The sequence below is a fragment of the Rana temporaria genome, chromosome 5 (assembly GCF_905171775.1).
Source record: "Rana temporaria chromosome 5, aRanTem1.1, whole genome shotgun sequence".
Taxonomy (NCBI): Eukaryota; Metazoa; Chordata; class Amphibia; order Anura; family Ranidae; genus Rana; species Rana temporaria.
Window position 1 is genome coordinate 119200960 of NC_053493.1, and position 144179 is coordinate 119345138.

General features: G+C 43.2%; 1 protein-coding gene across 2 annotated transcripts; it reads left to right on the forward strand.

Moving 5' to 3' along the window:
- The first annotated feature begins 8932 nt into the window (after window positions 1–8932).
- On the forward strand, window positions 8933–79691 carry ABHD5 (abhydrolase domain containing 5, lysophosphatidic acid acyltransferase). 2 transcript variants are annotated; one of them, XM_040353070.1, is made up of 7 exons: window positions 8933–9202; window positions 38004–38089; window positions 51056–51428; window positions 62689–62843; window positions 68114–68225; window positions 70573–70759; window positions 78926–79691. In XM_040353070.1, exons 1-7 carry the CDS (start codon window positions 9087–9089, stop codon window positions 79013–79015), a joined length of 1119 nt encoding a protein of 372 aa, XP_040209004.1. In that variant the 5' UTR covers window positions 8933–9086; the 3' UTR covers window positions 79016–79691. The 2 variants fall into 2 exon arrangements, with proteins under 2 accessions (XP_040209004.1, XP_040209005.1); XM_040353071.1 differs by having other exon boundaries at window positions 8933–9172.
- The last annotated feature ends 64488 nt before the right edge of the window (window positions 79692–144179 follow it).

A 144179-nucleotide genomic window follows, 5' to 3' on the forward strand; every position in this document is an offset into this window, starting at 1 on the left:
GAAAGAAGAAAGAAACGAAAACATAGAAACAACGAAAATACCGAACCCAAAAAAAATAAAAAAATTACGAAAAACAAAATGAACGAAAATACAAACTTACTAATATTCGAAGACCGAAAAGAAAACAACCGAAATGCCGAACAAAGAATAAAAAACAAAAATCAAAACTAACAAAAAATAAATTACGAATCTTCGGAAAATGGAAATGAAAACAACGAAAATACGAAATAATGTAAATTAGCTTTCGTTAGTACTGAAATATTTCTGGACATTGACCAATAGCCACTGAGCGCTGTCCCTTTCCTCTGAAGAGGTTTGTTCCTTCCCCCAATGAGCTTCTTTCTCATTACCTCCTGGCTCCTTGTGTCTTTTTCTGTGTTAGACTGCAGTGCATCTAATTTCTAGATTTGTATTTGTAATATCTGACATATTTTAGTTTTCTTCTACGTCAGACTTCATTCTAGACAGGGTGTGTGTGCTAACTAAGACAGTCAAGTCAATCACAGCAAAGTACAAATTACAAAATTACGACGAGTAGTGTGTCGAATAAACTTAAAATTTATTCTAACTGAATTATGAATGCAATAAAATCTACAAAAGTACGTTTTTACAATCAAAGGAAATTAGACACGAAAATACGAATGATCATAAAGCAATGAAGATATATTTCTTACGAAAATACGAACGCGGCATGATGGAAAATATAATGTAAATACGAATAGCAAAACAACGAAAATTAAACCAACTTAAAAACGAAGGAACGAATAAAATCATTTTAAAAATACGAACGTGGCAGAATACAAAATATAACGAAAATACTAATCTCGATTCAACGAAAAATAAACTAACAGAAAATATTAAAGAGTACGAATACGATAACGAAAGTCTTACGAAATTACGACTCGTTACGAATCACGATAAACGAACAGAAACGAAACAGAAATAAACGAAAATTTTTGCTGTGCACATGTCTAGGTGTCAGGGAAGTTAGTGTTAGGCCCCTTTAGGTGTAGGGTACCCCCTAACCCCCCCCAATAAAAGTTTAACCCCTTGATCGCCCTCCAGGTAACCCTTTCACCATCTGTCACCAGTGTCACTAAGCAATCATTTTTCTGATCGCCGTATTAGTGTCACGGGTGACGCTAGTTAGCCTGTTAGTTATTTTGTTTCAGCGTCAGGTTTTTATAGCGTCAGGCACCACCATATACTACCTAATAACCCCCTGATTGCCCCTAGTTAACCCTTTTACCAGTGCTCACTGTATAAGTGCTACGGGTGACTCTGGCTAGTTAGATTTTTTTTTTTATAGCATCAGGGCACCCGCCGTTTATTACCCAATAAAGGTTTAACCCCTGATCGCCCGGCGGGTGATATCAGTTTTAGTGTCAGATAGGGTCTGCGTCGCCCCAGGCAGTGTCAGATTAGTGCCAGTAGCGCTAACACCCACGCACGCACCATACACCTCCCTTAGTGGTATAGTATCTGAACGGATCAATATCTGATCAGATCTATACTAGCGTACCCAGCAGTTTAGGGTTCCCAAAAACGCAGTGTTAGCGGGATCACCCCAGATACCTGCTAGCACCTGCGTTTTGCCACTCCGCCCAGCCACCCAAGTGCAGTATTGATTGATCACTGTCACTTAAAAAACACTAAACACATAACTGCAAAGTTTACAGAGTCAGGTCTGATCCCTGTGATCGCTAACAGTTTTTTGGTAGTGTTTGATACAGTTTCTGACAGTCAGGTGCTTTTTTTTCCTGTGAATCTTACTAGTGTACCAGTAAATTTAGACCCCAAAATGGCAAATCGAAGGTACACTAGTGAAGAGGCCTACATGTTTTTGAGCATGCCAGATAGTGAAGTGGAAGTCACTCATCTGTCAGATTCAGGCTCAGAATACGAACCTGTAGACGACAGCAGCTCCATGACAGATAGCACTGACGACGGAGTTGAGGTCCATGCCAAGGTCAGGTGTACCCGACCCCATTCTTTTTCTTCTGTTGTTGAGGTGCAAGAACCACAGGGCTCTCATATGGTGCAGAGAAGTACTAGTGTCACTCATCCTTCTGGTGAACTGGCAAGCACCAGCGGCCTAGTACACCCTTCTCATACATCCAGCAATGCAGGAACACTTGGTGACGAGTCCCATAAGTGCAGTTCAAGCTGGCGAGGTGGCAAGCACAAGTAGTGTCCCACTGCCACCAATAAGACAAAGACAGGCCCGTCATGCCCATAGTGTCCTTCCTGCAGAATTCGCCAATCCTAATTGGGAGCCCACCACTTCTGCAGCACCCGTATTTCCCCCATTCACTGGCCAACACAGAATTCAAAGTTGATTTTACGTCACTTGATTTTTATTTGCTGTTTTTCATGGAAGATCTTTATAGATCTATTGTGGACCAAAGTAATTTGTATGCTGGTCAATACATCGCCGCTAATCCCCAGTCCTCCCTAGCCAAAGAATGGAAACCAATTATGGTTTTCAAATGTAAGACCTTTCTGGGCTTATCCCTCGAGATGGGCTTAGTTAAAATAGTTAAAAGTAAGTTGCGGTCATATTAGTCCACTGACCCAGGCAGTTTACCATTTGCCCATGTTCTCTGCCTCCATGGCCAGGGCACGATACAAGCAGATATTGCGGTTCGTGAAGTTCAACAACAATGAACTCTGTTGTCCTCGTGGAGACCCTGGATATGATCGGTTATACATAATTCGGCCCCCCGTAAACCACTTCAACGGTTGTTTTGCAGCCTTGTATACACCCCATCAAGTTGTCTGCATTGATGAGTCCCGGATTACATTTTCTGCCCGCTTGTCTTTCAAGCAGTATCTTCCCAGCAAGCGTGCCAGATATGGGGTCAAGATGTATAAGCTCTGTGACAGGGCCACAGGCTATACATGTAGTTTTATGGTTTACGAGGGAAGAGATAGTCATATAGAGTCGTAGAACTGCCCAGATTGCATAGGGAGCCCTGGCAAGATAGTGTGGAACTTGGTGTCACCCTTATTTGGAAAGGGGTACCATTTGTATGTGGACAATTATTACACGAACGTACCACTTTTTAGTCACTTGTTTGATCATCAGATTGGTGCATGTGGCACCGTGCGACCTAATCGCCGGGGCTTACTCCAGAGGCTTGTAGATTCCCGTCTTAGGCTGGGGGAGAGAGCCTGCTTAAAGTGTAATAATTTGCTTGCTGTGAAGTGGAGGGATAATAAAACTTGACTCCAACGACACCACAGTCTCTCCCTCTGGCCTCACATCCAATCCTGGCATGTCTCTCCTAGAGCTTCTCATTGTGCTTCTCACCCACCGATCCCGAAATGGATCCCTCCTGAATGACTTGCCCGGCAGTGCTTATTGCTGTCCTCTTCCTGCTCCTGTTCCAGGACACTTCTCAATGACCGTGTAGAAAGAGACTCCCTCCCAGTTTCCGAGCTACAGACTCAAGTTCATCTTCCCCCAGAAAGGGGGGTTCCCTCAAAGGCCACCATAGTCTAACACTCCATCATTCAGTTTTTCCACTGGACAACTCCTCCCACAACAGGCTGGCCATGAGTATATATAGGAGGCCTGCCCCCTGCCAATCCTAGTTGGGGATTGGTCAGGGCTCCCAAATACACCCCATGTCACTCCAGCCCTCTGCCCTGCCTCTTTTCCAGAACCCTCTGAAAACAAAGGAGGCATCAGAGCGATGAATTACATGTCAGTCACCTGCTGCTACACTAAACCACTCCCCAGCCCAAAAACAAACAGGCCTAGCTCACAGCTAGGCCTGCCTAAATGTACCTGCATTGGCAGTACACACAAAAAACACTACTCTAGCAACATACCTACCTAAAATAGAGGGTGCTACATACAACTTTATAGATCAAACCAAAATGAGGGACAAATGAGGCGAAAAGAGGGACTTTGTTCCAAATAAGGGACCGTTCCTTCGAAATCATGGACAGTTGGGAGCTATGTTAATATTGTTCTAAGCGCTATTCTCAGTATCTCTAATGATGCCTCACAGACATTGCGCTAGTAGCACTTCTCCAGCATCATGGAAGTGATTATTGGCATCTGTTTGCAAGGGGCTTCACTTCCTGATTCCCTTACCGAGGATAGCGGTGGAAGCAGCCGAAGACCGAGCGATTGCTCAGCCTCGTCTGCTGACATCGCGGGCACGCTGGACAGGTAAGTGTCCATTTTTTAAAAGTCAGCAGCTGTCATATTTGTAGCTACTGGCTTTTAAAAAAAAGAAAAAAATGGGTGGCTTCAATACCAGCGTATATTCATATGACGTCCACAGTGTGCCTCTGCCATCCTGGGTGGACGTCATATGACGTCCTCTGGCCTCCCGGCCGTCAGCGGTGTGCGCGCGTTTCCGCCGCATCCCATGGGTGCCGATGCGCATGCCTGGCGGCCGCGATGTCCACCAGGTACCCGCGATCGGCAGTTTCATAGCCAGGGACGTGGATCTCTATGTGTAAACACAGGGATACACATCCTGTCAGGGAGGGGAGACCGTTGGTGTGTGACGTTGCACATAGGGACACCGATCGGTCACCTCCCCCAGTCAGTCCCCTTCCCCCACAGTTAGAATCACTCCCTAGGGAACATATTTAACCCCTTGATCGCCCCCTAGTGTTAACCCCTTCCCTGACAGTCATATTTATATAGTAATCAGTGCATATTTATAGCACTGTCCAAACTGTCCGCCGCAATATCGTAGTCCTGACAAAAATTGCAGATAACCGCCATTACTAGTAAAAAAAAAAATCATAAATCTATACCCTATTTTGTAGCCGCTATAAATTTTGCGCAAACCAAAATACCAAAAATATGTAGAAGATTACATATGAGCCTAAAGTGAGAATTTATTTATTTAGATATTTATTGTAGCAAAAAGTAAAAAATATTGTGTTTTTTTCCCCAAATTATCGGTCTTTTTTTGTTTATAGCGCAAAAAAATAAAAACCGCAGAGGGCATTAACCAGACGATATACGTCTACAAGGCGGTTGCTTAACTCTGGGAGGACGTCCATGGACGTCCTCCCAGAATCGCACTCCCGCATCGCGGTAAATCGCCGCTGATAACGGCGGTTTACCACGTGATCGATCCGTCCAATGACGGAGCGATCACTTGTAAACAAACCGCCGTCATGTAATCATGTAATGTAATACTCCCTTCCCTTTCTGTACCGAACGGTACAGTGTGAAAGGAGAGGGGGGGAGAGAGCGGATGAAGTAGCAGCTGCTGTGGGCTGGATCTGTGACACATGCAGTCACAGATCCAGCCAGCCATCCCATACCCATACTGTGCAATACTCTGCAATACCCCACACTACTCTGCAATACCCCACACTACTCTGCAATACCCCACACTACCCTGCAACGTCGCCTATGGGGATTTTTAAGTAGCAAAGTTTGGCGCCATTCCACGAGCGTGTGCAATTTTGAAGGGTGACATGTTGGGTATCTATTTACTCGGCGTAACTTCATCTTTCACATTTATGCAAAAGAATGAAGAAAAAATACTAAATTTGCTAAATTTTATAACAGAAACAAAGAATTTTTTTTTTTTTTTTACAGAATTTTCAGTCTTTTTCCTCTTATAGCGCAAAAAATAAAAAACCCAACGGTGATAAAATACCACCAAAAGAAAGCTTTATTTGTGTGAAAAAAAGGAAGAAAATTTTTATTTGGGTACAATGTTGTATGACTGAGTAATTGTCATTCAAATTGTGAGAGCACCGAAAGCTGAAAATTGGTCTGGTTATTAAGGGGGTTTACGTGCCCAGTGATCAAGTGGTTAAATACCACCAAAAGAAAGCTCTATTTGTGGGGGAAAAAAATACATCAATTTTGTTTGGGAGCCACGTCGCACGACCGCACAATTGAAGGAAGGGGGTGAAAATGCGATAATGAAATGGTTAAAGCCCATTTTTTTATTGGATAGTGTGAGGGCTATTACCCTTTTTTGTTTGCCATCTGAGTCCCATTACGGAGATTTATCTTCACTTCCTGTCCCCATAGCCAAACCAGGAAGTGGGATGAAATACTTCGTTGTCTCCAGGATTAGTGTCTCCATAAAAAGGTTTTCCCTCGATTACTGTTCCGGTGATAAACCACAATTTCGGATTTTCTTTCACTTTCAGTGATTCCAGTAAACAGGAATCTTCCTAAAAGAGTGACAGGCAGCGATACAATCCTTTACATGTGTTCTGATCCCTCTCCACTCAACCCAACACTAATGCCTGGCGGCCGCGATGTCCACCAGGTACCCGCGATCGGCAGTTTCATAGCCAGGGACGTGGATCTCTATGTGTAAACACAGGGATACACATCCTGTCAGGGAGGGGAGACCGTTGGTGTGTGACGTTGCACATAGGGACACCGATCGGTCACCTCCCCCAGTCAGTCCCCTTCCCCCACAGTTAGAATCACTCCCTAGGGAACATATTTAACCCCTTGATCGCCCCCTAGTGTTAACCCCTTCCCTGACAGTCATATTTATATAGTAATCAGTGCATATTTATAGCACTGTCCAAACTGTCCGCCGCAATATCGTAGTCCTGACAAAAATTGCAGATAACCGCCATTACTAGTAAAAAAAAAAATCATAAATCTATACCCTATTTTGTAGCCGCTATAAATTTTGCGCAAACCAAAATACCAAAAATATGTAGAAGATTACATATGAGCCTAAAGTGAGAATTTATTTATTTAGATATTTATTGTAGCAAAAAGTAAAAAATATTGTGTTTTTTTCCCCAAATTATCGGTCTTTTTTTGTTTATAGCGCAAAAAAATAAAAACCGCAGAGGGCATTAACCAGACGATATACGTCTACAAGGCGGTTGCTTAACTCTGGGAGGACGTCCATGGACGTCCTCCCAGAATCGCACTCCCGCATCGCGGTAAATCGCCGCTGATAACGGCGGTTTACCACGTGATCGATCCGTCCAATGACGGAGCGATCACTTGTAAACAAACCGCCGTCATGTAATCATGTAATGTAATACTCCCTTCCCTTTCTGTACCGAACGGTACAGTGTGAAAGGAGAGGGGGGGAGAGAGCGGATGAAGTAGCAGCTGCTGTGGGCTGGATCTGTGACACATGCAGTCACAGATCCAGCCAGCCATCCCATACCCATACTGTGCAATACTCTGCAATACCCCACACTACTCTGCAATACCCCACACTACTCTGCAATACCCCACACTACCCTGCAACGTCGCCTATGGGGATTTTTAAGTAGCAAAGTTTGGCGCCATTCCACGAGCGTGTGCAATTTTGAAGGGTGACATGTTGGGTATCTATTTACTCGGCGTAACTTCATCTTTCACATTTATGCAAAAGAATGAAGAAAAAATACTAAATTTGCTAAATTTTATAACAGAAACAAAGAATTTTTTTTTTTTTTTTACAGAATTTTCAGTCTTTTTCCTCTTATAGCGCAAAAAATAAAAAACCCAACGGTGATAAAATACCACCAAAAGAAAGCTTTATTTGTGTGAAAAAAAGGAAGAAAATTTTTATTTGGGTACAATGTTGTATGACTGAGTAATTGTCATTCAAATTGTGAGAGCACCGAAAGCTGAAAATTGGTCTGGTTATTAAGGGGGTTTACGTGCCCAGTGATCAAGTGGTTAAATACCACCAAAAGAAAGCTCTATTTGTGGGGGAAAAAAATACATCAATTTTGTTTGGGAGCCACGTCGCACGACCGCACAATTGAAGGAAGGGGGTGAAAATGCGATAATGAAATGGTTAAAGCCCATTTTTTTATTGGATAGTGTGAGGGCTATTACCCTTTTTTGTTTGCCATCTGAGTCCCATTACGGAGATTTATCTTCACTTCCTGTCCCCATAGCCAAACCAGGAAGTGGGATGAAATACTTCGTTGTCTCCAGGATTAGTGTCTCCATAAAAAGGTTTTCCCTCGATTACTGTTCCGGTGATAAACCACAATTTCGGATTTTCTTTCACTTTCAGTGATTCCAGTAAACAGGAATCTTCCTAAAAGAGTGACAGGCAGCGATACAATCCTTTACATGTGTTCTGATCCCTCTCCACTCAACCCAACACTAATGCCGCGTACACACGGTCGTTTTTTGTGATGAAATAAAACAACGTTTTTTATCATGAAACACAACAACGTTTTTCAAACTTAATTTTAAAAAACGACGTTGCCTACACACCATCGTTTTTTCAAAATGCTCTAGCAAAGCGCGGTTACGTTCAGCGCGTACGACAGCACTCTGTTCCATTCAAGCTCGCGTCATAACTTGCTTCTGAGCATGCGCGGGTTTAAAAACGTCGTTTTACACACACACTATCATTTTAAATGACACAAAAAACAACGTTTTGAAAAACGACATAAAAAATTGAAGCATGTTCGAATTTTTTTTTTGTCGTTTTTCAGAAGACATAAAACAACGTTTTCCCCACACACGGTCATTTTAAATGACATTTTTAAAAACGTTGTTTTTTTTCATCACAAAAAATGACCGTGTGTACGCGGCATAAGAAATACATTTTACATTCAGTGTCACTTTAATGTGTGAAGTAGTAAAGAGGAATTCTGTGCAGAGAAGGAGGTCTGCAGCGTCCATTGGTTACTTAAGAACTCCATCTTTACTACTTCACACGTTAAAGTAACACTGAATGCAAAATGTATCGCTTAGTGTTAAAATTGTCTTTAGTTCTACTTTATTGACGCCCAATTTTCTCCATATTTCCTTGTTGAAATATTTCTATTCTCCTCGGTATGTACAATGTTTATATCCGTAATGACTTTAGTAAAGAAGACCCCAGACTCCCCCCTCGGATATCCCTCTCTATCCTGAAACTCGTCATTGGTAAACAGCCCGTAACCAATATGGCGGCTCGCCGTCCAGCCATGCTAGGTCACATGACTCGCAGAGCCCTCCCCGTTTGGTATGACTGGGCTGTGACACAGGAAGGGGGGGTGATTCCTTCGTTCTCACAACAAACCTCAGATGAGAGAGAACGGTGAGGAGTATTGGAGCGATCGTAGTGTGCTGGGAAGGACAGAGAGCGGTGTGAGCGGACGAAGCCTGCTGGAGGAGGATGGCGGATGGGCAGCTGGCGATACCGTCCTCGGACAAAGGAGTGGGACTGATCGGCAGCCTGAAAGCGGCCGCCTGGTCTCTTGTGTACGTACCAGCGAGGCAGCTAGAAAGAGAGTGAGTGCGCGCCTTGTCTCAGGGGTTCCCCCATGGAAGGAATGCTGAGGGTCCGCCGGGTGGCTCCCTCACCTGTCCGTATAGGGTCAGGCCGGACACAGGGCGGGGCTAACCTTACTCAGCCGGACACTGGGAGGGGCTAACCCCCACACCTAGCATGTCCTGTACATAAGTGGACACGGAGGGGCGGAGCTAACCCAACATCAGGCGTGGCGTAGACCTGGGGAGGGGCGGAGCTAACAACACCAGGTATGTCCTGTTCATACCTGGACGAAGGAAAAAGGCAGGGCTAACCCCACACCAGGAGTGGCCTGTACATAGGTGGGCACAGGTAGAGCCTCTGGTGGTACTATCCAAACACCAGTAATTTGCTGAACAGAGGGGTGGGGCTAAGCTCACATGTGGAATGTCCTGTACATAGGTGGACACAGGAAAGTGGTGGAGCTTCTGGACAAAAGAGGGGACAGAGCTTAACCCTATACATGGCTGGACATAATTGGGCCAAGCTAAGTGCAAGGAAGGGCGGAGCTAACCCTACATCGGCAGTAGCCTGTACATGGCGGGGTGGAGCTAACCTTACACTAGAAGTGGCCTGTACATATCTGGAACAAGGGAGAGGGTGGAGCTAACCCTACACTAGGAGTGGCCTGTACATGGCTGGACATAGGGAGAGGGCGGAGCTAACCCTACACCAGGGACTGGCCTGTACATGGCTGGAAATAGGGAGAGGGTGGAGCTAACATACACCAGGCGTGGCCTGTACATAGCTGTACATAGGGAGAGGGTGGAGCTAACCCTACACTAAGACTGGCCTGGACATGGCGAGAGGGCAGAGCTAACCCTACACTAGGAGTGGCCTGTACATGGCTGCACATATGGAGAGGGTGGAGCTAACCCTACACCAGGAGTGGCCTGTACATAACTGGACATAGGGAGAGGGCAGAGCTAACCCTACGCCAGGAGTGGCCTGTACATAACTGGACATAGGGAGAGGGCGGAGCTAACCCTACACCAGGAGTGGCCTGTAGATAACTGGACATAGGGAGAGGGCAGAGCTAACCCTACGCCAGGAGTGGCCTGTAGATAACTGGACATAGGGAGAGGGCAGAGCTAACCCTACGCCAGGAGTGGCCTGTACATAACTGGACATAGGGAGAGGGCGGAACTAACCCTACACCAGGAGTGGCCTGTACATAACTGGACATAGGGAGAGGGCGGAGCTAACCCTACACCAGGAGTGGCCTGTACATAACTGGACATAGGGAGAGGGCGGAGCTAACCCTACACCAGGAGTGGCCTGTACATAGCAATTTTCTGACTTGCTTGACAGCAATGCCGATGTTTACTGATCTGGTCTGTTGTAGTGAATGTTCTCATGCATGCTCTGTGTCACTAGATTGATTTGTGGCATGTCACCCAGTGACTATATTATGTGATGACAGGTACTGTACAGCCTTTCCTTGGGAATCGGTTGCTTGTTGTGCCATTGTTCTAGGGCAGAGGGTGATGGACTCCAGAGGAGGGTTCCATCTGACAGGTCCAGGCAGTAAAGTAGATTAATAACAATTTAATCGGATTGCACAAGGGCACTAATAAAGTGTGCGTGGGTGGTTTTCTTTTTCTTTTTTGCAAGAGGCTAGTTTTTAAAAACTGTGAAGAACTTTGGTAATCTGAATTAGTCACCAATCGGATTCAGTTAAGTGTTTGGGAATAACACAACATTGCTGTATCAACTGTTACACAAGCTATACTGTGTATACACGTGTGTGTGTGTGTGTATGTGTACAGGCACTCCTCACCCAATGACCGAGTTCCATTCCTATGACTTGGTCACTTGGTGAGGAGCAGCCCCTTATCAGCATTTCAAGCATACTAGACTGGTAGTAGAGGGTTTGTGTCAGCCATATTTAGATATTAATATTTTTTTTTTTTGTATCAATAATAGCATTTTTTATTTTTTTTGGTATATTTCTAAATGTTTATACAGTAGTGTACTGCTGTTTCCCAGACCAAAGTTCTCATACAGCACATGATACTGACTGGTCAGGGAGCTGGTCATAACTCTGAACGGTCGTTAAACTGGTAGATTAAGTGAGGAGTGTCTATTTTATTGCTGTTTCAATGTTGATAAAGAAGAAATTCAGGTATAGATTTTATTGCATAGTTCCATTGGTCCAGCTCTGACGGATGCCTTACCTGGAGGATCGCTGTGGAAGTGGAGAGTCACTGTAGTGGTCATCGCTACTACAATGATCGCCACTGTCCTCTAGGTCCTGTTCTGGGCAGCTGCACTGCCACATAGTGACCACAGGGGGTCGGCACAGGCGCCATTTATAGAACACCTTGCATTTTTCTCTATGAACTGTTCTCTGATTGGACGAGGTGCCATACCTGGAATTCAACTTTAACTACTTTTTTAAATTTGGATTCATTAAATTTAACAAGATGTTTGTGTATGTTTTATAAAAGTTTGGCATGAGGTGATCTAGCTGTCAAATAATTAAGACTTTACATGCACAGTGTCTTTTCATTAACCACTTGCCCTCCGGAAGATTAACCCCCCCCCCCCTCCTTCATGACAAGGCCACTTCTTGCGATACTGCACTGTTTTAACTGACAATTTGCATGGTCACGCAACGCTGTACCCAAATAAAAGTTGTCATTTTTTTTTTCTCCATTTTTTTGATCACCACTGCGGTTTTAATTTTTGACGCTATAATCAAAAAAAGACCAACAATGAAAAAAATATATATATTTTTTTACTTTCTGTTATAAAACACATCCAATAAAAAAAAAAAACACTTTTTTTATTTCATCATAAACTTAGGCCAATATGTATTTTGCTACAAGTTTTTTGTCAAAAAATCCCAATAAGCATTTATTGATTTGTTTACTCAATCATTATAGCGCCTACAAACTATGTTATATAGTTATGGAATTTTGTATTTATTCTTATACTAATAATGGCGGCGATCAGCGACTTTTATAGCAGGACTGCGATATTGCGGCGGGAAAACTGACACTACGGGAACCAGTGACCCCATATACAGTGATCAGTGCTAAAAATATGCAGCCACTGGTACTAATGACACTGGCTCGGAAAGGGGATAAACATTTAGGGAGATCACACGGTGTGTGTGCTGCTTTCACTAAGGGAAGAGATGGATTTTAGTCTCTGCTTTGCAGCAACACAAACGTCAAATCTGGTTTTCATAGGCAGAGCTCCATCCTTCGAGTTGTTGCCCAATAATGCCCAATAATCGGCGGGTGCTGACAGACACCATGTCCGGCAGAAGCAGCCAGGTGGTACGCGCACCCCCCACCCCTGTAGGCATAAGTTCAGGATCGTGTGTGTGTATGTATGTATGTATGTTATATATATATATATATATATATATATATATATATATATATATATATATATATATATATAATGTGTGTGTGTGTGTTTATATATAATGTATATTGTGATCTGGCACAGAGCTGCCACCCTGTAGCAGTAAAACAGCTATAGGGCAGCCAGCAAGTGATAACATGAGAAACATGGATTGTTGTAAATAATGAGAAGCTGTTGTGTATTGTAATGACAACCTATTGTATGACTACGGCGTGAATCTGACTTGTGCTCACATGACATATGTAAGCAGGTAGTCAGTGATTAAGACTAACATACCACAATGAATGTTTACTCAGACTAGAAACAGTCCTTAGTCATTAGAAGTCTGTGTGTGTATATTGGAAATCACTGTAGAAGTCCTGTGTGTATATACCCGAGATAGCAGGCATGCTGTGTAGAGATACTTATTATTGAGCTAAAGTTGCCATATAAAGGCTGGCCATACACAATACAATCTCCTTTAGATTTTCCAAAACATTGTAATATGACTACAAACCTAAATAATTCAAATATAATCCTATCAGACAGACCCTTGCACTTAAAGTGGATGTAAACACTCCTATTCTACTTTGTTCCTGCTGCCTTGGGACCTACCCTTGGCTGGATAGCACTGTATGCTCCTGATGCTTTGATTTGTACATGACTGTACTTACTGTAGTATACCTGTAACGTAATGCTGATTTGTCTACTTTGAAACTTTTTGCTGTTTAAAAAAAAAAAAACTCAGAACACCCAGTGAAGTGAACAGCCTCAGATGATACACAGAGATTTACCAAATCTCCCTACATAGGTTTTATATCCATATCTGCTGTGTTCACATTTATATACAGTTTAGAAAGCTGAGATTGTGTTAGGAGATTTTCTCTTCCTGGTTAACACAGAGTGTGATGTCTGGGCATACAGCCAAGATAGTTATCATTGCTGATTGGAAGAAAGGCACACACCCCTCTCCTCATAGGCAGAGACTCTCAGAGCTGTTTTGTAATAGGAGCTGCTCTCTGCTAATCTATTTTAGCAACCTTTGACAAAAGATTCAGGCTGTTTTTGTCTAAAAAATCAAAACATATGTCAGGAGTTATCAGGCTGATAACAGAGGAACCGTTCAGACGAGAGCTATGGGACTTGGCTCATTGAAAAGAGATAACAAAATACTGCAGATATATGTGCCCAGCTCAAATTTCATGAATCGGGTTTACATCCACTTTAATAGTAGACCTAAAGGAGATTGTACAATCAGATTGTTTGATGTATGGTCAGCCATAAAAGGTGTCCTATTATAACAGTTTATTTATTGCGGCGTACTTTGGATACAATATATAATGAGCTTGGCTAAGAAATTTCAGTGCTTAAAGCATTTTCAACATTTTTGTCTTACTTTGGGGGTAGATTTAAAAAAAAAATTAAAGTCTGTAAAGATCTTATTTATTCATGTTTCTGACTTTCATTATGTCTAAGTTTAAAGTGTCCCTGTTACCTGTAAGGCCTGGTTAACATCTAATGCATTTTTTGGTACTTTTTGCAGAAACGCACTACAGTCCATTTAACATGGTTTCCTATGGGACACATTCACATCTAGGCTTTTTTTTTTTCAGCCGCTGCGTTTTTGGAAAGGGTCAGGGACTTTTTTTAAATGCAAAACGGTGTGTTATTTGTTCAATAGACTTTAATGGTAATGCTGCATAAAAGCATGTAGTGCGTTTTTGACGTGCTTTTGGTCTGTTTTTTTTTATCTGCCTAACAACAAATTGGGCAAAGAAAAGGGCCTCAAACGCGTGTGCATAAACGCAAAAAATGTATTAACAGGGGATTGTAGTAACAGCAATAACTTATGGCAGCAGGAGGGGGGCGCAGAAACTGGTACTGGTATGAGCTGACAGGCGGGGAGGGGGGGGTGGACAGAGGAGAGCAGAGTATAGCTGCGGATGACTGAGGCACATAAATTGACCACGGTGTCAGGGCTCGGCAGCCAGGATAAACTGTGGTCAGTTTACAGGGGGAGGGCATAGCCAGGCAGGATCAGCCTGGTATTTCAGGTGATAGAGGGGGCCAAATGACACAGCACCAGTGCTGTGCTGTATAACATACTTTAACCACTTACCCCCCGGACCATATTGCTGCCCAAAGACCAGAGTACTTTTTGCGATTCGGGACTGCGTCGCTTTAACAGACAATTGTGCGACGTGGCTCCCAAACAAAATTGGCGTCCTTTTTTTCCCACAAATAGAGCTTTCTTTTGGTGGTATTTGATCACCTCTGCGGTTTTTAGTTTTTGCGCTATAAACAAAAATAGAACGACAATTTTGAAAAAAATGAATATTTTTTACATTTTGCTATAATAAATATCCCCCAAAAATATATAAAAAAACATTTCTTTTCCTCAGTTTAGGCCGATACGTTTTCTTCTACATATTTTTCGTAAAAAAAAATCGCAATAAGCGTTTATTGATTGGTTTGCGCAAAAGTTATAGCGTTTACAAAATAGGGGGTATTTTTATGTCATTTTTATTATTTTTTTTACTAGTAATGGCGGCGATCAGCGATTTTTTTTTTTTTCCGGTACTGCGACATTATGGCGGACACTTTTGACACATTTTTGGGACCATTGGCATTTTTATAGCGATCAGTGCTATAAAAATGCATTGGATTACTATAAAAATGCCACTGGCAGTGAAGGGGTTAACACTAGGGGGCGGGGAAGGGGTTAAGTATGCCTGGGTGTGTTCTTACTGTGGGGGGGGGGGGTGGCCTCACTAGGGGAAACACTGATCCTCGGTTCATACATTGTATGAACAGAAGATCAGCATTTCCCCCGCTGACAGGACCGGGAACTGGGTGTTTACACACACAGCTCTCGGTCCCCGCTCTGTACCGAGCGATCGCGTGTGCCCAGCGGCGATCGCGCCCGCCGGGCACGGGAGTCGGGGGCGAGCGGGGGGCCGGCGTGTGCGCGCCCCCTAGTGGCGGCTGGGAGAGAGGACGTCATATTACGTGCTCTCGCCCAGCCGAGCCAACTTGTCGACGTATAACGGCGGTGGCCGGTCGGCAAGTGGTTAAGGGATCCCTTAGTTATATAAAAAAAAAGTATGAAATACTTGCCTTAGAACAAAGCTGTTGCAGCAGCGCCCGAACACCGCTGGGGCGGCTGACATTTTCCCTGGAGTTTCTTCCATGTTCGCAGGCTCTGGCACAGTATTTGGCTGAAGCCGCAATGACGTCACTCCCACACAGGCGTGCGGGAGCCGCTATTCATGGCACAGGGCTCTGGCACCCATGGCCACTCCTTCAGAGTGCATGCACCAGTGATGTCACTGGCAGCATTTAATGTAAATGTCTCCTAAACGGTACACATTTAGGAAATATTTACACTACCTATAGGTAAGCCTTATTATAAGCTTGCCTACAGTGGGGGAAAAAAGTATTTGATCCCCTGCACACTTTGTCCGTTTGCCAAATGACAAAGAAATGTCAATCTATAATTTTAATGGTAGGTTTGTTTTAACAGTGAGAGACAGAATAACAACAAAAATATCCAGAAAAATGGATTTAAAAAAAGTTATAAATTAATTTGCATTTTAATGAGTGAAATAAGTATTTGATCCCCCTATCAATCAGCAAGATTTCTGGCTCCCAGGTGTCTTCTATAGGTAATGAGCTGAGATTAGGAGCACTCTCAAAGGCCCCTTTCACACTGGGGCGGGATGTGCGGTGGCGGTATAGCGCAGCTATTTTTAGAGGCGCTATACCTTCTGAATTGCCGCGGAATTCGGCCGCTAGCAGTGCAGTATTAACCCCCGCTAACGGCCGAAAAAGGGTTAATGCCGCCGGCAATGCTCCTCTGCAGAGGCACATTGCCGGCGGTATTACCGCGGTCTCCCATTACTTTCAATGGGAAGGAGCGGTAAACACACCGCTCCTCTCTCCGCTACAAAGATGCTGCTGGCAGGACTTTTGGAGCGGTCCCGCCAGTGCATCGCCTCAGTGTGAAAGCCCTCAGGCTTTCACATTGAGAATGCAGTGCAGGAGTTTTTCAGGCGCTATTTAGGCGCTATTTTGTCTGAAAAACTCCTCAGTGTGAAAGGGGCCTTAAAGGGAGTGCTCCTAATCTCTGTTTGCTTCTGTGGACGGGTGTTTTTTATACAGGTAACAAGCAATCCGATTCCAATCTCTCCACCATGGCCAAGACCAAAGAGCTGTCCAAGGGTGTCAGGGACAAGGTTGTAGACCTACACAAGGCTGGAATGGGCTAAAAGACCATCGCCAAGCAGCTTGGTTAGAGGGTGACAACAGTTGGTGCGATTATTCCCAAATGGAAGAAACACAAAATAACTGTCAATCTCACTGGTCTGGGGCCCCATGCAAGATCCCACCTGCAGTTTCAATGATCATGAGAATGGTGAGGAATCTGCTCAGAGCTACATGGGTGAATCTTGTCAATGATCTCAAGGCAGTTGGGACCATAGTCACCAAGAAAACAATTTGTAAGACACTACGCCTTGAAGGACTGAAATCCTGCAGAACCGGCAAGGTCCCCCTGCTGAAGAAAGAGCATGTGCAGGACCATCTGAAGTTTTCTAATGGACATCTAAATGATTCAGAGGAGAACTGGGTGAAAGTGTTGTGGTCAGATGAGACCAAAATCAAGCTCTTTGGCACCAACTCTACTTGCCGTGTTTGGAGGAGGAGGAATTCTGCCTATGACCTCAAGAACACCATCCCCACTGTCAAACATGGAGGTGGAAACATTATGGTTTTGGAGGTATTTTTCTGCTAAGGGGACAGGACAACTTCACTGCATCAAAAGGAGAATGGACAGGGCCATGTACCGTCAAATCTTGGGTGAGAACCTCCTTCCCTCAGCCAGGGTATTGAAAATGGGCCGTGGATGGGTTTTCCAGCGTGACAATGACCCAAAACATACGGCCAAGTCAACAAACAAGTGGCCAAAGAAGCACATTAAGGTTCTGGAGTGGCCTAGCCAGTCTCCAGACCTTCATCGCATAGAAAATATGTGGACGGAGCTGAAGGTTCGAGTTTACCAAAAATTGGCTTTGAAACCTTAACTTGGAGAGGATCTGCAAAGAGGAGTGGGACAAAATCCCTTCCGAAATGTGTGCAAACCTGGTGGCCAAACAAAGAAATGTCTGACCTCTGTAATTGCCAACAAGGGTTTTGCCACCAAGTACTAAGTCATGTTTTTCAAAGGGGTCAAATACTTATTTCACTCATTAAAATGCAAATAAATGTATAACTTTTTACTTATATTTTTGTTGCCCTTCTGTCTCTCACTGTTAAAGCGGAGGTTCACCCAAATAACAATTATAGAAGACCAAATTCTTTATACTACCAGCATGTACTTTTTATTTTTTTTAGGCTGTACCTTATAATCTATATTTGCAATCCGGCTCCCGGGTACTTCTCCCGCGGGAGTAGGCGTTTCCAAGCTGAGCCGCAATGTAATCTGGGCGTTCGCCCAGATGATTGATGTCCATCAGAAAATGTTCCCCCCGGCGTATAAGACCCCGCCCCCCATATTGCGTAGGCACGTCATGGAGTTTCCGAAAGGAGCCGAACAGGTAAAGCTGCGAGTCGGCTCTATACGGCGCCTGCGCAGTCAGCTCTACACGGCTCCTAGTCGCTGCGCAGACGCCGTGTAGAGACGACTCGCCCCTTTACATGTTCGGCTCCTTTCGGAAGCTCCATGACGTGCCTACGCATTACTGGGGGTGGGGTCTTATCCGCCGGGGGGAACATTTCCTGATAGACATCAATCATCTGGGCGAACGCCCATATTACATTGCGGCTCAGCTTGGAAATGCCTACTCCCGCGGGAGAAGTACCCGGAATATAGATTATAAGGTATGTAAAGCCTAAAAAAAAAAAAAGTGCCGAATTTGGTCTTATATAAATGTTATTTGGGTGAACCTCCGCTTTAAAAAAAAAACTACAAATAATTTCTTTGTCAGTGGGCAGGGGATCAAATACTTTTTTCCCTCACTGTATAGGAAAATGTCGTCGGAGAAAGTTTATTTCCTCCTTTAAAGGGGTGGTTCACCCTAAAAACTACTTTTTTTTTTTTTTTTTTTTATTACACTGGCCCCCCACATTACAATACGATTAAGGCTATTATTTATTTATTTTGATGCTGTACATACCTTTTGTACAGCATATTCACCCGTGGCTTCCGGCTTGCGAGTCCCGCGGGAGTGGGCGTTCCTAACATGGTGGTGATTGACGTTTTGACCAAAAACGAGCTCCCCCCCGTCGCGTAAGCCGCGTCACGATTGGCGAAAGGAGCCGAACGGCGATGCGCAGTATAGCGCCGACTCGCCATTCGGCTCCTTTCGCCAACCGTGACGTGGCTTACGCGACGGGGGGAGCTCGTTTTTGGTCAATCACAGACATGTTAGGAACGCCCACTCCCGCGGGACTCGCAAGACGGAAGCCACGGGTGAATATGCTGTACAAAGGTATGTACAGCATAAAAAAAAAACTAATAGCCTTAATTGTATTGTAATGTGGGGGGCCAGTGTAATAAAAAAAAGTAGTTTTTAGGGTGAACCACCCCTTTAAGCATACAACCAAAGTTTATTACTCAAAGCATATGGTAGATGACATTTGCGTTTACAAACGAGCGGATCTCCCACATGGTTTTTAAACCAAAAGTCTTTCTTTTATAAGAGATTATTCCTTTTAGTAATAGAGATTTGTAGTCTGCCATTAAAATACATTAAAGGCCTCAGAAGGGTTAACCTCCTTGTCTTTGTAAAGACTGCTAATCTCCTGAACATGCTAATGCCCTAAATGTGAAAATGCTAAGTGCCCAGTGCCACTGACCTAGAAAGATCAAGAGAAAGTCAGATGTCCTTTATGGGAATACTTGTTCTAGGTCGGCACACAATATACTGCAGATAGGTCATCACCAGAAGCCGCCATATTTGTGTCTGGACAGTACTATTGGTGAAATCCACTACTATCTGTGACTGAAAAGAAATCAGGCAGTTTATAGCAAGAATGAATGGAAACGTTCATGCCTAAGTAAATAGTCTAAACAAATATTTCAGCGTTACGCCAATATCCTTCACATTTATGCATCACTGGAAATTACATAAACAAGTGAGTGTGCACAAAAGGCGCTTTGTTTGATAACGCCGACATTCCAGCAATTCAGTCACCAAGCAGAGCAGAAATATTAAATAGCAATGTCAGCAATCTGCAGATGAGGCCTCATGACAGGCATTTACATAAGAACGTGGTATTCACCTGCACTACAATCCTGCTTTAGGCTACAATCGCACTTCAAATGAAAGTTTTCAGGGTTTTTTTTTTTCTTCCTGAGAACTTTTTTATTTCTGCATATTTTAACCACTTAAAGGGGTTGTAAAGGTAAAAAGATGTTTCCCCCTAAATAGCTTCCTTTACCTTAGTGTAGTTCTCCTTCACTTACCTCATCCTTTAATTTTGCTTTTAAATGTCCTTATTTCTTCTGAGAAATCCTCACTTCCTGTTCTTCTGTCTGTAACTACACACCGTAATGCGAGGCTTTCTTCCTGGTAGGGGTGCAACGGATCACAGTTGATCCGTGATCCGAACGGGTCACCCCCTTCGGATCGGAACACACTGTGATCCGCGGATTGCCACGGCTCCGGAGCTAGGCCGAAGCCGCGGTCTTTCCTAATGTTACGGCGGTGGCTCCGGAGCTAGGCCGAAGCCGCAGCCTTTCCTAATGTTATGGCCGCGGCTTCGGCCTACCTCCGGAGCCGCGACCATAACGCTAGGAAAGGCCGCGGCTTCGGCCTAGCTCCGGAGCCGCCGCCGTAACATTAGGAAAGACCGCGGCTTCGGCCTAGCTCCGGAGCCGCGGCCATCTTGGTACACCCGGCGGCGGCCCTCCTCTGTTTACACCCACAGAGGAGGAGCCCGCACTCGTGGGACACGCCGCTCGTCTGTCGGTACTAGCTGGGGGGGGGTCACTGTCCTGAGCAGGGGGGTCACTGTCCTGAGCAGGGGGGTCACTGTCCTGGGCCGGGGGGGGAGTCACTGTCCTGAGCCGGGGGGGGGTCACTGTCCTGAGCCGGGGGGGGGTCACTGTCCTGAGCCGGGGGGGGGGGGTCACTGTCCTGAGCCGGGGGGGGGGGGGGTCACTGTCCTGAGCCGGGGGGGGGGGGGGTCACTGTCCTGAGCCGGGGGGGGGGGTCACTGTCCTGAGCCGGGGGGGGGGGTCACTGTCCTGAGCCGGGGGGGGTCACTGTCCTGAGCCGGGGGGGTCACTGTCCTGAGCCGGGGGGTCACTGTCCTGAGCCGGGGGGGGGTCACTGTCCTGAGAAGGGGGGTCACTGTACTGAGAGGAGGGGGGTCTCTGTACTAAGAGGGGGGGGGTGTCTGCACCGAGGGGGTACTATAGTTGGTGGGGGGGGAGGAGGAGATGTGGATATTACAGTGGGGGAGTTTTTTTTTTTTTTGCCGATCCGAAAAATTATCCGATCCGTGACTCCTGATCCGAGGAACGATCCGAACCGTGAGTTTTTTGATCCATTGCACCCAGGGCTGGTGCAAGGATTTTTGACACCCTAGGCAAAGCCTCATTTTGTCGCCCCCCCCCCCCCCCTGCCGCCATTCGCTCCGCCCCTCACTGAGATTTTTGTGGTGCCTCTTCACCTATTTCTTTAGCTGTGGTCCACAGGCCTGCACCTGTGCCTCTGGACCCAGCCAAAAGACAAACTAGAGGATGTCACCGGCTCACTTCCTCACACCAGCTGTGGTCCGGCCCCTCCCCCCACACCAGTTCCCACTCTGTACCCCCTGCACATCTGCCCCCCTCCCCCCACACCAGTTCCCACTCTGTCCCCCCCCCACACCAGTTCCCACTCTGTACCCCCTGCACATCTGCCCCCCTCCCCCCACACCAGTTCCCACTCTGTCCCCCCCCCCCCCACACCAGTTCCCACTCTGACCCCCTCCCCCAAGTTCACACTCTGTACCTCCTCACACACCTGCCTGTCCCCCCACACCAGTTCCCACTCTGTCCCCCCCCCCCACACATATAGATCTGTTCCCCCCCCCCACACACATATAGATCTGTTCCCCCCCCCCACACACATATAGATCTGTTCCCCCCCCCCCCACACACATATAGATCTGTTCCCCCCCCCCCACACACATATAGACCTGTTCTCCCCCACACACATATAGACCTGTTCCCCCCCACACACATATAGATCTGTCCCCCCCCCCCCCACACACATATAGATCTGTCCCCCCCCCCCCACACACATATAGACCTGTTCCCCCCCCCCCCACACACATATATAGATCTGTCCCCCCCCACACACACATATATAGATCTGTCCCCCCACCCCCACACACACATAGACCTGTTCCCCCCCACACACACATATAGATCTGTCCCCCCCCACACACACATATAGATCTGTCCCCCCCCCCACATATAGATCTTCCCCCCCCACACACATATAGATCTGCCCCCCCCCCACACACATATAGACCTGTCCCCCCCCACACACATATAGACCTGTCCCCCCCCCCCCACACACATATAGACCTGTCCCCCCCCCCCCCACACACATATAGACCTGCCCCCCCACACACATATAGACCTGCCCACCCACACACATATAGATCTGTCCCCACACACACACAAACTAGTTCCCCCCTCTGTACACAGTGCAATGCACTATAAATGTGACAGCAGAGTATATATTTTTTTTCTTTTGACAGGGACAGGTGCAGCACTGAGTGTCATGCCTGTGTGTGCTTCCACGATGTACCTGAGCCAGCGGCGGTGAAGGCTGAAGTTGAGCGGCCCGTCTGCCTACTCTGAGTCTTCTCACATGGGGGGGGTCAGACATCGCGGCGGCGGCAAGCTTCCGTCACCATCTCACCCTCCCTGGCCGGTTCCACCATCTTATCATCATGCAGCACTTCTGCTCCGCTGCTCTTCCTTGTCATCCCGGCTCTCTCTATCCCCGCATCTTCTCACTGCCGCTGCTACGGCACAGGCACTGCAGGCTGGGATAGAGTGGCGAAGGTGATGTCTGTCTCCACAGGCGCAATCGCCCCCTATCCTGGCGGCTGGCGCCAAAAGGCATGTTTTTTAAAAATGACGGTCCTGGAGGTATTTTAATAATCCGAATCCCCAGCGAGTGGTTGGGGATCCGAATTTTGCCGCTCCCCCTACCCTGGCGCTCTAGGCAGCCGCCTGAATTGCCTATGCCTAGCGCCGGCCCTGATTGCACCCCTACTTCCTGGTGTGGAGAAAGCCTCTTGAGGGGGGAGGGGGCGAGCAAGAGGGTCAGGACACTCTCTACTTTGCAGATAGAGAAAGGAGCTGTGTGTTAGTGGGCGTCCTGACACTCCTGCTCGCCCCCTCAAGAGGGGGGCAGTAATTGTGATGCATCGCAGAATCGAATCGTGGATAGGATAATCAAATCGGGAGACCAGTGAAGATGTGCACATTTACTGCCCGCCGTTCTCCTCCCCTCCTCTACTGTTCTCTACTGACGTCATCGAGGGTTGCCAGCACCTCCCCCTGCAGCTATCACATCAGGACATGAGACCACCGAATGGCGCTCTGAAATAAGCTGTTATATGCACTGCGGAGCTTACTGTTTTATATATCGGTGGGAACTGTAGAAAAAAAATGTTTTTCCGTCTTAACAAACCCTTTAGGCTAGGTTCACACTGCTGCGAATTCAAAATCGCAGTAAAATCGCGATTTTGCGGCTGTGGTTTTGAAGCGATTTCGGCCGCGATTTAAGAGACATCTGTGCAGGGTTCAATGTAAATCGCGGCCCGAAATCGCAAAAAGTAGTACAGGAACTACTTTTTGAAATCGGTGCAGCGCCGCAGATGCGGTGTCGCACCGATTAGGACGGTGCCATTGCCGGCAAATGCCGCCGATTTGAGATGTGAAATCGCATCTCAAATCTTACCCAGTGTGAACCTGGGCTTAATCACGGATGTGAATATAGCCTTAATTGTACCAGAGGATGGCAGGAAATACAGAGTGTTGGATGCATGGCCCCAGAAACTCACAAACTGGACTCTGCTTCATTCCCTACTTACACATGCATGGTCTGTCCTCTCTCACAACTTGACTTTCTGCAAGAGAGAGAGAGCTGACCGACACAAACTTTTTTTCCTTTACTAATAGATGCAGTCACTGTCACATTTGTATAAACTGTATGTAGCATCACCTACCTACAGTTGTGCTCATAAGTTTATATACCCTGGCAGAATTTATGATTTCATGGCCATTTTTTAGAGAATATGAACGATAACGCAAAAACATTTCTTCCACTCATGGTTAGTGTTTGGCTGAAGCCATTTATTATCAATCAACTGTGTTTACTCTTTTTAAATCGTAATGGCAACAGTAACTACCCAAATGACCCTGATCAAACGTTTACACACCCCCATTCCTAATACCGTGTCTTGCCCCCTTTAACATCAATGACAGCTTGAAGTCTTTTGTGGTATTTGTGGATGAGGCGCTTTATCTTCTCAGATGGAAGTTATTTACAGTGGAAATAAACTTGGAGTTAGGCTTTAGTCTGGGTTTACACTGGTGTGATGTTAGACATCGCAAGTGATTTGCACTGCACTGCTGTACAGATCACATGCGATTCAGCCATACAGATTAACACTTAAAGCGGGGGTTCACCCGCACATAACACTTTTTCCCCTTGGATTCCTGCTTGTTTTGTCTAGGGGAATCGGCTAGTTATTTTAAAATATGAGCTGTACTTACCGTTTATGAGATGCATCTTCTCCGCCGCTTCCGGGTATGGGCTGCGGGACTGGGTGTTCCTATTTTGATTGACAGTCTTCCGAGAGGCTTCCGACGGTCGCATCCATCGCGTCACGATTTTCCGAAAGAAGCCGAACGTCGGTGCGCAGGCGCAGTATAGAGCCCCACCGACGTTCGGCTTCTTTCGGCTACTAGTGACGCGATGGATGCGACCGTCGGAAGCCTCTCGGAAGACTGTCAATCAAGAAGGAACGCCCGCTCCCGAAGACCCATACCCGGAAGCGACGGAGAAGATGCATCTCGAAAACGGTAAGTACGGCTCATATTTTAAAACAACTAGCCGATTCCCCTAGACAAAACGAGCAGGAATCTAAGGGGGAAAAAAAACATAATTGGGTGAACTCCCGCTTTAAGTGTGTTTTATATTTAGAAAGCTATGTTAATATTTAGCACTTTTTCACAACATACTAACAATTTTCTATGGCGTTTGCACATTTAGGGCTCGTTCACATTAGACCTTATGCTACAACAGGCCGTTCTAGTACAATATGCAGGCTGGTGTTCGATATGTAGTGTTACAAAGCAAGGCAATGTTTGCCGCTTTTTTTTTTTTTTTCCCCCATTTTAGACGAAAAATACATTTAATTTGTCTTAAAGCACTGCTGCTGTGTGGTGAGATGCGCAAATATGAGGTGTGATGAGAGGAAATGCAACGTAAACTCTTCTGCTGCTAACCAGAGATGAAGGGGAGTAGAGAGGAGACAAGTATGAGCATCTGCGCAGGCTGACATTAAAGTGAACATGTTGCTTTGCCCTACATAGGAAAAGCACAAGTGTACTTTACGCCGCTGTAGCGATTTTTTTATTTTTTATTTTTTTATTTCACCAATGAGAAAAGTTTACAGCCATATACTAAACTTCACCGCGTGGGGGGATATGGGGTCCCCTTCGGGGAAAGCACTCACCAGATGATTAATTAAAAACCGCGTTTCAATATACCATATCTCTGTCAGTTAGTTGATTGGATCAGCATACCGCTCTATCTCCTTGATCACCGTGTAATTTTCACTCTCCAGATAATGGCAGTTACATAGGGGAAGGAAAAAATCCACATAGCGCAATATAGTTTTGATAAAATTTAATTTCACCCAAAAAACATATAAAAGCGTATCCCCTTAAGACAACATGCGTACCAGATTGGTGAAATAGTCAGGCAAATAAATATAATTGATGTGGATGTTAGTGTCACTCTCACTGTTACTGGTAGGACCCCTGAAGACCGCTTGGAACACCTTCCTGTAGCTTGCTTTTTGGTTTCCTTTACCAGGTGGAGCGCATGACATCACTTCCGGTCGGGATGCTGGATAGCAACGCTCTGACGTTTCGTCCGTTCGGACTTCCTCTAAGAGCGTGCTAATCCTATGCATCCCCCGGAAATAAATAGCATTGAGCCGCCCTTCAGCCAATGACGGAGCTCCGGATGGTGCTGACACTCCCTCCGTGTGTCACTGGTGTATTCCTCCTCTCCTGGTGCCGTGTGTAACCACGCCCCCGGAGGGGAGGAGATCTGCGAGGCTGTGCTTTGTACTGCGCTCCCATTGCAGCTCACTGCTCCCACCATAGAGCCCGTTCGTGAGCGGAGACAGGGAGCATTGCAGTGTATGCTATTGTCATCAGGGGGCTGGAACAAATAAAAGGAGCTTGAACGCTCCGTGTGAGGCGATCTGTCAAGTGAGGGATTATCCGCACTCCCCAGAACAGCCACTGACACATTTAAATTGGACATATTCATACCATATCATGGGTGCCCTGAAAGCATCTCATATATAGATGATTAGTTTATAGTATGTACACGCCCAATTGGTCTGTACAGCAAAACATAAATAAATAATATATGATATATGTGCACATATATCATATATTATGTGCACATATATGCACATATATCATATATTATTTATTTATGTTTTGCTGTACAGACTAATTGGGCGTGTACATACTATAAACTAATCATCTATATATGAGATGCTTTCAGGGCACCCATGATATGGTATGAATATGTCCAATTTAAATGTGTCAGTGGCTGTTCTGGGGAGTGCGGATAATCCCTCACTTGACAGATCGCCTCACACGGAGCGTTCAAGCTCCTTTTATTTGTTCCAGCCCCCTGATGACAATAGCATACACTGCAATGCTCCCTGTCTCCGCTCACGAACGGGCTCTATGGTGGGAGCAGTGAGCTGCAATGGGAGCGCAGTACAAAGCACAGCCTCGCAGATCTCCTCCCCTCCGGGGGCGTGGTTACACACGGCACCAGGAGAGGAGGAATACACCAGTGACACACGGAGGGAGTGTCAGCACCATCCGGAGCTCCGTCATTGGCTGAAGGGCGGCTCAATGCTATTTATTTCCGGGGGATGCATAGGATTAGCACGCTCTTAGAGGAAGTCCGAACGGACGAAACGTCAGAGCGTTGCTATCCAGCATCCCGACCGGAAGTGATGTCATGCGCTCCACCTGGTAAAGGAAACCAAAAAGCAAGCTACAGGAAGGTGTTCCAAGCGGTCTTCAGGGGTCCTACCAGTAACAGTGAGAGTGACACTAACATCCACATCAATTATATTTATTTGCCTGACTATTTCACCAATCTGGTACGCATGTTGTCTTAAGGGTATACGCTTTTATATGTTTTTTGGGTGAAATTAAATTTTATCAAAACTATATTGCGCTATGTGGATTTTTTCCTTCCCCTATGTAACTGCCATTATCTGGAGAGTGAAAATTACACGGTGATCAAGGAGATAGAGCGGTATGCTGATCCAATCAACTAACTGACAGAGATATGGTATATTGAAACGCGGTTTTTAATTAATCATCTGGAGAGTGAAAATTACACGGTGATCAAGGAGATAGAGCGGTATGCTGATCCAATCAACTAACTGACAGAGATATGGTATATTGAAACGCGGTTTTTAATTAATCATCTGGTGAGTGCTTTCCCCGAAGGGGACCCCATATCCCCCCACGCGGTGAATTTCTTTGTGGTGATTGGAGCACATATCATTGATTCTTCTGATCTGGTTACTATACACAGCACATACAGCAATCCAGAGGTTTGCAGCGCTGCTGCAGGACTATATACAAGCTCTGTACGAGCATGGTTTTATTTTTCTGTCTTTTTACATGAACTATTTTATTTAAGCAGCTGCTATCATAGTTTACAGTGTGTTCTATTTTTACAGATTTTATGATTATTTCCGAATTTTTAGAATCATCCTAAGCGCAGGGCTGTACTGAAATTGGGAGGCCTGTTTTTAGTTTTTTAGTACTTTGCATACTATATACTAAACTTCCATTGGTCGTCATAACTGCATGTAAATTGGATCTCAACTTTTATCACTTTAGGTCACAGTAACATCGGGGGAGTGATGCCTAAGATGATACAATTTTGAAGTCTAGTTTACATGCAAAAATGGATGAATTCTTGTAGTATATGGCTTATTGTTAAAAGCCCATGACCTGTATACATGTATTTGTACATTCTAGCCTTGGAATTTCATAGCTAGTGCTAAATACTTTGGAGAGAAAGTTGAGTAATCACACAACGTAAGATACCGTTTGTTGTTTTTGTGGTTGGCCAGCTTTCATGCCTGTGTTGCATGTTCTCAAGCAATGAATATAGAACATGAACCTTTATAAGGAAAAGCCAGAATTGTTTTAGGTCTGTGTGTTTTTAGCTTTATTTTTATTTTTTTTTAAAAGATTAATTGAACAAGCTGAAGTTGAAAGCTGATTGGCTACCATGCACAGCTGCACCATATTTTGCACTCTCCAATTTGCTAGACTGTGTTCACACTGGTGTGATCGCAGACATTGCATGTGATTCGCACCGCATGCCTGTGCACATCACATGCGATATCTGTGGTGCAAATTCAGCAATCGAATTCAGACCAAAATGGAGCAGAACCATTGTTTTTTTTTTTTTTTTTTTTTGTTCGCACCGGAATCGGTTTGCATAGTCGTGTGATCCAATTCCATCGGATTTCGCACTGCGTTCTGCGATCTGATTTTGGAGGTGTCATTAACTTTTATATTGACACCCACAGCTGTTTACAGCAGTATAAACTGCCTGCGAGTCAGATGCGATGCTGGAACCCGCACACTAATCGCTCTGGTTCCTGCATCGCACCAGTGTGAACCCAGCCTAAACGTGCTTTTTACAGTTGGTTGAAAGTGAAAAGGATCCTAGAGCTTGGCATACTGGCTTGACTGGAGAATACAGCCAATTGACATCATCTTGGTTCTCCAAAGCATTGTTAAACAAATTCAAGTCTGTAACCACTTGGCGTTGGGATTTAAGCAAGAGAGTTAAGCCTCGTACACGATCGGATTTTTATCGGACAAAGCATAGGACTTTTGTCCGAGGGGCGTTGGCCAGGAACTTGTCTTGCATACAAACACTAAGGCTCCATGCACACCGAAGCTGATACACTGCAGTTTATTGGCGTTTTGGGCTTTTTTTTTAAAAAAAAGCCTGTAACGGAATGACCCGGGACAAACAGACTTTGTAAGGATGAGGGGTACTCCTGTACCGGCGTCACCAAGGAGTCTTATGTCTAGCGTCACCTTATGTCCGATAGGGCCATAGGGTGACTGAGAAATTATATCCTAAATTACAGGACAGGGGACATCACTGATAGTTCATATTGCAGGATCTTGAGATATTGCAAGTTGTTGGTTAATTGTGACCCAACCAGTCAATAGTGACTAATTTCTATGATTAGCCCTGGCTAGTGACATGCTAATTCAGTCTGCTTCTGAAAGACCTCTCATTGTGTGATGCTGCTTTGTGTGAATTCTATTGATATATAAGATGTGGAATGGAACTTGCCAAGCTGTATGCGGAGACAGAACGTCTGTTTAGGGATGTGGATTGAGAAGACATCATTGTGTGATGGTGTTTTGTTTGAGTTCTGTTAATGAAGGAATGTGCAGTGATTAGATGATGATAATTATAGGCCGGCGCCGACATGTCTAAAATGTTTAGCAATTAGCCATCTGAAGGTGTATTGAAGCCCCCCCAGGGTGTGGGTGGAGAGTTTGATTGTTCCTGTGCCTTGAAAACTGTATCAAATCTGAGAGTGAACCATTACAGTTGTCTTGCATTTGAAACCAGAGAACACGGAGCAAGTCTCGTTATTCTGGGAAATGGGATGCCTGCTGGTTTGTCTGTGTGTCAGATGAGCTGTCGTAGTTGATGGAAGGTCGTAAACGGTGGTGAACGTTACAAAGCCCATAAACTGAACTCTGTTAGCCTATGTGCCCATGCACACATGGGTGTTTTTATAGTGTTAATGAGCTTTGGAGTTTATTGGCTTTTTTCTGAACACCCAAAATTTGCGTTCAAAGTGCTGTTTTTCGGTGGAAAAAAATGCTCAAACGCTGGCGCCAGCGTTTTTTTGGCGTTTTTATCCATTGAAAAAAAAAAAAACAGCTAAACAACGTTAAAAGGCTCCCTGCATAGCTACTGGCATTTTTTTATAGCTTTTTTTTTTTTTTTTTTAGCTTCGGTGTGCATGGAGCCTTAATTGTCGGCCAACAAACACAAAACTACGTGTTTTTCGGCTCTTTAGTGCCACCCTTTGGGCACCTTCTGCTAATGTTGTGTAGCGCCTGCTTCTGTTGGGCTGGCGCTGCTTTAAATTTAGGGGGAAGTCTGAGAGTTAATTGACTCGGACATGTATAATTTTTAGCAAATTTGTCAAATTTGACCACTATTGTTTGCCTGTGGTGTCGTTGCTACTCCAGGCCAAGGGTGGAAGCAGCTAGGTCAAGGTGATTTGGGTATTTCCAAGGACATCTCCGGGACAGATGTCCTTGGACAGGGGTGGTCGATTCTGGTTTGTCGTCCCACCACCCCGTGTGGCCCTCCTGGCCGGGGGTGCGTGTTCCTGTAATCCTGGCTCCGGATCATGATGGTCCGGGGTTGTGATCTGTTAAGTAGGTCCAGTAAGAAGATTGGGTCTACGTTTTCAAGGGTGATCCTGTGCTGTCCGTCCTGGAGGAAGGACTTTGCTTGATGAAGGACCTTTGCTTGATGAAGGACCTATCTTGGAGAGGACCAAGCAAGAGGCTGGTGTCTCGAGAGAGGCCTTGACCATCATCGAAGGATGCACCGTTTACTGAAAGGCTTGACGGTGATCACCTGTCAGTTCCGAGTTCTGCAAGAAGTTAAATCCGGAGAGATCCGGGTGTTGAATCCTGTGCTACGAGGATTTCGGATTGAAAGTGTCTCCATCTGTGGGAAGGTCTGTGGCAGAGACTGTACCATATTCCGTGTGTCATTCCGGCTGCTAGGCCAGTGAGAAAAACCTATCCGGGTGTGCAATACCCAATCTGGCTAGAGTGGCGGCAAGAAGTGTTTCCTAATTGAAATACTGCACCTGAACCTATTTACTTGTTACCCTTCCTCCTCTTCATTCACTTATTTTATTTCTTTACCAAGTTCAGCAAATCTTAAAAAAGAAAGTGTAAAGTGTGGACATTGAACTTTTTCAACTCTCATCCATTACCCTGGACGGCGAGGAAATGGAGGTAACATGCTGCCCGAAAATATCCAGCAGCTCCTTCGGGGGTAGTGCTGCAGTTGTGTTTGGTGAGCATTGCTTCCGAGCATGCATGTTTGTACTTTGGAGTTTTGTCAGACGGAATTGTGTACACACGATCGGATAATCCGACAATACACATTTGTTGGCAGACAATTTTTTTTTTTTTAAATTGTTTATTCATAACAAGAAATGGGTCCACATGAACCACAGTGTCAGTACAGGCAAGTCAACAACAACCTGGAAATACATACATATGCAGGGGTGTGCGTATGCCACACCCAACTTATTACAATGGTCAAAATGACATCTACTAGTCCCATGTGAATCAGTGGAGCAGGTATCCGGTTATTGACATAGTATGCATTAGATGCAGCAAGTCTCTATGGGCCCCACCTCCCGCTTTCGTTTTATTTTCCTTATATTAGAGAGTCCTAAGAATGGAAATGGCAGTAGAGAGATGGGGGGGGGGGATAGAAGAGGACTACAGGCAGTTTCCCCAGAGCAGCAGAAAGAAGGGGGGGGGGGGGACTCGCGAGCATGAACGGTCGTCTCGTTTCAGTGTCTTGCATGGGCCACCGGATCCGCAAGGCGGACTGGTCGACTCCAGAGGGTGACCATCCCCAGGAAAATCTAAAGGGTTCCCCTGAGGGCCTGCCCCTCCTCGGAGTACGTAAAAATGTTCCAGAGTTGCCAGGTCTTGGAGTATAATTCGTGTCTGTCTTGATTCGTGAGGATTAAGTCCTCCATTCTGTTGATATCATCCACTTTCCCCAGCCACATAGCTACTGTCGGTGGGTGTGGGGACTTCCAACACAACGGAATGCACGCCTTAGCTGCATCCAGAAGGTGACGAACAATTGATTCTTTATATATGCGTGTGGGGGTGTCGTATGCGTGTAAAACAAAATACGCCGGATCATCGGGGATTGTTCTATCTGTAATTTTTTGCGATATACGTCTGATCTCCTCCCAGTACGTCTGTAGGCTTGGGCATGACCAGAAAATATGCAGCAACGTGCCTCTATCCGCTTGACACCGCCAGCACAGATCTGACTACGTCGGGAAGAGTTTACTTAGTAGGGCTGGGGTCCTATAGGCAGACAGTTTTTTTAAAGCATGCTATCCCACATTTGTCCACGGAAAATTCAACAACAATTGTCTGATGGAGCATACAAACCGTTGGATTTTCCGACAACAGCCTGTCGTCACACAATTCTCGTTGGATAATCCGATCGGGTGTATGAGGCTTTAAGGTGGCCATAGATGGATCGAAATTGGGCTGGTTCAGCAGTGGCTAGTCGAAATTTCAATCCATTTGACTTCTGTTCAACTGCACTGTTGGATAAAAGTAACTCAATAGGTAACTTGAGTTAACTTGCTAAAGGTTAAATGATATTCTTGTGTAATATAGTAAGGGATGTTGGCAACCTACCACCCAAAACTGAGTTGACTCCAATTGCTGACAGCATTGAATTCTCCCCAATGTGACACAGAGGGCAAAAAAAAAACCATTGTCTAACCATTTCTAGTCAAAACCTAAAAAATAGAGGCTTTTGCTAAAGCAGTGGTTCTCAACTCCTATCCTCAGGACCCACTAACAGGCCAGGGTTGCAAGATAACCGAAATACATCACAGGTGATATCCTTTGCTGCTCAGTGATTGCAGTATTCTGGTCTCTCCAAGGTAAATACTTAAAATCTGGCCTGTTTTGGGGTCCTGAGGACAGGAGTTGAGAATCACTGGGCTAAAGCAGGCCATACACGGTCGAATTTCGAACACATTTTATTTTCAAAATCAGAAAGTTAGTTTTTTTGTGATCCGATGCTGCCACCATTGATTTTCGAAATTCAGCCGACCAAACCTTCATGTTGCCGGGAATATTTGTTTCTCCCTGGGAATATTTGTTTCTCTCTGGGAATATTCTTTTCTTGCACATGCGCATTTTTTTTCCTATTACATTTCTCGCACGATTCTCCAATCATTGATCAGAAAATCGTTAGTTTTTCAAAAAATTTCCAACATGTCGGATTTCTCAAATTTGTTTACCGCACGAAAATCGGCTGTTGCTGCAGCCCACTAACGGTGCGAAATTCGTCCGAAAATTCTTTGATATGATTTTCTAAAGGAGATTTCTTTAGAAATTCCAACCGTGTATGACCGCCTTAAAAATACATGTCCAATCGTTTCTTAAAAATATTGTGGTACTATAAGCTCTAACAAGCAGGGCCCCCTGATTCCTCCTGTAGTGTATTGTAACCGTACTGTCTGCCCTGTTGGCTCATCTATATAAATCTCGCCAAAAAGCCAGAATCAGCCTTTCATGATTTTGCTTTAAATGGGTTAAGATCCCTTTTTTACGAAGTAGTAAACACCCAATAGGGGACCGGATTTGGTCCCATTCCTATCAATAATGAAGACATATTGTGAGTGGAGTTGCAATTTCAAGCCATGCTAATATATTCAAATATGTTGTATTCTTTTTGCTCACTGTCCTAATGTAACCTCAAAGTTAGATAAGAAAAAAACGGCATAGTTGGGTACTGGCTTATGTAGAATTCCTGGAAATGTTCTGCTGCCAAAAGTTCTTCGAAAGTCTCTCTGGGAATTTAGCCTTGTACAAACTGTCCTTGTTCCTAATGACGATTTCTATGTTGAAATCTGCTGAACTTCCCAGTACTGTGTGGGCTGCTAAACAAATTGGAAAACCTTCTGAATAGAGCAGCGTGATGTGGTTTGTTTGTGTTTTTTGCTCCGTCCCAATGGCGATGTTGTAGTGTTATAATGGACATAGCACAGTTGTTTTCTATGGTGCTTGTTTGTTATCTTGCATGCAAATGATTTGGATTGCCTGTGTTTTCCTTTTGATTGTCTGCCTGATTCAGGTCAATGGATGCACACAAAAAAAAGACTGACTGAGGTCCATCACATTCTGACAGATGATGCAAAGCGCTTTGTTCATCTAGCCAGTGCTGCAGAATAAAAATACAAAAAAGCAAACGGTTGTATCTTCAAAAGGAGAGGTCAGCAAAGACTGCTTCCTTATTGCACAAATACAAAACCTTGAACCAATATACCATCGCGGTTATTCTTAAAGAAAAAGTAGAGCCAAAGCTATTTTGTCCATACTTCTCCTGTGGGTCACTTTGTTCGGCACTCCTGTGACCGGTAATTAGCCGACAAACAAACTAAAGTCCACTGTTGGCTGACGTCACTCAGCCAGTCCACTCAGATCCCTGGTTTGGCAGCTGGCTTAGCCCCTCAATGTGCCACTGAGAGCCAGAGTCATCCGCTCCTGCCACAGTCCAGAGCTCCAGTGAGCACTGGAGGGGCAAAGCGGAGAGCCTGTCGGGACGGGGCAGGGCGACACGATCGTTTAGCTTGAAGATCTCTGTTAACATGACATGATGATATTAGAATATCGTGTTTGTCCACCCACCACTTTCATACTGCTTGATGACAACATTCCTATCCACTTTTCTCTGGTCCATTACTCTCTCCTCACTGCATAATGCCGCAGGAAGGCTCGGGGAACATTGTTTGAGGCCTGATTCACACCTATGCAGGTTGCAGTTTGTATATTCCAGGTGCAGTTTGCATTTTTCAATACACGTTTTTGATCCTTTTGAAGTCTATGGAACCAAAAACCCACCCTGCTGCACCCTGGTTCTTTGCATAAAATGCAGATGTGAACGTGACCCCTAGGAAACCATGTTAAATGGACTATAGTGCGTTTCTGCAAAACTGAAAACGCACTAAAAAATGCATAGGTGTGAACCAGGCCTACATTTCTGAACAGGGAGGGTGCAGATGCAAGGTGGCCATGGAGTGGGATAAGTGAGAGATAAGTAATTGGAGGTGGTTTGGGTATAAAGGCCAATTAGGGAGGCTGTTTTTACGTTATATCATACCCACAAAAAACAAAACGGTTTTACCTACCAAATTATTTGTAACTCTATTTAGGCATTATTGTAACGTCCCACTACATATCCAGAAGGGTGACAAATTTGACTGCCTTCTGTGCCTCTTGTCTGCTCATTGAACTATGAGTGAGCACCATCATGCTGTGGAGGTTCCTCCTGTGCTGCTGGCCCCATTGTTTGAGAACAATTTAGATTGACAGCAAACCCAGAGCCAAAAAACCTGGTTCTGATTTCTGTTTGCGCAATTTTTTGCAATTTCAGGTGTGATTTGCATAGATATCTGCCCATGAAGTCGCACAGACGTCGGCCAAGTTGCACTGACTGATTTCAAAATCGGATTCGGTGTGAATGGGGGCTTAACACCGCTTTAAATCTCTCTAACAATTGCAAAGCTTCAATAAAAACGTTTTTTTTCCATTTTTTTTTTTTTAACTAAAAGAGGGGGAAAAAAAGGATGTTTTATTGTTTTTTGTGTAGAACCATTTCGCTTCTCACTTGTATCCTTGCCTAGAATTACAGGCCATGAGAGAAAACTCCCCTCATGGCTACAAAGATGGCAATAACAGCTGGTAATGATTTAACCTATTCCTACGCAATCCAAAGCAAAAACATGTGGCAGGTGATCTGTTTTTATAATATATACATTTATCTGCCACTTTATTAGGTACACCTTGCTAATACCGGGTTGGACCCCCCTTTGCCTTCAGAACTGCCTTAAAGCGAAGTTCCACCCTAAAAATGATCTTTCTATTAACAGCTTGCCTTTTAATGTAAAAATAAATAAATAATGTTTTACTCACTTCTATCTGGCTGCTACTAAGCAGATTTCGTAATCTGCCTTGTTCCTGGTCCTAGGTGGTTCAACTTCCCGTCTTAAGACCCCCTTGCCTCCTGGGAAACAATGATACTAATTTCACAGGAGTCTCTGGGCATTACTGTGCCTAAAAATCGCCCAGCGTGCACCTCTCCCTGAAAACCAGGAAGTAAAGGGAACTGGGCTTCACATGCCCACACATATGATGGATACGGCCGCCACAACATGAGTTGGAGGATATGAAGTGTTTGCAATGATTTCTGGAAAGATTGGGGAGCTATCAATATGTTTTAGGGACTATTTAATGTGATTCATTTTAGCTTGCAAAAAAAAAAAATGTTTGCCCGGAACCCCGCTTTAATTCTTTGTGGCATAGAATTCAAGGTGTTGGAAACATTCCTCAGATTTTGGTGGCCAGCCCGTCTGGCACTAACAACCTTGCCAATAAATGAAAAGCCAGCAACTACACATACTGCAGCTGCTGGCTTTTAATAATAGGACACTTGCCTGTCCTGGGGTCCAGTGGTGTCGGCACCGCAGCTGATGTTTCCATCAGCTGTCGGGTGCTGCCACCAACATTGCAGGTAAGGGAACCAGGCAGCGTAGCCTTACGGCTTCACGCTGGGAACCCTAGTGCGTGCGCGCAAGGCCCCGCTCCCTTCTCCTACTGGCCCGACGACTGGGAGGAGGAGGGAGTGACGTCACGGGCCCCATCGCCGACTCCCAGAAGTGGGAACAGGATACCTGTCAAAGACGGGTATCATTCCCACCCTCCCTCCTGAAAGGTGCCAATTGTAGCACCAGGGGGGAGAGGAGACAAATGAAGGGAAGTTCCACTTTCTGCTGAAAATCTCAGCATGTCGTCTTCATCACGTCTAGATTCTTAAATGCATTGCGTTGCTGCCATGTGATTGGCTGCCTAGCGATTTGTGTATAAAACAATTGAACAGGTAGCCTGTGAATGTAATGTTATTACATTTGTATTTATTATAGAAAGCGCCTGTCAGAATTTCCCTTTGGTTTCAGTTGAGTGAAGTTTTCTCTACTTTGCTCCATGTACTGTACATAAAGGCATTTGAGTTAATCTTGTGTAAGAAGTCGGTGGTCTGAGTTTATGTAAGGTTCCGGTGATGTTGCATGATGTGTTCTAGGCGTGCACAGCATACACTAAACACAAGGACAGTCCTTGACCTGTTGTGACACCATATTCACCACAAGTTCTAAAATATGAAGAAATGTTTATGAAGTTGCATATCTTGAGCCACAACCCACATCACTGTTCATGTAAACACCAGATAGGAAGAGAGAGAATGGAAAATATAGGACAAAGGGCGATTTCCAATTGGATTATTTCGCTTCTTTTCAATCGCAATCCATTTGTCCATTTTCTGTGCTTTTTTTTTTTTTTTCTCGTATTACTGTGCATCCTCTTGTTAAAGCGGGGCTTGTCAAATTGTCTTTGAATCTAGGAGCCATCTAACAAAAAAGTTATGAGATATATATATATATATATATATATATATATATATATATATATATATATATAAATTATTTTTTTTATTTTTTAGCTGTAACATGGGTAACAGTTCCTATTTAAACTCCTATCAAAGTCCCAGCCTCTTGGATGCCCTTTTTTGTTTCATTGGGGTTGTATTCTCATGAAACACACTTTGATAGAATGCAGCGTTCCTAGGCTTAATGTCACTTTACGCCTAGGTTCACACTGTAGCGATGCGGGAACCAGCGCTGGTTCCTGCATCGCATCTCTTCCACAGGCAGTTCACACTGCCCTCTCTGAACCGCTGCGGGTGTCAATAAAATGTTAATGACACCCCCAGATCACCTCAGACACCCCACAGATCCAAGTGTGAACTGTGGATTCGGACAGGGATTGGATCGCATGGGTGAGAAACCCCTGCAGTCTGATTCCTGTGCGGAGAAAAAAAGTCCCTGCACTGTTTTCCTGTGAATACAATGTATGGCTGAACTTGCACTGCACAGATATTGCATGTAATCGGCACCGCAGTGCGGGTTGCGAATCGCATGCAATGTCTGATATCGCACAAGTGGTGAACCTGGGCTAAAGGCTTGTAGAAAAAGAAAAACCTGTATAGTTTTGTAATGATATACGACGTGAGGAATTTGCTATGTATTGTGCTTAAGTGTGCACAAATTTTTTTGATATGTAAGTGTTTTCAAGTGTGCTTTTGCCGTTATTTTGAGAATTTTCCCCTAGGGACATTAGGAAATATGAACTATGCATAACATACTCCTTTTTTTTCTTCTGTGTTATAGGTCAGGATGGCTTAGTAACTGGCTCCCAGCCTGGTGTCCCACATCTGGGGCTCATCTAAAGGAGGCTGAAGAGAAAATGCTAAAGTGTAAGTTATATTGAACATGTGGAATTAACTCTTCAGTGTTGATGTGAATTTTAGAAATTGTAGATAGAGTTCAAGAACATTGCTTTCTATTTATCTGTGTCATGGTGTGGTAAGCCAGAAGGTCTAATAGTTCTCATGCAAGTGGGACGAGGTAGTCCTGGTATCGCTTGTCTCTCCCTTTTTGTTTGGCTGTTTCTCCCTTTTTTCAATGGCATAGCTGATGAAGTGACATTGCAGATCTTTGAGGTGAGCCCTTGGGTATTCAGAAATTGTGGGTTGCGGTGGCATCCTTCCTGGGCTTAAAGACCTAGTACTTCTATAAACCTAATTTGCAAGAAATCATGATCTCAAACATAACTTTTCTATAGTCTTCAGTTTTGATCCCTAGGCTGTCAATACATACATGCATACATGCATACATGCATACTGTGGGGGCTTTGGAATCAAGAGACACTGGTTAGAGCTCTGATTTGGAAATATAAATAGCGTCGCTTTGTTTAAAATTTTTCAGAGGAAACCATACAGGGCAATTATGCAATAAATATAATAATTGTCATATGATCTTCATCAGATTTGCTCTACCTATTATTGTTAAAGGCAATTTACTCCAAATTGTCTCCAATTGCTTAAACCGTTTAAATTGTGGGCTTAAATTCCACTCCACATATGTATTCGCTAGTGATGTAACTTACATCTATATACATGTACACCTAAATAATTAAATACAGAAACCACACCTATCTGAGAGGCAGATGTTGGCACCAAGGGGTCCACAGGTAAAATAACTGACTTACCCCAATTAATTTTAAATCCTGAGAAAGAGCCATACATATTAATTAAAGACATCACTGCCCTTAAAGTGGAGGTTCACCCGGAAATGTTAATTTTTAACCTTAGATTAATGCTCATTTTGTCAAGGGGAATCGGGTGTTTTTTTTTAAATCTAAGCAGTACTTACCGTTTTAGAGAGCGATCTTCTCCGCCGCTTCCGGGTATGGGCTGCGGGACTGGGCGTTCCTATTTGATTGACAGGCTTCCGACGGTCGCATCTATCGCGTCACGATTTTCCGAAAGTAGCCGAACGTCGGTGCGCAGGCGCCGTATAGAGCCGCACCGACGTTCGGCTTCTTTCGGCTACTTGTGACGCGATAGATGCGACCGTCGGAAGCCTGTCGGAAGCCTGTCAATCAAATGGGAACGCCCAGTCCCGAAGACCATACCTGGAAGCGGCGGAGAAGATCGCTCTCTAAAACGGTAAGTACTGCTTAGATTTTAAAAAAACTACCCGATTCCCCTTGACAAAATGAGCATTAATCTAACGTTAAAAAAAAAATTTCGGGTGAACTCCCGCTTTAAAGAAGATTATGTATCTCCCTAAAATAACAATGTATCGTCTGCATATAAAGCAATCTTATTCTCTCCTAAAGATCTACGAAATCCAACAATATTAGATGATTGACGAACAGCTGCAGCTAAAGGTTCCAGAGCTAAAGCAAAAAGTAAAGGTGATAATGGGCATCCTTGTCTTGTTCCTCTTTGCAGTGAGAAAGGCGCCAATATATGCCTATTTACCTTCACCCGTGCCACCGGGGCAGCGTAAAGGAGTTGTATCCATCTTATAAACTGGGATCCAAAACCAATTTTTTCTAAACCATGCCAAGTCCCATTCTATGCTATCAAACACTTTTGCCGCATCCAGTCACAATATAGCCCTATTGCCCAAGTTTTCAGATGGGACCTACAAATTAAGAAATAGGCGCCTTAAATTCACCGCAGTATATCTATTTGGAATGAAACCAGACTGATCTATATGCACAATCTTGGATGTTACTTTCATTAGTCTAATGGCTAACATCTTTGCCAATAACTTCACATCCGATGTAAGTAATGATATTGGGCGGTATGATTCAGGGTTATTCAGTTTTATCTGGTTTTAACAAAACTGTAATAATTGCTTCCTTCATAGAGGGTGGAAGATGACCACATTCCATTGCTGTATTAAATACCTCCAATAATTCAGGCAACAAACTGACTCCATAAACCTTATAGACTTCCCCGGTAACCCATCTGCGCCTAGGGCTTTATTATTAGGTAAGCTGGCAGAGGCAAAACTGGAGTTCCTCTAATGTCAAAGGCTGGTCCAACATTTCTGTCAGCCACTGACAATTCTGTTAATAGAATTAAGAAATAATTGCAGTTCAGTTTCCTCAAAGGATACTTTACTACTATACAAGTTTTTGTAAAAATCAAAAAACACTACTGAGCTCCCCAAAGTAGTGTGTACAGTTTCAGTTGGTGAAATTTGTAATTCTACTACTTGTGTCATAGGTTTCTGAGCTTTAACTATTGTTGCCAAAAGGTGGCCCTTTCTGAGCTTTAACTATTGTTGCCAAAAGGTGGCCCCATCCTCAAAATAAGGTTGCTGAATAAAAAACCTTTTTGCTCCGCTTTTTTGCAGGAAAATTCTGTATAAATCTGTTGGTTTTGTATCCACTCCTATTGTGTTTCTGTGGTAGGGTTCAATATATTGAAAAAGTGGATATTACCGCGCTTATCAGGGGGGGGTGGGGAGGGGTGGGGGTACAGCTGCGGCACTGAAAGGTGTATCAAACCATACGTAGTGATAATGGGGGAGGTAGTGCTGCGCTAATAAGCGGTGGATGGACAAGTGGATGGACAAGTGGGGAGAGGGAATGGAGGGTGGTATAACTGTGATTGGGAACAGTGTAAACAAAATGGCATAAAAGTAAAAGTAAAAATAATCGGTGAACGATAACAATACTAATGCAAATCACATAACTCCACAAGTTCCTCTTAATGTGATGAAATACATAGTAAATAAAGTGATAGGTGGTGCAAAATAGATTTTATGTGTAACACAACACCCAAATAACTGTGATGGGTAACAATAGTAAGCTGGTGATAAAAGGTCCATAAAACAGGACTTGAGCAATATCAGCAAGAATATAAATAATAATTTAAAAGTCCAAAAATAAGAAAAGTGCTAGTGTAGGTCCGAATATGAAGTGAAGAGGGGATGGATATCCAGTGATCCTTTTAAAATGAATGAGGATGTCCCCTTACCTTACTGCTGTAAGGTAACAGCATATAAATCCAACCACATTAAATGGTTATCCGAATGGGCTCTGATCCAGAAAAGACAGGTCCTCCTTGGAAGTCTCGTCCCAGGTTGGTCAGTATCTCGCCCCAGAGAAATAAAGCATCGATAGTGTGATACCGTTTTATAAAACTTTAATTCTCATAAGAAATAGACGAGGGTACTCACATATTTTAAAATACAAGTAGGCATGTAAAAAGAGGGGCAGTCTGTCGCCAACGTCACCTCCGGTACCTCTAAGTGGACTCATGCGCATTCGTCACTAACATGTGACTTCCTGAGGAGTCACATGTTAGTGACGAATGCGCATGAGTCCACTGAGAGGTACCGGAGGTGACGTTGGCGACAGACTGCCCCTCTTTTTACATGCCTACTTGTATATTAAAATATGTGAGTACCCTCGTCTATTTCTTATGAGAATTAAAGTTTTATAAAACGGTATCACACTATCGATGCTTTATTTCTCTGGGGCGAGATACTGACCAACCTGGGACGAGACTTCCAAGTAGGACCTGTCTTTTCTGGATCAGAGCCCATTCGGATAACCATTTAATGTGGTTGGATTTATATGCTGTTACCTTACAGCAGTAAGGTAAGGGGACATCCTCATTCATTTTAAAAGGATCACTGGATATCCATCCCCTCTTCACTTCATATTCGGACCTACACTAGCACTTTTCTTATTTTTGGACTTTTAAAATATTATTTATATTCTTGCTGATATTGCTCAAGTCCTGTTTTATGGACCTTTTATCACCAGCTTACTATTGTTACCCATCACAGTTATTTGGGTGTTGTGTTACACATAATATCTATTTTGCACCACCTATCACTTTATTTACTGTGTATTTCATCACATTAAGAGGAACTTGTGGAGTTATGTGATTTGCATTAGTAGGGTTCAATATATATTGAAGTTCGGCCTTTGAAACCTCTTTAGTCACTAAGCGTTCCCAAACCTTAGGCCCCATACACACGAGAGGATTTATCCGCGAATACGGTCCAGCGGACCGTTTCCGCGGATAAATCCTCTCGAGGATTTCAGCGGATTTCTCTGCGATGGAGTGTACTCGCCATCGCATTGAAATCCGCGCCGAAATCCTCTGGCGATGACGTGTCGCCGCGATTATGACGCGGCGACGCTGTCATATAAGGAATTCCACGCATGCGTCGAATCATTACGACGCATGCGGGGGATCCCTTCGGACGGATGGATCCGGTGAGTCTATACCATGGGTCTTCAAACTACGGCCCTCCAGTTGTTCAGGAACTACAATTCCCATCATGCCTAGTCATGTCTGTGAATGTCAGTGTGTTACAATGCCTCATGGGATGTGTAGATCTACAACAGCTGGAGGGCCGTAGTTTGAGGATCCCTGGTCTATACAGACCAGCGGATCCATCCGTTGGGATGGATTCCAGCAGATAGATTTGTTTAGCATGTCAGCGAATATTCGATCTGCTGGAATCCATCCCAGGGGAGAAATATCCGCGGAAACAGATCCGCTGGAGTGTACACACCATAGGATCTATCCGCTGAAACCCATTCGCTGGGATTTTTCAGCGGATGGATTCTATCGTGTGTATGGGGCCTTAGACCTTTTTTTTTAATCCTTGACATTTGAGAGATAAATAAACCTTTCATATAGGCTTTTAAAAAATTCCAATACATCCCTGAATATACAGAAGGCTTATTATCAGTACTATAAGTTAAAATATCATGCATTATTTTTGCATGGTCGGAGTTAAATCTAAAGCAAGCTTAAGAACCAACGGTGAGTGATCAGACAATCCTCCAGCTGTATAGGTCACCTCAGATATCACGGGTAACATCGCAGAGGTGGCTAATGCCAAATCTATTCTAGATGGGGTCCCATGGGTGCTAGAGAAACAAGAAAACTCATTAGAGTCTAGCATTCTCCAGACATCCATGAGGCCAACCTCCCGAATATTGCCAGCAAAAGAGGTACATACTGGAGCCATTGGTGTGGCAGCCAGGTCAAATATATCCAAGGAAGGGTCGAGATGGTTAGTTATTAAAATCACCTACTATTAACCAGGGGACATAAGGGACATCAGTTTATCAGAAGTAAAATGTATTCTTTAAGTACCTCTGAGGTGTGTGTGTGTGTGTGTGTGTGTGTGTGTGTGTGTATGTATTACACCTAACACACATGATTTTTCTGTATATTGGTTTAACCCTTTCATGCCTAAGCCTATTTATGACATTTGGTGTTTACAAGTTAAAATCCATATTTTTGGCTAGAAAATTACGTAGAACCCCCAAACATTATATATATTTTTTTAGCAGATAATCTAGAGAATAAAATGGCGATTGTTGCAATATTTTAAGTCACACGGTATTTGTGCGGCGGTATTTTAAACACAACTTTTTGGGAAAAATTTACTTTCATGAATTAAAAAAAAAATGAAAAAGTAAAGTTAGCCCAATTTTTTTGCATAATGTCAAAGATAATGTTACGCCGAGTAAATAGATACCAAGCATGTCACGCTTTATAATTGCACGCACTCGTGGAATTGCAACAAACTACGGTACCTAAAAATCTCCATAGGCGATTTAAACTTTTTTTTACGGTTACCAGGTTAGAGTTACAGAATAGGTCTAGTGCTAGAATTATTGCTCACTCTGACGATCGCGGCGATACCTCACATGTGTGATTTGAACACGTTTTCATATGCGGCCGTGACTTTCGTATGCGTTTTCTTTGTTGCACAAGCTCGCGGGGAGAGGGGGGGGGGGCGTGGCGCTTTAAAAATTTTTTTTATTTTTTTATTTTTTTTTACTTATTTTTTTTTTATATATAATATTAAATTCCTTTGCACTTCAAAGTATTCAGATCGGCGAAAACTGCGATTCTGAATACTGTGTACTTTTTTTAAATCTGGCGCCATTGGCAGCCGAGAAACCCGGAAGTAACGTCATGACGTCGCTTCCGTGTTTTCAATGCGGACACTGAATCAAAGCCGTTTACAGGTTTGTTTCAGAGTGCGCCTGGACGATGGAGGCGCCGGATCGGGGATCGGGTCTCCTCTCTTGGTGGGACGGGAGGCCCGGTCAGAGCGGCGAGAGGCGGCGGGAGGGGGGGATGTCCGCTCTCGCTCCTCCGGCATAACAACCGAGCGGCTTTTAGCCGCATCGGTTGTTATGTTTGGATAGCCGATCGCCAGCTCTAAACAACGGTACCGGGGTGATGCCTGCAGCTGCAGGCATCATCCCGGTATAACCCCCGAAAGCCGAGGACGCATATATGCGTTCCGTCGGCGTGAAAGGGATAATATAAAAAAAATAGCTATCTTTAGTGTCTATTTGTATCTGTCTGCAGGAGAAATCAACATCATTTGCTATCAATATAGATATTCCTCTAGAATATGTAGTATAAGTAGAATGATATTGCCTACTATATTGTACGCGCTTCAAATATTTCAATTTATGTAAATGAATCTCCTGCAGGCAGATAATAGACGGAGAAAGCTGTTTCGATGTGATAAACCTAGCTTGTCTCTTTCCTGGGTCGCTAATGCCGCGTACACACGGTCGGACATTCCGAAAACCAAACCGTGGATAATTTTCCGACGCATGTTGGCTCAAACTTGTCTTCTCTTGCATTTGTCGCACAAATGTTGTCGGAAATTTCAAACAGTCGCTGGCTTTAACGGCGTGGCTGTTGAGAGCCAGGTGTTGAAGGGCCGAGGTCTGTCGGGCTCGGTGATCTCTACCATGCTACGAGCACGGAAGTCCACTTCACGAAAGATTTACCATCGTACGTGGAAGGCCTACATCTCTATGTGTGAAGAGATGAAGTGGCACCCCTGTACATACGTGATGTCCCGGATTCTGCTGTTTTTACAGCGTGGAGTGGATCAGGCTCTCGCCTTAAGTACGGTTAAGAGTCAGATCTCGGCTCTAGCTGTCAACTTTCAGCGACCCTTGGCAGCGCACTCCTTGGTGTGTACGTTTGTGCAGGGGGTCCGGCATGTGGCCCCTCCTGTGCGTCCTCCACTGCCTCCATGGGACTTGAATTTCGTTCTTTCGGTGCTTCAAGAAGCTCCGTTTGAGGACATTCGGAAGATTCCTTTGTTGACTCTGTCCCAGAAGGTGGTTTTTCTGGTGGCAATTACTTCGGTCAGACGGGTATCTGAACTGGCGGCCTTGTCTTGCAAGGCTCTTTATTTAGTCATCTATGAGGATAAAGTGGTGCTGCGGCCGCAGCCATCATTCCTTCCAAAGGTTGTTTCGGCTTTTCACATTAATGAGGACATCGTTTTGCCATCCTTATGTCCTCGGCCGAAAAACCCGAAGGAGGCCACTTTGCATTCCTTGGACGTGGTTCGGGCCCTACGGGTGTACTTGTCTGCTACGGCTCCGTTTCGGAAGTCGGACTCACTGTTCGTGTCAGTGACTGGTCCTAAGAAAGGTCTGGCGGTCTCGTCGGACACCATTTCTAGGTGGATTAGACAGGTCATGCTCCAGGCCTATGCTCTAAAGGGGCGGGCGCCTCCCTTTCGGGTTACGGCGCATTCGACCAGGGCGATTGGTGCCTCTTGGGCTTTCCGCCATCAAGCGTCTGTCTTACAGGTATGTAAGGCGGCGACCTGGTCGTCAATCCACACCTTCTCAAAATTTTACAAGGTGGATGTGAGTGCATCTTCAGATGCCTCCTTTGGCCGCAAGGTTTTACAGGCGGCAGTTTAAGGTTGAAGTTCCTCCGTTGAGGAACTCTGGTTTGTTTGGGGTGAAGCTTGGTTTGCTGTTTTTTTCCCACCCCCTCGAATTTTTTTGACACTGCTTGGGGACGTCCCTAAGGTCAATGCTGCTGTGTCCGTCCATGAACGGAAGAGAAAATAGGATTTTTGTAATCGCCGTAAAATCCATTTCTCTGAGTTCATGGACGGACACGGCACCCACCCCCCTTTGTTTGTACTGCTTGTCTACGAACTGAGGCTGGATGTTCCAGAGAGTGGGATGTACCCGGGGGACATGCCCCCTGGGAGGTGCTGTACTGAGAGAAGTGTTTTTAACACTTAGGGCCAAAATCTCATGGGAGATACGACCGGCCGGACTCAGAGATACGCCGTCGTATCCATGCGCCTGATTCATAGAATCAGTTACGCATAGATTTCCATTAGATCCGACTGGCGTAAGTCTCTTACGCCGTTGGATCGTAACTGCATATTTACGCTGGCCGCTAGGGGCATGTACGCTGATTTACGCGTGTAAATTAGCTAGATACGCAAATTCACGAACGTACGCCCGGATGACGCAGTACATTTACGCCGTTTACGTTAGGCTTTTCCCGGCGTAAAGTTACCCCTGCTATATGGTGGCGTAAGTGCGGCGTACCAATGTTAAGTATGGCCGTCGTTCCCGCGTCAAATTTTGAATTTTTTACGTCGTTTGCGTAATTCGTCCGTGAATGGGGGTGGACGTCATTTACGTTCACGTCGAAACCAATGTCCTTGCGGCGTACTTTGGAACAATGCAAACCGGGAAATTCCACGGACGGCGCATGCGCCGTTCGGGTGAAAGGTCAATCACGTCGGGTCAAGTCTGATTTACATAACACACACCCACCTCTTCACAATTTGAATTAGGCGGGCTTACACAGGCCTATTTACGCTACGCCACCGCAACTTTCTTTTAAGAATATGGCACTTGCCTGTAAAAGTTGCGGAGGCGTAACGTAAATAGGATACGTTACGCCCGTACAAAGTTACACCATTCTACGTGAATCTAGCCCTTAAAGTGCTGTTTTTCTGCCTAGTCTCTCCTGAAAGGAAGGTATATAACCCCTAAGGTCAATGCTGCTGTGTCCGTCCATTAACTCGGAGAAATGGATTTTACAGTGAGTACAAAAATCCTATTTTTTCTGGCTTTAGTTTTTATTAAAGCTGATTTAGAAAAAGTACTCAAATAAGGAGTTTTGGCTTCACTTGTCACATGTTTCATGCACAAATATTGAAGCTGTAGGCTGCCAGCTAAATTGTATTTTCAAAGCAGGTCCTCAATGGAATCATATACTTCTCTCAATACGTTCTGTTTTTTTTTTTCTTTTTTTACTCTAATAACTTGAGACAAATCGGTGGACAGATTTCTCTGCATGTGGTCAGCGTATTGTGACAGTTAACATTGTGACATGGAATTAAGAGACATTTAGGTCAGTGTTTGTTTTTTTTAGGTCGCGGTTTGCTGGAGATTGGGGATTAGCTTCTGCTGTGAGAACAAAAGACACCAAACAAGCCTGTCTGAAAATGTTAGCTCTTCATTTTTCACTTGCTAAAATGACGATTTTGTGATTTTACAGGGTGGACAGTAGGAATGAGGGTTATTGCCATTTAATTATGTTTATTCATGACATGTTTTTTGTATTATAATGTCCGACTTCTGTGCAGCTCCTGACAGAGAAACAGTTCTTGTCATTGCAGATTTTCTCTAGCCATTCACTTTTTTATTTATTTATTTATGTGAATGCCAAAATGGGAAAGTGTAATGTCAGGGTGGATTTCATTTTAAATCAACTTGATTTTAAATCCTAATTTTGTAAGGAGCAACTGTCATCTCTGTCCTGCAGCGGCTCCTCCTCTGACCCGCTGTTGACTCGCCGACAGTCTCATTCACTTTAATGGGACAGCTGGTGATGCGGCAATGATGCAACAAGGTGAGGGACGTGGCGGCAGCAGGTGAGTGGATGCCCGCTAACAGGTGCTGCCATGATGGATCTGAAATGATAGGTGCTCTTTAAATGTAAGGACTTATTCTTGCTAATGGTTAGAATCTTTAATATTTGAAGACAAAATGAAGGTTTCCGATTTTTGAATAATAAGCTGTCAAGTTAGTAAAACCTCAATATCAGAACCGATTCAATCACACAGTTTGTAGTGTACATAGATTTGCAAAGCAATGGGATAAAGGAATATTTCTGAACTGTTTTGTCTCATGGTTACTGTGAAATTGTATGAATGCATCAATGCAATGAATGTTTTCTCAGCTTAGATTCGTTGAGTTTACCAAAAATGTAAACCTTGCAGAATATACAGCTCCATGCTACATAACTAAGCTCCATTTCATGTTGAATACACTAAATTATTATGGTATCCTAAATAGAAAGCTATCTTTGGTAGATTTTTTAACCCAAAAGTATTTAATTAAAATATATTTCATAATCCAAAAAAATATATATATTTTTTTTATTTAATCATTGATTTGTATCCACTATTAAAGTGATTGTAAACCTTTTGATTAACCACTTAAGGACCGCCTACCGACGATATAAACGTTGGCAGAATGGCACAGCTGGGCACAGGCCTTTTGGGGGCCCAGCCATGGGTCAGGCGTGCATACGACCCGGTCCGAAGTTCTGTGACCGCGCCCGCGGGACCCGATCGCCGCCGGTGTCCCGCGATCGGTCACATGAGCTGAAGAACGAGGAGCCACACCCCCCTAGAGTAATAATCGCTCCCTTAGGGCACACTTAACCCCTTAGCGCCCCGTAGTGGTTAACCCCTTCACTGCCATTGTCATTTTCACAGTAATTCGTGCATTTTTATAGCACTTTTCGCTATGACAATGGTCCCAAAAATGTGTCAAAAGTGTCCGATGTGTCCGCCATAATGTCGCAGTCATGAAAAAAAATCGCTGATCGCCGCCATTACTAGTAAAAAAAAAATTATAAAAATGCCATAAAACCATTCCTTATTTTGTAAACGCTATAACTTTTGCGCAAACCAATCGATAAGCGCTTATTGCAGTTTTTTTTTCTTTTTTACCACAAATATGTAGAAGAATACGTATCGGCCTAAACTGAGGGAAAAAAAATGTTTTTTTTATATATTTTTCTGGGGATATTTATTGTAGCAAAAAGTAAAAAATATTGCATTTTTTTTTTCAAAATTGTCGCTCTGTTTTTGTTTATAGCGCAAAAAATAAAAACCGCAGAGGTGATCAAATACCACCAAAAGAAAGCTCTATTTGTGGGAAAAAAAGGATGCCAATTTTGTTTGGAAGCCACGTTGCACGACTACGCAATTGTTAGTTAAAGCGACGCAGTGCCGAATCGCAAAAACTGGCCAGGTTCTTTACCTGCATAATGGTCCGGGACTTAAGTGGTTAAAAAAAAATGTTTATACTCACCTGCTCTGTGCAATGTTTTCGCACAGAGCAGCCCTGATCCTCCTTTGGGGTCCCCCTTCCAGCTGCTCTGTCCATTGACACAGACTGTGGGACTCTGCCCCGCTCCCATGTCCCATGCCATAGGCTCCCGCTACTATCGGTCTGTCCAGTGAGGAGGGCGACAGTGGTTGGAGCCACTGTATCCTATGCAGGGCTTTTTTTCTCAGACAATAGGTGCAGGAACTCCCCCTTTCTGAGTCCCCCCTCTTCCTTGTCCCTATCCACCTCCGAGCACCATCCCTTGGTTCCATCCCATACCTACCTCCCAGTACCACGCCTTTTAGACAATACAGAACCAAGTATCATTTTGTGGTGCTAAGAAATTGTATGAAATTTGGTAATGATATCAAGAAAATCAGTAAAATAGATCCCCTGCAGCCAGAAAAAATAGATCCCCCTAACAACAATGAACCACCCACAAAAAAAAATCCAACCCCAACAACAAAAGACTCAGTACAACCAGCCTTAATAGACTCTCTTGGAGCCATCAACAATAGACCCCTCCCCCAACAACTGACCCCCCAGCAACATAAGATCCACCCCAGCAACAATAGATCCCCCACCAGCAACAATAGACCCCCCTGCAAATATAGATCCCCTCCAGCTAGAATAGATCCCCCAGCAGTGAGCATCAATACCCTGCATCACACCACAGCACCCCTTGCCATTACATACAGTCGGTCCAGGAGGTGCCGGAACTGCGTTCCCCCGCTGAAAAAAGCCCTGATTCTATGTATCCTATGTATTAGACCCTATTCACACCTGAGCGTTTTGTAGCTTGAAGCAGCGAAATCGTGATAAAATTACGCAACTTTCTGCCTGAAAATGCTATGCTCAGGTGTGAATGGGGCCTTAAGGTGAAAAAACTTCTGTCACTGACCGCCCCCCCCCTGTTTTACTCACCTGAGTCCTGTATTCCCCCGCCGGAGACGCGCACTTCCCCTTTGCCCATTGTCTGGGCTCTTGATTGGATAGATTGATGGCAGCCCAGCCATTGGCTCCTGCTGCTGTCAATCAAATCCAATGACGCGGGGTGTCGGGGCCCAATCCTGCACTCTGCATCTATGGACGCAAATGCTGGACTCGGGAGAGCGCCGCAAGGAATTCTCCCGGGAGAGCGATTCTCCTAGGAGGTTATACGATGAGGGGAGGAGCTACAAGCTTCGGCAGGGGAGCCCAGGGCCACTCTGTGTTAAACTTACTGCACAGTGGAAGTATGACATGTTTGTTATTTAAAAAAACAAAACCTTACAATGACTTTAAACTGAACTAACACCCTCCCCAGCCCCCTGGCCTCCACTTATTTCTGTGGGTGATGAGCAGTCAGTCTCCATACAGGTGGTGTAGCGGTTCGGGGATTAGAAATCCCCCCCCCCCCTTCTCTCTGCAACACTTCAGAGCTCTGCGCCAATACTGACCAATAAGAGCCATTCTAATCTGTCCCAGAGGTCCTGCAGAAAGAAGAGGGATAAGAGTGGGCATTTCCAATACCAAGACTGCTACACCGGCTGCGTGGCCATTGATCGCTCATCACCCACGGAGGTATATACAGCATGGAACACGAGGGGTAGGGAGGGTGTTGTGTGTTCTTCTTTTTTCTTTTTCTTTTTTTTATAAATTGTGCAATAAGAGTGCTTATTATTTATTTTTTACTTTTCAGGTATAACAAGTTCCTACAGCAACGAACATGTATTACTGTCTGGAGGATACCAAATCTGGACCTTGTCATTCGCACAACCGCTATCACAGAAGACTCCACTAGTGTTACTCCATGGGTTTGGAGGAGGAGTTGGACTTTGGGCACTCAATTATGAATCTCTTTGTCAAAACAGAACTGTCTATGCTTTTGACATCTTGGGATTTGGACGCAGTAGCAGACCTCATTTTGAAATTGACCCTGAAAAGGCAGAGATGCAGTTTGTGCAGTCAATAGAAGAATGGAGAATTGCAATGGGTCTGGATTATATGATTTTATTAGGGCATAACCTGGGAGCTTATTTAGCTGCAGCTTACTCTTTGAAATACCCTTCAAGGTAAGTTGTCTAATAAAGAATTGTGTTTTAACCACTTCAGCCCCGAAAGGTTTTACCCCTTTAACCACTTCCATACAGGGCACCCCCTTCCTGCCCAGACCAATTTTTAGTTTTCAGCGCTGTCGCACTTTGAATGACAATTGCGCGGTCGTGCGACGTGGCTCCCAAACAAAATTGACACCCTTTTTTTCCGACAAATAGAGCTTTCTTTTGGTGGTATTTGATCACCTCTGCGGTTTTTATTTTTTGCGCTATAAACAAAAGAAGAGCGACAATTTTGAAAAAAAAACACTATCTTTTATTTTTTGATTTAATAAATATCATAATTTAAAAAAAAAAAAAAAAAATTTCCTCAGTTTAGACCGATCCGTATTCTACATATTTTTGGTAAAAAAAAAAAAAAACGCAATAAGCGTATTTGATCGGTTTGCGCAAAAGTTATAGCGTCTACAAAATAGGAAATAGAATTATGGCATTTTTTTTTTTTTTTTTTTTGTGACCGTGACATTGCGGCAGACATATCGGACACTTTTGGGGCCATTTACATTTACACAGCGATTAGTGCTATAAAATGCACTGATTGCTGTGTAAATGTGACTGGCAGAGAAGGGGTTAACACTAGGGGGCGCTGAAGGGGTTAAATATGTTCCCTAAAGTGTGTTCTAACTGTTAGGGGGAGGGGGAGTCACAAGGGGAGGAGATCGATGTGTGTTCCTCTGTACTGGGAACACACATCAGTCTCCTCACCGCTGACAGGACATGGATCTGTGCGTTTACACACACAGATCCATGGTCCTGCCGTGATTGTGGGTAATCGCGGGTTCCCCGGCGGACATCACGCGCACCGGGTCCCGAGGAATGCGGCGGGCGGCGCCCCCTAGCGGACGGAAAAGCCAGGACGTCATAAGACTTCCAGTCTGAAGGACGAGAGGTCCCCACCGACGTCATTTTACTATGGCTCGGTGGGGAAGAGGTTAATGACCATTTTTTTTGTGGTATTGCGTTACTTTAACTGACAATTGTGCGACGCTGTACCCAAATAAAATTGATGTCCATTTTGGTGGTATTTGATCACCTTTTTTATTTTTTGTGTTATAAATTAGCTTGCAAAAAAGTTATCGCTTCTACAAACTATGGGATAGATTTATGGCCTTTTTTATATATATATATATATATATATATATATATATATATATATATATATATATATATATATATATATATATATATATATATATATATATATATATATATATATATATATATATATATATATTTTTACAAGTAATGGCGGCGATCAGTGATTTTTAGTGAGGCTGCAACATTGCGGCAGACAAATCGGACGTTTGACACTTTTTTGGGGACCAGTGACAACAATAAAGTGATCAGTGCTAAAAATATGCAGTGTTACTGTACTAATGACACTGGCAGAGAAGGAGTTAACATCAGGGGCAAACAAAGGGTTAATTGTGTGTTTAGCTGGTGCTTGCTAACTGTGTGGGGGGATGGTCTGACTGGGTGAAGACAGAGATTGGTGTTCCTGCTTAGCAGTAACACAAGATCTCTATCTCCTCCCGTGTCGGAATGATGATCTGCTTTGTTTACACAGGCAGATCGCTGTTCTACCGGGAATGATCACGAGTGGCCGGCAGAGATCGGGTCCGCCGGACCCGCTGATTGGCACCCCCTAGCGGCTTTTTCACTAAATCACGTACAGGTAGTCGGCCAAATTTCATGCTCAAAGCAAAGGTGCATGTGTTTCTTCCAGACGTGTGCGGTATACCAGCTTAAAACAAGTCCTGCATGGTTTCTCTCTGCAGGCGTGTCCTGTAAAATGTCACTGCTGCTCTTTCTCTCTTTGTGCAGGGTGAGTGACCTTGTTTCTGCCCCCTGCTGTTGTTTTCTGCAGACAGCGTAGTGTAGTGGATGGGTCAACAGGGTCCCTCCCACAGCTCTGCTCTCCACACAGGCTACATACACCACAGTGATGAGGTCGCTACTACTCTTACAAGGTAATATCTTGGTTTATAAAGGAAATTTTTGCACACAGTGTGGATTTATAACCTCTGTTTTTAAATGAGAATCGACTGCCTCAGTATTTAATTTTAAGTTGACAGTGCTTGGATGAGGTAACAGATTGTTGTACGGATTTAGTGGTGATCTCCATCAGAGATCCCTGCTTTGTCTGCTGCTATAGAGGCTCAGTCATTTTTGCTATTTCTGCATCCCATTTAAAGAGCACATACAGCGTTAATCCCTGTACACACTGGCAGAATGTCGGGAGACCTTTGCCGGTACAAAACATACCGGTCGACATTTTGCCCGTGTGTATGTTGGTCTGTCTGACGGCCGGCTTCTGTTGGACGCGCATGCTGGAAAACCTCAGCTGACCGACTCTCGATCAGCACTCTCAGCCAATGGCAGAGAAAGCTGTTCGGAGTGTTCTGATGGGGGGATTCCCCCATGTCAGAACACAACAGCTCAGTGGGGGAGATCGCTGGACTAACCTTGCATGGTTAGTACAGCGACTCTGACAGTCGAGCTGTCAGCTTTATCTCATGCAACCCAAAAACTGTAGTGTGTACCCAGCTTTAGTGTATTGAGAATCTTGTATGCAGCAACTTTCCTGCATGCGTCTCCAAGAGGATTCTTAACTTTGACAAAAAAACAACTCTATTAGGTGGATTCAGAAAGACTTAGGCTGGCGTATCAGTAGATACGCCAGCCTAAGTCTGAATCTGCGCCGACGCAAATTTAAGCGTATTCTGGTAACCAGATACACCTAAATTAGGCTCAGATACGAGCGGAGTAAGTGTCTTACACCGTAGTATCCTAAAGTGTACTTTTTAGGCTGACCGCTAGGTGGCGCTTCCATTGCGGTCGGCCTAGAATATGTAAATGAGTAGATACGCCGATTCATTCTATGCATTAAGGTGAAAAAACATCTGACAATACCGCCCCCAGCCCCCCCGTTTTACTTACCTGACCCCTTGAAAGTCCCGCGCTTGCCCCCGACATCCTCTTCACCACTCAGCCTGGCCGTTGATTGGTTACAGTGGATGGATTGAAAGCAGAGCAGCCATTGGCTCGCGCTGCTGTCAATGACATCCAATGACGCGTTGCGTCGGGTGGCTGGGCCGAGTGATACATTGAGCTGCTATGGCCGCTGGCTGTATCACGGAAGCATGCCCATGGTGTTGAGTCCTTGTGGGGGGGAGCCGAGACAGCCGCCGAGGGACCCCAGAAGACCAGGTTCGGGGCCACTCTGTGCAAAACGAGCTGCACAGTGGAGGTAAGTATAACATGTTTGTTATTTAAAAAAAATATATCTTTAGTGATCCTTTAAATCAGGGGTGTCCCAACCTTTTGATCTTTCTGGGCCACATTGGAAGAAGAGGAATTGTCTTGGGCCGCACATAAAACACACTAACAATAAGGATAGCTGATAAGCAGAAAAAGTTAGGCAGATCGCAAGTTAACGGTTGCTGATCTACATAATGTACCTGAGTAATAAAACTTAATTTTTTTTTTGTTATTCTAAAAGTAAAAGAGTGCAACGTAAAACTATTGCGATAAAAAAACAAACGTATCAATCTGTTTAGATGACTGTAGTAGGAATTCTCATGGTGCTCATCAGATATTTTGGTTCTGATTTTGCCCTTCATGTGCTTCATCCTTGAAAATAGTTGCTCACACATAGGTGTTGCTGAAAACTGATGACCTGAAATAAGGCATGATTGTGAAGAGCGACATATTTTTTTCTTTTAGAAGATAACATGTACAAGTCCAGTAAAGAGACACAATTGCGAAAGGCAAATACACTTTGCACTACAATGCTGTAAATCTGAGGGGTAGATCTGAAATGAGGGGAAGCTCTGCTGATTTTTATCATCCAATTATGTGCAAGCTAAAATGCTGTTTTCTTTATCGTACATCACGGGACACAGAGCGGCATTCATTACTATATGGGTTATATGGAGTACCTTCAGGTGTAGACACTGGCAATCTCAAACAGGAAATGCCCCTCCCTATATAACCCCCTCCCATAGGAGGAGTACCTCAGTTTTTACGCCAGTGTCTTAGGTGTTAGTCATGGTTTAGCTTGCCTCCGCATCCTTGGGATTAGGTGAGCTACCGGTTCTGTCCAAAAAAGCCTCAGCGCTAAAGTGGTCAGTAACCGGACCCCAAACCCTTGGGGTATAGCCCATAATGCTTTTCTTTTTAGAGAGCTGGACCCTGGGCCCAGAACTTAGAAACCTTTGGGTACCTAAAGTTTTCTGTTGCCAGGGTGCTATATGGGCCCAGGACAGTGGATCCTTCATAGGAACCCAGGGCCTGAAGGTCTAGACATCCCCACGGAGATGGGGGAAGATTGGGCCTCTTGCTTGGCAAAGTCCTGCGGCATGGAGCAGGTAAGTGAGGGGAAAACTTGCGGAACTTGGTTCTTAGCAGGTTTTTTTTCTGGGGGGTCACAGGGGACATGCCTAAAGTTATGCACTGCATCTGGCAAACTAGTCACATATCATAAAGATAGGATGGCTCTCTATGTATTATTCCCCATAAGATGTGACCTCCCTTGTAGTGTTGGAAAAGCATTGAGTGGGGCCTGTGTTATATAAAAATATATGTGTGTGTCAGAGAGCTTTGCTTACCTGCAGGCCTCCAGGCGATGCTCCATTCAGTCTTCCTCCTCAGAGCCTGCAAGCAGGCAAAACGCTGACCTCCTCATGGTTCCAGGCTGCAGGCTGCAGTTTGCTGGAACAGAGAGGTCCCTTCCTCCCAAAATCCCCCCCCCCTCCCCCTGTCGGGAGGGGCATTTCCTGTTTGAGATTGCTGGGGGGGAAGGGCGGGTCAGTGGCTTAAAGGAAGGGGCGGCCCTTCCTTGTTTGTTCCATTCAATACTTTGGAACTGAGGAGAAAGACCAGAGCGGCAGCACGGGGCGCCGAGGACACACAGTGGCCAGAAAGGATATTGCAGTCTTCAGAGGACTGTTTTTTCAAGCCTAGAAATAGGCTGTTTCTTTTCCATCTCATAGTTTTTCTTTGCAATACTACTCAGGGGGACAGAATGTTTTTTCTTTCCTGGATTTGAAACAAAAACGAAAAAAAAAAAAAAAAAAAAAAGTCATCTAGGGGAGAGGAAGCATTTTTTTATCCCCCAAACAGGTGTTTGGACAATTAACTTTTATAGTTCCAAATACCAATAGGTAGCAGGTGTACCTCGGTATTGTACCATGGTATGCCGCTGTTTTCCCTACAGGGAGCCTTGGGGCCATCGGGATCTGGGGCTGGAGCTGACGCGGGTCAGTCCAACCCTAAGATGGTCACGGAGGAGGTATTACTCACCTCTTCAAAAGAGATGCAGAAAGCATGGGAAAAATGAGAGCCGCAGCTATGCGGGGCAGTAAGCGGAATAGATCTCCGTCGCCCGAGCGCGGACCCTCAGAAGAGGAGGTCCTTTCCTCAGGGGAATTGGACGACCTCTTGGACAAGGACCAAGTAGGTTCAGGGATCGAAGACCCGGATACAGAGGAGTCTGGGGCAGTCTCCCTGAGGGAGAGCTGGTGGATTCAAGGATTGTCGGACTTGGTCCATAGGGCATTCAACTTGCCAGTACCAGATCTCCAGGTATCGACGGTTTCAGCTTTGGGCTCACTGAGGGCGCCTCAAAGCAATGCTGTGTTTCCGATCCATCCTCTATTAGAGGGAATTTTGTTCCAAGATTGGAACAAGCCAGATAAGATCTTCTTACCACCTAAAAGGTTCTCTGTCCTATATCCTATGGAAGAAAATTTTTCCAAAGGATGGGCTACTCCTGCAGTGGACGCAGCCATCTCATGTGTTAACAGATCGTTAACATGCCCTGTAGAAAACATACAGGTGTTCAAGGATCCAGTTGATAAGCGCTTGGAAGCACTACTTAAGAACTCCTTCACTACTGCAGGGGCAGTAGTACAGCCAGCTGTGGCTGCGATTGGGGTCGCTCAAGCATTATCGGATCAATTTAAGCAGATGCTTAAACTTATTCCGGCCCAGCAGGCAGAAAAATTTTCGGATGTCCCTAAGGCCATATGTTTTACGGTAGACGCAATCAAGGATTCTATCCAGCAAGCGTCACGTTTATCGTTATCCCTTATCCATATGAGAAGACTCTTATGGTTAAAAAGCTGGGAGGCTGAGCCCCCATGCAAGAAGCTCCTGGTAGGGTTCCCCTTCCATGGAGGACGACTCTTCGGAGAAGACCTAGATAAATACATTCAGACCATTTCAAACGGCAAGAGTACTCTCTTGCCAACTAAGAAGAAGGTTCAGGGACCTGCGTTTAAACGACAGTATTCCCCTGGGCAGGGGCCCTCTAATGCCAAGCAGTATCGACGGCCTCCTGCAAAAGCAAACTTCGGCTTCAACAGCAGATCACAAGGACAGGCTGTTAGAGGCAAAAGGCAGTGGTTTCGCAAACCAGCAAAACCGGCCCCAAGCCAACCTTATGAAGGGGCGCCCCCACCCACGAAGGTGGGGGGAAGGCTGCGACTCTTTTCAGAGATTTGGGAAGCCAGCATTCCCGACGAGTGGGTACGGTCTTCCGTGGCCACAGGCTACAAATTAGATTTCCTAAGGTTTCCTCCTCCTCATTTCCAGAAGTCGAGGATCCCAAACGATCCGGAAAAGGGAGCCGCATTAAGATCGGCATTAGATCATCTACTTTCCCAGGAAGTAATAGTAGAGGTACCAGTCCTGGAGGGGCTGGGTTTCTACTCCAACCTATTCATCATCCCAAAATCCAATGGAGATGTCAGGCCAATTTTGGACCTAAAGATGGTAAATGCATATCTAAAGATCCGCTCATTTCGGATGGAATCCGTGCGGTCAGCAGCTGCCACACTCCAGAAGGACGACTTCATGGCGTCCATAGACATAAAGGATGCCTACCTTCATGTTCCAATTTATCAGCCACATCAAAGATATCTACGCTTCATGGTGGCTTCGCGTCACTTCCAATTCGTGGCGCTTCCCTTCGGGTTGGCTACGGCCCCCCGGGTGTTCACGAAGGTCCTAGCTCCAATCCTAGCCAAACTAAGGATCCAAGGGGTCACGATCCTAGCATACCTGGACGACCTCGTCTCCCGGCTTGGAGCGAGCAGTGGCCCTCACGGTCCAATACCTCGAGAGGTTCGGCTGGGTCCTAAATCGAGAAAAGTCAGCTTTCCAGCCCACAAGGCAGTTGGAATATCTCGGCATGAGATTAGACACAGAACAACAAGGAGTGTTCCTACCTCTGAGGAAGGTAAAAGCCATCAAGGAATTAATCCTACTGGTTCTAAGCAAGAAAGAACCGACTATTCGCCTATGTATGAGGTTACTAGGCAAGATGGTGGCCACATTCGAGGCGGTACCATACGCCCAGAGCCACACTCGCATCCTACAGGCAGCCATCCTGTCAGCATGGAGCAGAAGGCCACAGGCCTTGGATATCCCGTTGCCGCTCTCATCAAGAGTCCGACAAAGTCTGTGTTGGTGGTTAGACCCTCAGAATCTACTGAAGGGGAAGTCTTTCAGCCCAGTGGCTTGGAAGATAGTGACCACAGACGCCAGCCTGACGGGCTGGGGAGCAATTTTGGATGGTTGCACTCGCCAAGGTACTTGGGCAAAGCCAGAGAAGCAGTTGCCCATCAACATCTTGGAGCTCAGAGCTGCTCGACTAGCCCTCAGGGCTTGGACGTCAAAATTGCAGGGGTTCCCGGTGAGAATTCAATCAGACAATGCCACGGCCGTGGCATACATAAATCACCAAGGGGGAACCAGGAGTCAAGCCGCTCAGAGAGAGGTGAGCTTGATTCTCCTATGGGCAGAGGCTCATGTGCCCTGCATATCGGCAATATTCATTCCAGGAGTGGACAACTTTCAGGCGGACTTCTTAAGCCGCCAGACTCTATGGCCGGGGGAATGGTCTCTGCATCCACAAGTCTTTCATGCACTCTGCCAAAGATGGGGAGTGCCGGACGTGGATATCATGGCATCGAGACTCAACAAGAAACTAGACAGGTTCATGTCCCGCTCAAGGGATCCGATGGCCTGCGGAACCGATGCGTTGGTTTGCCCTTGGCATCAGTTCAAACTTCTTTATGCGTTTCCCCCGCTCCAGTTACTACCCCGCCTGCTGCGCAGGATCCGGGTGGAGCACATACCAGTCATCCTGGTAGCTCCAGCATGGCCCAGAAGGGCATGGTACTCACTAATCTTAAGGATGGTAGTGGGAGACCCTTGGACTCTTCCTCTACGGCCAGACCTGCTATCGCAAGGTCCGATCCTCCACCCTGCCTTACGGCATCTAAATTTGACGGCCTGGAAGCTGAATCCCTGATTCTCAGGGGTAGAGGTCTGTCTCAGAAAGTAATCTCTACCCTAATCAGAGCCAGGAAACCGGTCTCTAGGGTGATTTATTACAGGGTCTGGAAGGCCTATGTAGGCTGGTGTGAGTCCAAGCGATGGCTTTCTCGCAAATTTACCATCGATAGAGTATTAAGTTTTCTCCAGCTAGGAGTGGATAAAGGATTGGCATTAAGCACAATCAAAGGACAGATTTCTGCTCTGTCAGTGTGGTTTCAGCGGCCGCTGGCCACCCACTCGCTGGTTAAGACCTTCCTTCAAGGGGTCTTGCGTATTAGACCTCCAGTTAAATCCCCGCTTTGTCCGTGGGATTTAAATCTTGTTCTGTCAAGTTTACAGAAACAACCGTTTGAGCCGTTGGCTGATATTCCTTTGGTTCTACTGACAAGGAAGTTAGTATTTTTGGTTGCCATAGTTTCCGCAAGAAGAGTTTCGGAGCTGGCAGCCTTATCCTGTAAGGAACCATATCTTGTTTTTCATAAGGACAGGGTCGTTCTCCGCCCTCATCCTTCCTTCCTTCCGAAGGTCATATCCAGTTTTCATTTGAACCAGGATTTGGTATTACCATCCTTCTTCCCTAAACCTACTTCCAGAAAGGAAGGGTTGCTGCATACCTTGGATATTGTCAGGGCCATGAAGGCCTATCTTAAAGCTACAAAGAAGATCCGGAAGACAGATGTGCTGTTCATTCTACCGGATGGGCCCAAGAAGGGGCAGGCAGCTGCAAAGTCCACCATTTCTAGGTGGATTAAGCAATTAATCACTCAGGCCTACGGCTTGAAAGGGTTGCCTCCTCCAGTATCATTAAAGGCTCATTCTACTAGAGCCATGGGCGCCTCCTGGGCAGCACACCACCAGATCTCTATGGCTCAAGTTTGCAAGGCGGCAACCTGGTCTTCTGTCCACACGTTTACAAAATTCTACAAGTTGGACGTAAGAAGGAATACTGATACTGCCTTCGGGCAGGCAGTGCTGCAGGCTGCAGTTTGAGACCCTCGGATTCCGGGGGCTCCTCTTGTTCGAGTTAAATTTAAAAATTTTATTTTTCTCAACTAAGTTGGATTTATTATGATTTGAGTATATCTCTAAATTAAATCCTTTTGTCTTGGAGATGTTCTCCCTCCCCTCATTGTAAGCATTGCTTTGGGACATCCCATATAGTAATGAATGCCGCTCTGTGTCCCGTGATGTACGATAAAGAAAAAGAGATTTTTAATACAGCTTACCTGTAAAATCTTTTTCTTGGAGTACATCACGGGACACAGAGCTCCCACCCCTCTTTTTTGAGGACCATTTTGGGAGGCATACTGCTTGCTACAAAACTGAGGTACTCCTCCTATGGGAGGGGGTTATATAGGGAGGGGCATTTCCTGTTTGAGATTGCCAGTGTCTACACCTGAAGGTACTCCATATAACCCATATAGTAATGAATGCCGCTCTGTGTCCCGTGATGTACTCCAAGAAAAAGATTTTACAGGTAAGCTGTATTAAAAATCTCTTTTTTTATTTTCCTTGCATGTCCCCCTCGGATCTACAGCAACTGCACTTCCAAGTAAAATTTGCACTTGTAGTGCAAAGTGGATTTGCCTTTAGTAAATAACCCCAACTGTGTAGTTTTTCTTCAGCTGCGTATGTGTAAATGCATTTTTACAAAAAATTCCCATAAAAAAAAAAAAATCAAAATTTTTAAGGAAGTTTTACGATTTTGTGTTGGCCCATTCATTAGTGTTGAAAACGTAAAAATAAGATTTGCCTTTAGGTATACTTTTAAGAAGAGGTATTCGATACCTTAAGTATTGTTCTAATGTGGGGATTGGGCCAACTGAAACAGGATTAGATACCTGATGCTTATGTTTATAGCCAAAGACCCAGCCTGTGCCTGCTTAACCACTTAAGGACCGCCTCCTGCACATATACGTCAGCAGAATGGAACGGCTGGGCACATCAACGTATATGTACGTTGATCTTTAAGCCCAGCCGTGGGTCGCGCCCGCGACCCGGTCCGAAGCTCCGGGACCCGCGGACCCGATTGCTGCTGGAGTCCCGCGATGGGTCCCCGGAGCTGAAGAAGGGGGAGAGCCGTGTGTAAACACGGCTTCCCCGTTCTTCACTGTGGCTCCGTCATCGATCGTGTGATCTCTTATAGGGATCCACAATCGATGACGTCACACCTACAGCCACACCCCCCTACAGTTGTAAACACATATTAGGTGACACATAACCTCTTCAGCGCCCCCTGTGGTTAACTCCCAAACTGCAACTGTCATTTCCACAGTAAACTGCTGTGAAAATGACAATGGTCCCAAAAATGTGTCAAAATTGTCCGGAGTGTCCGCCATAATGTCGCAGTCACAAAAAAAATCACTGATCGCCACCATTAGTAGTAAAAAAAAATGATAAAAATGCAATAAAACTATCCCCTATTTTGTAAACGCTATAAATTTAGCGCAAACCAACCGATAAACGCTTATTGCGTTTTTTTTTTTTTTTTTTTTTACCAAAAATGGGTAGAAGAATACGTATCGGCCTAAACTGAGGAAAAAAAATATATTTTTTTATATACTTTTGGGGGATATTTATTATAGCAAAAAGTTAAAAATATTGCATTTTTTTTTCAAAATTGTCGCTCTATTTTTGTTTATAGCGCAAAAAATAAAAACCGCAGAGGTGATCATACACCACCAAAAGAAAGCTCTATTTTGTGGGGAAAAAAAAGGATGCCTATTAATTATAAAAACTAAAAATATTAGACACGTTTCCTTACCCCTTTTAGGCCATAAAACAAGTGGTTTAAAAATTCTATCCGGTTAATCCAGTGTAAATTTCTGCAGCAGCAACTGTTTTCTTTATTTCTTTTTATTTTTTTTTATAGGGTAAAAAGCCTCATTTTGGTAGAGCCATGGGGATTTCCAGATAGACCTGACAATGCAACAGACGAAAGGTCCATTCCAGTCTGGATTAAAGCTGTTGGTGCTGTTTTAAGTCCATTTAATCCCTTAGCAGGACTTCGTTTAGCAGGACCACTAGGTCAGTAAGTTCACTCCAGATTTGAAAGAATTCTTCCTGACATTTGTTGGGATTACATAGTGTCATTATGTTACGTACTGTCAATACTATTCTTTGCAGTGTGGTAAACCTTGATTTTGCAAGAGGTGCATGCTTTTTGTGAAAATAAAATGGCTTGTGCAGGATAAAGGCTAAAGTTTTCTTATTTTTTTTATTTTTTTTGCACACTGTACAAAACCTGTTGGCATCTTTTACTTTTCTCCTGATCACTGTTTCAGCTTTATATATGCAATCTGCTTCTTTAATTGATCATATCTTTTGCACCTTGTTGGTTGTGCTTTTCTTTGTTAATTGGGGCTTAATCAGCCACCTAATAGCACTACCAAGATTTTTTTAATTTATTTTTATTTTTTTCCTGCTTCCTGAAGAATAACATATTAGTTGTTTTATTCGGGGTTTTCTGTTTTGCCTTCTTCTGGATTATCAGTATTCATTATATTTAGGGTTTCCCTGCACTGCAAGGTTTAAATGCTGATATTTTATTAGGGTACCAATGAAAAGCATTTTACTTCATCCTTGTCCTTCCAGGCTCCTCCATCCATGTGACCCCTTTAAAGCCTTCTTTCTTCTGCACTCTCTCCATCACTGCTGTGACATCTTCGCATACAATGCAGGGCCAAGAGTACTACATCGTATGTAAGGATATCCAGAGCCCGCCCACACTTCAGAGCATCAGAGAGAAGAGTTGATGGTGGAGATGGCAGTTTGTCTTCAGCTCATTCTCATACCTTCAGACTGCTGCTTTAGTTTGTCAAGAGCCATGAAACCTGAGGAGGCCCATTTTACAGAATATAACTTTGTAGCATACCCTCCTGTTCCACTAAGTGTAGCGTGATATGTGATTTACAGTAGTAGGGCTTGTGAAGGGTTTGACTGGAGCTCAACTTTCGGCACACAAATAGAAGCTTTCATGTTGACTGGGGCCCCCTATCGGTGACCTGGGGACATGTGAAGATGCCAGTTGGCACCTACTGGAAACTTCAGAGCTTTGAGTTGATATTCTATACCTCTGGTGTCTAACCTGAGGCCATGTGGTCCTTAAACTCCAGGAGCATGATCTGTAAAAGAGCTCCACTGGCAGTATTATCTAGCTAGCAGTCTCTAACGGTCTATCTTGTTCTCAGCCTCCTGTGCATGAGTGTGGTGGTCTATAACAAAATCTTCCCATTAGTATCCTGGCTCCAGATACAAACACACCACACCTCGCTGCCCTCTTAGGAATTCCAATAACATACTAAAGAAAACGCACAAGAGAGAGGGCCCACCAGCCTTGCACATTATCTTAATAACCATTTAATACTAATAAAAAAAATTATATATCTACTTCCAAACAATGCAACAGACGAAGCTCCTCAAGAAAATTCAGTAGCATAGTCCACTCCATGTACTTCTGGAGCTAAGGATGACGTACCCTAGATCCAATTGACTTATGGCCACCATCTGATTCGATCCTGCCCGCAAAAAAACAGACAGATGGTGGTCCTATTTTTCCATACGTCGTTTGGATGGAAACAAACAGGCGGTCTGTTTCCATTTGATTTCCCTATAGAGGAGAGCTGGACTATGTCCATGTCCACTCTTCACAGCGGAGTTGTGGAGACCCCTAACAGTAAAATAATTTTCGTAGCGTAGGTTGTCAGCACCCAAGGCAAGACAAGTAATTTTGCGCCCCTAATCCATGGACATTTAGCGCCCCTCAAGTCCTTTCTACTCGTACAGTATTAAAACCCCTTATGGTAAATTGTAGGATGTGTATCTCTCTCTCTCTCTCTCTCTCTCTGTGTCTCTCTCTGTGTCTCTCTCTGTGTCTCTCTGTGTCTCTCTCTGTGTCTCTCTCTGTGTCTCTCTCTGTGTCTCTCTCTGTGTCTCTCTCTGTGTCTCTCTCTGTGTCTCTCTCTGTGTCTCTGTGTGTGTCTCTCTCTGTCTCTCTCTCGCGCTCTCTCTCTCTCCCTTTTTATCTCTCCCTATCCTAATGTCTTGTTCACCCTCTCTCTATCCGTCTTTGTTTGTTTTTCCCCCTCTTTTCCTCTCCCTTCCATGTATTCTCTATTTTTATTCCTTCTCTTACTCCTTGGTGGGGGGAATGGGAAGAGTGGCAGTGCTGGGGGTAGTTTTGATCAGCCAACTTAGGTGCTCTTGATCAAGGTCATCTGACAACTGTAGTGGGGACTTTAAATGGCAACTATAATCACAGGTCATGTTATTCACAGTGTCTCCGACTTTGTGGTGTCTCATAGCAGTGACACCTATGCCGAAATCAGGAGATGGGGTCTCCTCCAGCCCCTTCGATTTCACATTATTCACCAGTCAGCTGACCTCTAGTCTCTGCCCCCAGCCATGCGGTGAACGGGCAGCTGCGATGAGGCTGAGTGGCTAGCCATGGGCTCCAGGAACAGCCCAGCTGGGCGGCCACATGCTCCAGGAACAGCCCTGCTGGGCGGCCACAAAAAAGGCTGGGAGAGCGACGCAAGCGTCAGGAACAGCCAAGGATTCAGTGACCCCTGGCAAATCATCACTCGACCCCCAAGGTGGTCCCGACCCCCAGGTTAAGAACCACTGTGCTTGATGGAGGCACCCGTGTGAAAGGGGCCATAAGATTGGCCACAGATGCAGTAGCTTCACTTTAATGTTTTTTAAGTATTCAGTTTTTTTGTTTTGAACAGAGTGTGTAAGCATTAGAACCTCTGGTTCGGTGTCGGTTTCAGTAAAAATCTATTACGGTTATGTCATTTTTGGCTATCTTATTTCATTTATAACACCAACCAGGCAGGTTTTTATAGTGAGGCCAGCAATTCTTGAATTGTGCGTGGATTCCCAAAGCAACCCTAGGTGTTTGGTACATGCCAGACCTCACTTCTTAGTGAATCACCACTGAGATTACAAGGTTCATCATGAGGGAATAATGTAACCTGATTTCTGAGTAAATTATGTATTTGCCTGCAAGGTGATCAGTACAAAGTTTTATCAAAAGACTTTGTCCTAATTAATTTGCCTTGCTGTTTTCCTCTTCCAGTAAATTATTCTATTGCTATCTCCCCCTTGGTACTCTTAGTCATTTGCTAACTTTTTTTTTCTGCAATCAAATTGATAAAAAAAATTCCATGTATTCTCTTAATTTTCAGTCATTCACACACATCAAACCATATTGAGAGCACTTATGGTGTGAACTACCAAAAGCTCTTGAATTTAGATGAACTTTGGGGAGTTGTTTTCTCCTTTCTCCTGCCACTGCATATGTAGAGTTGAGATGAGATCTTGGCTAGAGGGTGGAAGAGAACCCTCTTGGCTTCTCCACTGAGTTTTATGAAGCTGACATGAAGTTTATCCTGGACTAAGGCCCCGTACACACGACAAGTTTCTCGGCAGAATTCAGCCAGAAACTCGATGGGAGACGTATTCTGCCGAGAAAACCGGTTGTGTGTACACCTTTCGCCGAGGAAACCGACGAGGATCTTGTCGGGCCAAAAAGAGAACATGTTCTCTATTTTCTCGTTAGTCAATGGGAAAAGTTGGCTCGCCGAGATCCTCGGCGGCTTCACAAGGAACTCGACGAGCAAAACGATGTGTTTTGCCCGTCGAGTTTCTCGGATGTGTGTACGGGGCCTAAGTAGTTTTGTTTTAGAAGGATGTCCATTTTTTTCACTGCAGTCTATGGCCTTGCAGGAAATATTTACTCTCTCAAAGTGATGACAAATCCAAAATCCTAAAGTTGTCACCAAAACAGAAATATTTTGATGAGGACACCTGTTCTGGTGACGACTACGTTTTTTTTCACATTCTGTTGCATCTTCAGGACAAAGTCCGAGACAATACACAAAGGGGTTTCAATCAAATAAAGCAAGCCCCACATCAATGAAGTCTTGCTCCAGCTCTGTTTATTCCACTACAACTACGCCCTGTGATGGGTGAAACGTGCTAGGTGCGTGGCTTCAGTAGGGAGTTACCAGTGTAATAAATAGATCAGGAGCAAGATGTCATTGGTGTGCAGCCTACTTTATAAGGGTTGTGGCGGAGAGTGAGTGGACTCTTGGGCATAAGTACCCCCACTGTTATTCATGGGACAGAGGAGAATAGGGATTTGCTTGTAAGCATTGACATGCGGTATGATCAGCTTTACTTAAAGGAGTTTTTTTTAAGGCACGTTCACCTTTTCAGTAAATATACACTATGCAGTCAGTGAGTCCCAGTGTGTTTTAAAAAAACACAATGCTGCGTGGAAATATTGCATTTGGCTTATGGCCATGTGTGGCATCCCTATAACCTGCCTGAAAACCTCCCAATGTAAAGATCTGTTCTATTCTGCACCACAGCAGTGAGCACTCTTCTTGTAGGTAAATACCAAGGGGTAATTTGATCCTGAGGAAGTGGGGAATCCCACAAAACACATACGTTGTATACAAAAATTGCAATTATGCGTTTTTGAAAAAAAAAAATACGGGATCACCATATAGGTGGCATTGTAATATGATGGAATAAAGTTTTGATAATTTCTAATTGTGTGGTTTACCATTCTGAGGCACAAATTTAAAGTCCCATTACTATATGGTTTGGTTATAATATTTTTGGGCAGAATGCCTTGTCAAGTTCTTATTGCGGTCTGTATCCCTGTTAGGGAGATCCACCCTTCTCCATTTGTCCTGTTTACCATTATCATTGATGGTGGAAGTAAAAGAAAATCCCAAGTTTTGAGTTGTCCCCAGAAAAATTATAAAAGGGAAATCTTCTAAAGGAGACACTAGCTCTGATGACCTTGGGTACCTGCAAGAGATTGCCATAATTTGTAGAGATTTTCTCTTCCTGTTATGGCTCTGGGACAGAAGGTGATGGTAAATCTCCTCAATGGGACACAAATGGAAAAAATAAATAAAATCTGACTGGCTATGACCCTCCCTTACTCCTCCCCCCTTAAAATGGGGGGGGGGGGGGGGGTTGCCTATAGTTCTACATTTACCCCACTTTGTTGAGAGTGAAGTCCTGCAGCAACAAATTCCACCAGCAGATGGCACTGTGAGCGGTTTAGGATCCGCAATTCCTGGTAAAGGAGAAAGTGGACCTGTCCTGAAGGGGGATCCGTTCCATGTTTGTATACAGAGGGGTGGGGAGTTGGTGGCTGTTTAAAAACCAATTGGATCTTGTGCCATTGATGTTTGATGTTCTAGTTTATACACCTTCACTATTACTATTATTATGTTTCTTATCTGGTAGTCACTTTATGTCTTTTATTAAACCAGGATTAATCCTTGTTCAGAGACTAAGGCCAGATTTTAAGAAGAAATATTCTTCAATGTTTGATGATGACACTGCGACAGAATACATTTACCACTGTAATGCACAGTCTCCAAGGTAAGGTTTATTTTTTCCTTCTGGTAAAGTTTTGATCTGTTCAAAGGCTGTCTTTGATAGGAAATGAAAGCTTCATGGGTTGTAACTGTCATTGCTAAGCCGCCAGCGACTTTATTTTTTATTTTACGTTTGGTGCGGTGAAAGAAGCCTGCCTCTCTTTATGATGGAAAGGCACCGTCCTTAATTGGCTGTAGAGATCTCTCCACATATTTAGGTCTAATAATCTTCTGTTGGTATTACCAAACGGGTTTATGTTTGTGAAAATTGGGTCATTACGAGTGTGATCTAACAGTTCACCTAATCTGCTGCGTGCTTTAGAGTATTAAAAGAGAAGTAAGCCAGTACATGTTCAAAAAGCATTTAGGCCCAGTTCACACTGATGTGAATTTTGATGCAAGTTTGATCTGTTCCAAATGCATAGATTTGCACCTTACATGAAATGACATTTGTTTTTAATGAAGGCCGTTCACATCAATGTGGTGCGATTTTTATCTGCGGCTAAAAAAGGCTCATGTGCTGTATGGTGCAATTTCAGCTCCATAGACTTAAAATTGCACTTTGACACACAAAAATCAAGCTGTGAATTTACACTGCAGTCTCGCCCAAAAACTGATGTAATTCACACCGCAACAGTGCGAACTAAGCCTTGGTAGGAATCGACAAATGGGAAAATTTGTAGATGCTGTTTATACATTGGCATTCATTTTCTACTTTAACCTCTTCACACCCGCGCCATAGCCGAAAAACTGCCACAGCCTGGGCTTAAATTGCCGGGAGGGTGTCCCTGCGGGTGGGGGTGGCACGCTGTGTGATCAGAGTAAATGGGATCCTGGGCCTTTGCCACATGATCAACTGTCAGCCAATGACAGCTGATCACATGATGTAAACAGAAGTCGTAATCGGCTTTTTTTTTCCTGGCTTGTGTAAACTGGACATCGGTCCAGCAGCGTGACAGTCACTGCTGCTAAGCAGTGTCCATCTGTGCCCATCAGTACTGCTAATCAGTGCCGCCTATCAGTTTTGCCTAGCGGTGTCACCTATCCGTGCCGCCTCATCGGTGCCTCCTGATCAGTGCCACCTTCTTGGTGCCTATCAGTGCAGCCTCATCAGCGCACATCAATGAAGGAGAAAAATTACCGGTTTGAAATTTTTTAGAACTAATTATAAAAACTTTTCTTTTAATTTTTTAAATTTTGGTCTTTTTTTGTTAAATACCACCAAAAGAAAGCGCTGTTTGTGTGGGGAAAAAAATATAAAATTCATATGGGTACAGTGTTGCATGACTGCGCTATTGTCATTCAAAGAGTGACAGCGCTGGCTGGCCTGGGCAGGAAGGGGGTATATGTGCCCAGTAAGCAAGTGGTTAAAATGTTATATACCGGTATATTTTTCTGCCTCACACAGCTTGCTGAAGAATTCCAAGTAATTTTAAAGCTGAGCTCTAGCCAAGCGGCTAAATTATAGATAATTTGATAATTACAAACTGCACGAGTGCTCCACTTTCATTAGTCACTTTTTGATCATTGTACTTTCTTAAAGTGTCACTAAACCCGCAGCCTAAAAAACTATCACTAATATGCCATATTACATGCTGTTCATACTCACTCAGTCACTATGAGATACATTTTCTGTAGTCTACAAAAAAAAATGGTTGATCCTACTGTTTTCTATCTCCACCTTCTGTCCATGTCCCCAATTCATCTAGGAATTTTGCATAGCAGTGTTGGCAGCTCTGCACACTCTGTTTTAAGTGAGTTTCTATGCTAAGCATTTCGTCCCCATCACATCTGAGCAGCCCATGTGACTATAGAGTCTTACATGTGGGTGTATACTCAGTGATAAATGACAGCCCACTTACTCCCTCCTCCTCCATGCCCACTAACCAGCTATACACAATAGGGGTGGGATATTACATGTAGATTGATGGAGGCTTCACCTTCCTCTTCTAAGACACAGGCTGGAGGGGAGTGAAACAGCCTGTGACTGGCAGAAATCCACCCACATTATGGCATTGCCGAGAAATAAAGATTTTATTTCAAATCTATATTTGAATGACAATTTAAAACCGTTTATTGATATTAATTTTTTTACTCTATTTTATTTTGAACATGTGATCAACAGCAGAGGACTAGAAGATCCCCCTGCTTATGTTTCCCTGCAGACAGGCTAGGAAAGATCTGGGTCATGTGACAGCTGTATATTGATTAGGAAGTGTGTGTGCGTGTGCGCGCGTTTATTATTAAAATAATTAGTGCCATTATCCACATACAGAAATAGAAGGGACAATGTAAATTAAACAGTGTGTTTTTAGTTTTTACTTAAAGCTTCCTTTTCCTCTTGGTTGCAGTGGTGAGACTGCATTCAGAAGCATGACAATCCCGTATGGTTGGGCTCAACGGCCAATGCTGCAGCGTATTGACCAGCTACATACAAACATTCCAATCACCGTCATTTACGGAGCACGATCCTGTATTGATGGGAATTCGGGAAGCACTATTCAGTCAATGCGACCAAACTCCTATGTGAAAACAGTTGTAAGTATTTGCTAAGAATGCAATTTGCTTTTTATGGGTATGATGGTCTATCTGCCATGCATTCTGCCATGCTGCACCTAAAAGCTCCTCCTAGGCAGTATGTTGTACCCACCAGCAATATTTCTGTATAACCCTAGGTTACCTGCACCAATTAACCAGATGCCATGCCCTGAATTAAATGCATTTAACATTTTCGTGTCCCTCTACAAGGGAGTCTCCGAAGTGAACAGTGGATATAGATTCTTAAAACACCAACTCCTTTACCTCATAGAGTGGCCAGGGAAAATATGTATTTTTAGAACTGTGTATACCGCTCCTCCACCGCTGCTGCCCGTTGAAATCAATGGGACAGCGCGGCTATACTGCCCGCAATGCACTACTTCAGCAGCGCATTGTGAGCAGGTTTAACCCTTTCTCGGCCGCTAGCGGGGGTTAAATGCGGCTGAAATGGGCCGCAAATCCGCCCATAGCATCGGTGGTAAAAATAGCGGCAGTGTGAAAGGGGTCTGAGTGATGTACAAAACAGAACAATATTATACAATAGTGAAAAAATGTAGTATAGAAATTGTTTAAGTCCCCTCAAAGTGCATATAATAAAAAATGCCAGTCCTAATCAAATGATGCAACACTAATATGTGATGGAAGGTGTCTACTTTAGAGAAATCCCTTAATCACCACATTGACCGTCATCAATGTAAGGAATGGACTCTTTCCAGAGCAAGCAGACTTTATTATGGAGTCGGGTCAGCCTGTAAACCATATCCATCCAGTATATCAAATCTGCTGGAGCTTGTGTTGTTTGGTCAGGTTTCCATAGTATCTCCTATTCCCAAATAGTTTGTTAGGTTTGCGTGACAATAATTATGATGCAAGATTCCACCATAAAATAAAAATGTCCACATAGTGTAAATCCATAAGACTTTTATTAAAAACAAAGTGTAAAACTACTCACATCTGAGTCAGAACAGCGCTGTGCATCTAAAACGTTCCCAAACAATGTAGCAAGTATCTTCAGATAGTTCAAACAGGCGTGGTGACGTCACAGGTGTTGGCTCCGCCCAACACGTTTTGTCATAACTAGCATCATCGGGGGCATGATCAATTTTGTTTATGTATTTGATTGCACAATGGGTGTTACTGTTTTTTTGACAGCAGCTTTTTTTTTACACCTGCCAGCTCATTTACTACTATATATATGTTATTGCTAGGATGTTACTAAGTGAGACCAGGTCAGTACTGTTCACCTCCTCCATCACAGGAGTTAGCCTTTTCTCTGATTTAAGCCTCCTCACATGCTCTCTCTGCCCTGATGCAGTATCTCTGAGCTCAGCGTTTTGAGAGCTCCCCCCTGTGATGGAGTAGGTGAGCAGTATTGACTAGGTTTCACTTGGCAACATCCTAGCAATGTCCTGGGGGTATTTCAGTCAGGCTTCAGGAGGTATGTAAATGGCCTACACCTATAGCAAGAGCATTATTAAACTTTTTTAGTCAGAGATGCACAGTTTGTGTTTTTTCTACAGGTGCCCCTTATCTGCATAGGCAGTTTTTTTTTTTTTATAAAGGTGAACTAACCTTTTTTTTAAATTCTAGGTGGATGCAGGTGAGTGTATGCATCCCCCTAGCTGTTTGTAAAATTATTGGACTGTACTGAAGAAATAGCCCAGGATGCACCCTTCATTTAGTTATGTGACAAGCCGTGTATTCTCAACTTGGCTTGGATTGAAACATATATCACTCCAGTAGTGTAATCTGGGTTACCCATTCAGGTTTTTAGGGCTGGAGACTAAACAATATATGTTTTCTATGCTGATGAAAAGAACCTGAATGTGCCCAATGCTTTAATTTTAACAGATAATGTAGCTCAGACTTCTGTGTTCAATTAAGGTGTTACAAAACCCAGGACCCTGCATTCACTATATATGGTCTCCCACAGTACACATGCAATCATTTTAGTAAATATAAACTGCCAAATGCCTTTTTTTCATTAGCAGTATATTAGGGCTGCAACTAGCGATTATTTTCATAATCGATTAGTTGGCCGATTATTGTTTCGAATAATCTGTTAATAACCTTAAAAATAACGGTAATTTTGCCTATTTGTTGTTGGGCAGATTAAAAAACACAAATTGCCACAAAAAATGCTTTCTGCAGCTTCTCCATTGAAGTATATTGAACCAAAAATCAAAATGGCACAGTTTTGCATTTAAAAAAAAAAGTCCTTGCCCTTTCCAAATACGCATCAGCTGAAAAAATCATGGATGTGAAACCATGTAAATAAACTGTAGTGTGTTTCTGCAAAAAAAACAGAGATGTGACCCAGGCCTGAGATATTTAGTAACATAACGGAGTTAAAAAAAATAAAATTAGTACAAAAAGGGCAAATAATCGCTACTGTAAGGGGTTAATTTTTTACTGTGAAACAGTGAAAGTAATATTTACAGTAGCGATTTGCTCTTTTGGCACTATAAAGGGCTAATTTTAGTTTTTTTAACCCCATTATGTTACTGGCCGATTAATCGATTATGAAAATGGTAATCGATTAATTTCATAATCGATTAGTTGTTGATTAATCGATTAGTTGTTTCGGCCCTACAGTATATAGTCTTTGTGATTTCCATCAGAGCACTGATTAACTTAAGGGCCCAGCCTCTTTCTGCGATTTTTTGTTTATAAGTTAAAAACATTTTTTTTGCTAGAAAATTACTAACACCCTAGAGAATAAAATGGCGGTTTTTGCAATACTTTGTCACACCGTATTTGCGCAGCGGTCTTGCAAGCGCACTTTTTTGTGAAAAAATTCACTTAAAAAAAAAAAAAAGACAGTAAAGTTGGCACAATTTTTTTTTAGATTGTGAAAGATAATGTTATGCCGAGTAAATAGATACCCAACATGTCATGCTTCAAAATTGCACCCGCTCGTGGAATGCCGACAAACTTTTACCCTTAAAAAAAAAAAAATCTCCATAGGCGACGTATAAAAAATTCTACAGGGTGCATGTTTTGAGTTAGAGGAGGTCTAGGGCTATAATTATTGCTCTCGCTCTACCGATCGGTTTGAACACCGGTTTCATATGTGGGCGCTGCTCACGTATGCGTTCGGGAGCTCTTATTTTTGTTTTTTTATATTTTTTACACTGTTCTTATAAAAAAAAAAAAATTATCACTTTTATTTCTATTACAAGGAATGTAAACATCCCTTCTAATAGAAAAAAAGCATGACAGGACCTCTTTAACCACTTCCCGACGGCCGTACGACTATATACGGTCGCAGGGTGGTTCTACTTCTCTAGGGCGCCGTCATTTGACGGCCGCCCCTTTCCACGTTCCCCGAGCGCGCAGCGGGGAACTTCTGTGCTGGCTGTGTCCCTTGGACACAGCCAATCACAGATCGCCGTGAACGGCCAATCGGAGTGGCCGTTTGCTAGGCGATCTGTGCGGCCAATGAGAGATGATCTCAAATGTTTACATATGAGATCATTTCTCATTGCCGGCTCTCACAGACAGCGGTGCTGTCAGGGAGAGAGGAGACCGATCTGTGTCTCTTGTACATAGAGACACAGATCGGTCACCCCCCCCCCCAGTCACCCCCCTTCCCCCACAGTTAGAACACTATATAGGGAATACATTTAACCCCTTCCTCACCCCCTAGTGTTAACCCCTTCCCTGCCAGTCACATTTATACAGTAATTGGTGCATATTTATAGCACTGATTGCAGTATAAATGTGAATGGTGCCAAAAATGTGTCAAGTGTCCGATGTGTCCGCCATAATGTCGCAGTCGCAATAAGAATCGCAGATCGCCGCCATTAGTAGTAAAAAAAAAATAATAAATAATAATTCTGTCCCTTATTTTGTAGGCGCTATAACTTTTGTGCAAACCAGTCGCTTATTGCGATATTTTTAGTAAAAAAAAAAATGTAGAATACGTATCGGTCTAGACTGAGGATAAAAAAAAAATGTAAACATTTTTTTTTAGCTATTTATTATAGCAACAAGTAAAAACATTTTTTTTTTTTTTCAAAATTGTCGCTCTATTTTTGTTTATAGCGCAAAAACTAAAAACCGCAGAGGTGATCAAATACCACCAAAAGAAAGCTCTATTTGTGGGGAAAAAAGGACGTCAATTTTGTTTGGGAGCCACGTCGCACGACCGCGCAATTGTCAGTTAAAGCAACGCAGTGCCGAATCGCAAAAAGTCCTCTGGGCAGGAAGGGGGTTTAAGTGCCCAGTAAGGAAGTGGTTAATGTGAGATCTGGGGTCAAAAAGACCCAGATCTCATATTTACACTAAAATGCAATAAAAAAAAAAAAAGTCACTTTAAGAGCCATGGGGGCGGAAGTGACGTTTTAACGTCGATTCCGTCCTGTAATCGTATGGAGACGGTTGGGGGCCATATTCCCCTCACTTGTCTCCATACCAAGCAGGAAGAAAAATCTGATCGCCTCCAAATCCGCCCCAAAGACCACTATTATCGGAGACTGGACCGCTCACTGAAGAACCTCTGTGACCCCACTGAGGACATCCCCCCCCCTTATTTCCTGTGAAGTCACCACAACAGAGTCAGGAAGGTCTCCTCAGTGGTGGAACAAACCACAGCAAAACGGCGACATATCTTTTATCCAGGTTTTGGACTCCGTTCTACATTGCATTGCAACAAGGTACTCATACACAAAGTTGCAAAATATTCTCATAAATCTGCAAAAGAAAAAAACTTTTTTTTTTATAAAGGAGGTGACTTGGAAAAGCTATGTTCTTGGTACACTGTATGACTTTTACTTTTCAATAAGTTGTCACCCTGAGGCTCTGGTTATGATTAGACTGCTAAAAATAGCTGGCAGTTCATTACTGTTTGACTAATAGGTACACATAGAGTATTGCTGCTGTTGGCTGACCTTTACTCTGGCAATAATAGTTCAAAGTCCTGCTTTTAGATTTGATTATTGGTAATGTTGTATTGTAGTTGACAAAATCTTCATTACTAATTTCTAATGCAATCTTTAAGATAACCAGTCACAACATCAGGAATCTGAACACCCAAAGTGACCCTAAACTAAGGGCCAGATTCACAAAAGAGATACACCGTCGTATCTCTGTGATCCGCCCGTCCTAACTATGCGGCTGATTCATAGAATCAGTTACGCATAGCTAGCCCTAAGATCCGACAGGTGTAATTGACTTACACTGTCGGATCTTAAGGATGCAATTCTATGCCGGCCGCTAGGTGGCGAGGCCATTGCGGTTGGCGTAGAATATGCAAATGACTAGTTACGGCGATCCACGAACGTCCGCGTTACCCGTCGCTCTAACTTTACGTTGTTTCCGTCGAGATAGGCCGCGTAAAATTAGGGCTGAGCCCTAGTTGTTCTAAGCCATGTTAAGTATGGCCGTCGTTCCCGCGTCGAAATTTTAAAAATCACGTCGTTTGCGTAAGTCGTCCGTGAATGGCGCTGGACGCCATTTACGTTAACGTCTACACAAATGACGTCCGTGCGACGTCATTTAGCGCAATGCACGTCGGGTAATTTTCCTGACGGAGCATGCGCAGTACATTCGGCGCGGGAACGCGCCTAATTTAAATGGTGCCCGCCCCATTTGAATTAGGCGGGCTTGCGCTGAGCGGATTTACGTTACACCACCGCAAGTTTACAGGTAAGAGCTTTGTGAATCAGGCACTTGCGCTGTAAACCTGCGGCGGTGTAACGTAAATCAGATACGTTACGCTGCCGTGGAGCAACGTAATTCTTTCAGAATCTGGCCCCATATTCTTATTCTTCAAAAAAAATTACACATACACTAAAGTGGCGTTCCAGCCATTCGCGTTTATTAAAAGTCAGCAGCTACAAAAAGTGTACAGTAGCTGCTGACTTTTTTTTTAATAAACACACACTCGCCTGTCCTGGGCTCCAGCGATGAGGCCACCCGACGCCTCGGTTCTCTCCCCGGCAGTTTGGCAATGACGGCTTGTGGCTTTATAGCCAGGTGCGCACTCCACTTGTGCGAGTCCCGCTGCACGTCCTGAATGGCTGGCTGAGCAATCTTCTGGGACCTGTGACATATCCCACCAAAAAATGACATGTCAGGGGGTTAGGAGTCCTTAAAGCGGAGGTTCACCCAAAAACACAACTATGTACCATCCAAACGAGCATACTAGTGTCAGCTACAGTATGCCTTAGCCGGCCGTCAATCATGTTCCCCTCTTCATAGCAACGCCCATTTCCCCGCCGGAGTCTGAAACGAAAGTTACGGATTAAACCGTAAGTACAGCGCAAAAAAAAAGGCATACTGTAGCTGACGCTAGTATGCTCGTTTGGATGGTAGATAAATAATTTTTTTTTTTTTTTAGGGTGAACCCCCGCTTTAAAGCAGAAGTTCCACTTTTGGGTAAAACTCCTCTTTAAAGTGATTGTAAACCTCAGACATAAAATATGAACAAAGTATATGCCTCTATAGTGTGTACGTGTCTCAATTTAGAGCCCAAAGTGTCATTTCTGTCTTCTGCTTTGGCTTTTTCTTCTGACACTTTTTCCTGACAATAAGAGAAAAATGGTGACCATAAGGATCTCCATCTGGTTGACAGCCTCAGATCTGTTCTTGTGTGCTGTGTCAAGGGATTGTGTCCCTTTCCTCCAATCTAGCTCTGAGCTCTCCAGAGCACAATTGCAGTTCTACGCCCCTTTTTTCTGACAGCTCGGATAAGCTTTCTAAATTCTGGATTTTGAGCAGCTGAAGAGAAGAGTTTAAATAAACAGGTACAAGAATGTAGAACTGCTTCAGATGGTGTGATGTTATCTGCCTAGGCTTCAGCTATAGCCTTTCAGTAATTGTCTATCATATAGCATGCATTCAAAGTAAGACAGGCCCTACATTATGCAATTTTCCTTCCTTCTGCCCGTGACCAGTGTTGATGGGCGAATCCCTCCTGCAGCACTATTGTGTTTTGCCGGTGGGGAGTCTTCCTTACCGGTAATATTCAATGATTAGTGTTGCTGGCTATAGCTGCTGGTAGGGATCCTGAGAGAAAGAAAACCAGACAGGTTGGTTGTACTGAGGTTGATGGGTCGATGGTAGGCATGCTTCTAACTGTGACAGCACTTGGTTCCAAGTTAATTACTGGTTGTATGAAACATGCTGGCTATAATCTAGCAAACATTTCCATACAGAGCAAAGTGACATACCAACAGTCTTTATTGAAACTATTAACATATTAAAGTGATAAAAAAGGATTGTGTTTAAAAAAAAAACATGTTATACTTGGGCCCCTTTCACACTTGTGCGACTTTGGACATTAGTCGCATGACAGGTCGTACCCCATGATTCACAATGGTAACCATTCATATCTGTGTGACATAAAGTCGTCCCTGTACTACTTTGGTCCAACTTTGATGCGAGTTGAGGTCCAGAGACCTTAAGTATACACAGGCATTCCCCGAAATCGCGTCTGCAAAATCTCGCAACCTTCAAGTTGCGGTGTGAAAAGGGGCCTTGCCTGCTCTGTGTAGTGGTTTTGCACAGCGCAGTTCTGATCCTCGTCATTTCAGGTCCCCCACTGCCTCTCCTGGTTCCTCTTTCTGTGGAGTCCCTCCATAGAAAGCAGTTTGCTATGGGGACAACCTAGCAGGCTCGCTCCTAAGCCACTGCTGTGTGTCTATTCTCACACTGAGCATGGCTCAGCTCCACCCCTGCACTGTCCTCATCTGCTCACTACACTAGCTGTGATTGACAGTAGAGGGAGCCAATGGCTCCTGCTCCTGGCTCGGCCAATGAGAGAGTCCCTGGAAAACTGAGGCTCTTGTGCACATCGCTGGATCGGGTTGGGGCTCAGGTAAGTTTTAGGGGGAGCTGGGGATGCTGCTGAACACAAGTGTTGTTTTTTTTTTTACCTTTTATGTATACAATGCATGAAGGTAAAAACCTTGAGCCTTTATAACTACTTTAAAACTTGTTGGTAGGTTGCTGTAATCCTTGTGATTATTTGTGTGCTCAAAAGCTGGTTGATACTGGCCAAGCTAATGTTTAGGAATTTTCGGAGTTCAGCTGTCTATATTCTTGCAATTCCCTGCAAGGTGGAATATAAGAAAAATAATTTCTCCAATTTAAAAATGATGTGTTTTTTGTTTTGTTTTTTTGATAAAGCATATTTATTTTTTATTTTTTTATTTTTTTTAGGCAATTCGTGGTGCTGGCCATTATGTGTTTGCTGACCAGCCAGAAGATTTCAATCAAAAAGTAACTGAAATTTGTGATTCTGTGGACTAACCTAGGAATCTGGTTTTGAAGAGTCCTTTCTGCATACGTTTTTCAAAGTAATGCAAAGAGCTGGCAGATTGCTCCCTTACCCTGTGTATCGGTGCTTTTACTTGCAAGACAGTTGCACACTTGAACCAGAATTGTGCCTTTTTTGTAGGAACGGATTTTAGACATCGCACTGTACAGCTTTTACAAGTTTCCAAAGTGTTTATATTTATATTGTTGAATTTCAAAATAACTATATTTACTTTTGTTATATACATAGGTATATATATATATATTTACAGAGCCATATAGTATCATTTATAAGTTTTAAACTGGAATATAGGCCTTGCGCCAAAACTACTCCAAGGATTTATTTATCCGAACATTTTTTGTTTGTGTGACTGTGACTCCACGCATGTTGTGACAATGCTGAATTGTACGTACATTGCTGTATTTATTTTTGTATTGTTGAATAATCATTCTGTATGTGCCAAATATTGCACGTGAGTTGTATGCCTGGGAATCTGGGGTACGTGGTGAAGCATCTGAAATTCGGCAATGTTTGCATGAAAACACTACCAGCATTTCAGATAATCGGTAACCGGTATCAATACCACAATCGCTGCAATAGAAATCTAAAATTGTGACATATTTTATCCTATTTTAATTTACTATTAAATCTATTTTCTTTCTACAAAAAGTAAACTAAAGTATGGTATATACATACCGAAATTCTCCCGGGTCAGCTGGACGAATTTCAGTCCGCGTATACAGTTGTCTGTACAACAGAAGGTGGACGGTCATGCTGGAAAGCCAGCATTTGATCGGCTGCAGCACTGATCAGTGTATTCTGGGGGGGGGGGGGGGGGGGGGTCCATGTGCCTGTTGTCAGAATACAAAAACAAAGTAGGAGAGATCCCTGCATTAAAGGGGATATGTGATTTTGTTTTTTCTTTCTTTTTCCGATTCTCGTACGACAAAGGCTTTTTTTTTTATTCATCGTTTTTGCTCATGTGCAGTCCTTCTTCTTTTTTTTTTTTTTTTTCCTGTATGAGAATCCTACAAAAGCGGTACACATTAAAACAAAAATTGTTTGTTCTGTTCCCGTTCAAGAACATTTCTGGAGTTTGTCCCTTTGGAAATTTTCGTCGGAATCGGCTGTCGAAAGTTGTGTACACACTATACGAAAATCGTACGAAGGTTCCTCGGATGAAAATGTTTACCCGACTCTCTTATAGTGTGTACAAGCCTTAAAGCGGAGGTTCACCTGAAATTATTATTTTTTTTTTAAAAGCCAGCGGCTACAAATACAGCAGCTGCTGACTTTCGGCTTCCCTGCCGCCATTGAGAAGTGAAGCGCTGCGGCTTCACTGCCCGGTTCCCTACTGCACATGCGCGAGTCGCGCTGCGCTGGTCCCCGCTGTGTTCTGGGAGCCGAATGTTTCCCAGAACACAACGGGGGGGGGGGGGTGCGCGGAGGGGCGGGACTCCCGCTGGAGTCTATACCAGGAAGTGGTGCAAATACCTGTTTTATACAGGTATCTGCACCCCCTCCCCCCTGAAAGGTGTCAAATATTACACCGGAGGGGGAGAGGGTTCCGAAAAGCGGAGGTTCACTTTCGGGTGAACCTCCGCTTTAAGAGTGTCCCTACTAAATTAAACATCATTTTAGCAGTTCTTGTTTAATTTATAGCTATGGCTTACCTAGGATAAGCAAATAGTCTCCGATTGTAGCTTTGCTGATCCAGGTAAAAACTGCCTTGTTACAAATTAAGCTGTTCCGGTAATGAACAGGCTGGTCTAATGTGGCACAGGGATTTTAATAGATTGGCAATGATCCCTGAATAATCCTCAGTTTAATTTTACCTTTAGTTTGTGTTGAGTGATCTCCTAATTACTAGCAGTGAGGTAGTTTAGCGTGGCTTCAAAGAGATGAAGCAAAATCTATTCTGATTGCCACCTCACTCGAAATATTATTTTTATTTATTTTTTATTTTGCATGCAGTGATTACCACATAAAAAGCCATATTATGCAACATTTCCTTGTCTTGCCAGGAAATAATTGGCACTAGGGCCTCTGCTGAGAGTTGTGAGGTAATGAAAGTTGGAATACTTTAATGTTAAAGGGGTTGTAAAGGTTTTTTTTTTATTTTTTAAATGGGTTCCTTTAACCACTTAAGCCCCGGACCTTTAGGCAGCTAAATGCCCAGGCCAGGTTTTGCAATTCGGCACTGCGTCGCTTTAACAGACAATTGCGCGGTCGTGCGACGTGGCTCCCAAACAAAATTGGCGTCCTTTTTTCCCCACAAATAGAGCTTTCTTTTGGTGGTATTTGATCACCTCTGCGGTTTTTATTTTTTGCGCTATAAACAAAAATAGAGCGACAATTTTGAACAAAATGCAATATTTTTTTACTTTTTGCTGTAATAAATATCCCCCAAAAATATATATAAAATGTATTTTTTTCCTCAGTTTAGGCCGATACGTATTCTTCTTCTACCTATTTTTGGTAAAAAAATCGCAATAAGCGTTTATCGATTGGTTTGCGCAAAATTTATAGCGTTTACAAAATAGGGGATATTTTTATTGCATTTTTATTAATTTTTTTTTTACTACTAATGGCGGCGATCAGCGATTTTTTTTCGTGACTGCGACATTATGGCGGACACTTCGGACAATTTTGACACATTTTTAGGACCATTGTCATTTTCACAGCAAAAAATGCATTTAAATTGCATTCTTTATTGTGAAAATGACAGTTGCAGTTTGGGAGTTAACCACAGGGGGCGCTGAACGTGTTAGGCTTCACCTAGTGTGTGTTTACAACAGTAGGGGGGTGTGGCTGTAGGTCTGATGTCATCGATTGTGTCTCCCCTATAAAGGGGATGACACGATCGATGCGCCGCCACAGTGAAGCACAGGGAAGCCGTGTTTACATACGGCTCTCCCCGTTCTTCAGCTCCGGGGAGCGATCGTGACGGAGCGGCTATAAACGAATAGCCGCGCTGTCGTCCCGGACCGCTCCCCGAGGTAAGCTGCCTGCCGCACGCAGCGGGGGGGGGTCCCGATCGGACCCCCGACCCGCGGAAAGGCAAGGACGTATATATACGTCCTTCTGCCTGTCCATGCCATTGTGCGGACGTATATAGTCGTGTGGCGGGCATTAAGTGGTTAAGCTAGTGCATTGTTGGTTCATGTACCTTTTCCTTCGATTTCCCTTCTAAATGTTTTTTTTTTTTTTTTTTTTTCTGAATTTCTCACTTCCTGTTTCTCCTCAGTAAACTTCACACCATCATCCGAGCGGTGTTTAGTCAGCCAGAACAGCTTACTGAACAGCTTACTGAGGAGGAAGTGAGAAATTCAAACAAACAAACAAACAAAAAAAAAAAAACATTTAGAAGGGATATTGAAGGAAAAGGTAAGTGAACCAACAATGCACTAGCTTAAAGGAACCTATTTAGAAAATAAAAAACTAACCTTTACAACCCCTTTAACTACTTAGAGGTGTAGAATGCAATAATCAGGCAGAATAATGCTGTATAGGACTTCGGGTGTTGATAATAAGGGTGTCTGATGCAACCTTACGAGATCAACGGATGTCTCACTGCTCTTTGATTATTTGAGACTTACACCTTGTTTAAAAGAATAAAATCAGATCGCTTTGAGTTCTGTACTGGGTTTGTGTTAGCTTTGCATACAGTTGATAGGCAATGATCTAGTCATTCAAACCTTGTATCTGTTAAAGGTATTTTAATGTTTTGGGCAGAATTACATTTTAATTTGAAGGTGATTCCATTGTGTTGGGTAAAGAAAGTGCATTCATGTAGATGCTGTTGCCTAACCAGTACAGTTAAGTAATAAAAACAAACCAAAAAATCTTTTCTTTCTTTTTTGGGGTGTTCCTTATTGCCTTTTAGCCCTACCTTGGTATCTTATGATCACTGGTAGCATCAGTGGTGTTCAATTATATGTTCTTATAGGGTAAAGTTTTATTTGCATCCCTTAAAATGTTACTAAAGTTATAAAAAAAAAAAAAATTTTTAAAGGCTGAATGTTTTTTTATCCTAATGCAACTTAGAAAAAAAAAATCTGTGTGCAGCAGCTCCCCTCAGTCCCCCTAATACTCACCTGAGCTTGATCTTCCTCCAGTGATGTTGCATGAGGCACTCGGCTGTCTGCTACTCTCCCTCCAGATTGTCTTGAGACAGCAGTAGAGCCATTGGCTCCTGCTGCTGTCAGTCAGGATAGAGGGGGTGGGGCTGAGCCGCTGCTCCATGTCTAAATGGACACACAGAGCTGCAGCTTGGCTAGGTTGCCCCCATAGCATGCTGGTTGCTGTGGGGACACTCGACAGGAAGAAGTGGCCAAGAGAGCTGGCAAGCGACCCCAAGAAGAGGAGGCTCTGGACTTGCTTCTCTGTGCAAAACCATTACACAGAGAAGGTAAATGACATGTTTTTAAAGGAAAAAAAAAGACTTTAGTATTATTTACAAACCTGTTTTACTCACCTGCTCTGTGCAATGGTATTGCACAGAACAGCCCCTTCCCTCCTCTTCCTGGGTCCCCTGTCAGCGATCTTGTTTTTTTTTTCTTCTTTGTGTGTCTTCTTTGTGTGTCCCCATAGCAAGCCGTGCGCATAGTGCCTGCTCGCTTCAGAGCTGTTTGTCTTTGGAGCCACGCTCCATAGATACACACAGTGGAGCTTGGCCCCATCCCCACTTCTTCCTCACTCTATTAGAGTGACAGCCAATGGCTCCTGCTGCTGTTAAAAGCCCTGTGTGAAGAGGAAGAGGGTGGAAGAAGAGATGCAGCCATGTGCAGCGCTGGATCTTTTCTCCCCTCTTTTCCTCTTCACTCAGGGATGGAGGACCGAGGAATATAAAACTTCTTTTTTTTTTTTTTTTCTTACTGCAAGAAATTCATTAAAGTAAAAGTTTTTTGCTTTGGTGCCACTTGCACAGTCCATTTGAAAGAAAACCAGGAAAAGGCCCAGTAATTGGGTAGTGCACAATCTTGCACTTATTAAATGCATCGGAGTCTGATTTTATATATATATATATATATATATATATATATATATATATATATATATATATATATATATATATATATATATATATATATATATATAAAAAAATATCACAGCACTATTGGTACTGTGACCAATAAGGATTTTTCATGAGCTTTCTAGAAGATGTTCAGATTACAGAGTAACTTCCCATGGGATCTAGCATTTATTTTCCCTATTTTCCCACTTTTAAACTGGCAACTTCAGTTCCCACTCAAGAATCTGTTGATCTGCAAGAAAGTACATTTGCATTTTTAAACTGGAACTCCAGGTATATGGCAAGTACGAAGTTAAAATACATACGCACCCTGTGTTTATTGGATAGAGAAACGTAATTCAAATGCATACATGCTTACGAGCTACAGAATTATTATTTTTGTCGGTACTGATTGTAATTCTTGTGTCTTTTGCCACGCTGTGCAACTAGGAACCCTCTGCTAATTAAAAAGAGAAACTGATTGATTATCCATTGAACGTGCTTAAAGATTAGATCCAATTTTGTTGAGAATAAAAAAACTTCCTGATTAACGTGCATTGCAGGAATATACTAAAAAAAAAAAAACACTTAGTAGCAGATTCTATAATTTTTGTTGCCCTGATAAAAAATCTATGAAATGTGGTGCTACCTCCCAAAGTGCAAAAGATAAGTGTTAAGATATGTGCAAACATCATTAAAAGTAATCGAAAATATTAACCCTGCTGGGTAGTGCTCTGAAATCACTGGTGCTGTAAAAAATAATTTAATAGGTTTCTAATAATAAAAAAATGTGTAGAACTTCCCTTGCTATGTGGAATCCGCACAGCACGTTAGTGAAAATTTATATAATGAAACCGTGAAAACAGTGTCCAATAAATTTAATCGGATAAAACATAGTCTATTAGTAAATATCATGCCGAAAATCCATTTCAATAAAAAAAAATATATATATATATATATATATATATATATATATATATATAGTGTGTGTATATAGATAGAGAGATGTATATAGATATATATATGAAAATTTGTTATGCATACTTACCGTAATTTTCCTTTCCTGGATCCTCCTCATGTCAGCCCACAATTGGTCAGCTCCACCCCTCTGACCCCCCATAGGACAACCTTTAACGTAACCTATAAGGACTACCTTCTCTCCTCAGCCCAACGGCTGTCTCTCAGTTGAGAAGTCCACGGCTGACATGAGGAGGTTCCAGGAAAGTAAAATTACGGTAAGTATGGATGATAATTTTCCATATTCCTGGACCCTCCTCATGTCAGCCTACAACAGGATATAATTTAGCAATGCTTTTAACATAGGGAGGGAAAAGAGACATAAAGAGACCACTCCAATGTCTGCTTGCAAAACATCGATTTTTAATGTGCAACTGGTGCCGCTATGACCGAAGACCCAAACGCCTGTGAAGGCTAAAGAGTCGTATCCACTCTAATGGCAGAAAAAAGTGTTGGCCACTCTCCAACTTGTTGCCTTGCACACCACCTTCACTGACACTTTTGCATGTGCCGCCCAAGAAGTCACCATGCCCCTTGTTGAATGAGCTTTCAATTCTGCAGGTGGAGAGAGCCCCCGTACCCTGTAAGCGATCTGAATCGTTTTGAGAATTCAGGTCGACAAAATCCTGGGTGGAATGGCACATCCTTTTCATTGGCCGTTTGGGAAGACGAACAAGTTCTCCTGTTTTCCAATCCCAACTGTTCGTTTTATATATGTCGAGAGGGACCTCCTGGCCAAATACAGTTTCCTTCATTCGCTGTCCATACCTTGTTCGGGAAATGCCGAAAGAACAGATTCCCAATTCATATGGAAGGTCATGGAGACCTTTTGGCAAAAAGCTTGGAACTAGTCTCAGAACGATCTTGGATTCTACAGAAAGTTTGTTAAATATGATTTAGTAAGAAAGATTAGTAGGATTAGACAGAAAGGCTCCTTCACTGACAAGGCACAAAACTCTGAAACCCTCCTGCTGTTTAAAAAGATGGTTCTTTAAGTCAGATGGAATATGGAACAAGAGGAAATGGAATCATACGGTGAATCCATTAAGGCCCTTAAAACAAGAGTCAAATCTCACTTGGGAAAATAAGTCTTCATTGAAGGCCTAATCTTCATTGCTGCCTTCAAGGACTGGATGATCAGGGGATTAAATGCCCACCTATGATTGGACATCATAGCTGATACCTGGACTCTTAAGGAGTTGTACGCTAAGCTACATTCGAGTCCAGAATGAAGAATGTCTAAAACGTTCGATACCGATGGGGATAAAGGATTACATCTCTTTTCTTTTGCCATCTGCAGGAAAAACATTCCATACTCTGTGGCAAGTGGCGTTAGTTGACCCTTTCCTAGCTTGTTACAACGTCCCCACCATATTCTCTGATAAGTTTAGACTTCTTAAGGACCCCCTTTCAATTTCCATGCTGCTAACCTCAATCTGTTGGGGTTCGGGTGATATCTTCTTTTCATTTGATCCTTGGAGGACACCAAATCCTCCAGAAGAAGTGTTATCTTTGCAAAAATGCGTCCATTCTAGGCAGGGTGTCCCACAAGGCCACATCTCTGGCATTGAAAGGGTATAGCTTTGACGCTCTATTATGGATGTTAATCTTTATCTGGCTTTGCCCATTCTTTCTTCAAAATGTCACGTATCTCAAAAAAAATAAGCAGAAAAGAAAGAATGGTCTTCAGGTCGTAAATATGTTTTCTGTTTCATATGCAGATTTTCTTCCTGCCAACTCCTAGCCTCCTTTACTGCCTCCACCAAAGTGCGAATTAGAGCAAAGTCAAAAACATGATTTCTCTGGCTGTCCTCTGATTTGGACCAATAGCTATTATCACCATTTTCAAAAAAGTTCCTCAGGAGCATCTGCTTCTGAATTATCTGGGGAGGAAGAGGCTGCTTGGTCCTCTATGTATTGAGCCTCTTGACCGTCTTTCACCGCTTCACCTTTCGAGCATCCACTACTGAATCCCTTGTAGCATCTTTCAGGCAGGATTCACACAACTGCTTTCCTGGTAATTCTTGTTTTAAGCACGCCCAACAAGTAGCCTCGTCCGTGTGCTCTGACCGTGTGCTTGCTTTTCTTGGAAACCTTGCAGTGACGAGATCTCCCACAGATCAACTCTGGCTTTAGAGGTGGAAGGTTCAGCAATATCACTAGGGTTTCCACTCTGTGCCAAAAAACAGATGAGAGCACTCTTTTTAAAAAAAAAAATTTCTTTTTTTTTATCTCTTCATCCTACCTTTCCATTCCAAGTTTCAGTGCACAGGGGCTGGAGGCTAAGCAACAACAGCAGGGGGTACTATAAGTAGAAGACACCAATGAGCCAAGAAATGTATAGCCTGAAACCCACATGTTTGTAAATGCAGTCCCCAGCTCTCCTTCCCCACCTCTCTCTCGCCAAGTACAGGCGTGACGGAGATTTTCTGCTCTCACTGAGCCGGCCAGGTTTTCTCCTAGAAGTGGAGACTCCTGACCAACGAGCGGACGGCGCCATTCCGACTCCATAGCAGTGCAAGAATCCGGCCTCCTCTCGCCCCGCCTCTCCCAATCACTGCCCGCAACGTCACCAGCCATGCCGAGGGAGGTGACCAAACCCCCCACACTGCCAGCCTCATTAGCAGTTTTTTTTAAGCTGCAATCCAATACAGTAGTAATTGGCTATTAGCTGGTATAATCAAATCTCCAGCCTGCTGTAGGCTGACATGAAATACCTGCACCAAGGGAACCCGCAGCCCAGGGAGATTTACAGCCCTGTAAGGGGGGGTGTCTTCTGACCACAGGAGAGGCTGAAAACCTGGAATGGATAGGGAATGAAAAAAAATTGCCCAGAGCGAGGATGGAAAAAAAAAAGAACATGGGCTGAGGGGAGAAGGTAGCCCCTATAGTTAAATGTCCTAGGGGGGTCAGAGGGGCAGAGCTCACCCATTGTAGGCTAAAATGAAATCCAAGTGCAAATAGACAATCAACTCTTTTAAGTCTTGTAGTCACACTCCCTTTCGCCATCCAGGATCTACTGAAAGCATGTTCTAGCAGCTCACCTCAAAGTCCACAAGGATGTAACAGCGCTTTCGGTATGTAAAATCCTTGCGGCAGATCACAATCTAGTCTCCTCTCCTCAGATCACAGACGAGGGGTGGGATGAGTGGGGCAATATTTTGATGGTTAATAAGCTGAACTAATCATCATCCATCATCATATGAGATAAAGGAAATCTCCCTTAGTGCAATATTTAGTAAAATCAGGAGTTTAATCAACAGTAGTAAACTGCATAAATGTAAACAATCCTCATTGATAAATCTCAGAACTTCTGGTCTCGGGCCACAACCGGAAGTGACGTCCCCCGGCTCCTCCCGACGCGTTGTGTCACTAACTTTCTTCTGATAGTTTGCTCTGTTTGTTTCACCATGTCCTGTGGATATGGAATCTGAATTGGAAGGTCTTGTTCATTTATCACTTGGTGCACTCAGCATTCTAATAAAAACAAGCTGCAGGGTCTGCATCCCTTTAGAATTATTTAACCCTTGGAGTATCTCACACTTTTTTTATTTTTTTATTTTTTTTGTGTAAAGTAAATTTGCTTATTTTCTTTACTATAAATATTCAATTTACAAGTAATCGTACAAAAAAAAGAACACTAATGTAGTGCTCTTTGATTGGGCCTTTTTGCCCACATTTTGTGACCTTCTTCTGCCACGTGGGGTCTTTTGGCACTTGAAAAGGCCAGAGAACACACACAGTTTCTATGTTTTTCTGAGATCTGTTTTTTTATAATCCACCTCATGCTCTTGCATTGGGTATTTAACAGCCTCTGGTCCTTGTCATTTAATGGAAGAGATTGTTTTATTGGGCTCAAGTCATGAATCAAAGAATTTGGGACGTGAGAAATGCAGACCTGTGGAGCCTGCATGGTTACTTCAGGTTCATCTCTAGAATTTTTTTTCCCCTCGCTGCGTTCCCACTACAGGAGTTGTCATGACGATCTGTCAAAATAACTTCTTATCCTATAACTGACAAATTAACATACACAGGTTGTCCCTTTCTGAGATCAGGTTCTTTATAGTCCACATTAACTTTTAAACTTGTTTTTTGAGTGGGTTTCTGACAGTGGAAGGGAGTTTTTTTTTTTTTTTGCTTCATTAATTGTGCTTAACAAATAAACGGCATCAGAAATTCCGATCTGCGGAGCCTGCCTACTTCAGGTTCTTCTGACTGCTGTAGTTTGCGGCTTTTAGATCTCTGCCTCAAAAAATTAAAGCAATTCAAACACTGCCAAAGATCTGTTTTCTGCCTTTTTGGAGAAACATCAGATTCTTTAGTGCTACTGTTTTTTTTGTTTTTTTTCCTCCTGGATCTTCATTCTCTTCTGTATTTTTGCTCAGTTTGTCTTGATGGTATGGAGTAACATGTATGCTCTGTTCATCCAAGGGCAAATCCTTTTGTTTGGGCTCCGGCGCTGAGGTAGTCATTTGAGATGGCTCTCAATTTTTTATTTTATTTTTCTCATTGCATTTCCACTACAGGAGTTGTCGTGCCTATCTGGCAAAATAACTAACTTCTCTTCCTGCAAAAGTGGAGTTACCATTTTTAAAGCATAATGACATATGAAGTTGCGTAGCTAAATCTGTGCCTGTATAACCGAGTATGCAGTGTACCAAAAGTATGTAACTCACAGGGAATGGCCATTGAGAATTTCAAACCCTTTTGCCGATAAAACCACACATACAATATTTATTTTATTTGCGTAATTAGCCATTTTCCTAGAGTTCCACTTTAAATGGACAAACAAAGAAAAGGTTTGACTGTCATCTGCACAATATTTTGCTTGGGTTGGGGGGGCATTCAAATTACTGCAAAAAAATATTTTAAAATTGCACATTTTTATCACATTCGTGAACGTCTTAATTGTTAAACATTTGTTTAAAGTTTTGTTGTCCTAACCATTTTTACCACTTATTGTATATATAGTTCTATATGTTTTTGGTTGAATTGAGTATTATGGATTCAAATTTTTCAGGTATTTCAGAATAGCTGCTATAGTGAGATGGAAATCACTGGAGTAATAATAAAACAAATTCATTTTATAATGTAGTGTTCATTTCACCCAAAAGAGATATATTGTACTCTTAAGGAAATCATTACTTTGCAGCCAGGTGTTTCCATAGCGACCTGCCTTCAGGTTTTGGAGTAGAACGTTTATTTCAGAGCGGAAACTAAATTCACTGCTTGGAAGTTGAAGTGTAAAAAAATGCACCTTGCTGTTCATAAATAAGAAATGTGACAACTAACTGCAGAAGCCATTTTGTAAGCCAACTATGCAATAGTGTGTATATTTTTATTTAAATATAGAACATATATTAAGGCTTTTTGTTCTCTTTAGAAAAAAAGGTTGAACAATACGTTTTTGGTTTTCTGTTGTATTATAATTATGAAAATGTATATTTAGCTGTCCTCTCTGTAAATGCTTAAATTTCTTGCTGAATGACAACCATAGTATTGAGTTCACAAAATATGGTGCAACATATTAAATAACTAGCTTAATGTTGCATTGTTGTTACCAAATGCAATAAAATCTTTAAATTTGAGCCTTTCATTTTTTTTATTCTGATTTATTTTTTATTTTTGTGTGCATTAATTGAGCAGTTATATTGGGGGGAAAATAAGTATTTGATGCCCTGCATAGGTGTATTTTAAATGAGACAGAATATCAACCAAAATAACACAATACAAAATGCTATAAATTAAGCTGCAGTTCAGTGAGCAAAATAAATATTTGATCCCCAAGCAAAACATGACTTGGTACTTGGTGGAGAAACCCTTGTTGGCAAACACAGGGGTAAGATGTTTCTTGTAGTTGGTTACCAGGTTTGCACACATCTCAGGAGGGATTTTGGTCCACCCTTCTTTACAGATCTTCTATAAATCCTTAAGGTTCTTTGGCTGTCGCCTGGCAACTCGACGTTTTAGCTCCCTCCATACATTTTCTATAGGATTGAGGTCTGGAGACTTGCTAGGCCACTCCATGACCTTAATGTGATTTCTTCTTGAGACACTCCTTTGTTGCCTTGGGAGTATGTTTTGGGTCATTGTCATGCTGGAAGACTCATCCACAAACCATCTTCAGTGTTTTGGCTGAGATAACGAGGTTCTCATTCAAGATTATACAACACGCCCCGGACGGGGCCGAGGGATGGACGCGTATGTTTAATTATTTTTTGTTGATTATTTTTGATGCACTGCTCACAGAACTACACCACTTGATGCACGGTTGCTTACTGGACCTGAACCGGCCCCGGCTGGGGCCCCGCCCACTGGTGATGACCCTGAGGCCTAGTGCCTCGGATGGTAATTATTGTCTGATTCAGCCATGGCCACCACCCCGATAGTGACTTGGAAGGTGCGAGGTGTGAATGACCCGCTGAAACGAACTATGATACGTTCTGGTTTGAAAAAATTTCTCCCAGCCATTGTGGGGTTACAAGAAACGCACCTTACTAAAGACGCAGTTGGTTGTCTGGGTTTTTCCTGGGTGGGCAAGGCATATCACTCCACCCACACCTCATATTCAAGGGGTGTGAGTGTGCTGATACACGGATCCTTGGCCTACCAGGAAATAGATGCAGCGGTTGACACGCTCGGTAGATATGTTTGTTTATATTGCAAATTATTTACGGTAACCATGATTCTCGCTTTTGTGTATATTCCCCCCCCCCTTTCTCAAGGGAGGTGTTGCAGCTCCTATTGTCATATCTGGGTGATAAGCCGGATGTCCCTGTAATGATTATGGGGGACTTTAATGCATGCATTGACCCGAGGGAGGATAGACACCCGCCAGCCAGGATACCTCAGGGGAGTAGGGGGACAGCTCTGAGCAGATAGTTGGGGGAGGTGGGGTGGCAGGATGTCTGGAGAGCTAGATTCCCTACGACCAAACAGTTTTCATGCTTCTCTAAAACGCATGGCTCGCTGTCCCGTATAGATATGTGTGTTGGGTCCCCTCAGGTTCTCCATATGGTTCCCAAGGTCGAATACTTCCCGAGGGGGGTATCTGACCACTCTCCGCTGGTGGCTCACCTGGTCACACGCCCGGTGTCCTCTCTGCCCAGGGCCCCTTGGAAATTAATCGCCTTCTGGCTGAAACTCTTTACTTCCCATGACCATGTCACACGCCGGATAGAACAATACTTCTTAGATAATTGGGCGGGGGCGGAGAGGGCCCTGGGCTGGGATGCCTTCAAGGCATGTTTGCGGGGGACATTTATTGAGGAAATTGCGTCCATAAAACACAACTCGTCGGCTTTCTTGGAGCGGGTGGAGGATCAGGTGAGACAGTTAGAACTGACGTATGTTGTTGACCCCTCGGAGTCCGCGAGGGAGGCATGGATGTCGGCCCAGGATTCCCTGGACCGGCTGAGATCCTCCACCGCGGAGAAAAAGCGGTTCTTTACCCAGCAGGCCTACTATGAGGAGGGGGAAAAGACGGGCCGTTTGTTGGCCAGAATTGCTCGGTCGCAGCAGGCGTCCCCTGCCATAGGAGCGATCCGAGATGTGCAGGGGCGGCTGGTGAACGAACCAGAGCTGATTTTGACAGAGCTGGCTGCTTTTTACTCCGAACTGTACAAACCACAGGACGACTTCACGGATGGGGAGCTGCAGCACTATATGGATGCGATAGCTCTCCCGACCCTGAATGATAAGGCAAGGATAGAGCTAGAGAAACCGCTGACTCTGGAGGAGCTGGGAGAGGCGGTAGCCTCTTTCCCCACATGTAAGCCCCGGGGGATGACTGTTTGCCCATGGAGGTGTATACTCAATACGGGGGGGTGGTGCTGCCCAAGTTGCTTGAGGTGTTTAATGCCTCGCTTGACTCGGGGGCCCTGCCTCCCTCCATGACGAGGGCAAACATCATTTTATTACTGAAGGCGGGCAAGGATCCATTGGATCCCTGGTCGTATAGACCCATTTCTCTCTTGCAAAGTGACGTCAAAATACTTGCGAAAGTTCTGGCCATGCGCGTGAACAAAATCATCCTGTCCATTATCCATTCTGACCAGGCAGGATTCATGCCACGTAAATCCACGGCGACGAACCTCCGGCGATTATACTTGAATATGCAGACCCCTTCGGTCTCCGTTGGCAGTAGGGCACTGTTGTCGCTTGATGCCAATAAGGCCTTCGATAGTGTCGACTGGCGGTACCTTTGGGCGGTACTGGCTAAATTCGGCTTCGGCCCTAGGTTCCTGGGGTGGGTTCGGCTCCTGTATGCTACACCAAAGGCGGCCATACGCATGGCAGATAGGATGTCTCAGGCTTTTGCTCTGGGCAGGGGGACTAGACAGGGATGTCCCCTGTCCCCCCTGCTTTTTGCCTTGGCTATCGAGCCCCTTGCGGTTCTGGTGAGGGGCTGCGAGGCGATCCGGGGGTTTAGATACGGTGACATACATGAGAAAATCATGCTATACGCCGATGACATGCTTCTCTTTTTGGAGGACGCGGAGGGATCCCTGCAGCAGGTCATGGCCATTATTACAGACTTTGGCCGTTTTTCGGGTCTCACGATCAATTGGACCAAGTCGGCCCTGATGTTTCTAGACGAGGCGCCCGCGTTGGGGAGTGGCTCTGCGTGTCCCGTGCCCGTAGTGCCATCTTTTAAGTATCTGGGGGTCTGGATATCCCCTACAATAACGGATTACTGTAAATTAAATGTGTACCCCCTACTGTCGAAATTCAGAGATAAAATCCAAATTTGGAATAAACTAAGAATGTCCTTGGCAGGTAAAACTAACCTTATCAAAATGATACTGATGCCTCAATTGTTATATCTCCTGCATAACACGCCTATGGTAATTACCCTAAAAATATTCTGAGTGGTTAACTCTCTTTTCAGGCAACTGTTGTGGCATACCAAAACCCCCAGGATTAAACTAGAACAGCTGCAGCGCCCGAAGGAGGGGGGAGGGCTAGCTCTACCCAATCCCTGGATATATTACCTGGCGGCTCAACTCCAACACTTGATAGGAGCCGATGGATTGCAACCCGAGGCCCCGGCGGCTAAACTTATGCTGCAGGGATCGGGGGCAGCCACGATACCAGAGGGGTTGGAGGCTTGCAAATTCCAAAAACCCAATAAGCGTATGCCTACATATGCTCTTGTTCAGAAGGTGTGGAACAAGGCAAAGCAGCTCCAAGATGTAGCCGGGTTCACTGAGTTTAGTCCTATTTGGAGGAATGACTCCTATGAGGAGCTGGCTAAAATTGAGCAGGGTCACAGGTGGAGCTCCTTTTGGGGTCACGCATCTTAAACATGTCTTTAGAGGGGGGGCCCTACTGCCCTTCAATGAGTTGCAAACCAGATTTAACCTGCCACACACTATGCAGTTCTACTACCTACAGCTGCAGCACGCAGTGAGAGCTCAGGGGGCAGCGGTTGAGTGGGTTCGGTCCCCCACACCGGTTTTCCGCGCAGGATACAAAGGGCATGATCTCGCAATGCTACCACATGCTCCTGTCATCATTCCTGGAGGGGCACCCTATGAGAGTGGCAGAACAGTGGGAGACAGACTTGGGGCCTATCGAGGGGGAACTGTGGGAGGAAGCCCTACAGGCGGTGAATGCCTGCTCGCTAAATGTGTCGCAAAGGGTTTCTCAGCTCTACATCTTACTCAAGGTGCACTACACTCCGGTCAGGCTCTTCAGAATGGGCCGTGCCCCGGACCCGCTGTGTGGACGGTGCAGGGTAACCTGGTCCATCTGCTCTGGCGCTGTCCCAAACTGCATAGATACTGGTCAGAGGTCCTAGCGACCCTAAACTCTGTGTTCCAGACCAGTGTCTCACTGGACCCAATTTGTTGCCTGTTGGGCGTTCTGGAGGGGGTGATAGCGGAGGAAGTCACTAGAGTGGCGTTTGCCAGGGCTTTGTTTCAGGCGAGAAAACTCATTCTCATACACTGGAAGTCGAGGGAGCCCCCATCGGTCAAGATCTGGGTACAGCATATGGGTAGGACACTATTGATGGAAAAATACATTTATCAGCACAGGGGTAACGCAGGAAAATTCTTCAAACTATGGGACCCATGGCTCGCAACACCGGGGCTGAGCCCCTTGGAGCTAGTCCAGGCAAGGCTACTTAGGGGGGATGTAGGGATAGGGAACAACTCACAGGATCCCCAGCCTGGCTACTTGGGAGGTTGAATGGAGGGAGAAGGGAAGGGAGTGTGGGCGGGATCAGGAGTCCAGGGATTGGTGTCCAGTTGGTTATGGTGTTGTATTGATCGTGTACTATGACTTCATGGAGTGCATTTGATGGTTGACATGCATTATTGACGACATGTATGTTTGCATACTGAATGTAAAATGTCATGCATCTATTGTTTGTTTGTTGTGTGAGCAATAAAAACATTTTTGATTAAAAAAAAAAAAAAAAGATTATACAACACATGGACCCATCCATTGGGCCCTCAATGTGTCAAAGTCGGCCTGTACCTTTAGCAGAGAAACGGCCCCAAAGCATAATGTTTCCACCTCCATGCTTGACTGTAAGGATGGTGTTCTTGGGGTCATAGTCGGCATTTGTTTTCCTCCAAACACGGTGAGTTGCTCTCAATTTTCCCAAAGAGCTCAATTTTGGTCATATCTGACCACAAGACTTTCTCCTAATCCTTTGAACCAGTTAGACGTTCATAGGCAAACTTCAGATGGGCATGTTACATGTGCCTTCTTGAGCACGTGGAGCTTGCAGGCGCTGTAGGATTTAAATCCATGATGTTGTATTGTGTTACCAACGGTTTGTTTGGTGACTGTGGTCCCAACTGCCTTGAGATGATTCACAAGCTCCTGCTGTGTTGTTCTGGGCTGACCTCTTACTTTTCTCATGATCATCCTTACCCCATGAGAATAAATCCATGCATGGAGCTCCAGACTGAAGGCAATTGATAGTTATTTTGTATTTCTTCCATTTGCGAATAAACGCTCCAGCAGTTGTCTCCTTCTCATCAAGCTTTTTGCTGTTGGTCTTGTAGCCCATCCCAGCCTTGTGCAGGTCTACAATCTTGTCCCTGATGTCCTTTGACAGCTTTTTGGTCTTGCCCATGATGGTGAAGTTTTAATGAAAGAAAGAGATTCTGTGGACAGGTATCTTTTATACACATAATGAGTTGTCATGGGTGCACCTCCTTTTATTGACGGGACTAATTTGTCTACCACTTGAGCACATACTGTAGCCAGTCTGTGAGAAACAGAATTCTTGTTGGTAGGGGATCAAATACTTATCTTACTCACTGAACTGCAAATGTTTATAACATTTGTATGGTGTTTTTTTCCCGTGCATTTGTATTCAGCCCCCGAATCAATACTTTTGTAGAACCCCCTTTCACTGCAATTATAGCTACAAATCTTTTTGGGGATGTCTCTACTAGCTTTGCACATTTAGAGTGAAGTTTTTGCCCATTCTTTGCAAAATAGCTCAAGTTCTGTCAGATTGGGGGAGAGCATCTGTGAACAGCAATTTTCAAGTCTTGTCACACATTCTCAATTGTATTTAAGTCTGGACTTTTCTAAAACATGAATATGCTTTGATCTAAACCATTCCATTGTAGCTCTGGCTGTATGTTTAGGGTCCTTGTCCTGCTGGAAGGTGAACCTCTGACCCAATCTCAAGTCTTTTGCAGACTCTAACAGGTTTTCTTCTAAGATTGCCCTGTATTTGTCTCCATCCATCTTCCCATCAACTCTGACCAGCTTCCCTGCCCCTACTGAAGAAAAGCATCCCCACAACATGATGCTGTCACCATCATGTTTCACGGTGGGGATGGTGTGTTTAGGATGATGTGCAGTGTTAGTCTTCTTGCTACTCTTCCATTAGGGCCAGATTTGTGGAGTGCATGACTAATAGTTGTCCTGTGGACAGATTCTCCCACCTGAGCTGTGGATCTCTGCAGCTCCTCCAGAGCTGCCTCTTGGCGGCTTCTCTGAATAATGCTCTTCTTGTCCGGCCTGTCAGTTTAGGTGGAGGGCCATGTCTTGGTAGGTTTGCATTTGTGCCATACTCTCCATTTTTGGACAATTTTGGATTAAACAGTGCTCTGTGAGATGTTCAAAGCTTGGGATTTTTTTTTTATCACCTAACACAACTTTATCCCTGACCTGTCTGGTGTGTTCCTTGACCTTCCAGATGCTGTTTGTTCACTATCATTCTCTAACAAACCTCTGAGGGCTTCACAGAACAGCTTTATACTGAGATTAAATTACACACAGGCGGATGCCATTTACTAATTGGGTGACTTCTGAAGGCATTTTGGTTCCACTAGATTTTAGTTAGGGGTATCGGAGTAAAGGGGGCTTAATACAAATGCACAACACACTTTTCACATATTTATTTGTAAAAAAAAAAATGTAAAAACCATTTATCATTTTCCTTCCACTTCACAATTATGTGCCACTTTGTGTTGGTCTATCACATAAAATACAGTTACGTTTTTTTGGTTGTAACAATAACATAATAAAAAACACACTAAACAACAATCGCTGGAAAGTCCCCAGGGAAAAAAAGTACTTGTGCTGCTGGAACAGTATTGAAGGTCTCATACACAGTGCTGTGACTTGAAATATTAATGAAAAATTCTGTGCTCCTTATGTGTTTAAATAGGTTGCCCCCCTAGTAGATGTGCACTCACTCTTGGCATTGGACCAACTATCTCTAGTTAGGTCAAATGCCTTTGTGAGGCGACCCCTGTAGGTATCCTATGGACCGGTGGTTAGATATGGTAAATAATCCTCATGTGGATAGATATAATAGAAAAAGGCTCATTGCGCAATCCCGTTGAAAAAACTTTATTCCAAAAGATTAAAAGAATGTATTTAACTCACATGTAATATCCTGGCACCCGGAGTGAACAGCAGGTAAAAAAAGTCACCCGTGAAAACTGCCCGATCAATACATGAAGCTGCTGTCACGGTGAGGGCTCCATTCCCTGGTTTGGATGTCTAGGAGGAAGTGTGTCGCAATCACGTGACTCCACCTCTATGCATTTTGGCCTATCAGATTGGCTGACTTCCTGAAGACGGCCAATCTGATAGGCCAATTTTTTTTTTATTGTTTTTTATTATTTAATAAACTCAAACGATTTCACTCCCGCTGGCAGTCCTGATTTTGGCCGCGATTACAGAGACATCGCAAAAAGTAGTACAGAAACTACTTTTTGAAATCGATGCGGCGTTGCATCGATTAGGATGGTGACATGTCAAACCGCACAAGTGTGAACCAGGGCTTAAACCTAGAAGCTTGGTTAGTATGCACAGCTGTACCAGATTCAGTAATAGCCCATACACACAACGAGAATATCGAATGAAATAAAATCTGCATTGGGAGCGATCATCCGATAATCTATTTGTTAGTACTGTACACAAAAAAACGATGTATTATTAAAATCATTTATTAATAAGACACTAACAGCGCTAAATAAAGCCTTTAAATCTGGCTTATGAGTCAATCCCCCATATTCTGCAAAATATGGGGGATTGACTCATAAACCAGATTTAAAGGCTTTATTTAGCGCTGTTAGTGTCTTATTAATAATTGGTTTTAATAATACATTGTTTTTCAGTATTTCTTTGTTATAATAGCTGCTTTTTTACTGCGTAAAACATTTTATATCATTCCATTTGAGCGCTTGGATCAGAATAATCCTTTGACTATTACTGATACTTTTTTTCAATATTTTTAGTACTGTACACAGCTTTCGAGAGCTGATCACAATAGTTACTGTGAAAATATCCAGAATGGACAAGCACAAAAAATGTTCTCGTAAGATAACAGAAGGAACAATTTTTGTGTAATTGGTATAGTATTTGTACGAAAAATTATTGTATGACAAAGACCACGCATGCTTGGAAACCAAAGGAATAAATTACATCACTTCCGAAGTTGTATTCTCTTACAAGAATTTTCATAACCGAAAAAAAAAAACAGATGATCATTTGTTCGATAGTCTCATTGTGTGTACTAGGCTTAACTACTTGCCAAGCAGCCACCTTCATACGGTGGAAGTTGGCATGGCTGCACGAATCGCCATACCTGTACGGCAGACACTTTAAGAGCTGAACAAATAGTTTTTTCTCTAATGCCCACTGCTATTATTTTCCTCCCACACTGAAGGTGTCCGTAGCAAACATGCATTTGTAGCTGTGTTTGGAGAAGGACTTGTGATGCCAGAGATAGTGGATTCATGCCTGCCTGCTAACTAGTACATTTAGGCTGAATGGTAAAACACCTTACAACAGTGGTCCCCAACCTTTTTGGCACCAAGGACCGGTTTTATGGAAGAATATTTTTCCAAGGCCCGGTAGGAGGAAAGTGGATTCGCAGGGTTCCCGCATTGCAGCAGTGTGAACCGGCCCTTATTAAAAAGTCCCAGTATAAAAATATTATGAAAGTCCCAGTATAAAAATGTTATTAAGGGGCGGTTCACACTGCTGCGGCGCAGGAACCCTGTGAATCAACTGCGGGTTCCCACGTTTTCCGGCGGCAGTTCACATTGCCCTATGCAAACTGCAGGGAGTGTCAGTTAAAAGTTAACGACACCCCCAAATCAGTTTGCATATAGCAGTGCGATCTGCAAACTCGGACAGGAATCGGATCGCATGGGTGTGAACACTCATGCGATCCGTTTCTGCTACGGACAAAAAAAAAGGGTCCTGTGTAGTTTGATGCAAATTCAGCCATTCAGCATCGCACAGAGATCGCATGTGATGTGCACTGCAGTGTGGTGCAAATCACATCCGAACTCTGACATCGCTGCAGTGTGAACCGGCCCTAAATGTCCCAGTGTAAAAATATTATTAAAATGTCCCAGTATAAAAAAAATATTAAATAGTTTTTTTATACTGGGACATTTAATCATTTTTTTATACTGGGACATTTAATGCATAAAAAAAGCCAAATAAAGTCAAGGACAAGTTGCCACTTAGCACATGTATACATTTGCACAGTTGTGAATAAAAGAAAAACCTTGACATTAGTAGAAAACATGCCTAGGCCACTAATGCGTTTTGAGATAGGGGTGTATAGTTCTTCTTCAGGGGTACACATATGTTGGGTTCAAGGATATATTGCAAAGTAAAACTATCATTGCACATAAGTGTTACAGTACAATAATAATCATTTGAAGTTACAGATCATTCATAGCTACTGACCACTAACATTGAGTATGCAGTATACAACCATGTGCATTCAAATACAGAGTAGATATATGCTGTACCCATCTTATAGAACCCACAACCAGAGCAATCACAGCAAACCCACAGTCTCGGCTACTGGGGCCACCAAATGACAGAGAGAGCTGGGCATGTCCAAATTATAGCTGCCAATAAAATCTAGAACAATATCAATATATGCTTGTGATAAAGTACTATGCGATCAATGAAAAATCATGCTACACTTGCATCCACTGTCATTAAAGATGCAAATGTCCAAATACAAGGTGCAATTACAAGGAGTGAGTGCGATGAAGCTATATCAATTGTATTAAAGACCAAGGCCATTCATTCTACATCAGGTCTATGAAAGATGAATAAATAATAAAGTATTGTAACCCAGCTGGGTAAGTAAGTAAGGCCCCCAGATGCACTAAAAAGCATGCAATGGGACACAGGAGGTGGGGCATAACAAGGCCTTACTCTGAAATGAAAACCATGCTCGATTTCCATGCTTTGGCCAATAAGGCCCTGTACACACGATCAGTCCAAACTAATGAAAACGGACTGAAGGTCCATTTCATGGGTTAACCGATGAAGCTGACTGATGGTCTGATGTGCCTACACACCATCAGTTCAAAAACTGATCGAGTCCAACGCGGTGACGTAAAACACAACAACGTGCAGAGAAAAATGAAGTTCAATGCTTCCAAGCATGCGTCGACTTGATTCTGAGAATGCGCCGGTTTGGAGCAGATGCTTTTGCGTACTAACCATCGGTTTTGACCTATCAGTCAGGCATCCATCGGTCCAATTTTAAAGCAAATTCTCTGTTTTTGGACCGAAGGACAACTGACCGATGGGTCCTACACACGGTCGGTTTGGACCGATGAAACTGAACTTCAGTCCGTGTTCATCGGTTTGGTCCGATCTTGTGTACAAGGCCTTAGAGGCCACCAACCACAAATCCTGGCACATAGCAGAAGCGGACTTAGTGCACTGGGTAGCCGTGGGGGCCAGAGTAACACCTAGAGCTCCCCCCAAGTTGGAAAAAGAGAGAAGGCAACAGCATTTATTGTGGTAGGCAGGCTAAAAATATTTTGCCCAAAACGTATCAAGAAATGGAAGATTGTATTTTTTTGTTTTTGTTTCAGGTTCAGCCAATTGATTAAACCAAAGGGCTCTGAATAAGCATAGTATAAAAAAAAAAATAGCTGTGATGGAAAGTATATATTTTTACATACATGAATACACTATAATATGGTGAATATTTTTTTTTATTTACTACCTGTTTTTTATTTCTTTATCAAATAAGGAAAACAATATTCTGTGTATTACTTGCTTGCATGAATACATTTTTTAACATGTCTAATTGTATAGCACCAATGTACCCGATTAAAGCTACCATGTTTATCATTTTAAAAAGCAATATTAGTTCCTGGAAAGTAACCGTGCCTAAGCTCAGAGGTGCAGTTTGAGAAATCCATGGGGGTTATTTACTAAAGGCAAATTCAGTTTGCACTACAAGTGGGAAGTGCAGTCGCTGTAGAGGGACATGTAGGGGGACATGCAAAGAAAATAAAAAACAGCATTTTAGCTTGCAGATGATTGGATAATAAAATCAGCAGAGCTTCCCCTCCTTTCAGATCTACCCCTCAGGCCCTGTACACACGGTCGGACCGAACCGATGAGAATGAACCGAAGTTCAGTTTTCATCGGAACCAAACCGACCGTGTGTATAGGCCATCGGTCCAAAATTTTAAAAACATGCTTCAAAACCGAACCGATGGACCGCTGCCCGATCGGACCAAACCGATGGTTAGTACAGAAAAGCATCGGTTCAAAACCCGTGCATGCTCAGAATCAAGTCGACGCATGCTTGGAAGCATTGAACTTAGTTTTTTTCAGCACGTCGTGTGTTTTACATCACCGCGTTCTGACCCGATCGGTTTTTGAACTGATGGTGTGTACACACATCAGACCATCAGGCCACTTCAGCGGTGAACCGATGAAAACGGTCCGTCGGACCATTCTCATCGGTTTTGTCCGACCGTGTGTACGGGGGCCTCAGAGTTACAGCAAATTCACTTTCAGTGCACTTGTAAGTATGGATAATTACCAGATACATTAGGTAAATTTAAGATAAGTTTCCTTTCCTGGCTTATCCTCATTTCAGCATATGACAGGTCAAATATGACCCTCAGACCTCCTAACCAGACCATAGACGTCAGGACACTCAAGGAGGGAACTGCTAAAATGAGGATAAAGGAGGAAAGGAAAAGTATGGTATCATGTAACCATTTTCCGTATTTCTGGCTCACCTCATGCTCTTTTACGACAAGACCTAACTAAAAATACATGGGAAGCAAAAAAAAAAAACCCTGAGTGCTGCTAATCATATTCAATTTATAGTGTCTGATTAAAGTATTCACTGAACCCCAACTGGCAGCACTGTAAACATCAGCCGAAACTTTAGCACAGACCATTTATAATGCCTCCACATCCCTGATGTGGAGGCATTATAGTGAGCTCTTAATACCTCTGGTGGAGTAACTCCTGCAATCATATAGGTATGATTGATAAAGCCCTATTGGCTTTATTCTATCTAGGTAACATGAGATCAGTGATACTAGGTCTAAATCCACGCTATATGTCTGCAGTTGATGGCCTCCTTAATTAAAGGGAGGATGTTAGGGAGGAACCAGGGGCATGTGAGATTTCATGCGGCCTTGCCCACTCCTGTCGGTGTGCATGGACATGTGTCCCCACCTACCTACCATTTCAGCAAAAGAAACCAGAAGTGACGTCGGACACCACCCGATTTCTGTGAGACAGAGAGGCAGCCATGATAGGTAGTGGCAGTGAGTCTGTTTTCACGCAGTAAAGTTGCCAGCATGTTATGCTAAAGCTGGCAATTCATGGGTCAGGTTTTTTTCCCATTCATATAAACAACAAAAAAAAACACCCACACTAATTTGCATACCCGACGCGGAATTTAGACGAGAAATGCCCCCAGCGGCGGCCGAGGTACTGCATCCTTTGATCCGACAGTGTAAAACTATTACACCTGCCAGATCTTAGGAATATCTATGCGTAACTGATTCTGTGAATCAGTCGCATAGATAGAAACAGGGATACGACGGCGTATCAGTAGATACGCCGGCGTATTCCTTTTGTGGATCTGGCCCTTAGAACACACACTGTGGATTTATGTTTTGTAGCTATTGACAAATATACAGTTAGGTCCATATATATTTGGACACAGGCAAAAAAAAAATCAGGTATTTACAAAAACATATTCAAATAATTATTCAAGCTGCTATAGTTATATAATGGATGAAAGTGCACACTCTCATGTTTCATTTGAGGGTATGTACATCCAAATCAGGAGGAAGGGTTTAGGAATTACAGCTCTTAAGAATAGCCATACCCCTTTTTCAAGGGGCCAAATGTAATTGGACAATTGAATCAAAAGCTGTTTCATGGCCAGGTGTGGGCTACTCCTTTGTTATTTCTTCATCAACAAAGCAGGTAAAAGATCTGGGTTTGATTCTAAGTGTGGTATTTGCATTTGGAATCTATTGCTGTTAATCTACATCAAAGGAGATATCCATGCAAGTGAAACAGGCCTTTGTAAGGCTTGAAAAACAAAACAAATCTATCGGAGAGATAGCAGCAACATTACGAGTGGCCAAATCAACCGTTTGGTACATTCTGAGGAAAGAGGAACACATTGGAAAACTCAGCAACATAAAATGGCTGTTCATGGAAGACAAGAGTGGTGGATGATCGCAGTATCCTCTCTATGGTAAAGAAAAACCCATTCACAACATCCAGACAAGTGAAGGACACTCTCCAGGAGGTGGACACATTATTGTCAAAGTCTACAATCAAGCGAAGACTTCACAAGAGCAAATACAGAGGGTTCACCACAAAGTGCAAACCATTCATAAGCCTGAAGAATAGAAAAGCCAGATTAGACTTTGCCAAAAAAACATCTAAAAAGCCAGACCAGTTCCGAAAAAGCATTATATGGACGGATGAAACTAAGATTAATCTGTAACAGAATGACGAGAAGAAAAAAGTGTGGAGAAGGCTTGGAACATCTTATAATTCGAAGAACACAATGTAAAACATGGTGGAGGCAGTGTGATGGAATGGGCATGCATGGCTTCCAGTGGCACTGGGTCATTGGTGTTTATTGATGATGTGACAGAAGTAGCTAGATGAATTCTGCAGTGTTTAGAGATATACTGTCAGCCCAGATTCAACCAAATGCAGCAAAGTTGATTGGATGATGCTTCACAGTACAGATGGACAATGATCCAAAACACACTGAAAAAGCAACCCAGGAGCTTTTAAAGGAAAATAAGTGGAATATTCTGCAATGACCAAGTCAATCGCCTGATCTCAACCCAATTGAGCATGCATTTCACTTGCTGAAGGCAAAACTAAAGGCAGAAAGAGCCACAAACAAAGAACAACTAAAGACAGCTGCAGTTACAGCCTGGCAAAGCATCAGAAAGGAGGAAACCCAGTCTTTGGTTGTATGTCCATGGATTCCAGACTTCAGGCAGCCATTGCCAGTAAAAGATTCTAAACAAAATATTAAAAATGTACATTTTATTTATGATTATATTAATTTATTAATTTGTCCAATTACATTTGAGATCATGAAAATGGGGGGACTGTGTATAAAAATGGTTGAAGTTCCTAAAATTTGTACTTGATATTTATGTTCAACTTCTTGAATTAAAGCTGAATGCCTTCTTTTCAAATTCATTTGGATTGTTTCATTCTAATTGTATTCTGTCTGTGGAGAGAGCTATAGTGAGATTTTCAGGTCAAAATCCGTGCAGCTAGAGAACTAAAATATTTGTGGAAAAATGCAGTGTAGTCAGATGAAAAGTCCTTGGCCTTTATTCTAACTTTCCCTTTTCTCCCATATGATTGTCAGAATATGGAGATAACCAATTAACAGATATGTACAATGCTGAAGATCTTTCTCTTTAGAATTATCTGTTTTCATGAACATTTCTTTCTCCACTTTCAGCAGATATGAAAGTCATTTATTGAAAGTATAGCAATAAAGAGTTACGTTTACCTGTTTACACGCATTCCTATAGATTGTGCGCTATCTTTAGTTTGTAGAAGATATGTAATGAAGATTTAATCCGTTGTTCAACCTTTAGTACACTTTCCGCACAAACCTCTACAGCTACAGAACTATCGTTTCAATTGTTTACAGGAAAAAAATATTTTATTTAGCTATTTGTATGCAGCTAATACCTCTAATGATAGTATTTTGTATATGAATTCTTTCTTTTAACTTGACATGCTTTTCTTTTCTTTTTTCATTTCCATGCAGGCCAATATGGCCTGAACAACTGAGTTAAACTTAAAGTGGAGATTCACCCTATAAAAAAATTCTAACACTAGATCCAGCCCAGTTTTGCATAAAAAATGACACTGACCTTTTTTTTTTTTCCCGTAGATAGCGTTTAGCCGTGGAATTCATCGCGGCTTCCGGGTAGGGAATCCCGCAGGAGTGGGCGTTCCTATTGACATGCCAATTGATTGACATGCTAAACGACTTCCCGAAAGAAGCTCGGGTCGGCTTGGCTCTATTCGGCGCCGGTGCGCTGGCGCCGAATAGAGCCGAGCTGACCCGAGCTTCTTTCGGGAAGTCGTGACGCGCTGTGTGCGCCGTCGTTTAGCATGTCAATCAATTGGCATGTCAATAGGAACGCCCACTCCCGCGGGATTCCCTACCTGGAAGCCGCGATGAATACCACGGCTAAACGCTATCTACGGGAAAAAAAAAAAAGGTCAGTGTCATTTTATATGCAGAACTGGGCTGGATCTAGTGTTAAAATTTTTTATAGGGTGAACCTCCACTTTAAGGTGTTGCTAAACCCAGGACCCTGCATTCACTATATCTGGTCTCCTACAGTAAACAGAACATGGAAATGCAGTTATTTCAGTAAGTATAAACTGCTAACTACCCTTTGTCATCCGCAGTATATAGCAGTCTTATGACTTCTATCAGTGCCTGGTTAAAGCTTGTAGGAGGAGTTTTCATACTACACTGGCTGTCCTATCAGGATGCAGGACGCCTGACCCTCTGTCTGGACAGTGTTGATTGGCCCTGTGCTGATCAGATGCATTCTCCGAAGAAAAAAAAAACTAGCAATACACACCAAACTGAACATGTGCAGAGTGACTCCATTTACTCTGTCTTATCCGGACATGTTTTAGGGGCAATGCAAGATGAGGAGCATCTGTGCATACAGGATCAAAAAGCCTTTTCACACAATGAAGAGGATTAACCTCTTAGGTTCCCCAGTGAGTATAACAAGCATGCTTTACTGTATATACAGACTGATTTTACTGTTGTGGGTTTAGTAACACTTTAAATGGGCTGGGTCAGTTTAACGCTGGGTACACACTTATGCGTTTTTCAAATGAATGGGCTGCCATGCTTGTGTTTCTGCAAAAAAAAGGTGCATGCGTTTTTTCAAAAATGTGGCCGCAGGGAAATTGCATGGTCACACGCAGAAGTGTAAAGCTGCGGCAGGTTGGCTCTCCTGCACAAATCGCCGTCATTGTACGTGGGGCGCGTACACGCTACTCTGTGGGCTTGCTTGCGAGCCCATTCACTATCGGGGGAGCCAATTGGCAGACTCGATGTCCGCCAGTCACCCGCGATCGCTCTACAGAGAGGCAGAACAGGGATCAGCCATTGTAAACAAACAGATCCCCATTCTGTCAGCGGAGTAGAGTGAGATTGTCTGTTCCTAGTGATTAGAAACCGCAATCTCTCTTTACTCAGTCCCCTTTCCCCACAGTTGGAAAGCACCTCCCTAGGGAACATTTAACTCTTTGTTCACCCTTTCCCTGCCAGTGATACAGTATATACAGTAATTAGTGCATTTTTATAGCTCTGATCGCTGTATAAATGTCACTGGTCCCAAAAAAGTGTCAAAAGTGTCTGATCTGTCCGTCGCAATGTCGCAGTCCTGCTAAAAATCACAGATCACAGATCACTGCCATTAATAGTAAAAAAAATATATATAATAATAAAAATGCCATAAATCTACCCTCTATTTTGTAGACGTGATAACTTTTGCACAAACCAATGAATATACGCTTATTAGTGTTTTTTTTTTTACCAATAAGGCTGCTTTCACACTATGCCGCCCGGAGCGTCAGCGGTAAAATAGCGGTAAAACTTTATTTTTTTCTGTCGTATTTGCGGCGCATTTCGGCCGCTAGCAGGGGTTGATATTGCTCGCAATGCGCCGCTACAGCGGTGTATTGCCGGCGGTACGGCGCCGCTGCCCATTGATTTCAATGGGCAGGAGCGCATTAGAAGCGGTGAGTTCAGGGCCTCTTTAAGAATGGAACCTTCCTCTCTCTGTTACCCTGTTAGTTGTTAGCTGTAGTTGTGCTTTGGTTCCCCCATGTTCTACTTGGGAGTCCCCTCCTTTTCTTACGCTACAGGAGGAGAAAGTATCCTGAAGCCAGTCTTTTTTTCCTAGAGCATTTTTATAGATTTCTGCAGGAATGCTTCCCCCCTCTATGTTCTGTCTTAAGGGCATGTCAAGCATTTAGGATTTGCCTTGTGGGTGGGGTCAGACCTGTCATCCATGGCTCTCTGCCATATATTCCTTTGCCAACTGACCCCTCTTCGTTCTGTTTCACTGGGCAGTCCCTATATGGGATTCCCCCATCTTCTTCCACCCAGTTGGTTGGTTTATTTTGCATTTCCTTCAGGGCTTCCTTTAGGGCTTCTGCCTTCAGTTGCGCATTTTTCAGGCGAAAACCAAATTCCGAAACAAAATATTTCAGTATGCACATGTCTCAACATATTTTGTTTTGGAAATTCGTTTTTGCCCAAAAAAATTATTTAGGTATTCACGAAATTCGTTTTTATTTATTGAATTTCGTAAAAAATGCATTTGTCTAAAAATCCAAGTTAATTAAGGTCGAATCTGTCATGTTCTATGAAGATTCGACAGAGCAACTAAACTGTACGAAGCCGCAATTGTACATTTCCGGTCGAATGTTCCGCCTAAAGCTATAGTAGAATTCTAATGTTTTATGACACTAGTAATATTCTTCTGTAGCCTATGGGCCGAGCATTTGACCGGAAATGTACGATTGCGGTGTCGTACAGTTTAGCTGCTTGTCGAATCTTCTTAGAACTTTCGACAGACACTATAAGCCTTCAATGACAGATTCAACGTTTGTATGTTTTTCGCTGCTTCTTTGAATCTTCGTCGTTCATGTCGAATGGTCTACCCCAACATATTCTCTATAATGTCAAATCTTTCCTCTTTAGGTAGAATAATCTTGGACTAATACAGTTAAGGTTATGGAACATTCGACCACAGATTCGATAGACACAGATCGCTTTTGTCAGCGTCATGTCAAATCTCCTATCTATATCAAACTGTTGTAGCAACAAAAACGAAAATAAAGCATTTTTTTATGTCAGATCTTTCGGATTTAGGATTCTTCACGTTCGTTTTTGTTTGTTAAAACGATAATGAAAATACCAGAAAATTCCGACGAAAATGCATTCGGACGAAAACGAATGCACATGTCTAGTAAGCATACTTGTTCCAAGTCAGTCATTCAGTAAGGCCTGAAACCAGAGGATCCAGCATGACAGACAGGCAACTAGCATTTCCAGAAGAAGCTTAGCATTGGTGACAATTTTTCTTTTCCTGTAGCCAACTTACTTTGGATTGAGGTATTTTAAAAATCAAGATAAATGAGTTACACATTTACAAGAGTTTTCTTGTCACAGATGAGTTTTTCATGTTCTGCCTGCAGCAGTGTGAAATACATTTCACATGATCGTATGAGGTTCATCTTCAAAGCAAAGAAAAAAAAAAACGACTGTCTCCGTGGAGCTTCAGCTGTGTTGTTGTAAATTATGTAAATTGTGATTAGCAAAACTTTCACACAGCAAGATTTGGAGGAAAATCTTAATGTAGAAGTGCAGTAAGAAAATCTCCAGCTAAATCACGTAAGGTTGAGTTAAATCCCATCTGTTTTTTCATTGACTGAAATCTGCAAAAGACCCTACAATAAAAAAATTCCCTTGAGTTGAATCCTTTTTACTAATTAGAGCAGTTGCCAGAAGCAATGCCAGGAAGGTGTTATTACCTATTTCAAGCCACAAATGCTGACACTGTTCTTCCAATCAGTGCATCAAACTACAGAAACAGGTTAAGTATGTTTTCTCTTTACATATTTAACCACTTCCATACAGGGCACTTACGCACCTTCCCTCCCAAGCCAATTTTCAGCTTTCATATGGCGGCACTGATGGGCACTGATGAGGTGGCACTGATGGGCACCGATAAGGTAGTACTGATGGCCACCGATAAGGTGGCACTGATAGGCGACGCTGGTATGCGTCACTGATGGGCGCTGGTATGCGGCACTGATGGGCACTCATAGGCGGCACTGATGGGCACTCATAGGCGGCACTGATGGGCACTCATGGGCGGCACTGATGGGCACTCATGGGCGGCACTGAAGGGCACTCATAGGCGCACTGGGCACTCATAGGCGGCACATATGGGCACTCATGGGCGGCACATATGGGTGGCACTGATGGGTACTTATGGGTGGCACTGATGGGTACTTATGGGTGGCACAGATGGGCACTTGTAGATGGGCACTGGGCACGGATTGGCACTGTGGGTGGCACTGATGGACACTGTGGGGTGGCACTGATGGACACTGAGGGGTGGCACTGATGGATCCATGTTGCCAATCAGTGCCCATTTGTGGGCACTGATTGGCATCTTTTTTTCTGTCTTTTTTTTAATTTATATTTTGTTTATAATTTTTTTTTTTGCCCATTTTTTTTTTTTTTTTTTTTTTTTTTTCCTGGTGGTCCAGTGTGGCGATCCGAGGGGGGCTGCGCTGTCAGGAGAGCCGCCGATCTGTCAGACGCGAGTGAGGAAGAGCCATCAACGGCTCTTCCTGTTTACATCGTGATCAGCCGTGATTGGACGAAGCTGATCACGTGGTAAAGTGTCTCTGTGAGAGACACTTTACCTAGATCGGTGTTGCGGGGTGTCAGACTGACACCCCGCAACAACGATCGCCGCGATGCGCGCCCCCGGGGGCGCGCAGCGGCTCAATATCCTGAGGACGTCATATGACGTCCAGTCAGGATTAGACAACCACTTTGCCGCCGTCAATCTGTCATTGGCGGGCGGCAAGTGGTTAACTGACTTTTTACATTTACTTATTCTAAAGCCTTTCTTCGAAGAAAGTAAAAATCCTCCTCCTCCTTTAACCCTTGCAGTGCCCCCCCCTCCCCCACTGCAAGGGTTAAATGCTTTTTTTTTTTTTTAAATATAAATGTTATTGAAAGTTTTCAAAAGAGAAGGGGGTACAGAAAAGTTACAGTACAACTGTGATCAAATTTGACAGGTCAACAGATATCGAGGTCAACAGAAGCCTCGCATTCAGCCTCCTGAGAGGGCAACATACCATATGTCGAACCAAAGAAAAGGACGTGGTAGTTCATCATATAACTCATACTGTTTGGCCCGGAAAACCAATTTTTACCACTTATACAGATATGGTCCCAGCCGGATCACTGATTACTTTGTGATTAAAACAAAACTGGAGGGAGAGATCGGCCTCAAATCGACTCGCGGCAGTAACCCCAGTTGAAAGGATAGGGGTGAAACAGACAGGGAGTTGGAAAGAGAGGAAGGAAAAAGAAAGAGAAAAAGAAGAAAGAAAGACAAACAAAAAGGGGGACTTTTTAAACACGAGCGTGACGGACACAGCGAGGACGTTGCTCTACAGTTGTTCTGCGCCAGCGCGACCCTCAAAAATTCAGTAAGGCCTTCATCTGAGAAAATACACATATTCCATGATAACCAAGTTTTGGAATGTTTGTCCTGTTTGTGTTGGGCAGTGAGCACTAAGTCTTCTAGTTTTTTAATGTACAAAAAGCAGTTTTACTTAGCGATGGACTGTGCCTTGACATTCTCACATCCAATACAGAGCTATGGGCCCTGCATTGGACTTGATGATGTCAGAGGACCTGTGACTGCTAAAGCATGTGGGGACTCACAGCAAGGAGGAGCCTGCAGGAATAAAGCTTCAGGTAAGTAAAACTGATTTTCTTGTCTTACTAGACATAAACAAGCATTTAAAGTGGTGGTAAAAAAAAATCTGTGTGCAGCACAGCATCCCCACCAGACCCCCCCCCCCCCAATACTTACCCAAGCCCCATCTCGATCCAGCGATGTGCATAAGAGCTGTGGCTCTCCCGGGTCATTGGCTGAGACACAACATAAACGGTGTGGGGACCTCCCAAAATCCGTACCAGACCCTTATTCGGGCATGAGCCTGGCAAGTCAGAAAAAGGGGGGGTGCCACAGGATGTGGCCTGTCCCTTACCTATATAAGAAATGTCAAAGGGCAGAGCAGGCATTCGACGGGAGGCCTCCCAGAAGGCGGAGCATTTACGATTTTTTTTACTTTTGAGGTCAGTGGTGCAGCGGGCGGTGTGATTGATGATTTATTTACATCGAAGGACACTATTTTTTTACTTTTTAACAAAGGAATTGTCAAAAACGTGTCTCTTGTGTTTATTACATTGTTTACATTATTTATTGTTTATATATTAGTAATATCTACCCGATATTCATTCACAGGATCTGTGGGCCCCCTTTTTAAGAGGGGCTTCCAGATTCCGATCCCCGCCCGACGACCCCCACAACCACAGACCAGGCTTGTGGGGATAGGGCCCTTGGCAGAGCCCCCTTGCCCCAAAGCATCCACTTCCCTAGTTGAAGGCATGTGGCCTTGTATGGTTCAAGGGGGGGGCCCTCGCTCTTCAAAAGGTTGGGCACCCCTGGTTTAGGAAAAATTTAGTGTACATGCAGCCAGTGATATCACTGGCGCATGCGCTCTGAAGGAACAACCACCTGTAACGTTTCTTCAAAGGCCCATGGTGTGAATGGCGGCTCCCGCACGCATACGACTCTGGACAGTCACAGGGCCAGAGTCCACGAACCCAGAAGCAAGCAGGTGAAGATGAGAGCGCATGCGGCGTGGACAACTCGGCGCTGGAAGAGCTTAGTTTTTTACTTTTTAACAAAGGAATTGTCAAAAACGTGTCTCTTGTGTTTATTACATTGTTTACATTATTTATTGTTTATATATTAGTAATATCTACCCGATATTCATTCACAGGATCTGTGGGCCCCCTTTTTAAGAGGGGCTTCCAGATTCCGATCCCCGCCCGACGACCCCCACAACCACAGACCAGGCTTGTGGGGATAGGGCCCTTGGCAGAGCCCCCTTGCCCCAAAGCATCCACTCCCCTAGTTGAAGGCATGTGGCCTTGTATGGTTCAAGGGGGGGCCCTCGCTCTTCAAAAGGTTGGGCACCCCTGGTTTAGGAGATATTTAGTGTACATGCAGCCAGTGATATCACTGGCGCATGCGCTCTGAAGGAACAACCACCTGTAACGTTTCTTCAAAGGCCCATGGTGTGAATGGCGGCTCCCGCACGCATACGACTCTGGACAGTCACAGGGCCAGAGTCCACGAACCCAGAAGCAAGCAGGTGAAGATGAGAGCGCATGCGGCGTGGACAACTCGGCGCTGGAAGAGCTTAGTTTTTTACTTTTTAACAAAGGAATTGTCAAAAACGTGTCTCTTGTGTTTATTACATTGTTTACATTATTTATTGTTTATATATTAGTAATATCTACCCGATATTCATTCACAGGATCTGTGGGCCCCCTTTTTAAGAGGGGCTTCCAGATTCCGATCCCCGCCCGACGACCCCCACAACCACAGACCAGGCTTGTGGGGATAGGGCCCTTGGCAGAGCCCCCTTGCCCCAAAGCATCCACTCCCCTAGTTGAAGGCATGTGGCCTTGTATGGTTCAAGGGGGGGGCCCTCGCTCTTCAAAAGGTTGGGCACCCCTGGTTTAGGAGATATTTAGTGTACATGCAGCCAGTGATATCACTGGCGCATGCGCTCTGAAGGAACAACCACCTGTAACGTTTCTTCAAAGGCCCATGGTGTGAATGGCGGCTCCCGCACGCATACGACTCTGGACAGTCACAGGGCCAGAGTCCACGAACCCAGAAGCAAGCAGGTGAAGATGAGAGCGCATGCGGCGTGGACAACTCGGCGCTGGAAGAGCTTCGTTTTTTACTTTTTAACAAAGGAATTGTCAAAAACGTGTCTCTTGTGTTTATTACATTGTTTACATTATTTATTGTTTATATATTAGTAATATCTACCCGATATTCATTCACAGGATCTGTGGGCCCCCTTTTTAAGAGGGGCTTCCAGATTCCGATCCCCGCCCGACGACCCCCACAACCACAGACCAGGCTTGTGGGGATAGGGCCCTTGGCAGAGCCCCCTTGCCCCAAAGCATCCACTCCCCTAGTTGAAGGCATGTGGCCTTGTATGGTTCAAGGGGGGGGCCCTCGCTCTTCAAAAGGTTGGGCACCCCTGGTTTAGGAGATATTTAGTGTACATGCAGCCAGTGATATCACTGGCGCATGCGCTCTGAAGGAACAACCACCTGTAACGTTTCTTCAAAGGCCCATGGTGTGAATGGCGGCTCCCGCACGCATACGACTCTGGACAGTCACAGGGCCAGAGTCCACGAACCCAGAAGCAAGCAGGTGAAGATGAGAGCGCATGCGGCGTGGACAACTCGGCGCTGGAAGAGCTTAGTTTTAAGGTACTTTTAACATACTGTAATGTGCTAATATTACAAAAAAATATAAAATTGTTGAGCGGTTTACAACCACTTTAATTTAACAAGCTAATGTTGGAAGCTAATTAGTTATCATGCACAGCTGCACCAGCTTTTGCACTCTCCAGTTTTAGTAAATCAACCCCCTAGAAAAAATGTAAGAATAAATTTACCTTTTAAAAAAAAATAATATCATCTGAGCAAACAGTTTCACACTGGCAAGAAGAATCAACTTAACACCGCTGTGGTAGTTCATTGAGAACTACAAACTGACATTTGCAAAGGATGTTGGTACTTGTAGTTGATTCATTCACAGAACTCTGAGAATTAATGATGTGGTCACATAGATGGAGCCCTGTATGGCCACACTCTTGTCAAAAAGTTACAGCTGATACAGGGAACTCCTCCTCCACGTTACATGTTCCACCCTAAAAACAGGTGAAACATGTAGGATGCCATACACTTTAATGTAAAACACACATTAATACAAGGTAATGCCCCACAACATAACTGCCAGGTGTGAAAGGTCCCATAGGAAACCATGTTAAAGCGGTAGTAAACCCGCAGCAGCTTTTTTTTTTTACATACCTGAAAGGCAAAAGGCATAATGAGCTAGTATGTGCCGCATACTAGCTCATTATGAAATACTTACCTTGGAACGAGGCGTGGGGAATTTACCTGGTTCACGCCGAGGGAGATGTCATCTTGCCTCTGCGTGTCTTCCGGGTATCGCCGATCCAGTGCTGTGAGTGGCTGGAGCGGCGATGTCCTCACTCCCACGCATGCGCGTGGGAAACTTCTTTCCGGGAAGGTCCGGCGGCTGCCGGGCCTCTAGCCGAGGAACCCCCCCCTGCGTATGCGCCGCTGCAGTCAGCGGCTCATTGCAAGGGAAATATCTCCTAAACCGTACATGTTTAGGAGATATTCTTTTTACTTACAGGTAAGCCTTATTATAGACTTATCTGTAGGTAAAAGTGGTAGTACAGAGTTTAATACCACTTTAAATAGACTGTAGTGCGTTTCTGCAAAATGCAAAAAGCACTAAAGAAAATGCATAGGTTTGAACCTGGCCTAAATGGACTAATCTTATTCAGTCTATATAATGGTAACATCTCTGCTCAATGGTTCTTATCCAAGTATGACAATAAACACTCTTAGTACAAATCAGAGATCCAAATAGGACATGTATTGATAGAGAAAAAGAAGAAAGAAACTACGCTCAGATCATAAGAAACAATTCCATGTACCCACAAAAGTGCTGTAATATGAATGAATTCTAGTGAAAAGCTACGACTCTTCTGTGAAACATCAGACAGTGATCAAAAATAAAGAAAAAAATAAAGTCGCTCTAAAACTAGATATATGAAAAGTAAATAACCAAATGCTGAATGTGAACATATACATATAAGTGAAAATAAATAAACTACCAAATGTAAATGCTGAAGAATATGAATAAAAAATGAATAAAAAAATCACAACCTGCAAAATAAATCGCAAAAGTTGTTCAAAAATTTAATCCACAATAGTTCTTGAAGTGCAAAAGTGAATGATCCTTAAAAAGTCCGTAAAAATAAATATATAGAAATCCAGTTAATGTAAATCCACCTGTGCACAAATCCTTAAATGATAAGATCTAAACTCCTCAAAAGTAGGGAATGGAGCCAAATAAGTGACATCCACCATCAAATGCCAAAAAGATCTGCTTACCAGAGCCCCGTGGTCCCTTATTACAGGGGACCAAGAGAGGCTTTGAGTATGATCACCGCTGGGCTGTATGTCACCAGACACGCACCGCATCACTAGTCCACACACTCTTTGATGTTAAAAACCAAGTGGTATGGATGTGGCATGAAAGACAAAGTACCTCAAATAGTGTAAAAACTTCTTGACGTTTAATAAAATGAAAACACCATATTGCACTCACAGATTTTAAATGACAGATATGACTAAAGCCTGCTGCGCCAGCTGGACGCAAGCAGGCAGACCCGTCTGTCTGGAGATACAAGCAGTGAAGGAAGGTAACGTCAGTGCGTCGCTTGTACCGCCCTACTAGTTTTGTGATAGGTCACGTCAAGAAGTTTTTACACTATTTGAGGCACGTTGTCTTTCATGCCATATCCATACCACTTGGTTTTTAACATCATGGAGTGTGTGGACTAGTGATGCGGTGGGTCTCTGGTGACATACAGCCCAGCTTTGATCCTCAAAGCCTCTCCAGGTCCCCTGTAATAAGGGACCACGGGGCTCTGGTAAGCAGATCTTTTTGGCATTTGGAGGTGGATATCACTTATGTGGCTCCATTCCCTACTCTTGAGGAGTTTGGATCTTATCATTTAAGGATTTGTGCACGGGTGGATTTACATCAACTGGATTTATATATATTTATTTTTACAGACTTTTTAAGGATCATTCACTTTTGCACTTCAAGAACAATTGTGGATTTAATTTTTGAACAACTTTTGTGATTTATTTTGCAGGTTGTGATTTTTTATTCATTTTTTATTCATATTTTTTAGCATTTACATTTGGAAGTTTATTTTCACTTGTACCGTATTTATTGGGGTATAGCGCGCTCCCGCGTATATCGCGCACCCCTAAAGTTGCAGCGGATTCCTGTGGAAAAAAGTTTTTTTGTACTTACAGTTTTGGTGTCTTGTGCGGCGTCCATCGGCGGCCTTGTCGGGTCCGGCGTCCGTCTGCGGCTTCGGGTGTCCTCTTCGTCGGGTCCGGTGTCCTTCTGCGGCGTCCTCCCCGCTCGTTTCCCGTGCCGAGTTTGAATACTGCGCCGACATATACAGAGCGCAGTACACTCGTGTATTGTTGGGCAGGCTCGGCAACTCTCACGCTGACGTCCTGTACGTCCAGGATGTGAGCGCGGAAAGACCCAAGACTGCCCGACTATACCCGAGTGTACTGCGCTCGGTATATGTCGGCGCAGTATTCAAACTCGGCGCGGGAAAGTGGGTATCGGAGTATACCGCGCACCCACGATTTTGCCCTGATTTTCAGGGCAAAAAAGTGCGCGGTATATGCCGATAAATACGGTATATGTTCACATTCAGCATTTGGTTATTTACTTTTCATATATTTAGTTTTAGCGAGACTTTTTTTCCTTATGTATTGATAGAGAAATGCTCTAAATATATATTCAGATTTCAGCAATATCCTAGTAGAGCCAAAAACTATTCTGAACCTATATACAGTAGCTTATAATACAAAGTCACCTGGGGTGACAGTGGGCTGTAAATCAATAGCAATAACATATGTAGCAGCTAAACTGGTACACACTGGCGTGTTTAATCACTAATGAGCAGATTCCAAAATAATTTGACCACTCCCATGTCGTGAATGTAACTGTACACAGTAACTTGTATAGTAAAAAATAAATCTCAGAAAGAAGGGGTAGCTGCATCACACAACTCAACTGACGCATTCCCACCCAGCCCCTCCCTCTTTGATTGTAAGCTTGCAGGAGCAGCCCTTCTAATGCCTGGTACACACAATGAGATTATTGGACGAATGATCGTCTGTTTTTTTTTGCATGCTAGACTCAGATCGAATCTGATGAGCTTCAGAAGTGATGTTATCATGTGTTGTAATGCATTTGTATTGCAGTTTCGAACGACAGCTGCACTAATTAACCAGTTAAGGACCGCCTAACGCCGATATACATCAGAACGGCATAATGGCACGGCTGTTAAATGCCCAGCCGTGGGTCGCGGGCACGCACCCGCTCAGAAGCTCTGTGACCGCGGCCATGGGACCCACGGACCCGATCGGCGCCGGAGTCCCGCGATCGGTCCCCGGAGCTGAAGAACGGGGAGAGGTGTGTGTAAACACACCTTCCCTGTTCTTCGTTGTGGCGCTGTCATTGATTGTCTGTTCCCTGATATAGGTAAAGGCGATCAATGACGTCACACGTTCAGCCCTGCCCCCCTACAGTTAGAAACACATATAAGGTCATATGAGGTCACACTTAACCCCTTCAGCGTGACATGTTAGGTATCTATTTACTCGGCGCAATATCATCTTTCACATTATACAAAAAAATTCGGCTAACTTGACTGTTTTGTTATTTTTTCCCAAAAAAAGGTGTTTGAAAAATTATTGCGCAAATACCGTGCGAGAAAAAAAGTTGCAATGACTGCCATTTTATTCCCTAGTATGTCTGCTAAAAAATATATATATATATATAATGTTTGGGGGTTCTGATTAATTTTCTATCAAAATTTTTTTGATTTTTACATGAAGGAGAGAAGTGCCAAAATAGGCCCGGTGGGAAAGTGGTTAAACGAAAGTCGTACTAACGATCAGATTATCGTACAATCGCTCCGATCGTGTGTACCGAGTATAACCCTCTTGTTTTGAATTGTACTGTTGGTGTATTGTCTCCCTTTATATTGTAAAGCGCTGCGCAAACTATTGGCGCAATGTAAATCCTGTATAATAGTAATAATAATAAATCTCAGCAAATGCGCTCAATGTGCCACACAATTTTTCATTATTATATTATGCTTAGCTTTTACAGGTAGTAGGCATTATAGTGTTAGGCAGTCATTTTTTTACTTTAGGGATTTTAGTCAATTTTATTAAAATTGTTTTTAGTAAAATAGTTTAGAATCTGATGTTTTATATATTTTGTTTGTTAGTAAAAAAATTTACAAATTTACTGCATAATGTATATGTGATAATGTGTTTGCAGAGTACGTTGGGCTTTCTAATAAGAAAACCCAGAAATGCTATTCTTCCTTTTGGTAGACCATGTTTAAAATGAGCTAACATTGAGGAAAAGAGGGCGCCTGACTTATTCACATCTCTAATTAGCACAGTATGGCTGTACTCCAAGGTTTTAACTGATGCAACTTGCCAATAGCTCCACCTGCTGCCTGTATATGCCATATTTCATTTCTACCAAAGGCAATAAGAAATAAAATTATTTTAGCACTGAATATAATAAAATATATACTGTACACACTATAGAGTCTCTTCAGTTGTGTCTTGGGTTAATCCTGGGCTGTGCGCTCTGCTACAATATAATAATGCTATACAGAGGGATGCAACTATATATGGATTACTGTACAGTACAGTACCAAAAATAAACTCCAGTGAAAGTGTATTTTATCTTAATTACAGTATAGTACAGTAAAGTATAGGACACAGGACCTGTATTCATAGACCATAGGTTTTAAGCCTAGTATACACTAGTTGTTTCTTTTCATCCAACCCAGCAGGGCTAAATGGAAAAAAAACCTGACAGCTCTGGAGAAGCTGCTGTACTGACTATCCAATGTTAGTACAGTGATCTCCCCTGCTGTTCTATTGTGTTCTGACAGGGGAATCAGGCCACTCAACTGAGCCATTCCCAACCACCTTTTCCAATGAAACTGCACTCAGCACGCTGCTGCCATCAACTACTGAGACACATCCACAGGAACACAATTAGCACCCCCACCAGAACACTCCAAGCAGCACTGTTAGCCATTGGCTGAGAGTGCTATTTGGAAGCCGATTGCCAGACCTTTTTTGTTTATGCCCCTTCGTAAGAAGCCGGCCGAACAAACCGACTCCAGCACACACGGGTCGAATGTTGGCCGGATTCTTTTGAACCGGTGATGCAGCCTAACATTTGGCCCGTGTGTACTAGACATTATGTAGGCTATCTTCAGGTGATTGGACCTGGCCAAAATCTTGCTAGCACTGCTCATAGTGTGCAGTCATATAACCCCACCCACTCAGTGAGACTCCAGTTTTTTGCTAGTGTCTTTAGGTAGGAGACATTTTCTCCTCTGGGGAAGTATTTTATTTTTTTAAACCATTCACATTTTTCCTCATATATTTCTATCAAGAGCTGACTGCTTTTTTGTCCTGGGTTATCTAGCAGTTCCTGAATCAGTGTTCCTCTCTGTGTACCTGTGGAATCATACCCAGACCCCACTCTGTAGGGCCAGCCTGTAATGTTGGCTTTGGGGACTGGATGCTACATTAGTCACTCACCTTGGCATGAAGTGCAATGTGTGTCATTAGTCGCAGGATGTTATACAGGTACAGGGTTGTGGCCCATCTCTATGGTTCCTAGACCCTGAAAACCCTGTCATGGGTATGTCCACTTGGATGGGGTAAGCCTGGACCTCCAGTAGGCAAAACATTGTTGGTAAAGTAAAACAGGGTTTCTCTGTATGTTGGAACTGTTCCTGGCTTTTAATACACACAGGTAAATAAAGTGCAGCGCCAATATGGATCCCGCCCCAAAAGCGGGTTCTAAATGCTGTGCCACAAAGGAAATAACACCTTTAAAATTACTACGTGGCTAATACATATGCTATGGAGTGATATTGAAAGTGTCCAAAGCAAGGACTCCCCTCTACATGGAGTATCCTTGTAACTGAGTGTTCATAAACAGTAAGTGTACTCCAGTGAAGTGATGAGTAGTCCTGTGAAGTTCGAGGGTTAAACCTGAAACAACCAATCCACTTCAAATAATTAATAAGTGTCCATACACTGTGGAAAGTGATAATGAAACAATCCCCGTGAGGTCAGCAAGGAAGGTTCCCCTCAAAGATGTAATCCCAGGAACTCAGAAAAGATGAAATACCCTTACCGGAATACGTGGACCCATAAACACACCGTACGGCGGTGGGTCACTAATGCGTTTTGCCAATTGCCCTATCTGGTCACTGTCGTGGTCCAATTCATTGCTTGCGCTAGACGTGGTTCACCTTAAACTGCGTCTGGATAGGACTGCCGCCAGATATGGAACTCCAATCCAAATTCCAATGGATGAATTCAGCTGTGCTTAAAACAAGCTCTAAACCGGGAAAAAAGGAGAAAAACTCCTCATAGGATTAGCGCAATATATTCACTTTTTATACTTTTAATACACACAGCCCGCATTGCATAGCACACTATGTATCTTTATAGGCAGAGAATTTTGACGTTATTTATTTTATTGTGGTACACCCTGCCATTTGTCTATAATACTTCTTGGCATAAATAGTTTGGATTTTCATCTTCTATCTTGACTTAATCTCAGAAGGATGAGGCAGCTGCATCAAACCACGCAACTGAGCCATTCCCAACCACCTTTTCTAATGAAACTGCACTCAGCACGCTGCTGCACTCCTGCTGCCATCAACTACTGACACACATCCACAAAAACACAATCAGCACCAAAGAAATATTGACTCTGGTATCTAGACATGAAAAACCTTATCCAGTCTGAACTTCTGTGAATACGCCACTGGGGATCTAGCTATCTGACTAATGCCGCGTACACACGATCAGGCTTTTGCCTGGCCAAATCACATGGTAATTCCATTGGAAAAAAATAGAACATGTTCTATATCTAAACTCTGATGGAATTAATCAGAATTTTGGCTGAAAAAACTCCAATGGGGCTACACAAATGTCTCTGCTACAATGTCTAATTTCTTTGGAAAGCTTCTGATGCTTCTATAACCATTGGTCTGCAAAGGCCAGAAATTCTACACATCCTTTATTCCCATTGACCCTGTTCAGGAATCAGATTCAGAACCTTCCTTTATTTGAGGATATTAAGGATGGGAATATTAATAATGCTGATTTTGTAGCGAAGGCCATAGAGGATTTTTCTTCCCATACTTTTATGAGGCACAAGCTATGGCTTCACACCAAATGCTCTCTACTGTGGACATGTTAGCTGATGCAGTGCACACTAGACTTTGCCTAACAGCACCGGACTCTCTACAACTGAAACAAGCTCTTAGTTGCACTAAAAGACTGGCTAATTAAAACAAATCTAATGAGCAGGGCCCCCTGATTCTACCTGCATTGAATTGTATTGTAATTGTACTGTCTGCCCTTATGTTGTAAAGCACAGCGCAAACTGGCGGTGCTTTATAAATCCTGTATAATAATAATAATATTGTGCACTACTTTATGAGGACTGGGTCAACCCTGAAATGTTTCACTCCTTCTAAGCCGTTTCCTGACATTTATCCTATGGAAAAGTATTTTAAGGACAAATGGTCTTTTCCAGTAGGAGTCCTGCCATTTCAGTTCCCAATAAACAACTTACAGTTTATATTGAGGATGTTTGCTCTTTTAAGGATTCTATTGATAGGTGTTTCGAAGCCCACTTTAAGGCCTCCTTTGCCCTTGCAGGTCCATCCCTCAGCCAGCAATTACTGGCATGTCTATTTGACAGACTATTGCCAACTGGACAAGACAAATAAACAGAGATCAGGAACCTGTCTTTGATGACCCTGCTCTACTAGGACAATTGAAGCTGATGCCCTCAGGGTTATTTTATGTGTTGATGCTCTAGAAAATGTAAGTCACAAAGTCTCCAGAAAGACCCTTATCTCTATGCATATGCACAGGTTTTTGTGGCTAATAGTTTGGTTTGCTGAATCTAGTTTTAAAAAACATCTTCTACACATGCCTTTTGATGGTGAACAACTATCTAGGGAGTCCCTTGATAAACTGATCAAGAAAGTCACTAGGGGCAAGGAACTCACCTCACAAGAAAAAGCCCAACGCTTTTACCATTACGACTTCTACTGATATTCAAGGGTCTTTTCATTCTCTTTTGTCTCAGGCCCTGGACACCAAAGTCCACCAAGCCTACCCAGAACCCTACTCAGAATGAGTGGGGGAACATCTGTTCTGCCACTCTAGATCTGAGACATCCCAGACCTCTGGGTCCAATCTGCTATTTCCAAGGGTTACAAAGTAGAGTTTCAACCCCAAGCACAATGAGTGGCTGTACCAGTTCCTTTACAATGATCAATGATTTCAAGGTTTCTATGCACACCTATTCATAATCCAAAAAACAAATGGGGGCATCTGTCCAATACTGGAAATAAAATCTCCAAACAGATTTCTCTGTGTACCAAAATTCCGTATGGAATCAACAAAATCTGTCATTGCTTCTCTCCGTCAAGGAGAATATCTGGCATCAGTAGGCATACAAGATACCCATCTACACATTTATTTTCCTTACATATAAAAGCTTTCTGCATTTTTCTGTAGGAGACCAACACTTCCAATTTTTTAGCACTACTATTCGGGCTATCCTCTGTACCCTAAGTAATCATAAAAGTGCTTGCCCTGCTTCTGGCTCTTCATCGAACCCAGGGAATTAATGTCACAGGTTACCTGGACGACCTCTTACTGAAGTAATCCTTAGCCACAACCTTGTCTATCAATGGCTATAGGACAATTAATTTACTTCAAACCTCTGGCTGCATAATACACATTACAAAGTCTGATCTCCAGCCCCTACACCATCTGGAGTTCCTGGGTCTAATCTTGGATAGAGCCCAATCCAGACTCTTTATTCCTCAGGAGTAAATTGTTTACCTAAGGCCCCACTTACGCACGCCCAGGTTAAAACAACACCCCTCTGTTCACTTATATGTGAGTGTTTTGGTAGCCTCCATTGAGGCAATTCACTTTGCACAATTTCAGTCCAGACCTCTTTAATCTAACATACCCACAATGTGGAACAAAAAAATGCAATCCCTGAATTGCCCAGTGTTTTCATCCACCCAGACAAAGATCTCCCTGACATTGTGCTTGCCAATTCTGCCCTGGAATTGGGAAAGTCATACCCTTGCTTGCATTGGAAGGTAGTGACAGCATATGAATAAATAAGGTTCCCGGAATAGTCAGATTGTCACAACAAATCATTTTAAAGAAACCTCAGGAAATTCCTATGTCTGTTCGAGCAGTTGCCACCACCCTAGGTGGAAACAAAATATCCATAAGAGTCAATTACACAGACAGAAATTGTACTTTAGATACGGATTATCTGGTAAAAAGTAGCATTCTATCTAAAAAAATCATAGAAAAGGGGTATTCCCCTGGTCAAATTGAGAATACCCTTAACACTCCACCAAACACTTTACTCCATCAAACACCCAGAGTCCCGCAAAACAGGAATTAAAGCATTAGGGAATTTTGTTGCAAGACCCTATTCTGAAACAGACTTTACCCCCCAAACCAAAATTCACTTATCGGAGAACACAATATATATAATAGGGAAATGTTCTGGATTTTTTCTTTAAACACTTTAACCCCCATGAGCCTCAATGAAGAGATATAAACCCATACGATCCTATAACATTCCTTAGCATTTCCCATGGTTAGAAGGGATTGTTCCTAGCAAACTGAAAAATACTGTTGTAGCAGCTCCCAGGAGCGGGGGTGTTTTTTCTCAATTTTTTTCACATGCTTCTCAGATCCTTATGTAGGCAGGACCATCAGATCCCTGAGGACAAGATTTGGCAAGCATGTGAGAGCTATCGATCAAGGTGACAAAGAGAAAAATAAGAAATACATTGTACCCAAACTTTTCAGAGAAGTGTATACTTAATCCACTGACGGTTCTTAAAGTGTGGATTATCGAACAGATTTCCAATACCTTACAAAAAGCAGAACGGTACAAAAAACTATGTGAAAGGGAAATGTTCTGGATTTTTTCTTTAAACACTTTAACCCCCATGAGCCTCAATGAAGAGATAGAAACCCATACGATCCTCTAACATTCCTTAGTACTAGAAGTATTTCCCATGGTTAGAAGGGATTTATTTCATCTTTTTATCTAATATTATTGTTTCTTTTGAGCGAAATTCCCCCCTTTTTTAATTTTTATTAAATTTACACTGTTAATGCTCAACCACATTTGCACTTCTTCCCTTCCTTTTTCCTGATATCCTTTATTCTCCATGTGTCCATTGGTGATTTTTATTATCATGTTTTATTCTTATCCTTGATAGATGTTTTAAACCTTACACGGTATATATCGTTCTTTTTACAGATTTTTATTATAATTGTTTTTTTTCATTATTTACTATCATTATTTTACATTCTTGGTCCTTTCTGAGAGTGAAAGTAAAGGAAATAATTCTGTGCTATGGACTGGAGAGAAAAGCTATTAGCTGCTGCCTTCGAGTCCACATATGCCAACCACGAAAAAGGTAGATGGCCAAGATAAAGTACAATAACGGGGCAGGTGGAATTAGCGCTGCTAGTGTAAAATGTGCTTCTATGTGTCAAATAAAAATCTACAAAAGAACAACACGACCAAAGTATAACACAACCTTAAAGAACGACACCTCCTTGATGCAAAAGTGCTACCGTAAGTGCAAATGCAAATTGCATATGAAATCTTTACCATAAAACAAAGTGCTAGTGTGCAATGTCCAATACAATCAAAGTGTTATAGTGATAATTGTAAACATGTTAGATAAAATCAGATGAAAGTCCATAAGTTCATATCAGAAAAAATCATTGCCATAGTAGTGAAATAAGTGCTGCCGTTAAGTGCATGCAAACAGGCAAAATTTTTGTGTCACAATTGTGTCACACTCTTGTAATGCACTCATCAGATGACAATACCCACCAAAGGCTAACAAGCCTGCACAATGTCAGATGACTGTGAATGTGGTCTTTACGGCTACCTTCTAGGTGTCCTCCACTCCAGTGAGCTCATGCAAAGATGATAGTAAAATCCATAGTGCAACTCTGTTTAACATCTTGTTTATTGCTCAAAAATAGGACAAACTTACAAGATTCCAGACCAAAACCGGATATGACGTAATGACGCGAATAGCTCCGCTTTATGAGTTTTGTCGTGAGGACGTCATCACAAGCTGCCTGGGACATCCTCGTGATGAATGCAGATTTTAAATGTAGATTTTTATTTGACACATGTAAGCACATTTTACACTAGCAGCGCCAATTCCACCTACCCCATTATTGTACTTTCTGAGAGTGATTATTTGTATCCTGATAGATAAAACAATTGTAACCCAGAGTTCCCCTTTAGATCTGTTATGCTTATTGCTTCTAAATTTTTGCTCTCTTTTCACTTATGTCGCAAAAAATTAAGGGCCAGATTCACGTAGAATCGCGGCGGCATAACCTATCGTAGATACGTTACACCGCCGCAAGTTTTCATCGCAAGTGCCTGATTCACAAAGCACTTACAAGAAAACTTCCGCCGGCGCCCTCCGGTGTAAGCCCGCGTAATTCAAAGGGGCGTGTGCCATTTAAATTAGGTGCGCTCCTGCGCCGGACCTACTGCGCATGCTCCCTTTTGAATTTCCCGCCGTGCTTTGTGCGAAGTGACGTCATTTTTTCGAACGGCGACGTGCGTAGCGTACTTCCATTTTCTCGGACGTCTTACGCAAGAAGGAAAAATTTTTAAATTTCGTCTCGGGAATGACGGTCATACTTTATACAGCACATACATGTGCTGTGTAAAGTTAGGGCACCTAAAACGACGACTAACTTTGCGACGGGAAACTAGACTAGCAGCGACGTAGCGAACGCGAAAAACCATTGTGGATCGCCGTAACTACTAATTTGCATACCCGACGCTGGTTTACGACGCAAACTCCCCCCAGCGGCGGCCGCGGTACTGCATCCTAAGAACCAACAGTGTAAAACAATTACACCTGTCGGATCTAAGGGATATCTATGCGTAACTGATTCTATGAATCAGTCGCATAGATACTCTGAGAGATACGACGGAGTATCTGAGATACTCCGTCGTATCTCGGCTGTGAATCTGGCCCTAAGAACCCAATGTTGATTAAATACCACTAAAAGAAAGCTCTATTTGTGTGGAAAAAAATTATAAAAATCTTGTTTAGGGTACAGTGTTGCATGACTGAGTAATTGGCATTCAAAATGTGAGAGCACTGAAAGCTCAAAATTGGTCTAGGCAGGAAGGGTGGCCTGCATTGAAGTGGTTAAGGACACGGCGGCCGCCACCTTCCTAACAACTATGTTAGTTACTGATTGTTAAGGACACTGGTGGTTGCTTGCTCCTTAACAAACAGCTATTTACAGTCTTTGTTAAGGACGCCAGCTACCACCCGCGGTAAATTACCGCAGACTTTCACTACTAAAATGCTGCATGACTTCATAAAATAGTATTTTAGTAGTATTTTTTTGTGAATGCTCCAATTTTTTTTTTAAAACGCTGTGCAGTATCTCACTGCATACTCGGATGCGGTAAGATGCAGCTTTGTAAATTAAGTGCATTGTCCCAATGTACTACTCCAAAACATGACAAGGAGATTGCCTTATCATGTTATTTTAATAAAACTGTATCAGTTGTTTAAATATACAGGTGGATGCTAGTAAATATTACCAGGTAAAAAATACTATTTATTTAAGTCTTACCACTGTATAATTAAAATGTAAAAAGAGAACAAAATCCTATAATGCCATAAAGAAGGTGAGTGCACACCAGTATCATGTGGGTTAATATAAAATTTTACAAATCTGTGAATAAAATTGTACATCTCAGCATAAAGTGAAACAAAAAGAGCTACGCCGACTCCTGAGATTATGCATTACAATACATAGTAATGACTCCTTTGACTATCTTCACATTTGTGTCAAGATTACAGATTTTAATATAACCAGAAGGCACACAGAGATGCCATGTCATTATTACAGATGACGTAGGTCTATACAAAGAATCAAAGGGCTTGAATTAAATGTCAGGAAAAGAAGAACAATGTAGATTTTCATTTTACAAGGTCAATGTTATTTAAAAAAAGGAAAAAATTTAATTTTCAGTAAAATGTAAAAGCTGTATTTTCAATGAATGACTTACTTATTTTTGTTAATATGGACTAAAATGGCAAAAAAAAAAAAAAACATCTTTCTCAGTAACTAATTTTTAACATAACAAAGCTTATGTAAAAAAAACAGTAGAAAATTTGATAAAAAGGCAATTAAAGTAGATCTAAAGCTAAACCCTGTATACCATTGGATACAGTTAGGAATGGTTAAAACCTCTGTGTCCCATTGGGGAGATCTTCTTTTCGCTTAACAGGAAATCCTTTTCTTACACAGTTGTCACTAGAAACTGTCTACATTGGAAGGTTTCCTCTCTATTTCTGTTCTAATGACAAAACTAAAAGTTTTGGATTTTTACTTATTTTGAGTCCTAATGACAGCGGGTACATGGAAAATTAGAATAGAATGAGTAATATCACAAACAGGACCACAAACAACAGAAAAACCTGACATTTTTTTAAACCCTGTACTACTATGAATAAAATATTTTGGCTTTAGATACAATCTAAGGGGTAAATGATCACTTTGTATCAGGGACGTGCGGTGAGGTCAGTGGCTGGTGAGGCACTGGCTAGTATCAGAGCCAGATAAACACAGGTTACATACGCCTCGAACGGTAGAGTGAGAACAAAAATATTAGGAACTAGATCTCCTCTGTAACTCTAAACATGTAACCTGTAAAAAAAAATTAAAGTGTCGCCTATAGAGATTTTTAAGTACTGAAGTTTGGCGCCATTCGACAAGTGTGCGCAAATTAAAGCGTGACATGTTAGGTATCTATTTACTTGGCTTAACATCATCTTTCATAGTATACCAAGAAATTGGTCTAACTTTAGCGTTTTTTTTTTTTGTTTGTTTTTTTATTCATGATACTGTGTAACACGAAAAGTTGCAATGATCACCATTTTATTCCCTACGGTGTCTGCTAAAAAATATATATATAATGTTTGGGGGTCCTGAGTAATTTTCTAGCAAGAAAAGAGAGAGAAGTGTCAGAATTGGCCTGGGTGGCAAGGGGTTAATTACCATAAGTAAGTAACATGCAAATAATTATTATATATTATTTTTACGGTAATTTACTATATTTTCAAAAACTGTACTCAAGCTTAATGGGCAAATTACTGAAGTTTGAAGTTATAACGTCAAACCAGTAATTTCCCAGTAAACAGATAAATAATTCATTATCTTATATAATATATGATTTAGCTTGTATCTTTTCAGCAGCAGCAGATTCTCATTCTCCCTCTTAACCCTCTTAACTCTGTGAGAAAAACATGGGATTATGGGTAAATCTTATACCCATAAACCCATGTTTTTTCCTTGTAGTTAAGAGGGCTGGGCTGGAAGGGAGCATTTGTCTTTTAGACACATGCCCCCTTCTATGACACTGCAGTGAGACGCGTGTCTCCACTGCATCATTTTTACTTAAAGGTTACCCCAAGAACACCCCCTGCAACTGGAGGGAAATGGGCTTATCCTCAACATACAAAAAAGGTTATTTTCTGTTAAAGTCTTCCACACGAGATTCCAATTAACACAATACCAACTCAGTAGGCAATAATATGGATAATAGGCTTAATGCCTATTAGAATTTAAAAGTAATGCCGCATACACGCGATCGGACATTCCGACAACAAAACCGTGGATTTTTTTCAGACGGATGTTGGCTCAAACTTGTCCTGCATACACACGGTCACACAAATGTTGTCGGAAATTCCGAACGTCAAGAATGCAGTGACATACAACATGTACGACGAGCCGAGAAAAATTAAGTTCTATAGGCAGTGCGGCTCTTCTGCTCGATTCTGAGCATGCATGGATTTTTGTGCGTCGGAATTGGCTACAAATGATCGGGAATTTCCGTTAAGAACTTTTGTTGTCGGAACAATTGAGAACCAGCTCTCATTTGTTGTCGGAAATTCCGACAGCAAATGTCCGATGGAGCATATACACGGTCGGATTTTCCTGTGTGTAACGCGGCATTACACTGTAGAATGTTGAATCATGAAGTAAAGTTTTCCCTTATTTGAAAAACTGGTCAATACTTTTACCTTCCTTTGGATCAATTATGGATTGGGGCTTCTGAGGATGCAAGGTGTTTTTTTACTCTATGTATGTCAATTACTGTGTAACAGTATTAAGGAATAATGCAGCGTTGTGCTCACCAGAGCCGATTTTTCAATCGGCTTAAGGTCCAGTAATTTAAATATTAAGGGAAACTGGCAGTGAAGCCTTACAACTTCATAGCCTGTTTCCCACTGCACATGCATGAGCCATGCTGCACATTGTGACTGGTCCAGACTTCTGTAATCTGTGATGTGTCCCAGAAGGCTGCAGGGGAAGGAGGGGAGCGAACTTCCGCTCGGATCTGTCAAAAGCAGGTACCCCCTTACCCGCTTTCCCCCAGTAGGTGCCAATAATTAAAAAGGAGGGGGTAGGATGCAAAGAAGGGGAATCCTCTTTTGGTTGAAGTTCTGCTTTAAAAATGATGAATTTAAAGCACAGGGATGACCTTATTGGTATGCTGATTCTAGTTCACTGACAAGTCATACTGTCGGGAGTGGAGTCCTTAAATAAACCATTACATTACTGTGCTAGTAGTCAGGTTCCTGGCTATGCTGTCGGGACTGGGGAATGGGTGTTAGTGTTTACTAGTGTTGCTCAAGAATATTCGTATTGCGAATATTCGTTACGAATATTGCATATTCGAGTATTCGCGAATAACTCGAATATCGAGGTCAAAATTCGCTATTACGAATATTCGTATTTTTTCAAATTTATTTTTAAAACAGATCACATCCTAGTGATCTCCATCGACGTCTAAAAGCATTGCTGGTATGATTAGAGACCCTGGGCCGAGTAGCTGAGGCGATCCTTTTATGTTGATGAATATTCGCTTTCGCGAATATTCGTATTACGAATATTTGCGAATACTTTCTCCGCCCTTCTTTTGCATCAGAGCCAATCAGAGTTCTCCTACCACAGTTGTCAGAGGTTAGCAACCTCCATAGCAACCAATAGGAACCTGCCTGCACGACCAGTATATAAGATCACTCCCAGCAGTATTTCAGTGCAGATTCACAAGGTGGCTAGAGAGAGTGGAGTGTTTCTGTGCGTTTTTCCAGTGTATTGCGATCTTAGAGCTTAGAGCATTGTGCTTCCTATAGTGCTTTCAGTTCTGAGTTTCCTGCTTCTATAACCAACTGCTTTTTTCAAAGCAAAAGACCCAACTGCTTTTCTAAAAGCTCAGATTTGTGTTGTTTTGTCCAGGTTAGTGTAGCTTAGTGTTAGATAGATTTCTGTGTAGTTAGTGTAAGTGTACATTTCTTTAAGGTAGCTTAGTTTAGTGTGTGTTTAGTCTCTGGCAAAGATCCAGGAAATGATCTCCGTTCTCGCGTGTTCTTAGCGCGCATGAGCGGACGAGAATTTCACAATCAATTTCGCATTCGCATTAGCGAAATTTCGCAATTTTTTTTTTTTTTATAAAATATCACGAATATTCGATTTTAACGAATATTTCACGAATATTCGTCTATATATTCGTGATATATCGCGAAATCGAATATGGCGTATTCCGCTCAACACTAGTGTTTACAAGATGGGCTGAACAGAATTGTAAATCTTTTGGTAAGTTCAACAGTATTTCAACTGTGCTATTTGTCTAAAGTTCAACTTTAATCTCATTTGTTCTTAGAACAACAAATATATGCATTTAACCCTCCTAAATGGTACAGTGTCTTGTACAATGGACACTTGTTACTTGATTATATTTCAAGTGTCATCATGGTCAACAGTTCATTTGGGAAGCCGGTTTAGAATTCACAGCATTACTGGAACTGACAAATATAATGGGCTTACAACTGCCAATCAGTCAAATCATGAGACTAATGGAATCTAGAAGAGGACTTTCGAGCAAAATCAAAATCCTTGCTGCATTTGGCAGAGAAGTTCTCATTGGTTTCTATTGTGTTCAGTACCACCATTGGTTTCTATTGTGTTAAGGGCCACCTTTGCTCAGTCCCATGTAGACACAACCAACCCATGAGGATGTTTTGGAAGCTTGGATTACTCAATAGGAACCCCAAAAAATGCTGTCCTATATTTGTTCATTATTATCATCATTGTTATGAAATGTCATTTGTTAAAAGTGTGGGCCATTGCTGGTTATGAACAAATCTAACCATTAGGAACTTTCCATACCAAAACTGAAAGTCTGAAATGCATGTAGAACATTAGAAGGACTTAAGAAGCCAATAAGAACCCCAACATGCACATGTCCATAACTGCTAGAATGTCCATTTTATGTCTGATAGGATATCTGTCAGCATTATTATTATCAGAACAGATGCAAAAAGATCATGCTTACTTGCCAATTAGACTTATATCTAAGGTTTAGATAATAAAAAAATATTATACAAAAAATCTCAAATAACCCCCCCTCCAATTAAACTGAATCTCTGTCAAAATGTAAAATGACATACACAACAGGCTGTGATCTCTCATGGGGATAGTAACAATTGTATCTGCAATGCAATAATAGAGTGCCAATATCATTATGTGGCATTAGTGCTACAGTGTCATCAACATGTCATTTGGGCCATTGCAAGTCCTGATAATGAGTAGAATTTATTTATTTTCTTGTAGGTATTTCCACATCATCTACTACATGTCAGAGTATGCTCTGTGACCTTGCTTTGATTGGTGCTGCTATAATGAATGTGTAAAGCACGACTAATAGGTCAGAAAGGCTTTAAATTGATTGTACTAATGGACAATTGCAATGCTGCCACCCGCTCATTTATAAATCTAAAAATGTTTCTGAATTCTATAACCTTTGCTTTCACAAAGACTACAATTACATTCCAAAGATTTTTTTTAATTTCACATATGCTCCATTTAAAATGTTACTACACCTGTGTCACTGTGTCAAAGCTGACATGGCGTATACTGTATGTTGCGGCGGGAGGTGGACCCCTCTCCCGCTGCCAATAACGGTGATCTTGCGGCGAATCTGCTGCAGAGATCACCATTATTGTTAACCGGACCGCTGCCTGAAGAGATGGATACCTCAATTATGGCAGCAGCTGCTGCCATTACCGAGATACCCCTCTTCAAAGTGCAGACGTATATAGTCGTGCGGTGGTCGGTAAGTGGTTAAAGGAGTGGGTGGTGGTGGTGGAGAGGGGGGTGGGCTATTCCAGGACTGCAAATATGTTGAGACCTCTGATCCCCAACAGCCCCTCCTCTGATGATGTCTCTTCTCATTTGGATCCTGAAAGAACCACACAATTGGACAGCCAATAGAAAATGTCTATGTTATGCAGGCAGTGATGTGGAAATCCAAAGAGGACCCCATAGAAAAAAAACAGAAGAGCGTGACTCGACTGTGGCCTTATGTAAAAAAAAGGACATTTCAATTCTTTTTTGCATTCCAGCTGGGGTCGGGGTGTATTTTATACTGGACATTGGGCTTTAAAGTGCCACTATACTACACTCACCGACCACTTTATTAGGTACACTTTGCTAGTACCTGGTCGGACCCCCTTTTCCCCTTAGAACTGCCTTAATTCTTTGTGACATAGATTTAACAAGGTGTTGGAAATATTCCTCAGATTTTGGTCCATATTGACATGATGGCATCACGCAGTTGCTGCAGATTTGTTGGCTGAACATCCATGATGTGATTCTCCCATTCCACCACATCCCAAAGGTGCTCTATCGGATTAAGATCTGGTAACTGTGGAGGCCACTGGAGTACAGTGAACTTATTGTCATGTGCAAGAAACCAGTGGTGAGATGATTTGAGCTTTGTGACATGGTGCATTATCCTGCTGCCATCAGCCATCATGGTCAGCAACAATATTCAGGTATTTAGAAAGAGTGCCAGCTATAGTCGAATATTAGAATGGTACCTATGTCCTATCAGATATACAAAGAAAGAATGGACTGAGGCTATTATGGACTTTCATGGTACCATACAAAGGATTTACATACACAGGGTAGATATAAAAAATGTTACATTTTATTAACATACATGCATTAAAAAAGACACAACAAAATATGTCCTATACATTGAGCTCTGTATAATTACAGATGGAGTCACACTAGGAAATAACCATTATTAGCGCGTGTCTCCTTGCAGACACCGCGATCACTTCCGGGTAGAGAACGGTGGCTGGTGGAGCGCAAACGTCACTTCCGGGATGTAGTGTGGGTCACTATCTGACTTCAAGAGAGGGCATCGGATGTCCTCTCTTGAAGTCAGATATGATGAAAAGCGTCAGTTGGTGACCCACACGACATCACGGAAGTGACTTTTGCGCTCAGCCATCCACTGTTCTCTACCCGGAAGTGATCACGGTGTCTGCAAGGAGACGCACGCTTCATCCTGGACGGCTGATCACGGTGATAGCGCCCTCTTGGGTCACATTTCCATGCTTGTTGACATATGTTTTTTGGACGTAGCTAGTATTAAGGGGTATTCTGATGTATGGGGAATTTCGTCATAATAAACAGGATTACCCTATGTGCAACCTATTCTTGTATTTTATGACTTGTGTTGGAGCCCTTGTACCAGTGGATCTTTATTGATGGTGAGGACCCAGAGCAAATTGGCTGATGAACACCTAATTTAAGTCTTTCTCATTAGAGACTTCTTGAGAGTTTGAACCCCTGGGGGAGTGGGCTTCACGAGGTGGAACACGGATAATGTTTTCTGGTGGAAGGTGCACGCTAGGACAACCGTTAACTAACACCTATGACACTTTGAACTGTTCCTACTTTCATTTGCTACACAAAAGACTTACAACTGTGGTGCTGGCCACATGTTTATTATTTTCATTTTTAGCGCTGTTTTTAGTACCTGAATGATCCAGGGATTGGACTGTTTTATTTATATACTACGTTTTGATATATATATCTATATATATAGATATATATCTATATATAGATATATATATAGATATATATACCACCAGTTTGAATAACTTAACAACTTAATAACCCATCTCCCTGCTTTCGGTTGCCTCCAAGCTCATCAAACGCCTTGTTCATGACCGAATAAGTCGCTACCACACAGACAACAATCTTCTTGACCCCCTACAGTCCGGCTTCCGCCCACAACATTCTACTGAAACTGACCTACCAAAACTCACCAATGACCTACTAACTGCTAAAACCAATGGCCATTACTCCATACTCTTAAACCTCTCTGCTGCCTTTGACACAGTTGACCACCTGCTCCTCCTCAGCAAACTACACTCCCTTGGTCTCTGATTCTGCTTTATCCTGGTTCTCCTCCTACCTATCTCAATGCACTTTCAGTGTCACTTACAACTCCATCTCCTCCGCTCCTCTTCCTCTTTCTGTTGGGGTACCCCAAGGCTCCGTCCTTGGGCCCCTCCTATTCTCACTCGTTACCTCCTCCCCGGGCCAATTGATAACCTCCCATAGCTTCTAATGCCACCTCTATGCTGGAGACACCCAGATCTATCTCTCCACTCCTTAAACTCACCCCCTCGATCACCTCACGGATCTCAAGCTTACTGAAGGACATATCGGTATGGATGTCGCACAACTTTCTCAAACTCAATCTTTCTAAACTGAGCTTGTTATATTTCCTCCTTCATGGTTCTTCCCCATGACTTTACCATTAATATCAACAACACAACCATTGGTCCCTCCACACATGCCAGGGTTCTGGGTGTAATCCTTGACTCTGACCTCTCCTTCAGCCCCCACATCCAATCAATGGCTAAATCCTGCCTCCTTAACCTCCCCAACATCTCCAGAATTCAACCCTTCCTGACTTATGACACCGCAAAGCAACTTATTCACTCCTTGATTATTTCCAGCCTTGACTACTGCAACTTTCTCCTTAATGGCCTACCCTTACACAGGCTATCCCCCTTCAGTCTATTATGAATTCTGCTGCTAGACTAATACACCTCACTAACCGATCCGTGACTGCTGCTCCTCTCCGCCAATCCCTTCACTGGCTTCCCCTACCCCACAGTATAAAATTCAAAATGCTAAACACAATATACAAGGCCATTCACAACATAGCCCCATCTACATCACCAACCTTATCTGCAGATATCGCCCAAATCGCCCCCTCTGCTCCTCCCAGGACCTCCTCTCTAGCTCCCTAGTCACCTCCTCCCATGCTTACCTTCAGGACTTCTCCAGAGCCTCATCCTCTGGAACTCCATGCCCCGGTATGTCCAAACAGCCCCTACCCTGTCCACCTTTAGGAGATCCTTGAAAACTCATCTATTCAGGGAAGCCTATCCCACACCCACCTAGCAACTGTCCCCGAGCCACCCCCATCAAATTATTTTCTACAGCTATTATGTTTTGTACCACCCCCCCTTCCCTTAGACTGTAAGCTTTATGGGCAGAGCCCTCCTGTACCTTTTGTATTGAACTGTACTGTAATTGTGCTGTCCCCCTTCTACATTGTAAAGCGCTGCGTAAACTGTTGCCGCTATATAAATAGTGTATAATAATAATGATGTGATTGGGGGGATCTCCCTATTGAGGTGTACTTGTGTCACCGGATCTATCTTAAAAAAAAATAGGGGCATGAGTAGTGAGTTAGAACAATGTCATGACACTGAAGTAATCAAGCTTATGTCCAGCAGATATCTCAGGTATTCCCTGCCAACCAGAGAGGACTGATCCCAGGGCTGCAAGAGTGTATATCCTTATTGTCCAAAAACAATCCATACATATGCACTACTTAATGTCCCTGTAATCTATTATTCATATAACCATTTTTGCTGCATTTTTCTGCCTTTCCCCTCCTCAATATTTGTTTGGTACCGGTACACATTAGTTACAGTCATGTGCACTGCTCTATGCCATTACACATATTGTAGTCCACAGTCCCTAGTCCATCTCTGGAGCAAGAAAGAAAGGGTTGCTACGTTCAGTGGGACCATGGAGAACAAGCATAGCCACTAGAGATGGGCCAAACACCCCCTGTTCGGTTCGCAGCATAACTCCCAAACAGGGAAAAAGTTCTGACCCCAACGGAGAACCCCATTGAAGTCTATAGGAGCCCAACAGGAAAAAATATATTTCCTGCCCTATTTTAAAAAAAATAAAGAAAAAAACAGCATGGGTGTGATGCCAAACAAATTACATCAGGCGACACTGTTTTTTTATTCCTAATAAAGGAATTGTTAAAAACTGTCTCTGTGTTTTTCTTACTTTGACTCTTTTTGGTGAATGGGTACCCCATACTCATTCACATAGGGGAGCCAGGATCTTGGGGCCCCCTTGTTAAAGGGGGCTTCTAGATTCCGATAAGCCCCCCACATGCAGACCCACACAACCACTGCTCGGGGTTGTGGAAAGAGACCCATGTCCCCATCAACATGGGGAGAAGGTGATTTGGGGTGGAAAGAGAAAGTTGGATCACAGCAGCAACAAAGGGGAATCTGGAGATTTGGAGGAGGTTTAGAGCGATAAAAGATACTTTTTTGAGTTAAGATTACATACTTGAATTACATTTTTTTTTTAAAACCAACGTTTAGTGTCAATTTAATCTTCTGTAACAACACCAAAACTTGGATAATCACTTTAATAATTCAATAAAAAAATATACTGTGTATGGATTTGCTACCCTCTACCATCTGAATTTGTAAATGCCTGTAAATATTTTATGTATGCACTTCTTGTCCCTGAATAGTTGGCTTTAAAACCCTAGAAGGAGAAAGTGGCGAGTGAGATAATGAATGTGTCTCAGACACATGTCCTATCCATTCTGCTAAACTCCAAGCTAGAAGGGATTATTATGCAAGTATTCCTATGTTCTACTAGTTTAACTGCAGCTGCTTAGTGTATATTTAAATCCTTGTGACAGAGTATCTTTGTTCTATTGTTTTATTTCACATGCACAGTGACATTTAGCTAGTCTCTGCTACAGTATGTATTTAGTAGTCACCTTGCTGTATATTAATAGGTGAACCTGTTTATTGCAGCAGAGTTATTATATAGCTCTAGTTATTTTACTTAACCATGTCCCTTCTGAGCTGGGATTCTGTAGCTAATTTTAACTTAGGGCTCAATAACCAGCATAGGCTGGTTATTGAAAGGCATCCAAAGGCAACTTCTGGTAGATAAAGATCCAGTTACATACTAGATTAGAAACTACTAGGGAGGGACTAAAGTGCAGAGTAGATAGGCTGACTCTGAGTTCCAGTGTCATGCCACAGTTTCTGCGTCTGAGATGCTACGTTCCAAGCTGGTTGGAAATCAGTTGGAGGATCCCCCAATCACTGCTGATCCTGTATTCAGGTCTCTGACTCAAAGATGAACACCACATCATGATCATCCTTAGGGGCCTCTGCAACTAGACTTTGCTGCAACATTCATCTAGGGGTGTCTCTATTACTAACAATATATACTTCGGTATGTGCGCACAATTCCACCAGGACTCCTACCAGGCCCTGTGCTGATAGTACATGAATGTATGTACTAATATTATTGTTTTCTTGTATTAATTTCTTACTGGTGTGCGTCTATATAGTTATGGTTAATGTTATATGCTAGTTGCAGTAGTTCATCTGCTCCCAATTACTTTGATTAGATTACTAATTGCCCCAGAAAGAAATCCCCCCTTCACCCTTTCCTGTGTGGATGCACTTTATTTTTTATCAAACCCACTTAGCGAAGGTTCTGGTTCTACTATTTAAGTACAGGCGCAATATACTGTTTGGGAGGGTAAATTGTCATAACACCCCAAAAGGGGGCTACAATAGCTATGTAATGAATTTCATAATTTTGTGTTCTCTTGATGTAGGAGAATGTGTAGTTTTGAATTTACTTACCGTTTTATATTTACTACCAATATTTCAAAAATTTTCAATAAGATTAAATATTGCATGGAATTATTTATATTTATTATTTTAGCCAGAAGTTCTAAGCCACTTTTAATTTGTTATCCAAGTTAACAGCTTTGCTGAAAAAAAAAAGAAAAAACCTCTCTGTCAGTTAAAGTAGTTATAAAGGCTAAACATTTCCTGCATTAAGAGGTCAAAGATGTCCCACTAGTTGTAATGCCCTCTTACCTTCCTTTTTACCTACATAAGTCCTATCTCAATCCAGTGCTGTGCCTGTTTGCAGCGGCTCTGGTCTCTCTCTCTCTCTCTCTCTCTCCTCATCAACTCTTAGGCCCCATACACACGATAGAATTTATCCGCGAATACGGTCCAGCGGACCGTTTCCGCGGATAAATCCTCTCGAGGATTTCGGAGGATTTTCATGCGATGGAGTGTACACACCATCGCATTGAAATCCGCGCCGAAATCCTCTGGCGATGACGTGTCGCGCCGTCGCCGCGATTATGATGCGGCGACGTGCGCGACGCTGTCATATAAGGAATTCCACGCATGCGTCGAATCATTACGACGCATGCGGGGGATCCCTTCGGACGGATGGATCCCTTGAGTCTATACAGACCAGCGGATCCATCCGTTGGGATGGACTCCAGCAGATGGATTTGTTCTGCATGTCAGCGAATATTCGATCTGCTGGAATCCATCCCAGGGGAGAAATATCCGCGGAAACAGATCCGCTGGCGTGTACACACCATAGGATCTATCCGCTGAAACCCATCTGCTGGGATTTTTCAGCGGATGGATTCTATGGTGTATACGGGGCCAGAGACAGCAGCAGGAACGATTGGTTCCTGCTGCTGTCAATCAAATCCTGTAAGCAGAGAGCAGGGGGCTGGGCTAGGTTTTATAAAAAATATATTTGATGCTAGAATCACTTTAAAATAATATATGTCTACTGTATATCAAAACAAATCATTATCTTTAGGTACATGGAAGAAAATAATTATACTTCTTTCTTTATCCAAAAAATCACCTTTAATTTAAAAATAATGAAGGCAAATCTATTTGCCGGTAGAAATTGCATATTTATTATTTTTTAAAATAGGGACCTGCAAAGTATTGTGCCTGTGATCAGCAGATCGCAAGTGTAAATACAGACTCCTTCACACACTGCCTACAGCTCTATTGCCTGTACCTCTGTATGTGCAGTCATTTGAATTTTTTTTATAAAAAATGTGAATGTACTATGGGCGTGCTGATGAACGCCCCCACATTTTATTCAAACTACAGGTACTGTAATTTTTTTATTCACAGGTTCCTATGGATGAATAATGCAACTGTGTTCGGCCCTGAATAGCTACAATGTTTTCACAATCCCCGCCTGCTGTTACACTGGGGGGGGGGGGGGGGAAGTGATGGGGAGGTGACAGAACAAGAATATGTTACATCTTACACCCTAAATACAGGCATACCATACAACGGTATGGTGTTCTAAAAGTTCTATGGTGTTCTAAAAGTTCACGCTCTCATTGTTATAGTCTGATATATGACTGTATGCCCTATGGGTTCTTTACTAATGTTGTATGAGTATTACAAAATTATTGGTATCACTCTTTAAGCTATGAACTCATGTATTTATCATTCTTCGTGTTTCCATTCAAAAATTCAATAAAGACTACTTAAACATAAAATATAAACGTAATCTTTAAAGTGTATTTCCACCCTGGCAGTCAAGTTTGGGAAGCATCCGCTATAGGTTTGTTATGTGTTCCCATTCACACGATATACCTAAAAAATTACTAGAACTTTATGGGCAGCTTCTATTGCTTAGAATAGACGGTAATAGAAAATTTGATGGTAAGGGACAACCGTTTTTTGTGCATTAACATGCAATGCAGGATGTAAGTCTTGCTCTTGTTAAGATAGACAGTGTTTAATTCTAGTGTACAGCTGATGATGATATCTGTCAGTAGAGTGAAGGCAGATAGTTGTGTTAAACTTGACACTTCAGCCCCCTCCTAAAAATGGCAAAACAAGGGTAAGCTAGGTTGCATTTTGAGTAAATAAAAAGCACTTAAAATGGTAAGCAGCATTTTTATGCTATGCTATGTTAATGAGAACATATAACAAATATAAAGTAGGTCTTATCCCGATTTGACTGCAAGAGTAAAAAAAATACACTTTAAAGTCTTTGTGACCCTTCAATTAAAATGCAGGCCAGTTGTTTGCATATAAATTGTTTTTTTGCTGATTCAAGGTCATTCAGAACAATAGCGCAAATAATTAAGGGTGTTAATATTTCGAGAAAATTCAGACGACTAATCCTGTATTTTGGATTAGTTCCAAAACTATTAATGCATTCTGGCCTGACAAATTCTCCTTGTAAGTTACATTCTGGCACCAGCCTGACATTCCAGCAAATGAGATTCAATGTACCGTCCTTATGATAGCACATACAGTCTTAGCCCAAGCTCTAAAATGTTCTTTATGTCCTGTAATTCTGAAAAGAGTTTCAAATAATGGTTAGCTATATCTGATTCTAAATGGGCAGAGAACAGGCCGAGCAGAGACAGGCTGATGAATTCTTCAAAGTGATTGGACGAATAGAAGAAAAGCAGGTATGAAAAAAGCAAGCCATAACGTTTCAAGGAAATGATTATTTTTCAGCAGATGCCGCATTGCTTCCTTGAAACATTACGTCTCACATTTTATGAAATACAGTAAGTATCACAATTTGTCTGTTGGACTTTTACTTTTGAAGAGGTATTGTGAGCTTTTATTGGGATCTACATTCATGATTTATACAACCAAAGGTTCCTATGCAAAGAATACAACTAATGGAAGGTATACATTATTTCTGTGGACCTGTTCAACTAAGCACTGACATTACAGTGCGAAACGCGTCAGCTATACACCCCACTGCCTGCTGTGTTTTGTAGTGCACCATTTCTTTTACTATTAAAGGCCACAAGGATTTTGTGGAAGTGCGGCTGTCCAATTTTCTCTTTTCAAGTTTTGTTCAACATTGTACAATGAAAAAAAGAGCTTGATAAATGTAATATTTTTAGTCATGAACACATTTTTCTCTGTTGGGAGTTCAAACTGCTGAAGTAGTGGTGACAGTATGGAGTCACTTCCAAGTATTATGAATTGGAAGCTTCCAGAACCACCTGGTTAGAGGACAGAACCTGTTCTCCACTTGCAGGTTCCTCTAAAACCAAAAAGGCAACCTGATAAATAAACTGACCCAATAAAGATGGATGTGGCATAGTTCAGGTTAGCCAAGTTCCATTGCTCTACGGTACATGCCTATGTTTCACTTTGCCAGAGGAATGCATGAGTCTTTCTAAATAACACATATTTACAATTTTGATTGCAACATTGTAGTTTTCATACCGGCAAAGACAGTGGGGTTGATTTCCTAAAGGCAAATATGTTATTCCCTTTGCAAGGGAATTTTCCCATAGCTTAGTTAATGAGGTAAAAGGAGAAGAAGGGTCAAAGCTGTTTGGGTCCTACTTCTCCTGTGGGTCACAGGAGTGCACTTAGTTCTGCACAACTGTGACCAAGATTCAGCCATCAGCAGACCAGAGTCCACTATCGGCTAATGTCACAGAGCCAGGTCCTGGAGGGAGCCTGACTTTAATGTTGGGATCCATCCAGATGCCTGAGCATCAGCTGGCTCAGCCTTTCAGCATGCCGCTGAGAACCTGACCCAGCTGCTCCTATCTGCTCCGGAGCCCAGCACTCCATTGAATGCTGGAGCGGCAGAGAAGAAAGCCAGTGACTGACAGTCACCGGCTCTCTGCTCACTGAAGACCGAGAACTGAGTGATCAGCGGTCTTTAGTTCTTGGTGTAGAGGCTGCACCCACCTAGGTGAGTATGTATGTTTGTTATTTTGAAATCTCACACTTCTCTTTGAAGCTATGCTGACATCCAATCATATAGAAGATAAAATATTGTTTTTTGTGTGTCTTGCATGTGATTAGGAAATTCTTTGCAAATTGAAAATTACCTTGCAAAGTAAATCAACCCCATTAACCAAGTATGACTAATATAACAGAAGGTGTGTGGTATGGGTGTTAAAAAGTACTATTTCTTATGTATGTGTGCAGAAATTTTTACTATTGGTCAACTCTGAGGCCTCGTACACACGACCGAACATGTCTGCTGAAACTGGTCCGCGTGTATGGCCTACCGGCCTGGATTCCTGGCCGAGCGGACAGGTTTCTAGGGGACAAAAGTTTCTTAGCATGCTAAGAAACTTGTCCGCTGGAACCATGTCCGTCGGACATGTCCGATGGTCAGTCTGACTCATCGGACATGTCCGCTGGTTATGACGTATAACCAGCGGCCCGAAATCCCGCGCATGCGTCGAATTGATTCGACGCATGCGTGGAAGCATTGAACTTCCGCGTCATAGAACGTCGGTGTCGGACATGTTTTCATCGGACATGTCTGGCCGTGTGTACAAGGCCTGAGATTACTGCTCCTGATTCCAGTAAAGCATAGGAACAGGCAATATTTATCATGTCAGTAGTGGGCCAGTGCCTGCAGATAATGGTTAGAGGGGACAGGGCCAACCCTTAAAATAGACATAATATAACTTTTTAAAATAAACATATTAAGATGGGGAAAATAATTTTTTTGATTCCCTGCAGATTTTGTAAGATTTTGTAAGTTTGCCCACTAAAGAATTTAAGGGTCTACCATTTTTGTCATAGAAAAAAAAAACACATAAAACAAATGCTATAAATTAAATTGCATTTGAGTGAGTAAAATAAGTGTTTGATCCCCAAGCAAAACATGACTTAGTACTTGGTGGAGAAACCCTTGTTGGCAAGCAGAGAGGTAAGACATTTTGGTCTACTCTTATTTACAGATCTTCTCTTTAAATACTTATTGCATCTTGGCTGTCGCTTGGCAACTCGAAGTTTCAGCTCCCTCCATACATTTTCTAAGGAATTAAGGTCCGGAGACTGACTAGGCCACTCCATGACCTTAATGTGCTTCTTTTTGAGTCACTATGTTTTGGGTCATTGTCATGCTGGAAGACCCATCAAAAACCCATCTTCAGTGTTCTGGGGAGAAGGTTTTCATCCAAGATTTTACAATACATGGTCCTGTCCATTGGCCCCTCAATGTGGCAAAGGCAGCCTGTACCATTAGCAGAGAAGCAGCCCCAAAGGATCATGTTTCCACCTCCATGCTTGACTGTAGGGATGGTGTACTTAGTGTCATAGTCAGGATTTTTCTTTCTCCAAACATAGCAAGTTGAGTAAATGACAAAGAGGTCAATTTTGGTCTCATCTGACCACAGCACTTTCTCCAAGTCCTTCTCTGAATCATTTAAATGTTCATTGCATGACTGTATATGTGCCTTCTTGAGGAGGTGGACTTGCCGTGTTTGGAGGAAGAAAAATGCTGACTATGACTCTAAGAACACCATCCCTACAGTCAAGCATGGAGGTGGAAACATTATGCTTTGGGGCAGTTTCTCTGCTAAAGATACATGCCGACTTTGCGCATTGAGGGGCCAATGGATGGGGTCATATATTGTAAATTCTTGTTTCTCACTGATATCCGCCCCAGAACATTTGTTCAACAATTCAGCGAGATGACTGTAAGAGTCGGTTCACACTAGGGCGACACGACTTCCAGCGCGACTTTCAGAGGCGACTCCGACACGACTTGGGCATGAACCACAGGGCGATCTGGGGCGATTTACAACACGACT

What these genes read in the sequence shown, in the direction of transcription:
- ABHD5 (XM_040353070.1), top strand. Translation starts at nt 9,087, where the DNA reads ATGGCGGATGGGCAGCTGGCGATACCGTCCTCGGACAAAGGAGTGGGA. An exon ending in TGAAGAGAAAATGCTAAAGT is followed by an intron (nt 38,090 to 51,055) that starts GTAAGTTATATT and finishes TTTACTTTTCAG; the next exon opens with GTATAACAAGTTCCTACAGC. An exon ending in ACTCCTATGTGAAAACAGTT is followed by an intron (nt 70,760 to 78,925) that starts GTAAGTATTTGC and finishes TATTTTTTTTAG; the next exon opens with GCAATTCGTGGTGCTGGCCA.